The sequence below is a fragment of the Mustela putorius genome, unplaced genomic scaffold (genome assembly GCF_011764305.1).
Source record: "Mustela putorius furo isolate JIRA1106 unplaced genomic scaffold, ASM1176430v1.1 tig00000127_pilon_pilon_pilon, whole genome shotgun sequence".
Classification (NCBI taxonomy): Eukaryota; Metazoa; Chordata; class Mammalia; order Carnivora; family Mustelidae; genus Mustela; species Mustela putorius.
Genome location: NW_025421288.1, coordinates 16,973,837 through 17,085,320, shown reverse-complemented (window position 1 = coordinate 17,085,320; position 111,484 = coordinate 16,973,837). Strand labels below are relative to the sequence as shown.

General features: G+C 56.0%; 6 protein-coding genes and 1 long non-coding RNA gene across 11 annotated transcripts; 4 read left to right on the top strand and 3 right to left on the bottom strand.

Moving 5' to 3' along the window:
• The first annotated feature begins 31,761 nt into the window (after positions 1 to 31,761).
• On the top strand, positions 31,762 to 33,305 carry SCGB1C1 (secretoglobin family 1C member 1). The gene is made up of 3 exons (XM_004781036.3): positions 31,762 to 31,865; positions 32,396 to 32,595; positions 33,059 to 33,305. The coding sequence occupies exons 1-3, from the start codon at positions 31,811 to 31,813 to the stop codon at positions 33,089 to 33,091; spliced, it is 288 nt and encodes a 95-aa protein (XP_004781093.1). The 5' UTR covers positions 31,762 to 31,810; the 3' UTR covers positions 33,092 to 33,305.
• An 851-nt stretch (positions 33,306 to 34,156) lies between these two features.
• On the top strand, positions 34,157 to 38,009 carry ODF3 (outer dense fiber of sperm tails 3). The gene is made up of 7 exons (XM_004781037.3): positions 34,157 to 34,332; positions 34,723 to 34,839; positions 35,083 to 35,283; positions 35,717 to 35,818; positions 36,016 to 36,137; positions 36,898 to 37,038; positions 37,671 to 38,009. The coding sequence occupies exons 2-7, from the start codon at positions 34,731 to 34,733 to the stop codon at positions 37,758 to 37,760; spliced, it is 765 nt and encodes a 254-aa protein (XP_004781094.1). The 5' UTR covers positions 34,157 to 34,332; positions 34,723 to 34,730; the 3' UTR covers positions 37,761 to 38,009.
• Positions 38,010 to 39,210: 1,201 nt separating this feature from the next.
• BET1L (Bet1 golgi vesicular membrane trafficking protein like) lies at positions 39,211 to 43,226 on the bottom strand. The gene is made up of 4 exons (XM_004781038.3): positions 43,073 to 43,226; positions 42,061 to 42,152; positions 41,720 to 41,776; positions 39,211 to 41,574 (listed from the first exon to the last, which is right to left on the bottom strand). Exons 1-4 carry the CDS (start codon positions 43,089 to 43,091, stop codon positions 41,407 to 41,409), a joined length of 336 nt encoding a protein of 111 aa, XP_004781095.1. The 5' UTR covers positions 43,092 to 43,226; the 3' UTR covers positions 39,211 to 41,406.
• Positions 43,227 to 44,472: 1,246 nt separating this feature from the next.
• RIC8A (RIC8 guanine nucleotide exchange factor A) lies at positions 44,473 to 50,076 on the top strand. The gene is made up of 10 exons (XM_045067283.1): positions 44,473 to 44,673; positions 44,904 to 44,951; positions 45,034 to 45,621; positions 46,061 to 46,152; positions 46,613 to 46,763; positions 47,881 to 47,976; positions 48,059 to 48,203; positions 48,278 to 48,422; positions 48,795 to 48,914; positions 49,285 to 50,076. The coding sequence occupies exons 1-10, from the start codon at positions 44,590 to 44,592 to the stop codon at positions 49,403 to 49,405; spliced, it is 1,590 nt and encodes a 529-aa protein (XP_044923218.1). The 5' UTR covers positions 44,473 to 44,589; the 3' UTR covers positions 49,406 to 50,076.
• A 577-nt stretch (positions 50,077 to 50,653) lies between these two features.
• Positions 50,654 to 72,455, bottom strand: SIRT3 (sirtuin 3). Of its 4 annotated transcripts, none has more exons than XM_013050289.2 (8): positions 71,911 to 72,452; positions 68,073 to 68,220; positions 66,676 to 66,867; positions 66,348 to 66,580; positions 63,661 to 63,761; positions 56,338 to 56,499; positions 52,637 to 52,846; positions 50,654 to 51,212 (listed from the first exon to the last, which is right to left on the bottom strand). In XM_013050289.2, exons 1-8 carry the CDS (start codon positions 71,963 to 71,965, stop codon positions 51,192 to 51,194), a joined length of 1,122 nt encoding a protein of 373 aa, XP_012905743.1. In that variant the 5' UTR covers positions 71,966 to 72,452; the 3' UTR covers positions 50,654 to 51,191. The 4 variants fall into 4 exon arrangements, with proteins under 4 accessions (XP_012905743.1, XP_012905744.1, XP_044923256.1 ...); XM_013050290.2 differs by lacking the exon at positions 71,911 to 72,452 and adding an exon at positions 70,467 to 71,882; XM_045067321.1 differs by lacking the exon at positions 52,637 to 52,846 and having other exon boundaries at positions 71,911 to 72,455.
• Positions 72,456 to 72,478: 23 nt separating this feature from the next.
• Positions 72,479 to 84,391, top strand: PSMD13 (proteasome 26S subunit, non-ATPase 13). Of its 2 annotated transcripts, none has more exons than XM_004781048.3 (13): positions 72,479 to 72,666; positions 73,793 to 73,871; positions 77,138 to 77,172; positions 77,257 to 77,312; positions 77,553 to 77,596; positions 77,780 to 77,866; positions 79,515 to 79,686; positions 80,785 to 80,864; positions 80,945 to 81,070; positions 82,535 to 82,597; positions 83,159 to 83,239; positions 83,321 to 83,437; positions 83,965 to 84,391. In XM_004781048.3, exons 1-13 carry the CDS (start codon positions 72,572 to 72,574, stop codon positions 84,058 to 84,060), a joined length of 1,131 nt encoding a protein of 376 aa, XP_004781105.1. In that variant the 5' UTR covers positions 72,479 to 72,571; the 3' UTR covers positions 84,061 to 84,391. The 2 variants fall into 2 exon arrangements, with proteins under 2 accessions (XP_004781105.1, XP_012905747.1); XM_013050293.2 differs by having other exon boundaries at positions 77,093 to 77,172.
• Positions 84,392 to 84,739: 348 nt separating this feature from the next.
• Positions 84,740 to 87,778, bottom strand: LOC101674825. Its single transcript, XR_001177550.2, has 2 exons — positions 86,158 to 87,778; positions 84,740 to 84,904 (listed from the first exon to the last, which is right to left on the bottom strand). It is a non-coding gene; the product is annotated as an uncharacterized LOC101674825 (long non-coding RNA).
• Between the last annotated feature and the right edge of the window lie 23,706 nt (positions 87,779 to 111,484).

Here is a 111,484-nt window from a genome sequence, read left to right as displayed (position 1 = left end):
CAACTGCCGCCATCCCTTCCCCTGGCCCTGAAAGGACCTACTGCCCTTCCCATCGCCCTGACTAGGCCCTGTTCCCGCCCCAGAACCCAGCGCTCCTGCCCTGACCTGGCCCCAGGCCATCACCCCTGCCCTTGCCCCAGCTCCTGCCCTGCCATTCCCCTGCTCCTATCCCGTCTCCTTTCCCTGACACCGTCCACCTCTGCCCATGCACCTGCCCTGCCGGCACGTGCCCCAGACACCCGGTACTGCCCCTGTACCTGCCCCTACACCTGCCGCAGACCCCCAATCCTAACCCTGTTTCTTGCCCCCCTGCCCCTGCCCCTGCCCCTGCCCCTGCCCCTGACCCTTGACCCTGCCCCTGCCCCTGCCCCTGCCAGCAAAGGCCTCCTCTTTCCCTGCCGGTGCCCCTGTTCCTGCCCCCAGACCCAGCTCCTGTACTTGACCCTGCAACCAGTCATCACCAAGGCACTTGCCTCCGTTCCTGCTCCTGCCTCCTGCTCCTGCTCCTGCCCCTTCCCCTGCCCCTGCCCCTGCCCCTGCGGTCTGCCCCTGCCCCTGTCCTTTCTCTTTTCCCTGCCAGGCCCACTGCCCCTGCACCTGACCCAGACCAAGGTCCTACCCCTGGTCTTGCCCCTGGCCCCCTGCCCCTACCCCTTGCATCTGGCCCCTGCACCTGCCCCTGCCAGGAAGGCCTCCACTTTCCCTGTTCCTGCCCCAGACCCAGGCCCTGTCCCGGTGTCTTCCCCTTCAACTGCCGCCATCCCGTTCCCCTGGCCACTGCCAAGGACCACTGCCCCTTCCCCTGGCCCTGCCTAGGCCCCTGTTTCCCGCCCCAGACCCAGTCCCTCTCATTTGCTCCTGCTCCTTTCCTGCCCTTGCCTGGCCTCCTGTTCCTGCCTCTGACCCAGCTCCTGCTCTGGATCCTGCACCGGCCACTATGCTGACCCCTGTCCCCCGCCCATAGCCCCCAACCCCCTGCCCCAAACACCTTCTCCTGCGGGCCTCCCAGACCCGCATCCAGAGGCCCACAGCTCTGCGGGGAGATCTTCCCAGAAAAATGCCATCAGTTCCATCCCCTGACCCCGACATCCCCCCCCCCCAGAATGTTTCATGCCCCCCTCCTTGTGGTTCTTCCTCTCCTGTATGGAGTCACCGGTCTCGTCCTGAGCCGTCCATCTCCTCTATGCCGTTGTATGATTTCTATTTAAATAAAAGTTCTTGTTTTCCCATTGAACACGTCTTCATGAGCATGAAGTGCATTCCCAACGCTGTGCCACCACGCCCCAGAAAATCGTTTGCAGGCTCTCTCCTTCCCAAAGGAGGAGACCCTGAGCCCAAGCCCCCCTCCTGCCCATTGTTCCTCCAGACCTGGCCCCTCGCAAGCCATAAAGCTGCTTCCCTCTTTCTGTTCCTGCAAGGGGTTCTGGAGGTTTTTTCTGGAAGTGGAAATCCCTCCAATAGGTGCTCTTTGTGTCTGCACCTATTTTCAAAGGGCCCTTGTTTGGGTTTGGGTTAGGTTTGGTTTTGGTTTCTTTCTCTCTGTTTGACATAGAATTTCCTTCTTGGAGGTGTGTTGAGACGGCCCAATGGATTACAGAGGAGATGTCATCCTAGGGACCCCCTTTAGGAATTCTGGGCACAATCTCGGGGCCAAGGCCCCTGTTCCTGCTGGGGACACCACAGTCGGTCCCCAGACAGGACACGGCTGGTCCTCCTGTTGGCCCACACAGCAACCAGGGAAATGCAGAAAGAAAAGGCTGGAAAGACACACCGCGGAGGGGCAAAAGCATCGCTCACCCAACCCTAGACCAGAGAAAGGTCTCCCCATGGGTCCGCCTACCACTCCATGCTCCAAGTCTCTGGGTCCCACAGGGACAAACATCGGGACAGAGACTAGACACGTGCAAGTTCAAGGGGGAGGAGAGGCACACAGGGAGTGTGTGTCAGGAGATGCAGGAGCTCCCGGGGAAGGAACTCAGGCAAAGGAAACCCTGGGGAGGGCAGTGCTGGTCACCATCAGACTGGCAGGTGTCTGTTGTCTGGGGACCAGCAGCCCTGGGGGAAAACGTGAGGAAGCAGAAAGTCCGATTTGCAGGGCCCCTGGAGAGAAGGCAGACAGGCACCCCTTATGTCTGAGACAACAGTGAGCGGCACCCATCCCAGGCCACAGGCCCACCTATCACCTAGGAGGGCTCAGCCTGGGACTCACCCCCAGAAACTCTGGCTCGAATTGGCCACGGATGGGTTTTTCAGTAGTATTGGGCACAGCAGTGGTGAGACAGCAGGGAATGGAACAGTGTTCATGCCCCAAGGAGATGGAGAGGGATCCTCATCCCCCGTCTCTCCTGACACAGACCCTAACCAAGAAACAAACCCTGACCCTAACACGGACCCTGACCCTGACGGTGGGCCTGACCCAAACCCCTGAGCAAAACACCGATGAAGATGACCCTAAACCTCACCCTGAACCAGACCCTAACACGGATCCTGACCCTAACCCTGATTCTAAACCTAACCCTAACCCCTACATTAGCCCTAACCCTGACCCTAACACTGTCTAACCCTACCCTAACCCCAACCCTAAGACTAAACCTAACCCTAACCCCAAACCCTAACCCTGACCCTACCCGGACCCTGAACCTAACCCTAACCCTAACCCTGACCTGACCCTATACTGGAACCTAACTAAACCCTGACTCTGACCCTAAGCCTGACCCTGACCGTGACCTGACCCTGACCCTAACACTAACCCTAACCCTAACCCTAACCCTAACCCTAACCCTAACCCTAACCCTAACCCTAACCCTAGCCCTAACCCTAACCCTAACCCTAACCCTAACCCTAACCCTAACCCTAACCCTAACCCTAACCCTAAACCTAACCCTGACCCTAACACTAACCCTAACCCTAACCCTAACCCTAACCCTAACCCTAACCCTAACCCTAACCCTAACCCTAACCCCTAACCCTAACCCTAACCCTAACCCTAACCCTGATCCTAAACCTGTCACACCCTATCCTAACCACAACCCTAACCCTAACCTTAACCCTAACCCAAAACCCTAACCCTGGCCCTACCCAGACCCTGAACCTAACCCTAACCCAGACCCTACACTAAACTGTCACCTAAACTAACCCTGACTTTGACCCTAAACCTAACCCTGGACCTGACCTGAACCCTGACCCTGACCCTGACCTTGACCCAGTCCCTAAACCTAACCCTGACCCTAACCCTGGCCCTGACCCTGACCCTAACCCTAACCCTAACCCTAACCCCTAACTCAAACCCTAACCTTCTCTGTCCTCCTGCCCACCCACCGACTCAAGCCAGGGCTCTATCCAAGGACATGCTGGACCTCTGTCCCAGGGAACACCCAGGAAGACCCAGCAGAGGGAGAGAGAAGTGGAAGGGGCCCACTGAGCTCCCTGTCCTGATTTGGCCTCCACTGACGTCTCCAAGTCCTCTGGCTCAAGACCGCATTGAGCAGGACCCTGGGAGGGATCCTGAATTCCAGGCCAGCTGGGTGGGGGTTACTCGATGACCTTTGCATGCCCAGATGTCCAACCTGCCTGGCCTTGCACCCTGAGCCTTGCTTCCCAGGATAGGCACGGTTCCGGGGCTCAGCAGACTTTGGGGCCACAGAGGACTTGGCAGTGGTGAGGGAACATGGGGGACAAGTCGGGGACAGCGCCATGGTGGGTCCGCATCCACCACAAGGCTGGGTCAGGGGACAGGTGCTGTGTGCAGGTCTCCTGGGCACACCTGGCCCTCTCGGAATGGAGGTCTGTGTGCCTGGTGCACCTTTCCTCCACCTCCACCTACCCCTGGAGGAACAGCCAGGTTCAAGCATTTCCATGTCCAACCCTCAGGGTCAGTTGGGAACCTGGGCTCAAGAGACGCAGCGACTGGCCCAGGACAAAACTCGGGTACAGAGTCCAAGGAGCAGAGCTTCCCTCCAGTCCGAGGCAATTCCTGACCCTCCCAGGAGGTTTGCTTTGAGGGTGAGAGCTCCTCAGATGCTTGGGGAGAGCTACCACCCCATCCCATGACGGGACATGAACTCGGGCATCCACAGACAGCTAGAGGCATATGTGTTTGAGCGTGCATGTGTGTGTGTGCACACACACACCAATCGTAAACCTGAATCCACACCCTAACCCTAACCATAAACCTAACCCTAAAGTAACTCATAACCCTGCCTCGGACCCTGACAGTGAGTCTGACCCAACCCTAACCATACCCTGAAGCTGACCCTGACCCTAACCAAGAAACAAACCCTGACCCTAACACGGACCCTGACCCTGACGGTGGGCCTGACCCAAACCCTGACCGTAACATCGATGACGCTGACCCTAAACCTCACCCTGAACCAGACCCAAACACGGATCCTGACCCTAAACCTAACCCTGATTCTAAACCTAACCCTAACCCCTACACTAGCCCTAACCCTGACCCTAACACTGTCTAACCCTACCCTAACCCCAACCCTAAGACTAAACCTAACCCTAACCCCAAATCCTAAACCGGACCCTAAACCTGACCCTGAACCTAACCCTAACCCTAACCCCGACCTGACCCTATACTGGAACCTAACTAAACCCTGACTCTGACCCTAAGCCTGACCCTGACCGTGAACCTGACCCTGACCCTAACACTAACCCTAACCCTAAACCCTAACCCTAACCCTAACCCTAACGCTAACCCTAACCCTCAGGGAGCTCTGGTGGGAGCAGGAAGTCCGGTAAGGAGCCCCCAGGCAGTGGTGACCTCACTTCCCTGACGACACAGCCCAACGGAATTGGAACCCACATATCCAGGCACCCACATTCCAGAGAAAACCCCCCGGCCCAGCTCATTTCTGGGCAGATCCTGAAGGAAGCGACATGTTCTGCTGCTGCCTACCGAAGCCCAGGGGATGCAGGCAGAGGAGAGCTCGCCCGCCAGACACGTCCCCCCACTGGGCAGGTCGTGTCAGGCTTCCCCGACGACTCTGGCCCTTTGGCAAAAAGAATCAAAAGGTGATACCGGGAGGCTCAAGTCAGACAGCCCCACACCTTCTGACCGACCCGTGTAGGTCTACGTCTCCTCCCCGTGTGTGGATGTGTGTGTGTGTGTGTGTGTGTGTGTGTGTGTTTAAGAGAGCTCATGGGGGGTGGAGACGCCCCAAGCAGGAGCAGGCTGATGAGGGGTCAGATGCCTGGTGGGCAGGTCATGTTCACACCCCAGGTTAAGGCTGGCTAGGTGGGACGGAGTGTGGGGGCTGCACCCTTCTGCCCAGGGTTGATCCTGAGACCCTGCAGGGACGGGTCACTGACCCAGGTGCGGGGCTGTGCACACACAGGTCTGTGTGGGATCTGGGAGAAGCAGGGGCACTGGGCAGGAGCACGGTGGGTATGGCTGGGCAGGGCTCTGACGCCTCTTGCACACTCCCCGTCTCTGCCTTGGCAGGCCACGGATGAACTAGGAAGGAGGCGGGAAGACACGCACCCCTCCCCGACCCCGGAGTCCCCGGTCCTGGGAAGGCCCTCGCTACCTCCCAGACCACTGCCCGCGGTACTCCACTGCACTGCGGTCCTGGACACGGAGCCCACGGAGGCCAAGTCCGAGGGTGAGAAGGCTGGGGTGGGGTGCCTGTGGCTGTGTGGGGAGGGGTCGGTGCTGGGCCCCACAGGGAGAAGCCCCCACAGGCCGGTGTGGGGCCAGGAGCCTCGACTTGGCTCGGAGCACCCAGGGGGTGGACTGCAGTCAGGGAGACGTCCCGGGGAGGGTTCCTTCGTGGCTGCGGCTTCTCCGGGAGGCCCTGGGCTGGGCTCTGTCTCTGCAAAGCCACAGGGAGAGGCAGGCCCGCGGGTGACCTTCTCTCCTCTCCCAGCTTCTCCAGCGGAGGAGCTAGACCCACTCCCAACTTCAGCAACTCCGGAGGGGCACATGATGTCTGGAGTCACTTCGGCGGGAGACCGGGAGCCCACAGGTGCCCGGGCGCCTGCCCACGGAGATGCTGATGCTGTCCGGGGAGAGCTGGCTCCTGCTCCTGCCCCCACCCCTGCTCCTGCCTCTCCCCCTGCCCCTGCCCCTGCCAGAGTGACTCCCACTTCCCCTGCCCCTGCCTGTGCTCCTGTTCTGGCCCTTGACCCAGATCCTCCCTTGGTCCCACCCCTTCCCCGACCCCTCCCTGGGCCCCTGTTCCCTCCACAGACCCAGCTCCTGCCCTTGACCTCACCCAGGCCATCACCCCTGCCCTTGCCCCAGCTCCTGCCCCTGCCCCTGCCCCCGCCCCTATCCCTTCGCCTTTCCCTGCCAGGGCCACTGCCCAGACACCTGCCCCTGCACCGGCCCCAGACCCAGGTCCTAACCCTGTTCCTGCCCTTTCCCCTGCCCCTTCCCGTGCCTCTCCCTGGAAGACCTCCACTTTCCCTGCCGGTGCCCCTGTTCCTGCCCCAGACCCAGCTCCTGCCCTTGACCCTGCACCAGTCATCACCAAGGCACTTGCCTCCGTTCCTGCTCCTGCTCCTGCTCCTGCTCTTGCCCCTTCCCCTGCCCCTGCCCCTGCGTCTGCCCCTGCCCCTGTCCGTTCTCTTTTCCCTGCCAGGGCCACTGCCCCTGCACCTGACCCAGACCCAGGTCCTACCCCTGGTCTTGCCCCTGGCCCTGCCCCTACCCCTGCATCTGCCCCTGCTCCTGCCCCTGCCAGGAAGGCCTCCACTTTCCCTGTTCCTGCCCCAGACCCAGGCCCTGTCCCTGTGTCTTCCCCTTCAACTGCCGCCATCCCTTCCCCTGGCCCTGCCAGGACCACTGCCCCTTCCCCTGGCCCTGCCAAGACCCATGCTCCCACCCCAGACCCAGCTCCTGCCCTTGACCCTGCACCAGTCATCACCAATGCACTTGCCCCAGTTCCTGCTCCTGCCCCTTCCCCTGCCCCTGCGTCTGCCCCTGCCCCTGCCCCTGTCCTTTCTCCTTTCCCTGCCAGGGCCACTGCCCCTGCACCTGCCCCAGACCCAGGTCCTACCCCTGGTCTTGCCCCTGCCCCTGCCCCTGCCCCTGCCAGGAAGGCCTCCACTTTCCCCGCCTGGACCCCTGTTCCGGCCCCAGACCCAGCCCCTGCCCCTGCGTCTTCCCCTTCAACTGCCGCCATCCCTTCCCCTGGCCCTGCCAGGACCACTGCCCCTTCCCCTGGCCCTGCCTAGGCCCCTGTTCCCGCCCCAGACCCAGTCCCTCTCATTTGCTCCTGCTCCTTTCCCTGCCCTTGCCTGGCCTCCTGTTCCTGCCTCTGACCCAGCTCCTGCTCTGGATCCTGCACCGGCCACTACTGCTGACCCTGTCCCCGCCCCTAGCCCAACCCCTGCCCCAACACCTTCTCCTGCGGGCCTCCCAGACCCGCATCCAGAGCCCACAGCTCTGCGGGGAGATCTTCCCAGAAAAATGCCATCAGTTCCATCCCCTGACCCCGACATCCCCCCCAGAATGTTTCATCATCCCCCCTCCTTGTGTTCTTCCTCTCCTGTATGGAGTCACCGTTCTCGCCGCCGTCCATCTCCTCTATGCCGTGTATTATTTATTTTAAATAAAAGTTCTTGTTTTCCCTTGAACACGTCATGAGCATGAAGTGCATTCCCAACGCTGTGCCACCACGCCCCAGAACATCGTTGCAGGCTCTCTCCTTCCCCAAAGGAGGAGACCCTGAGCCCAAGCCCTCCTGCCCATTGTTCCTCCAGCCTGGCCCCTCGCAAGCCCTAAGCTGCTTTCTCTTTCTGTTCCTGCACGTGTTCTGGAGGTTTCTGGAAGTGGAATCCCTCAATAGGTGCCTTTGTGTCTGCACCTATTTTCAAAGGGCCCTTGTTTGGGGTTTGGTTAGGTTTGGTTTTTGTTTCTTCTCTCTGTTTGACATAGAATTTCCCTTCTTGGATGTTGAGACGCCCAATGGATTACAGAGGAGATGTCATCCTAGGGACCCCTTTAGGAATTCTGGGCACAATCTCGGGGCCAAGGCCCCTGTTCCTGCTGGGACACCACAGTCGGTCCCCAGACAGGACACGGCTGTTTCCTCCTGTGGCCCACACAGCAACCAGGGAAATGCAGAAAGCTGGAAGACACACCGCGGAGGGCAAAAGCATCGCTCACCACCCTAGACCAGAGAAAGGTCTCCCATGGGTCTGCTCCACTCCATGCTCCAAGTCTCTGGGTCCCACAGGGACAAACATCGGGACAGAGACTAGACACGTGCAAGTTCAAGGGGGAGGAGAGGCACACAGGGAGTGTGTGTCAGGAGATGCAGGAGCTCCCGGGGAAGGACTCAGGCAAAGGAAACCCTGGGGAGGCAGTGCTGGTCACCATCAGACTGGCAGGTGTCTGGTCTGGGGACCAGCAGCCCTGGGGAAAACGTGAGGAAGCAGAAGTCCGATGCAGGGCCCCTGGAGAGAAGGCGGACAGGCACCCCTGTCTGAGACAACAGTGAGCGGCACCCATCCCAGGCCACAGGCCCACCTATCACCTAGGAGGGCTCAGCCTGGGACTCACCCCCAGAAACTCTGGCTCGATTGGCCACGGATGTGTTTTCAGTAGTATTGGGCACAGCAGTGGTGAGACAGCAGGGAATGGAACAGTGTTCATGCCCAAGGAGATGGAGGGGATCCTCATCCCCGTCCTCCTGACACAATGTCCTGGGGCTCCTTTCTCAGTGTTGTCTGGGGCACAGGATCGAGGCAGCCCCTCTGAGACCCCACTCCTGCCACCCTGCTCCTGGGGACATTCATAATAGTTTAAGGAGGACGTAGAGAGGATCCAGGATGACAGAGGGCCAAGGAGAAGGAAGGTCAGCACTGGGAGGACAGATGGACCAGCCCCGAGCCACCATGCAGGGCCTAATCCTAACCCGAACCAGAACACTAATACTAAGCCGAATCTGAACCGGAACCCGAACCCTAAATCTTAACCCTAACACCGAACCTCAACGCAAACCCAAACCCTAACCTCAAATCGTAAACCGGAACCCAAACCCGAACCCTAACCCTAACACTAACACCTAACCCTGACCAGGACCCTGACTGTGAGCCTGACCCTAAACCTAACCATACCCTGAAGCTGACCCTGACCCTAACCAAGAAACAAACCCTGACCCTAACACGGACCCTGACCCTGACGGTGGGCCTGACCCAAACCCTGACCGTAACACCGATGACGCTGACCCTAAACCTCACCCTGAACCGGACCCTAACACGGATCCTGACCCTAAACCTAACCCTGATTCTAAACCTAACCCTAACCCCTACACTAGCCCTAACACTGAACCTAACCCTGTCTCACCCTACCCTAACCCCAACCCTAACTCTAACCCCAATCCTAACCACAAACCCTAACCCGGACCCTAACCCTGACCCTGAACCTAACCCTAACCCTGACCCTGACCCTAAACTGGAACCAAACTGAACCCTGACTCTGACCCAAAGCCTAAACATGACCCTGACCCTGACCTGACCCTGATCCTGACCTTGACCCTAACCCGGACCCTAACCCTAAACCTAACCCTAACACTAACAGTAACTCCTAACCCTGACCCGGACCCTGACTGTGAGCCTGACCCAACCCTAACCATACCCTGAAGCTGACCCTGACCCTAACCAAGAAACAAACCCTGACCCTAACAATGACCCTGACCCTGACGGTGGGCCTGACCCAAACCCTGACCGTAACACCAATGGCGCTGACCCTAAACCTCACCCTGAACCGGACCCTAACACGGATCCTGACCCTAAACCTAACCCTGATTCTAAACCTAACCCTAACCCCTACACTAGCCCTAACCCTGACCCTAACACTGTCTAACCCTACCCTGACCGCAACCCTAAGACTAAACCTAACCCTAACCCCAAACCAAAACCCTGACCATAACCCTGACCCTGAACCTAACCCTAACCCTAACCCTGACCTGACCCTATACTGAAACCTAACTAAACCCTGACTCTGACCCTAAGCCTGACCCTGACCGTGAAGCTGATACTGACCCTAACACTAACCCTAACCCTAAACCCTATCCCTAACCATAACCCTAACCATAACCCTAACCCGGACCCTGACTGTGAGCCTGACCCAACCCTAACCATACCCTGAAGCTGACCCTGACCCTAACCAAGAAACAAACCCTGACCCTAACACTGACCCTGACCCTGACGGTGGGCCTGACCCAAACCCTGAGCATAACACCGATGAAGATGACCCTAAACCTCACCCTGAACCGGACCCTAACACGGATCCTGACCCTAACCCTGATTCTAAACCTAACCCTAACCCCTACACTAGCCCTAACCCTGACCCTAACACTGTCTAACCCTACCCTAACCCCAACCCTAAGACTAAACCTAACCCTAACCCCAAACCCTAACCCTGACCCTACCCGGACCCTGAACCTAACCCTAACCCTAACCCTGACCTGACCCTATACTGGAACCTAACTAAACCCTGACTCTGACCCTAAGCCTGACCCTGACCGTGAACCTGACCCTGACCCTAACACTAACCCTAACCCTAAACCCTAACCCTAACCCTAACCCTAACCCTAACGATAACCCTAACCCTCAGGGAGCTCTGGTGGGAGCAGGAAGTCCGGTAAGGAGCCCCCAGGCAGTGGTGACCTCACTTCCCTGACGACACAGCCCAACGGACTTGGAACCCATGTATCCAGGCACCCACATTCCAAAGAAAACCCCCCTGCCCAGCTCATTTCTGGGCAGATCCTGAAGGAAGCGACATGTTCTGCTGCTGCCTACCGAAGCCCAGGGGATGCAGGCAGAGGAGAGCTCGCCCCCCAAACACGTCCCCCCACTGGGCAGGTCGTGTCAGGCTTCCCCGACGACTCTGGCCCTTTGGCAAAAAGAATCAAAAGGTGATACCGGGAGGCTCAAGTCAGACAGCCCCACACCTTCTGACCGACCCGTGTAGGCCTATGTCTCCTCCCCGTGTGTGTGTGTGTGTGTGTGTGTGTGTGTGTGTGTAAAGAGAGCTCATGGGGGGTGGAGACGCCCCAAGCAGGAGCAGGCTGATGAGGGGTCAGATGCCTGGTGGGCAGGTCATGTTCACACCCCAGGTTAAGGCTGGCTAGGTGGGACGGAGTGTGGGGGCTGCACCCTTCTGCCCAGGGTTGATCCTGAGACCCTGCAGGGACGGGTCACTGACCCAGGTGCGGGGCTGTGCACACACAGGTCTGCGTGGGATCTGGGAGAAGCAGGGGCACTGGGCAGGAGCACGGTGGGTATGGCTGGGCAGGGCTCTGACGCCTCTTGCACACTCCCCGTCTCTGCCTTGGCAGGCCACGGATGAACTAGGAAGGAGGCGGGAAGACACGCACCCCTCCCCGACCCCGGAGTCCCCGGTCCTGGGAAGGCCCTCGCTACCTCCCAGACCACTGCCCGCGGTACTCCACTGCACTGCGGTCCTGGACACGGAGCCCACGGAGGCCAAGTCCGAGGGTGAGAAGGCTGGGGTGGGGTGCCTGTGGCTGTGTGGGGAGGGGTCGGTGCTGGGCCCCACAGGGAGAAGCCCCCACAGGCCGGTGTGGGGCCAGGAGCCTCGACTTGGCTCGGAGCACCCAGGGGGTGGACTGCAGTCGGGGAGACGTCCCGGGGAGGGTTCCTTCGTGGCTGCGGCTTCTCTGGGAGGCCCTGGGCTGTGCTCTGTCTCTGCAAAGCCACAGGGAGAGGCAGGCCTGCAGGTGACCTCTCTCCTCTCCCAGCTTCCCCAGCCAAGGAGCTAGACCCACTCCCAACTTCAGCAACTCCGGAGGGGCACATGATGTCTGGAGTCACTTCGGCGGGAGACCGGGAGCCCACAGGTGCCCAGGCGCCTGCCCACGGAAATGCTGATGCTGTCCAGGGAGAGCTGGCTCCTGCTCCTGCCCCCACCCCTGCTCCTGCCACTCCCCCTGCCCCTGCCCCTGCCAGAGTTACCCTCACTTCCCCAGCCCCTGTCTGTGCCCCTGTTCCTGCCCCAGACCCAGCTCCTGCCCTTGACCCTGCACCGGCCATCACCCCTGCACTTGCCCCAACTCCTGCTCCTGCCCCTATCCCTTCTCCTTTCCCTGCCAGGGCCACTGCCCCTGCCCCAGACCCAGACCCTGCCCCTCGTCTTCCCCTTCAACTGCCGCCATCCCTTCTCCTGGCCCTGCCAGGACCACTGCCCCTTCCCCTGGCCCTGCCTAGGCCCCTGTTCCCACCCCAGACCCAGTCCCTCTCATTTGCTCCTGCTCCTTTCCCTGCCCTTGCCTGGGCTCCTGTTCCTGCCTCTGACCCAGCTCCTGCTCTGGATCCTGCACCGGCCACTACTGCTGACCCTGTCCCCGCCCCTAGCCCAACCCCTGCCCCAACACCTTCTCCTGCGGGCCTCCCAGACCCGCATCCAGAGCCCACAACTCTGCGGGGAGATCTCCCCAGAAAAATGCCGTCAGTTCCATCCCCTGACCCCGACATCCCCCCAGAATGTTTCATCCCCCCTCCTTGTGTTCTTCCTCTCCTGTATGAAGTCACCGTTCTCATCGCCGTCCATCTCCTCTGCCGTGTATTATTTATTTTAAATAAAAGTTCTTATTTTCCCTTGAACACGTCATGAGCATGAAGTGCATTCCCAACGCTGTGCCACCACGCCCCAGAGCATCGTTGCAGGCTATCTCCTTCCCCAAAGGAGGAGACCCTGAGCCCAAGCCCTCCTGCCCATTGTTCCCCCAGCCTGGCCCCTCGCTACCCCTAAGCTGCTTTCTCTTTCTGGTCCTGCACGTGTTCTGGAGGTTTCTGGAAGTGGAATCCCTCAATAGGTGACTTTGTGTCTGCACCTATTTTCAAAGGGCACTTGTTTGGGGTTGGGTTGGGTTGGGTTTTTGTTTCTTCTGTCTGTTTGACATAGAATTTCCCTTATTGGATGTTGAGACGCCCAATGGATTACAGAGGAGATGTCATCCTAGGGACCCCTTTAGGAATTCTGGGCACAATCTCGGGGCCAAGGCCCCTGTTCCTGCTGGGACACCACAGTCGGCCCCAGACAGGACACGGCTGTTTCCTCCTGTGGCCCACACAGAATCCAGGGAAATGCAGAAAGCTGGAAGATGCTCCGCAGAGGGCAAAAGCATCGCTCACAACCCTAGGCCAGGGAAAGGTCTCCCATGGGTCTGCTCCAATCCATGCTCCAAGTCACTGGGTCCCACAGGGACAGAGACTAGACACGTGCAAGTTCAAGGGGGAGGAGAGGCACACAGGGAGTATGTGTCAGGAGATGCAGGAGCTCCCGGGGAAGGACTCAGGCAAAGGAAACCCTGGGGAGGCAGTGCTGGTCACCCTCAGACTGGCAGGTGTCTGATCTGGGGACCAGCAGCCCTGGGGAGAACGTGAGGAAGCAAAGGTCCAATGCAGGGCCCCCGGAGAGAAGGGGGACAGGCACCCCTGTCTGAGACAACCGTGAGCGGCACCCATCCCAGGCCACAGGTGCACCTGTCACCTAGCAGGGCTCAGCCTGGGACTCACCCCCAGAAACTCTGGCTCGGTGGGTCACAGATGTGTTTTCAGTAGGATTGGGCACAGCAGTGGTGAGACAGCAGGGAATGGAACAGTGTTCATGCCCAAGGAGATGGAGGGGATCCTCATCCCAGTCCTCATGACACAATGTCCTGGGGCTCCTTTCTCAGTGTTGTCTGGGGCACAGGATCGAGGCAGCCCCTCTGAGACACCACTCCTGCCCCCCTGCTCCTGGGGACATTTGTAACAGTTTAAGGAGGAAGTGGAGAGGATCCAGGGCCAAGGAGAAGGAAGGTCAGCACTGGGAGGACAGATGGACCAGCCCCGAGCTACCATCCAGGGCCTGGGCTGTGATTCCTTCCGATCTCACCCAAAATAACGGCTCCTGATGTGTGGACTGGCTTCTGGGGTTTCCCTCCCTCCCTCCCTGCCTCATTTCCTCACTCCATCACTCATTCCCCTTCCTTCCCCTCCACCCCTCCCTGCCCTCCCTGACTGCATGCTCCCCCCCCGCCTCCCTCCCTCTCTGCCCTCCGTCACCCCCAGCCTCTCTCATGCCCCCCCTCATTCAGCAGAGGACCTGGGGTCCCTGCTCTGTACTGAGCACTGGGGCTTCATCAGTGAGGTCCCCTCACCCATGGGGTCACCTCCACTGTGGAAGGTGACAGGGCGCAGTCCTCAGGGCTCGCAGCGGTGATGAGCACCAAGAATCTGCTCCTGAAAACAGAGGCCCATTTCACCAAAAAATGTTGGAAATACACATGCTTAGCATTTCCTCAAGAAAAATCTAGTCCTGAGAAATGATGAAAAGTAAATATATCCTAGACTTCATGCACTGTGAGTTCTACTGGCCCATACACACTGATTCCTAGAAGCAACAAAGAGTAAACCATTCAATGTTGACTGGGGTTTGTAACACAACTTTTCTGACCAAATGACAGCATTTCAGCCAACATCTCCAGGGCCTCTGAGTTTACCCAAAGGTCTGTGTGAGCCTCTGACTCTTCCATCGACCTCCGGGGAAGCCCGGTTCTGTTGCCTTCCTTGTCTCCTGCCTCTTCTGGGACACTTCCATGGACTCCTACCCCTCGCCAGGGCCTCCCCCACCAGGACTCCCCATGCCCTGTGGCCTGGTGCCCAGATCCTGCGCTGGGTCCCTTGAGCCTGGTGCTTTGTTCAAGACCTGTGTGATCCCTCTGGGGTCACTTAGCACCTCCAGGTAGTGGCCTGCATCTGGGTCTCCTCTGACGAGTCTGTGAGGCCAGCCTATGCCCATGTCATGGGCATGGAAGCACGAGTCCAGAAGGTCCAGATGACCTGCTCCCAATCCCAGCGTGTGGAGCCTGGGCCGAGAATGGTCCCTGAGCAGGGGACGGCTTGGGCCTAAGAAGCCTAAGGGAGAACGTAGTACACTGAGCCCCCAGGAGAGTGAGCACCTTGGGGGCCTGGCGCTCAAGCCAGCTGGAAGACCACACCCCACCCGCACTGGCTCTGTCCCCAGGGCTGGAGGTCATCGGGGTATCTACCCTCCCATGCAGCAGGCTGGCAGTGACTGGCAGGGGAGGAGGCACTACTGGAGCAGGAGAGAGCCCTCCACAGAGAGGAGGGGGCAGGGGCTCTCCCAGCAGCAGGTGCACTGAGGGGGCATCAGGAGACAGCAGTGTCTGCAGCTGGGGTCTCCACACAGACCCCCTCCTCAGGCTCGGCACAAGCTTGTCTGGATGGCCTTTGTGCCCCAAACACAAAGTCTGACTCAGGACCTGCCCTCAAGCTCCTACTCCCAATCTTTTGTATTCAGCTCAAGTGACAAGAAAGGGCCAATAATTTAGGTGGTGTTGGGTGCAGAGACATGTGATTTTCTGGCCCACACTGTAACACTGCTGGCATTTTAAAAATCTCAGGGCTTGAAGTCAAAAACAGTAGGATGCCTGGGACCATGGAAAGCTTTCTGAAACATGCCTCTGTGCCCTGCAGCCCTCCCAGCCCACCAGCTCTGCTTAAATCCCTCCAGGCCACAGACCCACAGTCTTGGGTCCTCAGACAGCCCCAACAATGTGCCTTCAAAAAGGTGGGGCACGAGGACACACTGCAGATTCCAGCAAATCCCCCGCCCGGAAAGTGCAGGTACCGCTGGATGAACTGTCTGAAAACAGTCAGGTCAGGGTTCTGGGAAGACACCAGAGGCACAGGAGTAACTGAGGAGCATCTGAAGGCAGCCACCTCACTACTGGGAGAGTTGGTGGCCATCAAGAAGTCACAGAGGACTCCAAAGGTCTGGACTTGGTGTTTCCCTCTCCTGAGATGGGGACACCTGTGAGAAGAGCAGGTGGCCAGTTGGTGGGGAGTGCAGGTGCCTGACATGGGCAGATGGGGTAAGTGAGGCCCCGGGGGATGTTCCTGGCATCTGGACTGAACAGGTCTTCAAAGCTGCAGATCAGTTGGGATCATTTTCAGGCTGAGAAGGAAGATGAGGGGGACAGAGGGGACTGTAGACAGGAAAGGGCTGAGCCACGCCTTTGGGGGAAAAGTGGATCAGCTCCAGGCTCATGGGGACAGGCCTTGAGGCCATTATGCTACATGAAATAAGCCAGTCCCCAAAGGACTGATACTGAAGGACCCCACTTGTGAGGGACGGAGAGCACCAATTCATAGAGATGGAAGGAGCTAGTGGGTGCCAAGGCGGGGGAGGGGAGATGGAGGGTTAGGGTTAGGGTGAGTAGAGTTCGGTTTGGGGTGAGGACAAAGTTATGGCAGTGGATGGCGGTGGCAGGTCCAGAAGAGCAAATGTACTTATTGCCACTGAACTGATCCTGAAATGTGCTTAACAGAGTCGGTTATATGTCTGGTACGCCACAGTAGGAAAGAAGTGAGTCAGGAGGTCTGGGTCATCATGAGTCCCAGGAGGGCCCTGGAGCAGGGATCCTGTATCTTAGTTCTCACTCTCACGCTCTGCCCCTTGTTGGTGACCGAGCTCACAGTAGGCACTCAGTGAATGCTTGCTAAGACACAGCACAGGCAGATGGGGGCACAAGTGCAAACCCACCAGTGGGCACTGAGGAGTCCCAACAAGATGCACATCCCGGCGGAGCCATTACAAATACCAGCACAGAAATAGCCACTTAAAACCAAGGCAGGAACCACATATAACCATATAACCCAGAGGGTTCCATTCTCTTAGAGGCTGAGCTAGCAGCCACAGCCAAGGTCTCTGGCAGTCAGGGGACTGGGGGTCTGGCAGGTGGCTTGGCACACCCTCGACCCTGAAGCCCCATGGGACTGTGAGGGAAGACCCAGCCAGGGCCCCTTCTGACTCCACGGCCGCTGCGGGGCCACTCCCAGCCCCACCAAGATGTGTCTGTTTAGAACCAGGGAGGAAATCTTTTCTCTCCACTGTTCTTCTTAAAGATGATTGCTCAGCATTGACACAGAAAAACATCTGACATAAAACTGGAGCCGTTCACAGCTGCCAGGGACCCAGAAGTTATCAAAATGCAGTGACCACAAAGAGAGAAACTTGTGTCTCCAAGCTGACATTGATAAGGGAGCAAGAGGCTGACTGAAGACAAAGCAAAAGCAAAAACCACCATTTTGCACCAAAGATGTCTCAAGAGTTCTTTCTTGGTCATCAGCTCCGGACCTCAGCCCACCAAACCTCACATAGGTTCTAGAACTTCATCAACATCTCATATGCAGGTGCAGCCCCAGATGTTCAGAGGTCCTGGACATCTGGGCCTCACAGTCTCCCTCAAGGGGACAGAAAAAGGAACCTGCTCTGATGGCTCCACTGGCAGCATCTCCTGATGGAAAGGGGGGCAGCCCCTCATGTGTTCCTGGTGTCCAGGTGATTCTTGGGCACAGCCATGTATCTCAGCTTCTCCATGATTAGGGGTGGGGGGTAGCCCAGCAGCTTCGGATCCCACAGATCCTCCAGGAACAGCCCAGCATCTGAAGGTCCCACAGGTCCTCCAGGGGACAGCGTGGCAGCCACAGGTCCCACAGGTCCTCCAGGGCACAACGCAGCCACTGGAGGTCCCACAGGTCTTCTGGGGATAGCGTCTTGGTGGTTGAGCAGGTACCTGCTCAGGTGGCTCTTGTCATGCTACATGGCCTCCATCCCATTGGGCAGGTCGACCCCCATTGCGTGGTGACAGGCCAAGGTCAGTCAGTGAACCTCCACCACCAATACCCTAAAAAAGGCCCCCAGGTAGTAAATGTTGCCCTGATCCCTGGGGATATGGGCCTGGGACTCTAGCTGGCATCCATAGCTGAAGTCCTTGCAGGCTCCCAGTAGGAACTGGGGTACAGGGTGCCAAAGAGGGGGGACAGGAGCTCCATACCCATGTGGTCACAGAACTTCACGTCTACACCTGCACACCAAGTCGTCCACCTCGCAGAGGAAGTGCTGCTCACAGAAGCAGCTGACCATCACCATGTGCTCCATGGACACATCCTGCCAGTGTGGAGCACCACAGACCTGGAGGACCACCACCCTCTAGCCCTCCTGGTGGGGACACAAGGACCCGGCAGCGAGCCGGTCAGTGAAGATGTAGCAGGTGACCCTGTGTCTCACCACGAAGACCACTATCTTTCAGCCCTCCCGGACAGGCACACAGGCCTGGCAGCCGGCTGGTCAATGAAGACATAGTAGGTAACCCCGTGCCACCATGAGGACCACCAACATCTGGCTCTCCCAGAGGGGCACATGGACCCAGCAGCCAGTTGGTCAGTGAAGATGTAGCAGGTGACCCTGTGTCTCACCATGAAGACCACTATCTTTCAGCCCTCCTGGAGGGGCATATGGACCTGGCAGCCAGCTGGTCAGTGAAGATGTAGTAGGTGACCCTGTGTCCCACCATGGAGGGCTTCTCCACTGTCTGCAAGAACAGGTCCAGGAAGCTGTAGGGACAGGGGACAGGGCATGAGAAGTTTTACTGCCAGAGGCTGGCAGCAGGACCCCAGAGCTGGGGGCCGTGAACATGTACACCTTCTTCAAGGGGGCAGGCTCTGGGCTGTTTTAAGCGACAGTCACTCTCCCAGCCTGTCCTGAGTGAGTCTGCCCCTGGGGTCTCCCTGCCTCCTGCTCCCAGAGATGGGGGCCATTAGCACCCCATCTTACAAAGGGGACCCTAAGGCTTAGAAGGTTGGAAACCCATGCAGCCCAACATTTAAGTGGGGGGAAAGCTCACACACACACAGCAGGCATGAGGCAGGTCATCAGGGGGCAAATCGCGGCTCAGCCAATGGGGAAACAAGCCGGACGGGAAGCAGGAGGAGGGAACGGTGCTCCTGGCAGAGGCACAGCATAGGCAAAGGCTTGGGTTCCAGCCTGAGGCACCTGTGGGAATCCACACTCCGGGGTGCCCACCGAGGGGGGGGTCCCCGTGGGAGAGGTGAGACTGGGAGGGGAGCAGGAGGGGAGCAAACCACAGAGAGGCCCGAAGATTATGTCCCAGAAAGATCACTGTGGTTACTGGAGGAGGACGGGCTCTGTGCCGGCGAGGACAGGGAGACCCTAACCCTAAGGCCACCCTAACCCTAACCCCTAACCCTAACCCCCATCCTAACCACGAATACCAACCCCAATGAAATCATCACAAAATCAGCGAAATGCAGTCCTATACGTTTCTTTAAGCAAATGTGAGGATCCTGGTCAGGAACATTGCGAAACCGAGAGCTCGCGGACACGCCGGGCGCCGTAAGCCAGTGTCTGTTCCCAGGCGTCTCCCGCTGTGCAACAGAGTGAAACAATGTTGCGCGGCGCAATGAGTGCGGGAGTAAAACCACGCGGTCGTCTCAGTGGCGCGGAAAAGGTTCTGACCCAAATCCACGTCTGCTGCCGAGACAACCTCTCACGAACGCAGGAAGAAGGGGTCATTTTCCCGTAAATCTCCGGCGAACACGGCGCGCACGTCTGAAGGCCGCCGGCTCCCCTCGGAGTCCGGAACGAGGGCGGACGCTGGTGCCCACCGAGGGACAGACCCCAGGACCGCACTCGGGGGCGGCGTCCGGGACTCACGGTCGGACGCGGCTGCGGGACCGAGGGAGGGGACCGGGGAGCTGGTGGGTCGCGCGCACAGTCCCCTCGGGGACAGCGAGAACGTTCCGGAGAACGACGTGCGGCACGTGGCCTCGGCCGGGGCGGCGAACTGCCACCCGCCGTGTCTGAAGCGGGCCGTGTCGTCGTGTTTAGTCGCCGTGAGGACGCGAAGGATGACGCCTGTCACCACGCGCGTGGACCCCGGGAACGGCCCCAGGGACACAGCCCTGTGGAAATGCCCCTCAGACGGGACCCTCCGCGCTCCGTAAGCCCGTCCGGGTCGTGCACACGGGGGACTCTCGGGAGCGGCTCCGGAGGGAGAAAACCGGTCGGGACCGGAGAAGGCGCCGCGGACGGGGCGGCGGGCGGTGACCGGCGACGTGGGCCTGCGGTCCGGGGGCCACTGCGGGCGCCGTCAGGGTTTCCTCACCTGGGGTTCCGTGGGGGTTCCGCGGGACGGTGTCGCTGTTTGGGGTCAAACGCCCGACGCAGCCCGTGTCACACTACGGACGGTTCGGAAGCGACGGCGGGGGGTCTGCGTGCGGGGACGAGCGTCTCTGTGAGACCCGCAGATCCGAGGTCACCGCAGAGGACGCGGCGCTTCCCGACCCCCGCGGCACCAGGTCGCAGGAGCAGAGCCGACGTCGGGCTCCGGGAGGGAGGCCGAGCCCGCCGGGTCCAGGTCCCCCGCGCGGACAGGCCACTCGCCCTCGCAGGAGGCCGCGGCCGGCCCGAGACTCGCGGGAGTCGGGGCGAGTCAGACGCGGCGGGACTCGGGGTCCCAGGTCCCCGCGGCGCCCCACAGCCCGGTCGGAGCCGTGAGGAAGCGGGTCGGGCCTCGGGCCGGCGGCCGGGCAGCGGGAGCCGCGGAGGGAAGGGGGCGGCTCGGCGCGCCGCAGACCCCGCGGTGGAGACGCGCCCGCTCCCGGCCCGGAGCCGCGGTTCATCCCCCGCAGGAAGTCGCCGCCCCCGCAGCTCCGCGGCGGGAACCTCGGTCCCCCCGGCCCCCGCCTCTCTCCACGGACGCGCCCTCCCGGCAGCCCTCCCGGCTTCCCGCGCCTTGTCCGGGACCCGCCGAGCCGGGGACAGGCCGGTGCTCCGACGCCGCGCGCCGCCGCCGACGGACACGGAGCGGGACGCGCGGGGACGGGAGACGCTCGGGCTCGGGGACGAACCGCGCCGGGAAACACCCGCCGTCCCCGCCGCCGCCCGCAGAGCCCGCGCTGTCGCTCCCGGACGCCCGGACTCGGCCCCGCGGCGGGTGTGGACGCGGGAAGGACGCGCGGGGCCGAGGCGGGCGGGGCGGGCGGAGCGGGAGCCCCGAGGGGCGGCCGCGCCCGGACCGTCTGAGGAGCCGCAGGAGCCGCGACCGCCGCGCACCGACACAGCCGCGACCCGGGGCGCATCCGAGCCCGGACCGGGGGACCCCACAGCCCCGCGCTCAGCCCCGCGGGACCCCCGCGCCGCCCACAAACCCGCGGAAGCCGCACGGTCTACACAGCGCGCCCTTCCTCCGCGGGGCCCTGCGAGCCCCGCAACCCTCGGCAGTGCCCGCCCCGGCGGCTTCTGCTCACCTTCTCCCACGACGGGGCCTGAGGGGGCCGGACTCGTGTCGGCGTGGACGCGGCCTCACACCCTCCACAGCGGGTCCTGTCAGCGTGGACGCGGCCCCGCGTCCTCCACAGCAGGTCCTGTCACCGTGGACGTGGCCTCGCGTCCTCCACAGCGGGTCCTGTCAGCGTGGACGCGGCCCCACACCCTCCACAGCAGGTCCTGTCAGCGTGGACGTGGCCGCACACCCTCCACAGCGGGTCCTGTCAGCGGGTCCTGTCACCGTGGACGTGGCCTCGCGTCCTCCACACCGGTCCTGTCGGCATGTATGCAGACCCACATCCCCCACAACGGGTCCTGAGGAGCCCGGGCTCCTGACCGTGGAGGAGGCCCCGCTTCCTCCTGAAGCCCGGGCGTCCGCACAGACGGTCCCGAGGCCTTGGAACGCCTGTCAGCGCGGAGAAGGCGGCCCCAACGCGCATGCCCAGCAAGGGTCCTGGAGTGGGGCTGGGGCGCCCCCTGCGGGCCGTGCAGGACGAGGCGCGGTGAGTCGGGCGCCCCCTGCCGGCGGTGGGGGCAGAGCCGGATGCGGTGCACTCAGTTCAGGGGAGGCACCTGCCCCTCCTGGGGTCCAGCTGGATCCTGTACATTTTGGAAATTCGAACTGCAATGGACCCCAGTTATCCCCTGACTTCTCCAGAAATAGAAACAATGAATCAGAAACCATACAGAATTAAGGGAAATGCAGACACAGGAATGCTCCAGGAGGACTGGGGGTGTGCAGTGTTGGCCAGACTGGGAGGTGGGGGACCGAGAGTGCTCCAGGAGGATGTCACAATTGTGTGACTATATGTGTCAGTGTGACCGGCATTGGCCAGAAAGGAAATGACAGGGCGGGCGAGGGACAGTGTCCCTAAACTGTCTTCTGCGAGGCGAAAGTTCAGTACATTTCTTTCAGTACAATTTCATTTCAGATGCATCTGTGAGTCCCTAAAGCTGATTATGTAGAACATGAAGTACATAGTTTGCCATTTCTTTTTTTTATTTTTGAAAAGATTTTATTTATTTATTTATTTGTCAGTGAGAGAGAGAGCGCCCAAGCAGGCATGGAGGCAGGCAGAGGCAGAGAGAGAAGCAGGCTCCCTGCTGAGCGAGGAGCCCAGTGGTCCCAGCGCCCTGGGATCACGACCTGAGCCGAAGGCAATGGTTTACCTGACTCAGCCATGCAGGCGTCCCTGTAGTTTGACATTTCTTTCAAGTCTGAGGTGCCAGGGACAGAGCATACTTGACATTTCTTTTTGTTGCTTTCAGAGTCTGATGACTTTTCCTGCCTTCATCTCCGACCCAAGGACAGGGAACAAAGGCAGCACAGACCTACACTTCTAAATGTCAACAGAAATCTGCAAACCCAAGTTCTCACAGGAGCTAAATGTTCAGGACCATGGTGATAGAAACAGGAGGCAGGGAGCAAGGAACCAAAAGAACATGTTGTGTCTGTGAGGGGGCCCACGTCTCTACCTGTCGGAAGCAAGCCATGCCTGACAGGAGGGAGTCACACCGGCCCCTGGTCCGTCTGTTTGCTGCCCTTGAGCAGAGCAGGGGATGTGCTGAGCTGGGTGTGGGGGTCAGGGGGAGGTGGCCTGCTGGCCACCGATGCTACCTGCCTAGTAACTGTAGGAGCAGCTCCTGATCCTCGGCTAAGATGAAACAGTATTTATGTTTAGTGACCTATTTCCTGGGATAGGTAATGTGCTCAGTGCTTTGGTGACTGTAGCCTCTTCCATTTTATGTTTTAAAAACACTTTAGGCAGATAAGATGGACATACAAAAAGCTGTCCATAATTAATGTATGCGACTTGACCCTGAACCTAACCCTAATATCTAGTTAAGATATACTCGATTTAGAATATCGCTCATGAATTATAGGATAGTTTTTAGGAGCTAGGAGATCCAGGTGATGAAATTCTAGAACCTAGGTGAGGTTTGGTGGGCTGAGGTCCGGAGCCGATGACCAAGAAAGAATTCTTGAGACATCTTTGGTGCAAAATGGTGGTTTATTAAAACACGGGGACAGGACCCATAGGCAGGAAGAGCTGCTGCCCCGGGTTGTGAGGGATGGCAGGTTATGTACCCTGCGGTTGGGGGAAGGTGAGGGGAAGGGAGGTTTCAATGGAGTTTTCATATGCTAAAGAGGTCCTACGAGGTGCCAGGATGTCCCAGGCCTACCTACCGGAGGCCTTGCCCTTGTGTCTGGATCAATGTTGTCTTTAGACCAGCCATTAACATTAAGATAGTTGGGAGACTTTTTGGTGGGATGTCACAATCCTGTTATCAATCGTCTTTTTTTTTTTTAAGATTTTATTTATTTATTTGACAGACAGAGATCACAAGTAGGCAGAGAGGCAGGCAGAGAGAGAGAGGAGGAAGCAGGCTCCCCGCTGAGCAGAGAGCCCGATGTGGGGCTCGATCCCAGGACTCTGGGATCATGACCCGAGCCGAAGGCAGAGGCTTTAACCTACTGAGCTACCCAGGTGCCCCTCAATCGTCTTTGTTAGTGAGATTTAGGACATTTGTAAGCCAAGGGAGACTCCTGTCTAGCAGGATTGTGAGCTCTGCAAGTTAACTATTTGCTTATTGTTCGTGGCAGTCAGGGCTGCCTGAGGGATGCTACACAAATGACTGAGGGGGAGCGGATGGAGAGGGGGGTGCAAGGCGCCAGCTTTTGCTTTGTCTTCAGCCAGCCTCGTGCTCCCTCATCACAGGGACCAACCTTATTCTATTTTATTCTCCCTTGAATTTGACAGGTTGAAACATTCTGCCACATGCTGTCTGGACAGTGGCCACAAGGGGGAAACAGTGAGTAAACACTGGCGCCAACAATGCTCAAAAAGAGGGGTTCCGAGAGGCAGGCTGGAGTAGTCAGGGGGTGGGGGGGTGTCTCCTGGACGAAGGGACCAGGAGACTTGTCACGGATTCCAACAGTGCAGCATCAGGGTGTACGTTCTGCCTGACCCACGACCCCCAGGGGCACTGGGGCATTCTAGTTCCAGAGGATCTGCAGACTGCAAATTGGCCTGAGCACAGCTCCCACGGTCTGTCCTCTTGGTTCCTAGGTGTGGCTCTTTCTCTGCTTCTGGAGGCTGTTGATTGTCCTTTTGTTTTCCTCTGAGCTGCGCTATTTTGTGTGGATTCAGTGCTGTTAGTTGACCCATATTCTTCCTGAAAAGAGGTGGAATAGAAGTCATCCTTCTTTCCTGGGTAGACCTGAAGAGATTCCCTAACAATAGCCTTTTTCCAGCCCCCTGGGCCTTCATCTGCTTGCCAGCTCTGAGAATTAAAAACATACTATTCCTTTAACAGTTTAAAATAATTGATTTGGTTTTTTAAAAAATTCAACAAAGTCACACTTTTAATAATCTATAAAATGATCTGCAAACATTGAGCAAGTCTTTACAGGATGAAAGACTGAGTCAGGGTCAGGGTTGGGATTAGGGTGTGTGAGGTTGAGGTTAAGTGTAACAGGGTCGTGGTCAGGGTGAGGGCCAAGGTCAGTGTCACAGCGAAGTTGATCAGCAGCCCCTGCCCCACCATCAGCACCATGTGAAGCTTTTGCTGCACCTCCTGAAGCGCTCTCCCACCCAGAGCTGTGGGTCTACCTCCCTCACCTGCCTGGAGTCCTCAGTGCTGCCTGACCCTCCCTGCCCACCTCCACAAGGACACAAGTGCCATGAAGGCAGGGATCTCGGAACGGGATGTTTTGTACGTGGACGGATTCCAAGCCCTCGGAAGAACGTGTGGCACATAGCAGGTGCTCCACTGAAGCTTGTTTAATAAGTGATGAGTGTCCATAAAGATATTTCTGGAGGGAAAAGTGCAACTGGAAATGAACCGTTCACAGTTCTCTCTGTGCAAGAATGACAAGAAAGTTTCATGGCTGACTGGACACATGTCCATACTGTTTAAATTATTTTCAAGGTTGTTGGGTCCCCCAATAATGGGTCCATGATTAAAGGAGTGAGACTGATACAAAGCAAAAGTCAAGCAAAGCTTTATTTCGTGCCAAGCATCAAGAATCAGACCAACCGTCAAACAGACCAGTCGGGGCCCCCCCTTAGAGAGAGGGCGACCCCTCCCTGCTTTTCAGACCAACTTTAATAGAGCAAAGGCCATATGGTTGGGCCTGGCCACACACAGGTGGCCAATGAAATTGTAACACACAGAGAAGGCTACACAGTCATGCTAGGTGACCAACTGAATTACAATTTACCCTAGCAGACATTTGAACCTGCCTATCACCTAGTTCAAAATTGGCGCCCAAAAGGTGCCCAAAGGGCAGGGCCCATACTCCTTGGTAGCTGGGAGACAGTATGCGCCCCCACTGATTGAATACCTCCACCTGGCCTGACCCACCCTTGTATTTGGACTTTGTTACCTGGGACTGGTTTCTGGGACTTGTTTTTAAGTAAGTTCTCCTGGGGGGGGGGGGTGCAGAGTCAATTTAAGTTTTACAACAAAATGGCAGTTCAACCGGGGTGGGGCCGCTCTGGCGGAATAGGCCCTTACAAGGTAAGGAAGAATTGGTTTATTGATAGTTGGTTAAGAATTTTATAGCATGAATGGAGGCTACAATTTTTCAAATTTTAAAAAATTGACGTTGGTTATTTTATAATTACCAAAAATGGATTTTTCCACTTTGAGAGAAAACAAAGTGCTCCAGGTAAAGTTCCTGGTAAAGTAACAAGAGACTCCACACTGTAGCTATTACCCAAGCCTCAAACAACCGGCAGCCTTTTGTGGAGCCCTGGAGACCCTTGAAGGAGCCCAGCTCTAGCGCTCTTCTCTGAGGAGGAAAGACGAGCCAACGGGAAAGACAACACGGAAGGTCTGTTTATTCGATAGCAGCTTTGGAAAGGAATCCTCGAGACAGTGAGGAGATGCATTTCCCCGTCTCTGCTTCACTCCTCTCCCACACGCCTCTGTCCTTCGCAGCCTAGAGCCTGATGCAGACAAGGTGACTGTCTTAGATGTACTTACACACGGCCTTGGAAGGCACAGTCTGGAGGTGCAGACAGACGGGGCATTTGTAAAAGTGGGACAGCAGAGTCTCACTGCAGCCCACCAGGAAGTAGAACTTGTGTGCAGGCAGCTGCCCAGGACCAGGGCACAGATCTCCAGCTGGTTAGCCCGGCGCTTTAGGACCAGCTGGTTGGCCAGGCACCCTGAGAAGGTGCCCAGCATGAACTTCTGGAGGAAAACGTCCTCCACTCTTTGCTCTGAAGCATGGTCCTCCCCACCCAGGCGACCTGAAAGGGGAAGGGCACCTTGAAGACCCAGCACAAACTCCAGCGGGAACATCCGAGGCCTGTCACCCCCAGCCTGGCTTCTTCTCTCTTGTTCTACAAGTGGAATGAAAAGAAGAGCACTTGCGAATTCAAAGAACATGATTTCATTACATTCACAAACAAAGCCTGTGAAGTAGGTATTATTGGTTATCCTGGTTTTACCAAACGAAAGACGAAAGACGGAGGCCTTAGCAATGCAAGAAACTCAGATGATCCTTTCCTGTCTAGACCTTTGCCACTCTTTCTGGACCATTTATAGAAGCACTGGCCATCCCTTGGCCCAGAGAGACGAGGCCACCAGCTACTTCTGAGACTGAGGACAGGAGCTCTCTCACCAGCCAGGGCCATGACCTCAACCAGTGGATTCTCAAAGTAGATCCTGAAATTCCTACACCTCAAAAGTTCAGTACGTGTGAAGAGTCTCCACACCCATCCCCAGATCCCCAGATCCTGAAACCCCGACACCCCATAGCATATGCATGAAGAGTCCCCACACCCAGCCCCACATCTTAGAGGCAGAACCTGGAAAGGGTGGGGGACAGGAATCTGTACTTTAAGTTTTCTACACAGATGGATCTCAAAACACCCAAGCTGAGAAGCCTCATACTGAACAAAACACAGCTGATCCTCATTAGTCCCAGTAGTTGTGTTCTACGGAGTCAGCATGAGCAATGAGCAACGAACCCTCACTCCTAGAGGATCTATGGGGTGAGGTTTCTGCATGCCCTGGTTGGAGTCCCATCAATACGTAACCTTGTTTCCTGCATGTTTTTGCTTTCAGACCCCTTGTTTAATACATACGACGCTTAGCCCTCAAATCTCTGCCCACACAGCATTAGAACCCATGCCTGAAGGAAGCTTATTAACACCCATATTTTCTCCCCAGTGTAGGTCACACCTTTCTTGTGCCTCACACATCAGCATTAGGGCTATTTTAAAGCAGTGAAGCCGACAGAAAGCCTGAAACTGCAAACATGGGCACTAATGAACCTCGAAAAGGTGTTCAAAAAGAACACCTGCTTACAGCAGGAGTGGAAACAAGAAGGCAGCGCCCTCGGCGGGGAAGGCGTGTGCAGGGTAACTGCTCGGCCCCGGCCCCACGGTGATGTGGGACTGTGAAATCTGAGCATGAAGCCCTCTGAACAAGCTGGAGTTGGATCAGGCCTTGTGCACATGTTTACCTGGTGTCCGTGTGACAGCCACGACCAAGAATTCCATCCGTAGGCCCCCAGCACCATGACCCCACACCTGTGTAAAGCGAGAGCCAGCCCTTGTGGTAGGCGATGTGGTGCCATGTGTGGGCCTCCTTGTAGGTCACCAGCTTGTCCCCCTGGCCCACTCTGACTCAGGCTGCCTGGTTCTAGAAGCACAGAGGGGCCCTGACTCTGCATGTCCACTGACCCAGGCGACCATCCCCACACCCCGCCCCTGGCCCCTAAGGTCCCCAACTACACTGCCCCCGGCTTCACACACAGGTCCCCAACCCCTCCGCACCCCCACACCGCCGCCCCAGGCCCTCAGGTCCCTACACTCCCAGCTCTCAGCACCCAGACCCTAACCCTTCCACACAAATTCAGCGCCCCCCAAACACAAACCCTAACCCTCACCCTCACCATAAACCTTCCCCCAAATCAGCCCTCTGGGAAGGTCTCCACACTGCCAGCAGATAAGTCCCACAAAGCTCCTGGGCCCCAACCCTAACCCTAGTCATGGCTCTGGTACTACCCACCCCCAAAGCCTAGGTCTGAAAAACAGGAGCTTCGGGAATGCTGACCAACACCGGAAGACTCAGTCAGCAACGCAGAAGGAAACCCTGCCATTTGGAAGACGGAGATGGGGCTGGAGCAGGAGGATTTGGAAGGAAAACCTTAACCAAGGCACATTCACCACCCCCATGAACACAAACCCAAACCCTAATTCCTAACCCTAACCCTGACCTAATCAGTTTTGTTTTTTTTAAGGTTGTACTTATTTGAGAGAAACAGTGAAAGAGCACTGAGGCGGAGGGAGGAGCCCACCCCTCGCAGAGCAGGGCCCACCACGGGGCGAACTGCCAGGCCTCCGGGATCATGACCCAAGCGGAGCCAGGCAGACACTGAAGAGCCATCCAGGCGCCCTCCGTTTCTTAATTCATAGCCTAACGCTGACTCAGGAAAGCACCCTTGCCTGACATTTCCACTGTTAAGAGTCGCCGCTACTCTCACGGATGGGGCAGGATTATCAGTAAACACTGTTACGACAAGGAAATGAAGACAGAGTTCATGTTCTTTGAACTTGGAAGAACACTGTTTCCTTGGCTCCGTTTTAGTTAACGGCACAAGGCTCCAACTCCTGTGTGCCGTTTGCAGTTGTAGCCTGGCAGCTGAGGCGTTGAAACTACCAGAACTCCGGCGGCATTTACATATGAAACAATTGCAAAACCAAATAAATTGCTTGAAAATACTGGGTGTGTCTGCCACAGAGAAACGGCCTAGCTAGGCACAGCTTTCCAGACACCACTGCCTGCACCGAAACGCAAGTCTGACTCAGAACTAGTGCAACTGCTAGAATATTCAGTTGTAGGTGACGTGCGTATGTGTGATTCGAATATAGTGATGATGCAAAATAAGAAATTTCTTTTCAGCCTCATTGCCCACAAAACTGTAAGCTCTGAATCCTATGAAACCATGCACAGCTATACTGCCAACCGGCAGAGTCCAGAGACCAAGTTTGGGGTTGTGTGTCCTGAGGGCACAGCCACAACGAGAACAGGGCTCCGAGCATCCCAGAGTGTCGAGCAGGCACCAGGACCTCAGCCAACACCCTACTTTCCTCAGTGGTCCTGCCTTTCCTGAGGAACGTCAGCTGACCAAGCGGTGTGCTTAGAGAGGCAGTGAGCCTGTGGCTTGCACACCAGTGCATGTGTTGGACCCCTCTCTCGTGCTTCATACGGGGCTCATGATGAGCAGATGCCGACGGAATCTCGGATACGGTGGCTGTGAGGGGAGGGGTCCAGCCAAGAACATCTGGCCACAGAGAAGCTCCTCTTGTCTCCCCCAGCTCATTGACTCCATGAATCAGTCCGACAAATTGCCTGACACCTTCAATATGTAATGGGCTTAACGTTTCTGTGCAGGAACAGGCGGCCCCTTAGGATACAGAAGATCATGAGGCACAAGTAATCATTCAAACACTGGAAGAACAGGGGCTGTGCGGATCGTGAAGACGAATACCATAATTAACAAGTACTGTCTTGGTATTTGCACATCTGTGAAAATTGTACCAAACACTTTATGAACCCACCGAATGTGGGCTTTGGGGGTAGAATGTTTTGAGTATGATTTTTGATCAAATAAAGATCCAACCCTGTAAAGTTAATGGATGCTGAACATGTTGGTCCCCCATTGTTAGCCAGACCGAACCAGAAAACAGCAGGCCGGGAGCCTCCCATCCCAGGGCACTGAGGAAGATAGAGGGGCCTGGTGAGAGTCTGCGGAGCCAAAGGGAGGCCTCTGTCACCAGTGTCAAGGGGATGCTTGTGTTCTGCTGTGTTTGGTTGAAGTGGGGTTGTGTTACAGCATGAATAAATGCTGAGGGGTGATGGACTGGAGATGTGCAAGCAAAGTCCCCACTGCTGGTAATCGGAGTCATCAGCGGAGGAGGCCTGCTCTCCATCCTCCTGGGCTGGGAGGTGGCTGGACGGTGTGTCTCGGGCAGCCCACGAAGGGCAGCAGGGCAACCGCCAGCAGCTTCTGCTTTCAGGGGCTGTGGTGTGGAGAAGAACAACAGCCACAACCCAAACACAGCCAAGGGGGCACCCAGTCCACCTCCGGGAGGGACGAAGCTCTGGAGACTTGGTAGGAAAACAGAGAAGGAGAAGAGAGGGGCAGGCTGGTCTCCATTGGAGCCGGCCCTGACTGTCGGAATCACCTGCAGGGATTCAGACCAGCTGAGGTCCAGGAACACTGCTTCTGGGCGACGCTGAAGCCCGGGGCTGGCATGGCTAGACATCTGCCCAGTGAGACAACAGGCGGCCAGAGACCAATACGGGGTGGGGGTGGGGGGTGGAGACGGGCCCAGCAGAGGGACTAGTCAGTGGCATGGTAGGAACTTTGTTCGGGACAGACAGGGGCTACGCTTCTTGTGGGGAGGGCTGAGTAATGCCCAGAGCTGTGGAGTCACTAAGCTGTAACCCTAACCCTAATGTAACATCTTGGGTCTGTTGTACTTCAATAATCTAATGAAATTAAATGAAGAAGGTGATGGGTCCATCAGAGCAAAGGTGGGGGCCATGGCCAGGCCAGAATCCGTGATCCCTGGGGCCCCTGGGAACGGGGGCTCCACGTGGCCTCGAGCACAGTCTCACTGATACGGCCACATGGCTGTTACAGGTGACCTCAGTACATGTGCTCTGCTCCATACTCCTGGAATCTGTGTGTAAGTAGATTACCATCGCTGGGTCTTACTCCACAGCAGCCAAGAGGATTCAGAATACACCTTGTCAACAGGACAAGGGCTGTGGTCTGTGACAGATTTAGGCCCAGCTAGAGACGAGTGAGGGACAGGGTGACCAAGGGTGACACACATACCAGAGCAATCAAACCAGAGCACTTTGGGGAAGGTGGAAACCGTCCCCAGATGCTGAATGAGTAGCGGCTCCAGGGCTAAACCCCTGAGTCCTCTCGGGCACCCGAAGACACCATCAGCCACCAGGTGGCAGCAGGGGACAGGAGAGGGCCAGAGTCCCAGATGGGAATGGTGGCTCCTGGGCAGGTCTGGCTGGGGACATAGACATCGCAGCTCCATTCTAACATCTAAGCACCATCCCCGCCCCCCGCCCCGATCCTAGGCTCCCAGGGCTGGCCTTGCTGCAGAAGGAGGCTATGTCTCAGTATGAGGCCCCCTCCCAACCCCCCACAGTGGTGGGATACTCCCACCAGGCCCCAGGCTAGTCTGGCTCTTGGCCCCTCAGTCTCTCCGAGGCCCACCTCCTCCTGCTGGACCCTACTGTCCACTTGAGCTTCCTGCGGCCCTGACCCATCTCCCACCACCCAGATCCACAGGCCCAGGAAGCCCCCACCCCTGGCCCAGGGAGACCCTCAGGCATGTTAAGCAGAGGGGGACCCACAAAAGAAAGACCTGAGCCCAACCCCAGACCCCACCACTCTCAGCCACAAAGCAGGCCTGGCCAGAGGCCTGCGGCGTCCTGGTCCCTCCTGTCCTTCCCCCACTGACTTGACATCCCCCTCCACGGTGCCCCCAGCCTTCCACTGCTGACACCCGGGGAGCGGGGAGCGGGTGAGGACACGCCCCGCTGGCTGCCCAGGTATTGACGGGCAGCTTGTCCCGCCTCCAGCCCAGGTGCAGCATAAAGCCAGCCGAGGCAGCTGCCAAGGGACCGCCGTCTGCCATGAAGGGGAGCAGCACCCTCCTGCTGGTGGCCCTCGTCCTGCTCTGCTCCTGGGGTGAGTCTGTGCTTCTGTCAGCAGAGCCCCTGTTTGGGGGGTGGAGGGGGGCCTAGGCAGCTGAAAACCCAGGCACCAGGTCCCTCGCAGGGAGGGCAACAGCCTTGACAGGGGCCCTATCGGCTTCCATCACAGAACATGGATGTGGGCAACGACCCTGATGCCCCTGCCGAGCTCAGCCCCGCGCACCCCAGCTCCATCCTCTCCCCTAGCCCTAGCGTCACCAACCCAGCCCAGCCTGACCCCCACACTCCAAGCCCCAGGTCAGCCAACCCCACATGGTGGGGAAGTCCCGGCTGCATGAGGGGCTGGAGTCCTTCCCCAGAGACGCCGGGGAACCCAGAGTGGAGGGAGGAAGCAGAGGAGGGGTCCACGGGCAGGTAGGGGTGGGGGCTGGCATAGAGGACGATCTGGGGGAGGTGAGGAGGATGCGGAAGGTCTAGAGGCCGAGGCTGGAGTTCTGGGAAGTCTGGGGTCATGGGCAGGAAGGCCACCTCCTGTCCTGGTGCCATCCCTCCCTCACCACACAGGGCTGGCCACCGGGGAGGACAGCAGTGAGTTTTTCATGGACTTCCTGCAAACGCTGCTGGTGGGGTCCCCCGAGGAGCTCTACGAGGGGCCCCTGAGCAAGTACAACGTCAATGCGGATGCCAAGGCCGCCCTGACTGAGCTCAAGTCCTGCATAGACAACCTCCAGCCCATGCACAAAGCGGAGCTGGTCAAGCTGCTGGTACTGGGGCTGGGGGGCGGGGGCACCCAGGTCCCTAAATGCCCACAAACCCCAGCAGGACCCACGGCCCCACCCTACTGGCCCTCCGCCAAATGCCACGGCTCCTGATTATCCCCCAATGCAGCCGAACGCGTCTACAGACACCCCGACCGGCCGCAGTAGGTGGGAGTGGACCTCCCAGACCTCACTCCCCATGGAGCCCCTCAGCCTCCCCTACACATACACGCATGCACGGGCACACCTGCACACAAGTGCACACACACACACACACACACGCAGGTGCATGCACCACTTCCCCAGCTGCTAGGAGAGGTAGGAGAGGACTGGCTGAAATGGGCCAGAGGCTACTGTCCCCCAGGGGCTGACCTGGGCCTGCCTGCCCAGTAGAGATGGCACTTTCTGGTTACTGCTCACCGAGGACGGGACCCCCAGCCCTGTCCGCCCACACCTGTCTGTCTTCCAGGTGCAAGTGCTGGGCAGCGAAGATGAGGCCTAGCAGAGCCCCGTCACAGCCCCAAGCAGCCACAGAACCAGCTACACAAGCAGCCAAGGCCGTGTCATCCCACTACCCCATGTGTGAATTTACCCTAATACTGTTCAATCAATAAAGCGTCCTGCAGCTCCGCTCCGGGCTCCTGTGTCTCCCCACACTCAGAGACACAACTACATGCACACGGGAATTCACATTCACAGGGTTGCACCCACAGAGCATGCACGTACAAGTAGCCCCACGCAGAGGACAGACCCACCAGACACCCGTGCGGACAAAGCAGACAGACAGACAGGCAGGTGGGTGGACACAGAAAGGCCTGCAGAGGCAGCGGTGGGATGCAGGCGCAGGGCCCCAGAGCAGGGACGGGCAAAGGGCCCCAGGCAGAGGTCACCGGCCAGGACTGGGAGGCCCTGCTGGAACTGCTCTGCATCTGAAGGCTGTCATTCCAAGACCATGAATACGCACAAACACACCAAGGCACAGGTCAGGGGTTGAAAGTGTCTCCCTCAAGTCACCCAAGAAAAGAGTCTACCTGGAAGAAGCGCAGACCTGGGCCACAGCCCCAAGAGGAACTTGGACAAAGCCAAGAAGAAAGCACGTCTGCTCTTGAGGGCAGCCGTGCTCCCAGGGGTGGGCACAGCCAGCAGGGGCATGGGAGGGAGAGCAGCAGCTCCCCACCCCAACGCCCTAGCCTGCGCCAACCCTACACTCACCTTGGATCCCAGGATCCCGACTGCTGGAGGCTTCCTGTGCTCAGTCCCCCCTCCCCATCAGTGGTCCTCACTGGGGGCCTGGCTGACTAGGCTCTTCTCTGACCCTCACAACTTTCACTCCCCCACCACTCCAGTTCTGGGCCCCATGACCTTCATGTCCAGTACAGAACCTTGCTGTCCCTTTTCCTGTCCTCCAAACCTCTGCCCCTCCCGTCACAAAGGAAGAGTGGAGCAAAGTCCCAACCTGAACCACGCCTGGTGAGGGTGGGGGTTCTCTGGGCAGAGGCCATTGTCTCCATCACACAGATGGTGATCTAGAACCCACCGTCCCACAGAGCCACATTCTAGAGCTTAGGGCTAGGACCCCTCCCCAATTCTCCAAGCCCCCCAGGGAGAGGAGAAAGAGGAAGAGGCCTTCCTCTCCATGCCCCTTTCTCGGGAACTCCCTGGCACTGAGGCCAGAGTGACAGGACCGCCTCTGAGGAGGCCTGGTCCATAGGTTGCTCTGAGAGCAGCTCCTGGACCAAAGAGGTGAGGACCCTTCTGGAGCTGCCTGCCACCCATGGCACAGCCTCACCCAGGAACTTCCCACCTTTGCTTACCGCTCCTTGCCCAGCAGTGCCCAGAGTCCTCTGAGTAGAAGGAACCTGCCCAGAGCCCCTTAGAACCAGGGGGGGGTGGTCTGCGAGAGACAGTCCTTCTGGGCATGTACACGAGGGCCTGGCGCGCCTCCTCTCGGGGATTGGTGGGGGCACAGAAGGCCCCCCACCTCGAAACAGAAGTTCTGTAAGTCTGGGCCCAGCTCAAGACCTCACTGAGGAGACTGTGGCGTGAAATTCTGCCCATCAGTGGGGACAAAGCAGGGATGGGGTTAGGAGTCGGGTCTTCCCAGCACCTGGTCACCCTCCCCTCCATGGACAGAGCCAGCCATGGCAGAGGAAGTATGGGTGGGCACCTGGAGGCCCCATCGCCCCCGGGGGCCCATCATGGCCCTCTACAGCAGCCCAGGGCCCAAGTACCTGATTCCACCCACCACGGGTAAGTGCCTGGGAGCCTGGAATGGGTCTGGGGAGGATTTGGGGTGATCTGGGAAGCGCCTGGGATGAGGCTGGTGCAGGTCCGGGGAGAGCGTAGGGCCGGTCTGGGGGTCTGAGGGGTGGGTGTGTGGGGTGGGGCAGAGGGCTCATCCCTGGCTCTCAGCCCATGAACCCCTCTGGGGCCAATAGGGTGGGGACAAGGATGGTGTCTGGTTCCAGGCTGCTCAGAGCCCCTGTCCCACAGGATTTGTGAGGCACACACCCACCAAGCTGCGTGCACCAGCCTACAGTTTCCGAGGGGCCCCCATGCTCCTGGCAGAGAACTGCTCCCCAGGGCCCCGCTACAGTGTGAACCCCAAGATACTGAGGACAGGCAAGGACCTCGGCCCCGCCTACTCCATCCTGGGGCGCTATCGCACCAAGACCATCACGACCCCTGGCCCTGGTAAGGGACTCTGGGGCCCCCGCAGGCCTGCCCAACTCTGCCGACGGCCACGTGTGCCCTGTTACGGCAGGGCAGTAAGGGAACACAGGCATCCTGGGTCTCCTATCCCCTCATCTGCCTCACAAGGGACACCAGCAGGCCCGAGGCAGCGTAGGGGACCCTCTAGCCCAATTCTGACCTGAGCTTTTCTTGGCCTGAATCCTAGCACCAGGCCCACAACAGAGCCTGCCCTTTTCCCTCCAAATCCGCAGCTGTCCCCCGATTCCTGCAGCCCCGGACATCCCTGACCAACCTCGGGCACCATCTGTACGGGGGCCGGGAAGCCCTGCACCTGCAGTGTTGGGGGATTTCCTTGACCCCCTGGGCCAGATCCGCAGCCCGTCTGCACGGTCCTTTCCCTCCCAGCACACCCTCCACTCCTTTCCCGAGCCAGGTGACTACTTTCCAGAGAAATCTAGCAAGCACGTGTTTGACTCAGCGCCTAGCCACTCCATTTCCGCCCGGACCAAGACCTTTCGAGTGGACAGCACCCCAGGTGTGCAGCAGCCCTGGCAGCCAACATCTAGCTGGGCTGGGGACGCTGGCAGGGGCGCCGGGAGATGGGGGGGAGGGGGGGACAGGGCAGCCTGATGGCCGCTCTCCTGGAGGCGAATGGCCCCAAGAAGGAGCTGGTGGAGAGTCTGGATGCTGGCTTCTGTCCAGCCTGAGACTCAATGCCCGTGCGCCCTGCAGGGCCGGCCGCCTACATGCTGCCTGTGGTGATGGGGCCCCACACTGTCGGCAAGGCCTCCCAGCCCTCCTTCTCCATCAAGGGTCGCAGCAAGCTGGGCAGCTTCAGTGACGACCTGCACAAGGCAAGAGTCCCCCTGCCAGGGTGCAGCACAGTTCATCCCCCAGGGGTGGCCCCTCTGGCCCCATCCCCCAGATCCCACCAGACTGAAGCTGGTCAGCTCTTCATCCTCTGGGCCCTGCCACATGCCTGGCCACACCCTGTCGCACCCCCACCCACACACACCCCAGATTCCAGTCTAGGGGTGAGGAGAAGCAGACAGTGGACAGGGGTACAGATGCTGATCGCGCTGAGGAGGGCTGAGCAGGGGAGTGGCCTTTGATAAAGCAGCGTGCAGGAAGATGGGAAGAAGAGAAGCTGTCGATATTTGGGGGAGGAGGTTCCAGCTGCAGAAATAGCCAGTGCAAAGGCCCTGGGGTGGGCATGTGCCCGGGAGCTTGAGGAGCCTGGAGAGAAGGCCAAGGTGGCATCCCAGCACTGCTGACCTTGCCCAGCCATCGCATGGCCATCAAGTACCACAGGACAGAGTCCCAGCCGGAAAGGGGCCTCTCTGGCACACACCAAAGCAACCAACCTGGAACTGGCACACACAGGGTATCTTTTCCAGAGCGAGGCTGCCGTGGAAGGGCCACGTCCCACACAGAAGAGGTCATCCCCACAGGATGACTATTCTGTGGAGACAACAGGGACCCCTGACACACAGACATACAGTGGCTCAAGCGTGAAGCCCATGGCCCGATGCTGGCACCGACCCCCCCCCCACCCCCGTCAGGAGTAGCATGCCCGGGCAGGCTGAGGCTCTCTGAGCCTCTTTCACCTCCTAGACCCCAGGTCCTGCAGCCTACCGCCAGACAGACGTGCAGGTGACGAAGCCCAAGGCTCCACAGTACACCATGGCAGCCCGAGCGGAGCCCCCGGGGGACAAGACCCTCAAGCCGGGACCGGGAGCTCACAGCCCTGAGAAGGTCCAGGAAGAACAGGGCCCGGAGGGGTGGGGTGAGGGGTGGGGGGGCGGTCACAGTGAGCAGGGAGTGGGGACGATAGTGGTCACAACCCGGTGCGGAGGGGTCATAGGGGCACCACCCAGAGTGGTGGGGGGGCACAGCCTGGGGACCAGGAGCCCACAGTCCTGAGAAGGTGCAGGAAGAACACGGCCCAGAGGGGTAGGGGCACAGCCTGGGGAGCAGGGACCACAGGCCAGAATGGTTGGGTTACTGGGGGCACAATCCCGGGGGGGGGGGTTGCAGGGGTACGGTCTGGTGGGGCACAGGCAAGAGGAGCATGCCCAGAGTGGGTGTGGCGGGGAAGGGCCAGTGGGGGTCCCAGTGGCCATCCTGGCACATGCTAGCCTGGCACACTAGGCATCCAGGGCACACCACTGCCCCAGGGGCAGGTCCTGCCTCCCCAGAAAGCAGGGGCACTCACCATGCACCAGCCTCCGTGTTTAAACCCGGTGGCGTGGACTTGCTGCCGGTCACCTTGGCCCAGGCTCAGGAGGGACAGTGAAGCTACTGCCAGCAGCTCAAGCCCCAGGGACAGCGGAGTCTGTCAGGCGGGGCGGGAATGCCAACTCTTCTCAAAGCCTCTCCTCTCCCAGGTGACAGTGACCAAGCCCTGCGCCCCTGTTGTCACCTTCGGCATTAAACATTCCGACTACATGACACCCCTGGTGGTGGATGTGGAATAGCCCCGGGCCCACAGGAGCCGGCTGCCCAGAGCCTCTGCACAGCACAGCCACCGCCGGAGACGCCCTGGGTGTGGGCCCGGGACGCGGCCTCCACCAGGTGGGCTGCGGCCTGCAGGGCAGATGGGCTGCGGCCCGCAGGGCAGAGCTCGTTTAGACAGTCGTGACCAGTTACTTTTTCTATGCTTTCCCATTTGCTTATCTTGTTTCCTGCTGTGCCCAGATATTTAATAAATCCCAGATTGCATTACTGACGAACTGGTCTTGGCTGTAGAATCAAGCTTTCCCAGAAAAGGGGCTCCTGCCTCAGTGGCTGGGTCCTCTCCTGGCTTCCAGGGACTGGGGTCTGAGCAGAGAGGGGGGCTTGGGACCTTGGACCCCGCGCCACGCCTGCCCTCCTAGTTCTGCCACCGGCCCTGCACGTCACATCTCATCCCACACTCCGAGGACGGTCACACCGGCACCTGTCTCCTTCCATGGGGCCTTCTCCCTGCGTGACAGACCCCTCCCGGTGAGCTCTGTGCCCCACCCCTTGAATCCGGACTAGAATCTGTGCCCACCCTCAAGGAAGCAGCACTGCATGACCCGAGGCTAGGCTGTGGGACCTACAAAGGAGAAGCCCTTCTGTGGAGCAGAGGCAGCCCCTTCCTTTGCAACCTCCAGCACCAGCCACCGTGGTGGGGGTGCGTGCTCAGCACTCGGTGAGGCCACAGCGGCCCCCAGGCAGCCAGCACGCCGCCCTCAGCCTGCAGGCACCTGAGCAAGCCTTCAGAGGACAAGAGCCCCAGGCTCCGTCTGCCAGGCGAGGCCTTAATGTTCTAGGCGGAGGGCCATCCCCACCACGCCCGTCTCGAATGCCAACCACACTAACCGTAAGACACCAATTACCGCACTTGCAACTAAGGTTTCAGGTGGTGTTAAGAGCAAAGGCAACACAGGAAGCACCAGGATGTGGGCCAGGAAGGGGGTATCTGAGTGAGGCCAAAACCAGGCATCTCCAGAGGCTACCCGGAGTACAAGGCCAGGCATTGAGCACTGGAGTGTGGACTTCACCGCAGCCCTGCGGAAAGGTCACTGTGAAGACCGCAGGGCGACCGCCCCCACCTGTGGTCCCTGTGAGCCCACCAGCAGCAGCACAACAAAGCACAGTATGGCTGCCGCCCCTCCCCCCTCACTCTGCTGCCCCTCCCCACATGAGGCTGCTCTGAGCTCCTCACATTTATACATTTAACCCTTGGGGGTGAGTTACACAAACTCGGCAGAGGAAGTGACAAGCCTGTGACCAACTGCCTTAGGTGGGGGTGGGAGGAACATGAGGACCAGAGCAGGGACATGGTAGAACCAGAGACGGCAGGATGTGGGGTCCAGACCACCAGCGTCCCCGGCCAGTCTGTGGACCAGGGTCAGGTCCAGATGAAACTCCCAAGCACCCATGAAAATGAGGACACAAAAAAACTGTTTGCTTCATCATGAAGCTGTTTATTCCAAGTTTCTATGGTTAAAAGTCTTGTCCTTGAATTGTGGGATAGAGCCTGGCAGTGTGTCCTCACTTGGCAAAGGCTGGGCCCCGAGGTCCTCTTTCTGTCAATGGCTTCAGGGACCCATGTCAGCAGACGGCACAGCAGTAGCGCGAGAGCTGCAGACAGGGCAGGAGGGTGGAAGGCCACACAGGCCATGGCAGAGCTGCCACACCCCCAACGTGGAATCCATCCCGATACAATCAGAATGAGAGACGAAAAGGTAAACCAGAAAGGAACTAAAAGCCAGACCCCCAAATAGCTGGAAGGGCCACAAAGAGCCGTGGAAGTGGGGGTGAGGAGGCAGATGGGGCTTTAGGAGAGAACACAGCAGCCTGAGCTATCAAGAGGACAGCAGGAAGCACCCGTCAAGACTACCTAAAACAGAATCTCATCTAGCCTGCATCGAACCCATAGCGTGGTGCGGCTCCCACAGCTGAGCCACGTCATCAGGAAGAGGTCAGCAGCACAGGCCTGGGCGGGGACGCAAGAGTGTGGGTGCAAAATGGAGACACTACAAAGGCCTAGTACGCTTGGTGGCCACCAGAGGACATGCCCCTGTGGCAAGCCTTAACATGAGATCGGTAACTCAGAGATACAGTGCGTGGGGACTGGGGAGGGAGACAGGGGGCCTGAGAAGGAATGTCAAGGTGTCAAGGGAAACAGCATAGCCCCCCAGACAAGGAGGCAGGTACGCTGACCTCCCCGCATGAGAACTAGCACCCGGAGGGGCCAGGGCAAGTCAGAACAGGGCACTCAGGCGGAGGAAAGTAGGCTCCCCTCCAACGGGAGGCTGAGTGGCCCAGCAGGTACAATGGAGCAGCAGCTACGGTGACCATGTGAGGAGAGGCCAGGCTTGCGGAACGGACAAGGGACAGGAAGAGCAGAAGGGAAAGCAGGCAGCGGCGGCAGGAAAGTGAGGTGCCCGGAGCCGAGGTGCGGTCACTGTGTGGGAGCCATACAGGGGACTACACAGCGGGCAGTGCGGGGCAGCGCCCACAGTCCTCTGGGAGTCAGGGGAGTGACCGGGCAGGCAGATGGCAGCAAGGACAGAGAAGAACGCACAGCTGACCGACCGCTTCTCACGTGTGCTGACGCACAATGACGGTGCTGACACCCCACCACAGGGTAGGAAGCCGCTGGCCCAGCTGGGCCTGTGCTGCTGTGTGTGTGAATGGGGCTGGCGAAGCGGGCAGGGAGGGCCCGGGGGAGGCACGCCTGGAGAGCAGTCTGCAGAGGCTGGGTGGAGGGACTAAGAGTTGCCTCAGTAAGGGATGCTCACTGTCGAAGGGCCTCACGTGGTGGAGGGGAAGCTGCCCGCTGACCCTCAAAGGGACCCGCAGATCCTACGGAGAGAGCCCTTGTAGGGAAGCCTCCAGTCAGAGAACGCCTGCCCCCAACACACACCCTGCCTGACTCCAAGATGCCAGAGGGAACTGCTTCTAGATGTCTGGTCTCCCGGAAATCCATCTTTGGTGTCGGCCAGACAGTGGATGCTGAGAAAACGGAACTTTGTGCCCACGGATACAAGACTGTGAGATCCAGAAGAGTCAGAGCCCAGTGCCTCCAGTCCAGGCTGCAGTCCACTTCTACATCCACAACACCCTGTCCTCCCCCGAGGCTGACCTGCCCTGGCCCAGCAGCCCAGCTGAGCTGCCACGCCCAGCCCCCAACAGTAGTTGCCATCTCTGAGCTGAGGCAATGGTGCTCCAACTTCACCGCCAAACCCCCCTCCCTGTGTTGGCACCTCAGGCATCAGACGTGGCCTTACCCAGAGATGCGGATGGGGCAGGGCCCCAAGAAGTCAAAGCCCCAAGGGATAAGGGAAGGGCTGCTGGCCACAGGTAGCCGTGTCCTCGATTCCCACAGGCTCTGCCCTCTCACACCCACAGCAGCACAGGTGGGTGGGCGTTGGTTTCCGCAAGAGAGAGACTTACGGCCACGGGGCCAGCCAGGATGAGCTCGCTCGGTCAGAGGCAGCCAGGAAGTCCGGCCACACAGGAAGAAAATTCCCAAGTCCCGATCATCATTTCAAAGGAGTATTTTGTAGGTGGGTCCTCTGGAGCCTAGGACACCAGGCAGGGGAAGGCCCTGGTTGCCCCAGGCACCCACAGAAGTCAGCTCCTCGTGGCTCAAGTCCTTGCCCTTGACAGGAGATAGGAGAGGATGAAGAAGGCCACGATGAGGCCCGCGGCCACACCACACAGAAGCTTCCGGTTGTCTCGCCCAGACCTCGCCATTGTGGAAAAGCGCTTCACGCTCCCCGTGAGCAGCCCTGTCATGCTTGAGAAATCCGAGTCCTGAGGGAGGAATCCCAGCAAGGTCACACAGGGACAGCACCTCCACGACGGCCACGCAGGTGCCACAAGCAACATCAGGGGCCGGCACAGCAGGCAGCATGGGGCAGAGCTGGCCGCGATGCCCGCGCACGCTGCAGACCCTTACCATGCTGTCCAGGTACCGGTTCTGGTCTTCCGCATCCCTATCGATGTCCAGGGCCAGCTGGTCAGGACACAGAGGGGGCAAAGTCAGGTCAGAGAAGGCACACCGGATGGCACCTGACCCCCCCCCGGAGACCAGCAGACCCTGCCAACAACTCTGCCAGGCACAGTGCCCCCAGCAGAGCTCAGGAGATCCAGCTGTCCCCTGGACCTCACTGATGAGAGCTGCCGCGGAGCAGACAAGGAAGATGGGAGCTACCTGAAACCCTTCCCAGCCTCGACCCTCCCTCTGGTCCCCACTCCAGAGTGCCTGCCAGGTGGAGATGAGGCAGCACCACCACTGACCGATTTGAGCCTGGTGACCTTGGACGCCAAGCTGTCGGCCATCCGCTTATTCTCCCGGTCTAGAATCTCCTCCACAGCGGCGGGACTCTGAGCTGTGGGAAGGGACAGTCTGAGTGGGGGGGACGTCTACCTGTGAGCCGCGCCCTGGACCCCTGCCCATCAGCCCTTCCTGGCCCCAGGGCGCTCACTCCAGCTCGATCCGACAAGCTAGAAGTCTCAGGGGACTGCCCCCCCCCCCCGCTGTCACGCAGCTCCAACCCTCAGCCAGGGTCGGGCGCAGGGACCTGAGCGGACAGGCTCGTGTGAGCAGCGGGCACCTGCCGTGTGAGCAGACCGCCTGTGAACACGGCCAAGCCGCGACGGGCAGGTGCCCCAAAGGCTTCAGGCCCACCAGCACTTTCGGAGACTGAGACAGAACCTGTCCGCTCCGTCCACAGACGGCCCCAGGATACAGGGGACCCGCCCTCCGAAAAACGACGAACTCTGGCCCCGGGGACGCCGCAGAAGGGGCCCTGCAGGGACGACCTGAGCGCCGGGTCCGGAGCAGCCGACGAGCGACCGAGGGGGAACAACCGGAAGGAGAGCTCCGCGACACCCAAGAACCGGCTGAGGTCCGCTGAGGTCGGCGCGCCTCTGCACCCCACATCCTACGTGGCACCCGGAGCACGGCGCGTGCGGAGACCCGACACGGGACTCGTGCGAGGCCCGGGGAGTCCCAATTCCTGACCCTCAGGGGGTCAGAACCACCTCCCCGGCGGCCCGGACCCCACCGCGGCCCAGCCCCACGAGTCGCCGCGGGCGCGCCGCACAGAAAGGGACGCTGACGCCCTACGAACCGCTCCGCGCTCGCCCAGCCGCGCAGTCCCCCCGGCCCGGCGACACGGGCATCGGCGGCCCGCTCCCCGGGTGAGAACAGGGGCTCTCGGGACGCCAAGGCCCCTCTCCCAGCGCCAGCTGCCGGCGCCCGTGGACGGGCGGCCGCGCCGCCATACGGCTGGCTCCCCGCGCTCACCACGAGCCCAGTCCGCCATCGCGCCCGGCCCCGGCCCGCGTCAGCCGTGCCGCCACGGCCCCCGCGGACGTGGCTCAGTCCCCGGCAGGACCCTGCGACCCCGCCGCTTCCTGCCGGCGTCCGGCCCACGTCCGGTCTGGGGAGGGGGCGGGCCGCGGGGGCCTTCCCTGCCAATGACCGCGTGGAGGCGTGGACAGGCACCTCCACCGGCCAATCGCGCGGAAGACGGAGCCCCGTCCTACCCGCGGGCGCTCCCGGGCCCCTCCGCCGCGAGGGAGGCTGGAACGGGTCGCCGCGGGCGCTCGCCCCCGCCCAGGCTGCGGTGCGCTTCGAGGCCGCGGCCGCCGCTTGTGGGACTCGGTGGAGACCAGTGCCGGCCCCGGCGAGCGCTGCCGAAGATGCAGGGGTGACGCGTTCCGCAGGAAAACGAAGCCAGACGGGGGTGCGCGTGCGGGGACGGGAGGACCAGGGCTTCCCGCCGCCGCACTCGGCACCGGGAGTGGGCGCACCGGGAGTGGGCCTGGCGCGGGGCCGACGGCCCACAGGGGCTTGTCGCACGGTGCATGCCGACGCGCCGTGCCGTGGAGCGCTCCCGACAGCGCGCGGACCCCGGGACGTCCATCGCTGCCTTTCGGAAGAGGACGCAGGCCAGGCCGCCCTGCCTCTGAGCGGCACACCCGGGACGCTGCGGCGCACGGTCAGGCTTTGCCTTCACCCCGACCCTCCGCACTCTCCGCCTTCGTGGAGCGGCAGGGACGTGTTTCTCTCGCCCACCGCGGCCATCCCCGTCTTGGAACCGGCCGCTCCTTTTGCTTTGAGTGACCTTCCCCCAGATCACTTCTTTTCGCCCGGTCTCCGCAGAGACGGCGCGGACTCGACCCGGACCCCTGTGCGGCCCACCGCGAGTCCCGGATGTCCGTGTTCCCTCGTCTGTCCCTTCGGGACACGAGCCCGGCGAAAGCAGCGAGCTGGCCCTCGGCAGGCCTTCCAGCCCCCGCTGAACACGCCGAGGGGTCCTTCCCGCCTCGGCTCTGCGCATCAAAGGGGCCGCGGGAGGGCGGCGCGGCGCCTGCGGGCAGCTCCGGCCCAAGAAGCAGGGGTCCCTAGGAGGGTCAGGGACGACTGGGCCCCGGGTCGAACAATCCCCCAGTAAGAGCTTTGAAAACCCCGCCGACCCGCCGGCTAGACCAAGCTCCAGTCAGCGGACCCAGCTCGCCACCTTAAGGAGCCTGCGGCCCTCGCCCCGCCCCGCGGCGCCGCACGGCGCGCACAGTCCCCGCCCCGCAGCGTGGCGCACCCGGTCCCGGCGTCCTCCGCGCGCAGCCCTGGCCCCGCCCCGCGGCGCGCACGGTCCCGGCGTCCTCCGCGCGCGGCCCTGGCCCCGCCCCGCGGCGCGGCGCGGCGCGCACGGTCCCGGCTTCCCCCGCGCGCCGGGGCAGGGCGGGGCGGCTGGACACCGCCGGGAGCGGGTGCGCGAAGCCTCTCCCGCCTGCCCGGCGCGGGAGTCCGCGGGCGCCATGGAGCCCCGGGTGGTGGCGGATGCCGTGGAGGCGGGGGAGGAGGACGTGGTTATGGAGGCTCTGCGCACGTACAACCGGGAGGTGAGCGAGGCCCGCGAACGGGGTCCTCGCCAGGGAGCGGCGGGGCGGGGCCCGCGTCGTGGCCGGCCCGGGGCGTGTGTGCGCGGCCAGGGGCGGGCGGCGGGGCGCGCGCCGCGCCGTGAGGAGTTGCGGGGAGAGGCTGGGCGCCGTCCCGAGGCCGCTGCGCGCAGTCGGCCCGGGGGCCTGAGCCCTCGCGCCCCCAGCCGCTGAGCGCCCGCGTCTCCCCGCAGAACTCCCAGAGCTTCACGTTTGAGGACGCCCAGCAGCAGGACCGGAAGGTGGGCGCGGACCGGGGTGAGGGGCAGGCGTGGGTGGCCCGGGGAAGGGGCCTGCTGGAGCCGCTCCTCTCCCTGCCCGCAGAGGCTGGCGGAGCTGCTGGGCTCGGTCCTGGAGCGGGGCCTGCCGCCCTCCCGCCGCGTCCCCTGGCTGCAGAGCATCCGCATCCTGTCCCGGGACCGCAGCTGCCTGGGCCCCTTCACCAGCCGCCAGAGCCTGCAGGCCCTTGCCCGCTATGCCGGCGTCGCCTTGGAGGAGCCGGTCCCCGAGCCTTTGGATGTGGACGTTGTCCTCGAGTCCCTCAAGTGCCTGTGCAACCTCGTGCTCAGCAGCCCGGTGGCGCAGGTGCTGGCGGCAGAGGCCCGCCTGGTGGTGAGGCTGGCAGAGCGCGTGGGGCTGGGCCCGCAGACCAGCTTCCCGCACGACGTCCAGTTCTTTGACTTGCGTCTCCTGTTCTTGCTCACGGCACTGCGCACGGACGTGCGGCAGCAGCTGTTTCAGGACCTGCAGGGGGTGCGCCTGCTGACCGACGCGCTGCAGCTGACCCTGGGACTGATCCCGGGGGAGAGCCCGCCCGAGCTCCTTCCTCCCCAGGAGACCGAGCGGGCCATGGAGATCCTCAAAGTGCTGTTCAACATCACCTTTGACTCCATCAAGAGAGAGGTGGACGAGGTGAGGACGGACCTGCACCCACAGGGCTTCACCGTGTGGGCGCTCCCTGGCTCTGTCTGCCTGGAGGGCCCCTGCTGGTGTCCGGAGATCTGATGGGGAGAGGACCGTGGAGTTCTCAGCCCGTCTGGAGGAGGCGAGGAGATGCACATTTTGGGCAGAGGGCCTGAACGAAGAACGTTTCTAAGAGAGATGGAGTGTGTGTGGCTGTGTGGCTCCTGCAGCCTGGCAGGAGGGCGTTTGGGGCACGGGGAGGCCATGAGCGTGGGGCTGGAGTGCACCGTGACTTTGTCCTGAGAGGACCTACGCTGGACTGAGGAAATGTCGTCAGGGTGTGTGGAAGAGGACGGGGGTGAGGTGTGCGGGAGAGGAGAGTCGCGGTCCGTGTATAGGACCCAGGAGTGGGGCTTCCCCTCACGGGAACCCCTTTCTCTTCGGTCAGGAAGATGCTGCCCGTTACCGGCACTTGGGGACCATCCTGCGGCACTGTGTGATGGTCGCTGCTGCTGGAGACCGCACGGAGGAGTTCCACGGGTGAGGGACGCCTGCTAGGTGGAAGGGAGGTGTGCTGGTGTGTCTGCCGAGCGGTTCCCAGCCCTGGCTGGGACCGACGTCCGCGTGTGGCCAGGACGAGGGGTACGGATCTGAGGATGGGAACCTCGTTCTGGAAGCAGAGGAGTAGTGACAAGTGGTGCTGTGCTCACAGGACCTGTGCCTAGGCAGGTTCTAGTTTTCCAGAGATGTCTTCGGTGCTTCAGCCCAGACAGGGCATGGCAGGGAGGGCATCTGCAGGCAGTGCCCCCTTCCTTAGGAGCTCACCCCACCGAGTGGAAACACTGCCTTGGTCAGTCCTGCCCTCAGCTCTGGCCTCTGGTTCCTGTCGCCAAGCCCCCAGTCACTAGTTCCTGTCATATGTGGCCTCTGCGGGGGCATCAAGGGTTGAACCTACGCTGGGGATCGGACTCAGCAAGCCCTCCTCCCCGTCTGTCTTCAGGCACACGGTGAACCTCCTGGGGAACTTGCCCCTTAAGTGTCTGGATGTCCTCCTTACCCTGGAGCCGCGCGAAGGCTCCCTGGAGTTCCTGGGAGCCAACATGGACGTGATTCGTGTTCTCCTCAGCTTCCTGGAGAAGCGCCTGCACCAGGTGGGGAGAGGGACCTGATGTGGGGGCTCCCCGGTGGCTCTGACCTTCCCAGGCAGCCACGGTCGCTGCTTTAACAGTCCACATTGCAGAGTGGAGATCAGCCTGGCGGGGTGATTCGGGTGATTTCTGCGGCTGCTCTGTGGTCCAGCTTGGCAGACCATGAGAAACGGGGGCGCGCGTGCGTGTGCACACTCGGTCTGTCTCTCAGGCACGCAGACTCAGACACGTTCTTGCGGGTTTTGTTTTTTCTGGTTATCGTGATGAGTTTTCTGAGTCAAACAAAGAACTTTTTACAGCTCTTTGTGCATGTTTTTTGAGTCCTTGCTGGTGGCCTAAGAGTCTCGGTGTTGCAACATTCAGCAGCTCTTGGCAACGAGCGTCAGTTGTGTCTTGGCATCCCTGAGGGGACCCAGAGGCATCTTGAGCCAGAGGCTCCTGCACCCAGGACATTGGGGACCAGACCTCTGACCAGCTCCTCTGGGAGCTCGCAGACATCACGCAGGCTGCAGCCCGCACTGCAGTGAGACTGGGTGGACCTCTTGGGGATCCATGTTGCTCACGCGTGCTGGGAGCTGAGTCACGTGCATCGAATGGGATGTCTGTGACGGTCCCTACCGAGACTGCTGCTAGGCTCGTGATCCAGGGAGGTAAGTTGGGGGAGGCCGGCAGCTCTTCACTGTCTGAGTCTGTGAAGCCCACCGAGGAGGGATTTTTGTTGTGTTTTGGACGCTGGTTTTTGAGGACAGGTCGTGTGTCCTTGGGGTGCTAATGGCCATGAACAACTTCGGTGTACAGGTAGGGAGGGTAGCATAGCTGAGTGATTTGCCCAGGTCACAGAGCACACACGAGCACTCCTCAGTTAAGTTCCCACCGAAGTCCTCTTGAAGCTCACACGGATCCCCACTGCCCATTCCTGGCTCCTCAGCTGGCTGACTGTGGCAAGGCCTCTTCCTGAATGCCTCCTGCCAGGACCAGGCCTTGGGGGCGGTGGGGGGGGAGTGGTGCGTGTGTGCGTGCGTGCGTGTGTGTGTGTGTGTGTGTGTGTATCAGTTACTACCCCAACCCTGACCTCAAGTCCGGTGGGGGCACAGCCCCAGTGACAGAGGCTCCTTTGCAGACACATAGGCTGAAGGAGAGCGTGGCCCCCGTGCTGAGCGTGCTGACGGAGTGTGCGCGCATTCACCGGCCCGCCAGGAAGTTCCTGAAGGCACAGGTATGGGTGGGGGGCTGGGGGGTGGAGCTGGGCCCCCCAGATCACAGACCCGAGCCTCTGCAGGCCCAGGCTGCCTCCCCAGGTGCTGCCCCCACTGCGGGACGTGAGGACCCGGCCCGAGGTTGGTGAGTTGTTGCGGAACAAGCTTGTTCGTCTCATGACACACCTGGACACCGATGTGAAGAGAGTGGCCGCCGAGTTCCTGTTTGTCCTGTGCTCTGAGAGTGGTGAGTGCTGGGATCCAGCCCCCCGCCTGTCCCTCCAGACACCTTCGCACACTGACCTCTGCCCTGCCCCTCAGTGCCCCGGTTCATCAAGTACACGGGCTACGGGAATGCCGCCGGCCTCCTGGCTGCCAGGGGCCTCATGGCGGGGGGCCAGCCTGAGGGCCAGTACTCGGAGGACGAGGACACGGATACGGATGAGTACAAGGAAGCCAAGGCCAGGTGTGTGCCCCTACACCCTTGGCTCCCTCGCTCAGCCTGGTCCCTGTTCCCACAGCCAGATGGAGCCACGGGCGGGTGGGCAGGACGTTGCGAGTTAGGCACTGACTCCATAAGTGATATGCCCTAATGTCAGGACGTTTTGTTGAGAACATGGACTGAAGGCAGCTGGGCCGTTGGGGGACCAGGAGATCCAGCTGGCAGGAGCTGGTCCACTGCTGCTCCTGGAGGGAGGCTTCCTGCCACCCCCAGGAGCATGGGTTCCTTGCCAGTCCGGGCCCAAGCAGAACGTGTGGGACTCCACCCACTGTGCAGCGGCCTCCTGTCCTAGAGAGTCACTAATGCATTCCCTGCACCCCCTCCCCTGGGAAGCAGCATAAACCCAGTGACCGGGAGGGTGGAGGAAAAGCCGCCCAACCCCATGGAGGGCATGACGGAGGAGCAGAAGGAGCATGAGGCCATGAAGCTGGTGAACATGTTTGACAAGCTCTCCAGGTACGTGGTGAGGCAAGAGGGGCCCACAGCTGGGAGAAGGGAGAACAGAACCCCAGGCCTGTGTCCAGTCTTGTGAGCTCCAAGAGGTGGGGTCAGAGGTGGGCTTCGGCAAGGCTGCATTCCTGAGGTTTCAAACAAAGGAAATGCCCCAGGAAAGGCTTAGACTTGAGACGGGTGGTGGTTGTTCGTAGGTGATGAAGATTGAGATCTCGAGAAATTAAGACTAAGGTTCCAAAGCCACTGGGTACTAGTTGGGATTCCCCAGTAAATGGGAACAGCCCGGTGGAGCACTAGGAAGTAGTCGGGGTGAGCACGACTTCCACTGCCCTCTGCCAGGCCCCTTCCCCACCTCACCGTGCTTTTCTCACAGGCACAGAGTCATCCAGCCCATGGGGATGAGTCCCCGGGGTCAGCTGACATCCCTGCAGGATGCCATCTGTGAGACCATGGAGGGGCAGCTCTCCTCGGAACCTGACTCTGACCCCGACTGAGGACAGCAGTCGTCTGTTCTCCCTTCAGAACTGGTGCTGCTTCCAGAGATGTCTTGGGACTGTGACCCGGGGAAGCCACGTCCCTGTCTAGCTTGGAGATCCCTTGCTCTTTACTTCCAAAGTTCTGTTAATGATTTGTTTCTGGTCCAATTTCTTATCTGTAGGACTGTGAGGGCCTTGTCCCGCTGCAACTCTGGGAACTCAGCCTTGATTTCTGCAGCTGAAGTAGTCTTGTGTGCGCAGGGGCTGCTGCCTGGGGCCAGAGCTGGGCGTGAGCACACGCAAGCATGTCCACGTCTGGCAGGCTTTCCCAGAGCTTCTAAGCCAAGCCAGTGCTGCGGTTCACAGGAAAAGAACTGGCTAGAGCTATGTGTACTAATGTCAGAAACAAATTTCCAAGGTACGCTCTGCTCTTCCTGTCCCCACTGAGCTCAGGACTGGTAGCCTCTTACGCATCCGTGGTCCTTGCTCAGCTGTCTACTGTAGTGTCCACGGCGCCCAAGCTCTCACTGGTTGTGACAGTGGACTCCTGACCTTCCCACTGGTGTAGACCATAAATAGATGAAGGGAAGTGTACCTCGTAAAGCCCTAAGTCTGGATTTCTGTCACCTGCCACAAAATGTCACAGATGTCACAGAAAATATCATCTTGGAATAAAGAGTTTCAAGCAAGAGCGTGTGTACTGGATTCATTTCATTCTTTTCAGAATTTGGCCCTTTTCCTAGATCATTAGTCCTGTTCTCTGTTCTTGAGGAGCCCCCAGATCCCCTCTGCATCTGTTACATGTGCCATGGGTAGGGAAACCATCCCTAGGAGGGACCACACTCCTAGGTAGGAGCCGGGGATCAGCAAGCTGGGTCTGGGGGCAACCCCCGCAGAAGGAGCCTGTGCAGGAAGTATGAGCAGGCCAGAGGCAAGCCGAGGTTTCTGAGTGAGTAACGCCTTCCCGCAGCACAGAGGTTAATTAGGGGGCATTACTGGGAAGGTCTGGCGGGGCAGAGTGGGGACTGGGGTGCTGGTTAGCTGCCAGAGCAGAAGAGTTTCTTGGGGGGGAGGCTGAGGCGAATGGCATCAGGGTGGAGTGGAGGGGGTGTGGTGGTGAGGGGTGCTGGGGCTCCATGGGAAACAGCACTAGGCCCCTCTCCAGGGTGGAGCCAGGGGCGTGTTCTCCATCCTTGGGTTATTCCATTGTGGGGAATGTCCATGCTTGCCCAAGGTCCCCTTTCACATCATTAACACCTGCATTCCTTTGAGGAGACCAAAGAGTTTATTTCATGCCAGAAATGCACAAAGTTTCTCCAGCTAACAATAACTCTACTAAGGAGGCCAGCGTGCTACAGGACTCGATTCTATTACGTGGGACCCAGGACCACACCTTAGGAATGGCTGTGGCCCCTCTGCCCCAGACAGTCTAAGGGGAGAGATACTGAGCCTGCCCTTCAGACGGAGACCCAGACACAGAGCAGGTCCGGTCTGGGCGTCCTGTTGGTCCGCTGGGGTTCCAGAGGGTCAGTGTCAGGAGAAAGCTTTTTTTCAGCATCAAGAGCTTCAGCAGACTGAAGAGTCAAACCACAGAAAAGCGCTGGACAGCTTGGCGCCCGCAACTGGGGTGTCCCACAGCCGGAGCACGACATGACCCACTGGCACAGAGCTCAGGACCCAGTCAGCCTCACCCTCTTCCTTAGGCAGCAGGTTCTGGTTCAGCCAAGACTCTTTGCTCAGAGGTGGGCAGGGACTCCTTGGAACCATTTCCGGTCCCAGAAGGGGAGGGGGACCCGCCATCACTCTATCTGTCCTGTCCATGAAGCTGGAACAGAGGAGGAAGGAAATCAGACCCACAGACCTCAGGACCTGGGTTCAAACCATCTCATAAAACAAAATATTTCTGCCTCTGCCGATGGTGCTGTTGAGCTCAAGTAACACGAAGCCAGCAGGGTGAATCCAGGTGGCCAGCCAGGTGAGATGTGCTGAAGCTCAATGCTCAGAAACGGGCACTATTGGGGAAGGTGACCCCAGGACAAACTGCAGCTCCTCCCTCAACATTTACTTCTGGGTAGCAGCTCTTTCATTATATACGTAAACCCCTAACACCAGAACCCACCTTACATAAATTTCCTTAAGACTGTAAAATCACACAGGTCAAATCCTGTAGGACTGCTTCCAAAAATCCCCGGGGGGGGGGGGTGTCACATGACTCAGTCTTGTATGGAAAAAGGATGTCAGATCCAAGAAGCTGCCAGGTGATCTGACCAAGCCACTTACCGCCTCTTCTTTTGATGTGCCAAGTACAGGCTTCTGTGCTACCTGCCTTGTCTACTTCCACAATTACCCAGCCCTGGAACTTTGACATTTACAATGAGATAAGGAGTGATATCAGCCTACATCTTAGCCATTAGAGCCAAATTCTGGAAGGGAGGGCCAGAAAAACCAGTGGTCACAATGTCTAAGATGTGTGGAAATAGCACAAAGCCTCCTGGCCTCAGTAAGCCTCAAATTCTTCTTTCTTTGGTTCAACATGGTAAGAAACCAGGCTGCAGCCAGAGGCTGGGGGCTTTGGTCAGTCCCCACCCAACAGCCCTGAGTCCTGAGGCACTCGCAGCTGAAGGGCAAGGCTTTGCCAAGACCTCAGCCCCAGGGCCGCGTCACATGATCCTTCTGGAGACAACTGGACTTGAGGTACTCGATGCTGCCTCCTTTAGACAACAGGCACTCACGCTAGGGCCACACATGCTTAACTGATTCTCAAAGGAAACTTCACTTTGAACAGGTTTGACACCTCGAGAGCATCAGGGGTCTTTGGCTTTTTACCCTCAGGAGGTCGTCCCAGGCCAGCAGACCTCGGGCTGACCACCTCCTGAAAGCATCCCGAGGTGGGGCTTTGTCCCATACCAGCACACAAGTTCTGCTCCTCAAAGCTCATCTCAGAACCGCACCTGAGCCTGGTGCTGCTTTATTCAGGGGACAAAAGGCTGCAGTGAGAGCCGCCTAGGCTGCCTGGACCAAGTCGCAGCTCCGCGACTATCTTCATCTCCACCGGGTGATGCTGAGTCACAACACCCAATCCATAAGCACACAGAAGGCCCCAGACAGTGGCCGGGACAGGAGTAATAGCCAATATCCGCTCTTTCTGTCCCTTTTCAGCCAGCCAGATCTCCAAATCAGGTGGACCCAGACCCCTGGGCAGTGAGGAAGACAGCCCTTCTTCAGAGGACCCTGCTTGACAGTCTGTACCTTGTCCGTCTCCTGCTGGACAAGCTCCTGCAACTCTTCCGTCCAGCCCAGAAGCTCCACCAGCCTTTCCACGCCTTGAACCACATCCCCCAGCTGGACCACATCCGTGCCACGAGGACGCCAGGCGAAGGGCCCCACCAAGTCCCGGTTGATGAGCAGCCGGGGCACCGAGCTCCGCACGGCCTCAGACAAGCTGGCAAAAGGTTCTACCTGAAAAATTGCCCAAATGTGAGGAGCACAGCGCCCACCCTCCAAGCCCCCCAGGATACCGCATGCCACAGCCTGAGCCTTTGAAAGGGCAGCTCAGACTGACGTGAGGCCTTGGACACAGTGAACACACACCACTGTTCCACTTCTTCCAGTCATGCGGTCTGCTCGGTCTCAGTGCCTGGGTTCCTCCCTTCTTGTGCCTCCCTGGTCCATGTCTTTCTGCTTCCCGCACGTTCTGGCCTCCACAGGTCCCCCTGCCCAGGTGCATCTGGGCTCCAGGACCTGTACCCACTCTTACCTGTCCTGCCCCATCACACACCGTCTCCTCCCAGCAGCATCTCGCCCGTCCGCTCCCGCTCCCTGGGAGCAAAGGCCTGGGCCCTCAGGGGGCTCCACCTCTCCACAGTCTCCACCATCCAGACCTCCAGGGACTCCTAACTTAGTACCTCTGGGCTTCTTCATCCAGCTCCCAATGAAGTTTCCACTCACGAGTGATAACACAAGAAACATGAGATAGACGGCGTGGACACTAGCCCATTACCTGGTGGGGACATACTCAACTCCTGCTTTCGCGGAAAACATTTCAAATGAGTGATTTAAATGTACACAGAACAGTTCTTCACGGGAATTTAGGTTTCATAAGTAAAGGGAGAGAACTTTTTAGGCCTGATAAGTCAGATAATGCCAAGTACCACATTATTATCTACATAAAAATATGATGTAGAGGGGCGCCTGGTTGGCTCAATGGGTTAAAGCCTCTTCCTTCGGCTCAGGTCATGATCTCAGGGTCCTGGGATCGAGCCCCACATCGGGCTCTCTGCTCAGCAGGGAGCCTGCTTCCTCCTCTCTCTCTGCCTGCCTCTCTGTCTGCTTGTGATTTCTGTCTGTCAAACAAATAAATAAAATCTTTAAAAAAAAATATGATGTAGAAAAATAATTTTTAAACCTCATTACCATAAACTGCAAACATACTAACAACATGTGACAGTTTATATTTCTAATTGCTAAACTAATTTATAAACACTTTATATAATTTATGGCTTTAAATGCTAATTTATAAACAGACTAAGAAAACAGCCCAATGAAAAATGAGCAAGAGGCATAAATATGTAACCCAAAGAAAACACAGTGGTTGGCACGAAAAGACCAACGTCACTCTTGACGACAGAAAGGTTAGCCCGCCCGCCCTCCCTTCTCTGTTTCCTCCTCTCTCACACACACATTTATTTCTAACCAATCCGATGGAGAAAACCTTAAAGATAGATTTAAAAAAAAACAATTCAAGACAGCTAATGTTTGGTGTTGCTGAGGATGTGGGAAATGGCCACTCCTACACGGCTGGTCTCAGTGTATCTTTTTGGAAAGTAACTTCTCAATATTAACAGAGGAGGCGCTCACATGCATGTGCAAACACGTGTCCACACAACCACTCACTACACTCTTATTCTGAATATAAAATCCTTACGCTATTCGTTCCTGCTGTCCATCGATAGAACGTTCCTTAAATAAATTATACAGCCATCATCCCTCATCTTAAAACTCTCGGGGCCAGATGTGTTCCAGAGTTCAGACTATTTCAGATTTCAGAAATCACCTTATGGTTGACGCGCGTCCCCCTCAGTGGGACCCAGAGGGCTGGTCTGTAATCAAGTGTGTTACTGTTTCTTTCACACGGCACAGGAGATAAAGTCTGAGCAACACCGCAGACTCCCTGGTGCCCACAGACAAGAACTCTGCTCGGGGGGTCCCAGCGGGGACGGCATACCCGCACCTGACCAAGGAGGTCTCTGCGCACAGTGTCCCTGCCTCTGCTGAGAGCCCACATCTGGGCAGCAGAGAAGCCTGTGAGGACAAGCAAACCGCCTGGAGGGACCCTCTACTTCACCCCCTATGTCTGTATAATGTGGGAGCATACGGTACTTTTATAACCAGAGAAAAAGGCTATTTTCATTTCACTTAAAAAACAGAGGACTGGCGGTCCCAGTGTCTGCTGCTGGTGGCCAGCACAGGGCGGCGGCCAGACTCCGCACCACCCACCACTAACTACTACTGCCCCCGGCCCCTCTGCCCCCACAAAGCTCCCCCTTCCATCCAGGCCCAGTATGGGCATCGCAGGTCTGACACAGCACTCGAGTCAGTGTGTCTGGGGCCAAGTTCCCCCAACCTGCCCATGTGGCTTCTCACTCTCAGGAAAGCAGCTCTGTTCTTGCGGTCTCATTCAGGTCACAACCCTGGAGCCCTGCGGGTGTCCACGCTCCCCCACTCACCACTCCTTCACACACCTGGGCTCTGACACCTTCCGCAGTGTCCCTGGCCAGCCGCCATCACCGCCCGGACTGCCACCTGTGGGGTCTCTGCCAACTCTGCCCACCACAGCACCCGCGGGGTCAGGAGGTCAGACCTTGTCCCTACTGCCTTCCGATCACTCACTCCATGTGGCCACGTCTCCTTCTGGCCTCAGCTCCAGGCTCACCTTCCCGACACGGCCACATGAACCAACCACACTGGTATTACACGCAGTTCACAACCCTCCCCAGCCTTCTGTCCCACTTGTCATTTCTCCTGTCACACTGCCACCTAACACCGTCCCTTGCTTGCGACGTCCTACTGTGTCCGTCCAAAGCCCTAGCACGGGGCTGGCCCACAGCAGGCACATCTGCTGAAGAAATGCACTGGGCTCGAGGCCTCTGGGCTGGCGGGAGCTCTGAGCACAGGCCTTCCTGGCCCTGGTGCCCTGTGGTGCCAACATCCAGTCAGGCAGAGCTCGGTGAAGAGGCTCATTTATTGCTCTTGTAACGTCCTTCACAAAGTCCTGAGCTTCAGGTCCAGATGGAGAGCAGCTTCTGGAATGTGTCCACGGTGTGTCCCAGGCACCTCACACACACGTGCAGAACTGAGTTCGGCACCCCACTCACATACCTCCTTACCAACCAATGGCCTGAGCACCCACAGACAGAGCCAAACCACTCCCTCTCCTGTCCCCAAGACCTTCTGCTTGCCCTCTCTCATAGTCACGTGGTCTGAATGTGCCCATAGCTCTGACTTCGTGAGCACCAGCCTCCTGGACATCTTGCTTCAAGCCCCACCCCCAACAGTCTCTGGGACACTGCAGGGCACCAGCCATGTCCCCAGTTCAACCCGTTCAAGCCCATCAATGCTTCTAGCACAAAATCGGCCTCTGCGATATGGCCTGGAATGTCTGTCCTGCCCCATCCCTCCCTTCTGCTCACACACGGTGCCCCACCCACACGGACAGCAACCCCAAAGCTGAGTGTCCTCCCTCGTCCCCATTCCGCCCAGACTGCCGCTCCCTAGGCCAGGAACACCTCTGCTTCCTCACCTTCCCAAGTCAGGGTGCCAGAAGGCTCCGAGAGCACCTGGGGCCACCCCCAGCTGCCCCCCCCGGGCCCTATCCTTCCAGCCTCCCCCCACCTCGCGCACACACACACACACACACACACTTCAGTCCACCTCTGGACCTGCTGACAAACCTCCAAGGAGGTCCCAAGGATGAGCAGCAGATCCGCCATAGGGAAATCAACCACATGCAGCAGGAACCTCTGGGGAAGTGCCTCCCCAAAGAACACGATGTCGGGTTTCACGACGCCAGTGCAGACCGGGCAGCGGGGAATCCTGTCCACGGACACGTCAGCCTGTGTGACAGACACAGAAAATGGGCCGAAGACGATGTCACAACACACTTTAAAAGCTGGCTCTCTCGGGTTGCCTGGGTGGCTCAGTGGGTTAAGTGTCTGCCTTTGGCTCAGGTCATGATCCCAGGGTCCTGGGATCGAGTCCTGCACTGGGCTCTCTGCTCAGCGGGGAGCCTCCTTCCCCCCCCACCGCCCCTTTACCTCTCTGCCTACCTGTGATCTCTGTCTGTCAAATAAATAAATAAAATCTTTTTTAAAAGATTTTATTTATTTGACAGACAGAGATCACAGGTAGGCAGAGAGAGAGGAGGAAGCAGGCTCCCCGCTGAGCAGAGAGCCCAATGTGGGGCTTCATCCCAGAACCCTGGGATCATGACCCGAGCTGAAGGCAGAGGCTTAACCCACTGAGCCACCCAGGCCCCCTAAATAAAATCTTAAAAAAAAAAAAAAAGAGTTGGTTCTTAATATTGAGGGAAACAGAATGAGAGAGAGAGAGGCAAACCAAGAAACACTCTTTTTTTTTTTAAATTTTATTTATTTATTTGGCAGACAGAGATCACAAGCAGGCAGAGAGGCAGGCAGAGAGAGAGAAGGAAGCAGGCTCCCTGCTGAGCAGAGAGCCCGATGCGGGGCTCGATCCCAGGACCCTGAGACCATGACCTGAGCCGAAGGCAGAGGCCTTAACCCACTGAGCCACCCAGGCGCCCCTCAAGAAACACTCTTAACTAACAATATGAGAACAAACTCTTGGCGACTGGAGGGGAGGGGGCACAGGACGGGCTGATTGGGGGATGGGGACAGAGGAGGGCACTGTGGTGACGAGCACCGGGGGACATATGGATGTGTGAGTCACTCAACTGTACACCTGAAACGAACACAACAGTGTATGTAACATAACTAGGACTTAAGTAAAGACTGAAAAAAAAAAGATTGCCTTTACTAAGAAATTTTCAAACATTCACAACAACTGAATAATGAGCCCAGCTTTGGCATTTACTGACATTTTGCCCATTTTGATTCACAGAGCACCCTAAAACTGGGGGCCGGGTGGAGTACTTGAGAGCAGGTCCTGAAGGCACAGGACATGCCGCAAGTGTCACACGAAGCTGTGCACCTGGGGCAGTTAGAGCCGTTCAGATGCCAATGAAATACTGAGTAGATGACACAGCCCTCAGGAGGTACTCTACAGGCATGTAACCACCACTAGGCATAATTCAATGTGAAAGGTGATATAAAATTTGTCCCCAGCTTTAGCTAAAGCAATCATGACATCGTTCTAGGCCTGGCAGACATTCAGGCTGAAGCTCTAAGGACCATTACGACAGACCACTTCCCTGCAGGCCATGGGAAGGTGGACACAAACCATCACTACACCCTAAGATGACTGCGTTGATGTGCTGGGCTGGGTTTCAGAGGAGAGAGCCCAAGAAAGAGGACTCCAGTTTCCTAAGACAAAACTTCCTGGCCTCAGCTTAGCAAGCTGAGCCCAGCCAGAACCAGCAGAGACAGCCAACCAAAGAGAGTCTACTCAAAGACTTCAGATACAGATTAAGGAGAAATTGTGTTCAGTGCTTTAAAACAAAATAAGACAGCTTTGAAGCATCTGATGGGGATAGAAAACTATAAAAAATAATGTAGTGGATTTGAAAAAGAACCAAAGAGAACTTCCAGTAATAAAAAGTACCAAAAATTAGGAAGGCACTTGTGATCAGCACTGGGTACTGTAGGTAGATGATGAATCACTATATTGTACCCCTAAAACCACTACTACACTACATTAACTAACTAGTTTTTAAATAAAAATTTAGAAGAAAAAAATGGGGCCAGTAATTCAGACCTGGAAATGAGATTACTGCTGATTGAGGTTTTGCATCTCATTAAATCTATTCCAAACAAACAAACAAAAAGAAAGAAGAATTAGCACTCAATGGAAGAGCTTTACTCTGAACAACAGAATAGAAGGTTGATAAACTGGAAAACAGATCAAAAGACATTATTCACAATGCAGCATAGAGAAGAAAGCCAGAACACACATAAAAGTCACGGGTGGGAGCCTGAGAAGGTCTCGTGGGAGTTTAAGTTCCACAAGGAAGGAGAGGGAGTGGGAGAGGCAATGGCCAATGGGTCTTTCCAGCAATGATGCAAGGTCTCAAGCCACAGATTCAGAAAGCCCTACAAATTTACAGCAGAATAAGTATACAAAAGGAAATCCACAAGGAGATAGACCACAGTAAAAGTGCAAAACTCCAAAGACAGAGAGGAGAGGTTACAAAGGTGCAAAGAACAGACAGTGACAGACTGATCCTAAGTTTATAAGGAAAGACCAGAATACCCAACACACAGAATGACGGAGAAGACGTCAAGACTTAGTATAAAGGGGCACCTGGGTGACTCAGTGAGTTAAAGCCTCTGCGAAGAGCTCAGGCCATGATCCCAGGGTCCTGGGATCAAGCCCCGCATCAGGCTATCTGCTCAGCAGGGAGCCTGTTTCCTTTCCTCTCTCTCTCTCTGCCTGCCTCTCTGTCTACTTGTGATCTCTGTCTGACAATCTTTGGAAAAAAAAAAAAAAAAAGACTTAGTATAAAAAGCTACAGGACTCAGGACTGTGGCATGACTCTAAGAACAGGTAAAAATACCAGTGGGACACAACAGCCTAAAAGTAGACCTGCACAGTCAACTGATCTTTGACAAAGGAACAAATCTCATCTCTTCAACAAATGGTGCTAGACGTTATGAAACTTAATAAAAGGAGACCTTGCTAATCTGGATTCAGGAGGCTGGAAGGAACCCTACTACTCACCACCAATCACATGAAGAATTGTGAATTACAGACCCAATAGAAGAACCCTCAACAGCAAAGAACCATCAAGGCAGGTCCCAACAGGGGAAGATGTGTACCACCGTCTACAACAAATCAACCATTCCAGTGACAGCTAGCAAGACACCATCTTTCCCCTGAACTGCTTCTCCAGCCCCTCCCAACTCCCTCCCTCCTTTCCATCAAATGTTCCTCTCCTTTGTTTTCTTGGACTTGCCTAGTTTTGCTGTAGCTTGCTTGTCCCAAACTGCATTTTTCTACTGTTCCCGAACAGTCCATTTTGCTGAAGGCAGTTTTGCTTTTAAGGAAAACATGACTTGGTGTCAGAAGTGGGATGCAGGTGCTGCCCCGGCAGTTCCGAGGCCACGAGCGAACAGGTGCCAGGCCCCACAGACCCAGTCAGGCTCGCAGCTCTCCCACCGAGCCTGGGGTCGAGGGTGAGCTCTCTCCTGGGCTGTGTTTTGAGCTCTCCAGGCGTTATCCGAGACCTTAGGACGGCCTTGTCCTTTCTCGGAGTCCTTGCTTGATCTTGGGTCTGACGCCTTCCTAGAGCCAGGCTGCTCCTACCCAAACGGTACTGTTTGGAAAGTTTTCTCTTCCCTCTAGGGAAAAGCCTCTCGGAGAGGGGGTCCCGGGGATCAAACGCTTCGAGAGCACCACCGCCCCCACACTCCCACACTTCTGGGGCCCCAGCTTGCTCTAGGTTTCAAAACTGTGGTCCCTCCTCACGTGCATTCTTAACTCAATGGACGGACTCCACCAAAAGTAATTTACAACTTCGATGGCCGTGATGGGGAACGCGCCATCTCCCCAAATTCACTCTTCTCACAGCTGAGTCGGACAGCCATGTTATTTTAGTTGGTACCTTGAGGCTTCCAAACACTTCAGGGTTCAAAGTTTGCTCCCCACTTTGGTTCGTTAACTTAGAAACAGCATTTTCCAAAGAGGCAAACAACTGAAAGAAGTCAGCGTCGCCTCTGAGCCCGGCCTCCCCGTCTCCTTTGTCTCCGGCAGGTCGTGCGCTCAGGTCCCGCCTCTGGAGCCGTTTTCCTCTTCCCTCGGCACAGTCCCCACCTCCCTGCTACCCACCGCTCATTCTAACCCTCTGCTGAGCCTCCCTTTACCTCCAGACCTCTCCCCACCTGCCTCCTCCGTCTCCTGAACCTGTCCACACCTGCCGCTTCTGAAGTTCACTCTGCTGGGGCCCAGGTGAACACCAAGTTGCTCGTGTTGCCTGGACCAAGGCTGAATTCCGAGCCATATTACAAGAGTGTCCTAAAGTGACTGAGGACCCCCAGAATTTGCTGAAGAACGTAACACGGTCGCTCAAACTTACTGATCTGATTTCTCAGATTTATGTCGATGGGTCCATATGCTTGCCGGAGAGGGTCAGGCCAAACGCTGGATAAAACCAGCCCAATGGGAGCACCCTGAAAGGGATTTAGAGAAACAGATGCCTGAGTTTGGGCAAAGTACCAGAACACTCGCTGGAAATCTCCAGATGTTGGGGAAGGTCATCAAAGAGGTGTGACCCCCCAGTTGACCTGTGACCTGGACCCCAGCACTTGGAAGCTCCTCACTCCGTTCCCGCATCCTCGGACCCTGGGTTCCCTTTGTGTGTCCCCGCCCCACCCCCCGCAGAGGCTGCTCCAAGGACACAGCCTTGAGAAGGGGATGTGGTGTGGTGTTGAGAACACGTGCAGAGTAGACAGGGCTGAGCCCACTTACGGCCTCTTCATGAACTTTTCAAGATTTGGAGTTAGATGTGGGGATCCGTCCCGCTGCTGCCTGGGACAAGCCCTGTATGTCAGTTCCCTTGATGACTAGAATGGACACCTACGAACCTGGAGTGGTCGCCTCCTCAGTCTGTCCCTGCCCTCCACCAATGGGGGGCAGATTTGGGATCGTACCCGGGAGCTCCCGAGAGGGCTGCAAGCAACATCGAGCAATTACAGGACCCTTTTCTGAGCCTGCTGACTGGAACAGACTCAGGCTTGCTCAGAGAAGCCCAATGAACCTGTTCATGACCATCACGAGCGACTCCACGTTGTCCTCAAAGAAAATTCTTCCTCTCGATGCTAAATCCACCCAGGTAGCCTTTAACTCAATTACTAATGAGCCGAACCATCATCTCATGGGAACCCTTGTCCACTCCGGACTTAGTTAACTTGGAAAACCAGCTCGTGGGCATCCTAGATGACTCACCTAAAAGAAAGACCACGACCACTCTCAATTTTCACCTCCAGCAAATTCGGTCCCTAAACAACCAGCCCCCGACCCCCAGCCCTTGATGCTATTACAAAGGGCCAGGGCAGGAGGTGGCAATGACTCTTCAGAGGTAAAAACAAAGGCACAATTCATGGAAGAACAGTATGTTAGACCTCATTAAAATTAAAAACCCTGCTTTGTGAAAGACAGTGCAAGAAAGTGGGAAGACAATATTTACAAAAGACATCTGATAAAGGACAATTATCCATAATACAAAAAAAGTTCTTAAAACTCCACAATAAGAAAATGAACAACTGAATTAAAAAATCAGCCAAAGACCCAAATAGACAGCTCACCAGTGAAGATGTACAGACAGCAAACAAGCATCTAAAAAGCTTCTCCACATAGCATGTCCTCATGGAACTGTACACGAGAGCAAACAGGACCCCCATCCACCTACCACCACGGCCAAAGTCTAAAACACGGACAACACCAAACGCAGCTCCCACTCGCTGCCGGCAGAAATGCAAAGTGGGGGAGCCACGTCAGAAGGCACTAAACACGCTCTCACTTGGTATTTCCCAAAAGAGCCGAAAACTCACATCCACACAAAAGCCTGCGTGGGGAGGTTTACAGCACCTTTGTTCATAACTGCCAAAACACAGAAGCAGCCAAGATGCCCTCCGGTAGATGAACAGATAACTGTCGTCCATCCAGACAAGGGAATATTATTCAGCACTCAGAAGAAGTGGTCTGCGAAGCCACCAAAAGACATGGAGGCATCTTAAAGGCATCTGACCCAGCGAAGAAAATGGGACTGAAAAGGCTGCACGCATATGACTCCAGGTCGGAACTTCTGGAGAAGGGCCAGTGTTCACCAGGGCTTATTGGGAGGGTTGACTGGTTGGGAGTACAGAGCTTTCCTCTGCGGTGATGAAAATGTTCTGGAATCAGAGAGAGGCAGTGGTGGCCCAACGCTGGGAACGTATCAAGTGCCAACAAACGCTGCACTGTCAGATGCTAATCTGACAGTTCTGTGAATCTGACCTCATTAAAAAATAAGAGACAGGGTCCTATACCTCAGCAATATTTCAGAGTTTCATCTTTATTTAAGATTTTCCAGTCTATCCTGTTCTGCCTGAAGAAACCCATCCTACAGAACTACCCCCAGACAGACACAGGATCCAAGCACAAGTGTCATGGATGCATTGTTCCTAATAGCAAAAATCACAAACATCAAAAAATACCCCACAGAAGGTAAAGGGCTAAATTTAATATAAGTCACTAAAAACAGCAAGCAGACCTGTACTTACTGACACAAGACATCCATACAATTTTGTTCTGTAACAAAGCAGTTTGTAGAATATTAAACTTAACAATCCTATTACTGGGGGACCTGCATGCCTCAGTCAGTTAAGTCTCTGACTCTAGGTTTCAGCTCGGGTCATCATCTCAGGGTTATGGGATCCAGCCCCACACTGGGCTCTGCCCTCAGGGCGGGTCTGCTTAGGGTTCTCTCTCCCTCTGCCCGACCCACTCGTGCTCTCTCCTTCTCTCTCTCAAATAAATAAATTTTTAAAATTCTTAGTAATCCTATTACTAAAAACAGTATAGTCACTCTATGGTGTAGGTACACTGATACGGCCAAGTATGTTTGGCATTTTTTTTTTTAAGGCTTGGAGCCTTATACATCAAACCGTTACAAGTGGGCTATAGGAAGAGGTTGAAGAGAGATACGTTTTCCCCTCCACGTTCCTTTTTTTTTTTTTTTTTAAGATTTATTTATTTATTTGACAGACAGAGATCACAAGTAGGCAGAGAGGCAGGCAGAGAGAGAGGAGGAAGCAGGCTCACTGCCAAGCAGAGAGCCCGATGCGGGGCTCGATCCCAGGACCCTGGGATCATGACCTGAGCCGAAAACAGAGGCTTTAACCGACTGAGCCACCCAGGCGCCCCTCCCCTCCACGTTTCTTAATGTTTTACAAGTGTGTATTACTTTTCCAATTTAAAAATAAAGAAAAACGTTTCACACCATTACTGTTGTTCTTCCAAGATGATGCTTATAAAATGCCACTTTTCCCGTCACTCCCACCACGAAGTGCAGGAGAGAGAGAAGGGGCTGCAGGATAACTCACCCAAATGTCCTTCCCCGGAGAGGGCCTTCGGCAGACAGTGCACGTGGCAGAGGCAAAGGATCCATGAGCTTCAACCAGCTTCGAGGCAGGGATGCCAGACACTGAAATTCAAACCACAGCTAAGAGCCGCCAGCTCCAGGGGTGAGCTCTCAGCCAGGAGGCCCTTGCCGGAGTCCCAGCTCTCAGTGCAAGCCTGGGATCGCCGCCTCCACCCCCTGAAGATAATGTCCCCCTGAGCGGAGTAAGCGCACCGATGAGGGCTCCCAGGTGGAGCCAAACCATGGTTAAACAAAGCCTGTCGACAGGTTTGATCTAAGTGCAGATAAGATTGCATCTGATACCTAGGAAAACACTTTCTACTCTCCAGACACTAAGGAAAAGTGAAAAAGCTATATAGGGGTGTCTGGATGGCTCAGTCACTGAGCATCTGACTCTTGATTTCGGCTCAGGTCTTGGTCTCAGGGTCCTAGGATCGAGCCCCGAGGCAGGCAGGCCCCACTCTCAGAGGAGGGTCTGCTGGAGATGCTCTCTCTCCCTCTCCCTCTGCTCCTCCCCCCACGGGCACAGGTGCGCAGGCTCTCACTCTCTCTCCAATAACTAAATCTTAAAATTAAAAACAAAACAAAACAGGGGCGCCTGGGTGGCTCAGTGGGTTAAGCCGCTGCCTTCGGCTCAGGTCATGATCTCAGGGTCCTGGGATCGAGTCCCACATCGGGCTCTCTGCTCAGCAGGGAGCCTGCTTCCTTCTCTCTCTCTCTCTCTGCCTGCCTCTCAGCGTACTTGTAATTTCTCTCTGTCAAATAAATAAATAAAATCTTTAAAAAAACAAAACAAAATAAAACAAAACAAAAAAACGAAATGAAGACCGTATGTTTCAAAAAAATATAAAACCTGTAGAGCACCACCCACCCCACCCCACCCGGCCCGTCTGTCTTCTCTGCACCGGGAGCAGCTCTCCTGCCGCAGCCACTCATCCTATGCCGAGGTCGTCCCCAGCCTCTTCCTGGCCAGGAGCGCCTGCCAGCTGTGGAGCCCACTGCTGACTGCGTCGGCACTAACCCCCCCCAGGGACGCTGACAGAGAAGAGCCTCAGACGCAGCGCCACAACCCTGACCTCCCTCCGTCCCCCCGCAGCTTCTGAACCACACGGTCTCACGGGACCTCCGCACACTGGCTGAGGCTCCCGCGGTAGGCGCCTCCGGCTCTCAGAAGCCTCATCCCTGGCTGGGCTAGGAAGCCTCCTCTGAAGCAAGAGCTCTTCTCCCGCATCGTTCTGGGCTTTGCCCTCTCAGAGGGACAGCGGCCTTTCTCATCCTCTTCGCCATGTGAAGGAGCCGCCTCCACCTCCCATAGGTTTTTGTCCCGCGTCCTGTCTGCCCTGTATGTTCCTTTTCCTAACCCTCCCCAGGCAGCCTGGGGAAAGTGGTTGGCTCAGGGTTTGACAGAGGGAAGACAAATAAATACTGTACTAACAAGGGGGAAAAGCTGTAGAAAAACAGAGGTACCTTATTATGACAGTTACCTGTTCCCACGGTCAGCTTTGGAGCTGTGACGGGCAGACAGTCCCAGCTGCGGTGGCTTCCTACTGTCCCCATTACTGTCCTAAATCTCCACATGCGAAAGCCCACGGCCACACGCTCCCACCTTCCCACAAGGCCTGTCCTGCCGCAGCTCCAGAAGGAGAGGTCATCCCCATGGGTGTTCGTGGCTGCTAAGTGCAGTCCAGGCCACTCCGGTTTTCAAACCACCGGGTGTCTGCGGCCCAGCCGAGCCGCTGCTGGCTCGCAGCACCCGTCAGCGCCACTGCCATGAGAGAAAGGCTCAGCCAGTGCCTCTCGCGACGCACAGTCAGCGTCAGGACCATCCGTGAGTCACTGGTCAGGGCTGCTACCGGGGCAGGCAGGACATCACTATACAAACAGTCTGATAACACTAAGGGAGTAGTGGTCATCTCTTTGTGACCGTGACATCAGAGTTATGTTTTAAAGGTCTTTACCTTCTCCGGATACCCAGTGAAGTACTTACAGGTTGTTTACAGGTTAAGTTCATGACATCACGGACAGACGCACTTCAACATAACTGGGGCTGAGAGGTGGCGGGGCGGCAAGACACAGACAAAGGAAGGACCGGCTGTGTCGAGGGCTTGAGGGCTCACCACAGTCCTCCACTTGTATGTGCTCGAAAAAGTTCATAATTAATTTCTTGAAAAAGAAATCATTATATCAGATTAGCTGAACTAGAAGCTCCCAATATCAACTTTAACTCTTTCCAAAACTCACAGCCTAGCCAGTAGGCCAGGACATCGGGTCCACTAGTGAGATCTCCACAGTGACTTTTTTTTTAATTAATTAATTTATTTATTTTTAAAAGATTTTATTTTTTTGTCAGAGAGAGAGAGAGAGCGCGCGCGAGCGCACAGGCAGACAGAGTGGCAGGGGGAGAAGCAGGCTCCCTACAGAACAAGGAGACCGATGTGGGACTCGATCCCAGGACGCTAGGATCATGACCTGAGCCGAAGGCAGCCGCCTAACGAACTGAGCCACCCAGGCGTCCCTCCACAGTGACTCTTAAACACACGGGGGACTTTTTGTCAGGGACAAAGGCGTAACTAGTGGGCTTGAAATCAGAGGACAGGGTAAGCACTGCCTGGAAGCATGTGACCAGGTGGAGACAGGCAGAGGGCTCACCTCTCTCCAGCCCATCGATGTTCTGTGTGTAGAGCCGCAGAAGGAGGCCCTTGTCGTGCAGCAGTCGGAGGAAGTAGTGTATGATGTTGGGCCTGTAGTTCCTGAGGTACAGCTCCTTGGCCAAAGTGAAAAAGGGCTTGGGGTTGTGAGAGAAGAAAGCGAGCTCGAAAATGGCCTCGGGGTATGGGAGGTCGTACTGCTGCAGGTTACTGTAGAGGCCGCTCCTGGGAGACCTGCAAAAAGGAGCAAGACGCTCTGAGCCCAGAGCAGGAGGGTGGGGCCAGGAGGCAGCCCAGGTGCCCAGGGAAGAGCCGGCGCGGCAGGGCACCTGAAGTCCGGAATGCCGCTGGGCGTACTGATGCCGGCACCCACCATGACCACCACCCTCTGGCAGGCTCTGGCTTGGATCAGCTCTGCTATGTCCTGCAGAGATAGCTTCTCCTTCCTACTGCTGCCTCCTCTTCCAAAGACGCTCGAGGCACCAGCGGAAAAAGATATGGGTCTTCTTCCACCTGCAATGCTAACAGAAGAGAGTGGCCGGGTGACTAGGGACAGGTAAGCTCGTGCCAGCCCTCCCGCCACCCCCACCACTGAGACCGATGATACACTTCCCTCTCCTCCCCCCAGATGGCCACGCTTCTCATCACGGAGGACTACTGGACTACAAGAGAAAGGACTCGCAACTCAGAAATCACAACTTATTTGGGAGCAAAAAATTGAAGTCAGTTGGAATTGGGCAAACAAGGAATGTATGGTCTCTTAATTCTGTTGTCCAGGGCGAGTGTGAAGAGAACAGGGTCCGCACCAGAGGTGTGGGAGCTGTGTGGGGTTCTGGGTGTGCTCTCTGCAGAGGCATACACTTCGCACACCTGGGTGTGACAGACGGGCAGTGACACTTAAAGAAAGCCAAATGTCTCAGACTTTACACCAAAAACAATCAGGAGAAAAAGCGGGTTCTGGAGACCATTCCAGAAACACTCGCGCCCTGACCGCTAAGGCTCCACACTGCTGTAGAAACTTGGTCTTCAATGTTCACCACCGCTGGTACTATGAAGCAGCCGAAGGAATCCCACAACCGAGACAAGGTAGTGGGTTGGGGACTGGGGCCCTCGGCGGCGCTCAGTCAGTGGGTGTCTGCCTGAGGTTCATGCCACTATCTCTGGGTCCTGGGATTGGGCGCCACATGGGACTCCCTGCTCAGCCGGGAGTCTGCTTCTCTCTCTCTGCCCTTCTTCCTGCTTGTGCTCTTTTTCTCACTCTCTCTCAAATAAATAGATAATTTAAAAAAAAAAAAAAAAGACAAGGCAGTGGGTAGACTCAGCTCGGGCTCTCTGAGAAACACTGGAAGGCTTCTCGAGTCACCCCCAGAAGCCAGGAGCCGAGACACTCCCACGGCTGAGTGCTAGGGTTGCAGGATGATCTTCCATCGGGAAAAAAGTGAGACACAACGTACAAGTCACGAGCTTCAGCAGAGCCTCAGGACTTAGAAAAGGACCCAACACCCAGGAAAGCAACAGGAAGAAACAAAAGCAGCGCGAGTAACACGAAGCCCACAGCATCCCCTGCAAGTGAGTCCGCAGCCGTGGGAGGCAGGGCAACAGAGCCTCACCTCCTGTGGGCCTGGGAATGCTACCTAGGTTCACTGATCTGCTGCTGGGGCCCCTGTGCAACATCTAACCAGGCTGCACAACTGCCTCATCTCCTGGCATCATGCTGGCAACTCACCCAGGGTTCAGGACCACCAGCCCCACTGCGCCGGGCACCATTCTCACACCCCAGAGACTGGTGGCCACCATGTCCGTTCTTCCAGGAGAAGGCCCTTGATGACCCTCCCCCAGGACGTCTTTGACTTCAGTATAGAAACTCCTCCACCCTGACGGGAAAAGAGATTCAACAAAAGAAGTCAGAACCTTCCTCACATGAGTGATGGATCTAAATGAATACAGACGTAAAAACAGGAGACGGGGAGCACTTCCTCTACTCATTTGTGGTTTAGGCAAGAAATGAGCATCATCCTAAAAGCACGTCGTCATACATATTCGAACAACTCGGGAGCACGAATCTTCTAGAGGGATGACTCTGTCTTCTGCTTTCTTTCGCTCCTTCCAAACCAACACTGCCCACTCTCTGCACCGACACCCCCACGGGACACACGGGCAGTGAGGGTCCCCAGAAGCTCTCTGCTCCCCATCCCAGCACAGCGTGTCCCACCCCAGTGACAATTTCAAGCCCCACCCTGCCCTCTTATATAACCCTGCTTTCAGCCAAGCAAAAGGACTGCCTGGCTCTTGTGTATGTCCGACCCCAGCTTCCTCTGCCTTAAAGACCTTGCTCCACCTCGGCATGTCCAGCTCTCCCACAGTCAAGGCCAGGACTTCGTGATGCCACCTCCTTCGTGAAGCCACCGGCGAACCCCAGTGAACAATCACTTTGCGCTCGTTTGATTCCCTGCTCCTTTTAGGCAGGCTGACGGCCCCTCCCTCCCCGCGGCGACCCTGCACGCCACCTCGCACACCGCACCCAGGGGTCAGGCCCTTGCCTGCTGCTCCCGGCCTACTTGCTTGTGTTGTTGCCTCTCCCACCACATGGGCATCGCCTTGGCTTTTCAAAAGAAGAGATTTCTGAAAGGTATGTACAAAAGAAAGAGGAACAAGACAAAGGAAGGTGTATGTGCAGGGCCGACGGCCCCAAAGGAGACTCAGAGCCCTAGGTCACTGTTGGTCTCATCAAGTCACTCTGCCATCCTGAGCCGCAGCAGCTAACGCCAGACCAAGAAGTGATTCTTACAGCCTTGCTCAAGACGACCCTTCCCAGCAGAAAGCACAGGAAATCCACACAGCAGGGAGCACAGTGCTTCCCCCTCATGCCCACACTCCTGCGGAGATGCCCACAACCCTGAAGGGGTTCTGCTGCATCAGACACTTGTGTAAAAGCACCCGTCAAGCAGTTCTTCTGAGTGTGATGTGGTAAGTCTCCAAAGGAAGTTTTCCAGTGAAAACTGGCCAGACGGTCAGGAAGAGAAGAGATGCTCGGGCTGTCCCCACAGCGGGGAACGGCGCCGTGTCCCTCAGCACCTAGAGCGACTCTTCCCCTGCGATCTCTGCCCAACGTTTACTGAGCTCCTCCTACATGCAAGTCATTATGAGAAACACAAAAGGAATTAAAGGGAAGTTGTGATATTGTGATTTATAATGTTTTTGCTCTTCATCCTCAAACCCTCGGAATTCCTAAGAGCAAAGGGCACGTCTTTTGTTACCATGGTCGGTCGGTCTCAGTCCTCAGTTCCCGAACTCCCCTCACAGCCACGAAGGTGAAGTGGGTGTCCTGTTCCGCGTAACCAGCCCCTCCCCACCACATCTGGGTCATGTCCAGGAGGGGACCTCGGGAAGGCCCTAAGGGTGGGGGCTGGCTGCCGGGCAGACCGACTGTGATTAGAGGGTCGGAGTCTCCGGAGAACTCAAGAGGAGGGGGGCTCAGAGGGCCCCCCGGTCGGTGAACCACATGCCGGGCCCCTGCGCCCCAAGCTCCGTGAGGCACAAGGGACCAGGGACCCTTGCCGACCTCCCCCTGCATCTCTGGGTCTGGCGGTTCACTCCGTTCCTCGAGCATCCTGCGGACGAAGCCCGTCATCGACTCGGTCAGCGGGTCTCCCCCGTGCTGTGAGCCGCTCGCGCAAATGAATGGACCCGGAGGAGGGGGGTTGTGGGGCCCCCGATTGTCAGCGGGTCGGCAGCAGCACGGGGCACAGCCGGACTGCGGTCTCAGCGGGGCCGTGTCAGGGGCCGGGGCCGTCCCCACCGGGGCGTGTCAGGGGCCGGGGTCCGTCCCCACCGGGGCCGTGTCAGGGGCCGGGGCCGTCCCCACCGGGGCCGTGTCAGGGGCCGGGTCCGTCCCCACCGGGCCGTGTCAGGGGCCGGGTCCGTCCCCACCGGGGCCGGGTCAGGGGCCGGGGTCCGTCCCCACCGGGCCGTGTCAGGGGCCGGGGTCTTTCGGGCGCTGTCCTCAGGCGGCCGGAGTCCGCATGCGCCGGGACCCGGGTCAGCGCAGTCAAGAAGGAATTTTCGGGAATGAAGGAACAGCCCTCGGATCTATTAAGCTCCTCAACAACACTCTCCGTACCTGTGCGAGGCGGCATCAAGTCGGTTATTATAATCCCTCAGGGACACTTCGTTTCTTAACAACGGCGGGCCCTGAGACAGTCCCGTGTCCAACGCCTGGGCCGGGAGACCGAGTGGGGGCGACCTCGCCGACGCGCAGCGGAGGCCGGCAGGGGGCGCTCTCCCGCCCGCCACGTCCTCCTCGCAGCCCTCCGCCTTCCCCGCGGGAAGAAGCCGCAGCGTCCCTCCGGACCGCCCAGCCAATGAGGGCAAAGCCCAGCCAGTGACAGCACACCTCAGCCAATGAGAGCCGAGCCTAGGCAAGGAGTCAGCCATAGCCCAGCCAATGAGAGCCAGTCACAGCTCTGCCAATGAGAGCAGAGCCCGGCCGAGGGGGGCGCGGCACAGCCAACGAGAAGCCAGCATACTTCCAGGTCCCGGTTCGTCCCGAAGGACGTAGCGCTTCCCACGGCCCTCCAAGCCCCCCTCCCCTTCCTCCTAAGGGCACTTCTGTTTACCGAACCGGTCTGTGGTTTTGCCAGAGCTTTCTTGTCTTGGGTTGCATTTTCTGCTACTCCTGAACACACCCATTTTCTTGGCAAATTAATTTTATTTTTAAAGTTAACAGCAAAGATCCCCAAATGTGCAATTACTGCCGAGAAGGGTAGGAACACACGCTAGCGAAGTGCGAACGGCACCGTCTTTGTCGAGGCCGATGGAAACCCACACACCTTTCGACCCAGGCGTTGGCCCCAAGGGAGTCCGGACAGCGTCCCTCAGCGTGACCGGCCATGACCGGATCACAAAGGGTCTCCAGGACAGAGCGAGTACGCACCTTAGGAAGCGTCGGTAGAACGGAATCCTGGAGCTCGCGCCCAACCCGGAAGTCGGCGCGGGGACCCGCAGTGCCCCGCGGAAACCGGCGGCGGCAGGGGTCCGAACGGCCAACCACCGCGAAGCCCCGGGGGCATCTAGACCTGCTCCTCCGGGACCGGGGCGACAGGTCCCTCCCCCCGACTCGAGCCGTTTCCGGGACGGCGAGGCAGGGTCGGGGGGGCGCTTGCTGGGGTGATGGGGGGGCTCGCATGAAAACGGGAATGCTGCAGGTCCGCATGGACGACCGCGGAGGCACGTACGTTCTGACACTTGCGTGGCAGCAGCGACTGTCCACAGGACCCACGAGTGCCGCCCGCACCCGCCCGAAACGTGCAGAGGAGAGCCGAGAACCCGCGGCGCCGCTGACCTCTGGACTGTCCTCTGAGCTGCGTGAACCGGGGCCCGCGTTTCCCGGTTCTGCAGAGTCCCGCGACCACGCACGGAGAACACCGGACCCCGGCGCCCGCCTCGACCGAACCCCGCTCGCTGCTCAGCCCCAGCAGCGCGGGCGCCTGAGCGCTCGCCTCCCCCGGCCCCGCCCGCGCCGACGCACCCCTGCGGCCGCCCTGCCGCGCCGAGAGGCCCCTCACCTGCCGGGCCCCAGGCTCTGGAGGCGGAAAGCGCAGGCCGAGCCCACCAGGCCATGTCCACGCTCCGCCGCCGCGCGTTCGCGACCTTGTCCCCAAGGGCCGCGAGTCCAGCCCAGGTGGAGGGACGCCAGGCGGGGGCGGCGTCCCAGCCCCTTGGGGTCCCGCCTCTCGCCCCGGAGACGGGCCCAGGCGCCAGCCCTCGCCTCTCCCACTTCCCCACCCGGTTCAGCCGGGACGGGGAGGCGAACTCTGCGAGCACTTGCTCCGGTCGCTCACGGCATTCTCAGTCCGTCCTCGCGAGCCACGGTTCAGACGCTGCTGTCACCGCGGTCCCCATCGAGATGAGAGCCTGCGCGTCACCAGGGCCGAGGCCGCAAAGCCGGTCGGAGGCCGGGCCGGCCCCAGGCCCTCGTACCGCGGAACGGCTCGGCGGTCTGCGCGGGAAGCCGGGCACAAACCCCGGAGCGATCTTCTCTCGCGGCGCAGGCGCCGTTACCCTGACGACCGGCGTGCGCCGCGGCCGCCCGGGCGCTCCCGGCCTGCCTCGCGCGCTCCCGGCCTGCCTCGCGCGCCGCGGCGCCGGAAGTGAGTGAGCGTTTCCGGCGGCCGTCCCCGCGGGTACCGTCTCCGTCGTGCGAGCGGCCCCGGCCTTCCTGCCGTCATGAAGGACGTTCCTGGTTTCTTGCAGCAGAGCCAGAGCTCCGGCCCCGGCCAGGCTGCCGTGTGGCACCGTCTGGAGGAGCTCTACACGAAGAAGTGAGCGCGCCGCCGAGGGCCCGGGGCCCAGTGCCGGGAGAGCGGGGCAGAGAGGGCGCCGGGCCCGGGGGCGGGGGGGGCTTGAGGGGCCGAGGGTGCTCGGCCCTGAGGGCGGAGAGGGGACGCGGGCCCGGCCGGAGGTGGGGCGCGGGTCCGGCCGGAGGTGCCTGAGGGCGGAGAGGGGGCGCGGGCCCGGCCGGAGGTGCCCGAGGGCGGAGAGGGGGCGCGGGCCCGGCCCGAGGTGCCTGAGGGCGGAGAGGGCCGACGGCCCGCGGGGACTGCGGAGCAGAGCCGTAGGCGGAGCGCGGGGCGCCCAGGCCTCCCTGGCTTCCTGGCCGAGGGGCTGCGGCGGGCTCCCGACCGCGGTCGGACGAGCAGAGGCGCTTTCCGAGGTCGCGCCGCCGCGCGTCGTGAGCAGCCGGTTCCGGTCTCGGCCTCGCCGCCGCGCGGCTGGGTCTGCGCCGTCTGGGTCAGCGGAGAGGCCGGAGCCCCGAGCCGCTGTGTTTCCCTGTTGCTTCTGCGGCTGGTCGCGCCCTGGGTTTCAGCGGCGCCGGCCCTCGCGTGGTCCCTGCTTCCACTGCGCCCCATGCTGGGCTTTGTGCGCCCGAGGCCGCCGAGGCCGGGCCTCGGTAGACGCAGGGTGGGTTCGGCAGCGGGTCGTTGCGGGCGTTGCCGGCGGCCTGGCGCCCGGCAAGATGGACGCGTGTCGGGGGCCGCTCCGCAGCCTCCTGCTGTCGGCGCTTCATTCCGTGCTTGGAAGGCGGACTCGGGCTTCCAGACGGCCGCTTCCCGAGAGGGTGCGAGCGTCTGCCCGGTTCGTGCTTCCTGCACCCCGTGTAGTGGAGGCAACAAGCTCACTTGAAGCTGCTTCCCGAGATAGAGTAGAGGGGCCAGATTTCTGCGTACACGTGTGTGACCCCAAATCCGTGTTTTCAGGCCCACCTCGCAGGAGCTCTTGAGGTCGTCTGGAAAGGGTTCTCCGGGAGAAGAGCTAGGCCCGTTAGCACCCGCTCCGGCTGGCTTCCTGTTCCCCAGGCCGCACCGCTGGGTGCTCGTGGGACTGTCAGGGCCCGGGCGTCTGCCCCCAGATACCAGCTGACCCGTCTGAGGGCCTTATCTTTTTCAGGTTGTGGCATCAGCTGACGCTCCAGGTGCTTGACTTTGTGCAGGACCCATGCTTTGCCCAAGGAGATGGCCTCATTAAGGTAAATGATGTGCCGCACCAGGTCCGATGGTACCAGTGTAAAGGAGTTTTAAAAATAGTAGGTGAGCATTCCATTAATACACTGCAGCTCCTCACAGTCAGTGTCCCTGCTGCGCCCTTACGACAGCATGGGCAGGTGGCCCTGCTGTTTCCCTGTTCCTGTGATGTGGAGGCCCACACCGGAGAGGGAGTGACTTGCCGCAGGTCACAGCTAGTCGGTGGCACAAGTAGCTTCAAATACAGTGTGGTTTCCTCTGAAGTCGCTGCCTGAGACGCGGTCTTCTAGCCCAGGATGCCCCGGATCTTACTGCTCGTGGACCCTCTTTTTCAGTACTGCACTTTTGGAAACTGCTCTTCAGGTCGGTGGGGGGGGGTGTGGGAAATAGTGGAGGAGTCTTACAGGTGACCGTCATCACCCTCCTCCGCTCAGATTTCTGCTGCTTTGTCTTGGGGGGTGTGGAAGGTAGATCCTCTGTTGTGCTTCCCTCGGCGGTGGGGAGGCCTGGAGGGGGGAGTCCTCTGTAGTGAGCACTTTTAGCATTTTGTCAACAGGGGAGAAAAACAAAATTCTCTGCCCAAGCCTTCCCCGTAGTCCCTGACAGACACCCGCCCCCAGGTCTTTCTTAACATCTTACTCTTTGATGCCTTTCTCTCAGATTCTGAGTGAATCAGATTTACACCTGCATTGGAGCCCAGCACTAGTTCTTGTTGGCTTGAGGTACTCGCCCTGGATGCACCACTTTATACGTGCCCGCAGCGAAGCTTACACCTGGGGTCCTAAGAGTTTCTTGTGTTTTATACCCGCCAGTTTGACATTTTACTACTTCAAAGGAACTTGTATTCATCGGTAAACCTAAAGATTTTGCCGGGCATTCTGTCTTCTGGATTACGTAGGAAAATGACGAATTAGAGCTTTCTTAATATTTGTTCCCTAAGGTTCTATGTCATAACAATGAATAATTCGTGATTCTTCATCTCTATCCTTTGTTTTTTTGTCTTTAAATCACTTTCTACCCAGAAAATATTCCCTCAACCCCATGTAACATAAAATTTACACAGGTCAGCAGACTGGTGTTTACTGTTTCAGTGGGCAAGCAAACCTTGAAAAATTGGTGAGACTCGGCCCACAGAACTTCCAGTACATAGTGTTCATGAATCTGGAGTGACCAGTAGTAATTTTGAGTTTCTTTTACTTTTGGAGGGGTTTTTGCATAAATTATAACGGGTATCAGAAAAGTTGAGAGGGGTGCCTGGGTGGCTCAGTGGATTAAGCCTCTTGCCTTCAGCTCAGGTCATGATCTCAGGGTCCTGGGATCGAGCCCCACATTAGGCTGTCTGCTCAGCGGGGAGCCTGCTTCCTCCTCTCTTTGCCTGCTTGTGATCTCTATCAAATAAATAAATAAAATCTTTAAAAATAATAAGAAAAGTTGAGAATGCTTTCTTACTGAAAAAGATATATTTGAAATAGTCCTTTGTAATGAAAAAGCCATTTGATTTAGATGGCTCTCTGCTGGGTACCAGATTATGTATTTGACAGAGAGAGCACAAGCAGGGGGAGTGGCAGGCAGAGGTTGAGGGAGAAACAGGCTCTGCATTCTGCAGGGAGCCTGATGCAGGGTTCAGTCCGGGACCTTGGGATCGTGACCTGAGTCAAAGACAAACGCTTAACCGACTGAGCCACCCCGGTGTCCCTTGCTGGTTGCCAGATTTAAATAACTAACTGATGCTTTAGGGGCATTTCTAACCGCCCCCCAAGTTTTTTTGAGAAGTAATTGACGTGTCATGCTGTATTAGTTTAACATGTACAGTGTGATGATTTGGGGGGGTGCAAAATGGTCACAGTAAGTCTAGCTAACATCCGTCTCCCAGTTAGACTTTCTTCCTTCCTGTGATGACAGCTTTTATGATCTGCTCTCTTGGTAACTTCCAAATGCACAGCACAGTGTGGTTCACTAGAGTCACTGCTGTAGCGTGTCTTTAGGACTTAATTATCTCATGACAGGACATCTGTGTCTTTTCACCACCTGCGGCCATTTCTTGCACCCCCCCATCCCCTGCCTCTGGCAACCACCAGTCTGTTCTCTGTATCTGAGTTCAGTTTTTTTAGATTTCGCGTGGAAGTAAGTCACACAGTGTTTGTCCTTCTTTGTCTGACTGACTTCACTAGGCAGAACGCCTTTCGATGTCATCCGTGTTGTCTTTTTATGGCTGAATAACATCCCACGCTCCGTGTGCACAGACCCCACATTTTCCTCGTCACCCATGGCTGAGGAACCGCAGACTCTCTGCGTCCCAGCTGACCCTGTCTGGGTGCTCCTCTTCCCATTTTGCCCAGTTGCCCAGCAGTCCCCTCCGAGGTCGCTGTCCGTTCCCCTCCCTGTGACCAGCCAACCTCTCGGACCCTTCCTCTGCCCTCACTGCTCTTACTCACTCACTCCTGTCTTGACGAGTAGCCTCGGCTGGTCTCTGTCCCTCCGTCTGTTCCCCCCTTACCCTACCCGCCCTGCCTGCAGTCATGCTTGTAAAGTGGACGTGTGGTCATGTGTTTCCACGGACTCGGGCTTACCTTCAGGACAAGGAAAAGCCCCAGTACCTCCCACTGTTTGTGCCCTTGAGAAGTGCTCCTGAAACACAGCACAGGGTTTCTTCAGTGCTTTGCGCGTGTTTGTTCCTGTCCGGAATGTTCTCCCAACTCCATGCCTCCTCTCCAGATTTGTCCAGCTCTCCAATGTTCTTCCTTCTTAAAACTCAGTTATCACCATTTCTGGAATAATCTTTGGAAACTCTCCTTTTGGTAGATCCACCCACGAGGGGTTTTTTCCTTCGATTGTAAACTCATGGTCCTGTCATTTATTTGTTTATAAGTCTGCTCTGTTAGGTCAGGAATCCTTGGATGCCAGACTTTCATCTTCCGTATCCTGTGTCTGTAGTATCTAGCAAAGAGTCTGAGTAAGTACTCGAGTATTTGCTGAATGGCTAATAAATTTGGTCATATCGGCTGCAGCCCTCTAAAATCGGAAGGTTACTGAGTCTTTCAAACTGATAATCTGTTTTAGGAGATTCTTAAAGGTCAGGGGTCTAATTACCAGGGAAAAGAGTCATAGCTTTCTTCAGTAATGCGTTGGTGGTTAATAAACCCATGTGTGGGTCTCCAGTCATTCCACCACCGTTTCTGCAGCACCTGCCATGTGGCGGGCCTGCTGGTCATGTTTGATTTTGCAGAATGAAAGACATCCTGTACTTACGCTACATGTTCTGGTTCCGCAGCTCTATGAAAACTTCATCAGTGAGTTTGAACACAGGTAAAACACCTTTGTCAGTTTTTGACTTTAAACATGAAACACTGAAGCTTAACAACAATCATAGACTGGTGTTTTTTATTTCAGGGTGAATCCTTTGTCCCTGGTAGAAATCATTCTTCACGTAGTCAGACAGATGACTGGTGAGTCTCACTTTGTGTCATAAAGGAGCAGATCCAAATGGCAATCAAAATGATTTTGAAATACAAGATAATTGAACTTTTACATTTTGATAGAAAATACCGGGTTCTAAAATACGTTTTATGTTCTATTGTATGATGTAAGCCTCAAGATTATCCCGCCTGTGTTGTGGTTGGTAGGAACTAATCTCTAAGAATACTCTATTGGTGGTTCTTCTGACATTGTTCTTCTGCCTTTTCTAGATCCCAATGTGGCTCTTACTTTTCTGGAAAAGACTCGAGAAAAGGTAAATAGGAAGTCTGAGTCAAATCTTGAGAACATGTGTGACTTACAGTTTTGTGTCCACACTTGCCACACGTACCTTACAGAGACCAGCGTGTCTCTGGTCACACAAGTGGAGCCAGTGTGCAGATGTTCTGTTCGCCTCCTGCCCACACTTCTCAGGTCCTCTTGTGTCTGACGTCTGTAGGTGAAGAGCAGCGATGAGGCAGTGATCCTGTGTAAAACTGCGATTGGGGCTCTAAAATTAAACATCGGGGACCTACAGGTCACGAAGGTAAGGTTGCCATAATAGAGGTTTGTCTTTGGTTTACAAAGTGGTTTAGAGTTTTAGGGGGAAAATCCTATTTGTCCATTCTACCTTTTCAAGTGGTTTTAAAGCATAGAAAAGTTGCAAACACAGCACCAAGAGCTCTCACACACATCCTCTCTCTGAGACTCCCAGTGCTGACAGTTCTTTGCCCCGTCATTCTGTGCGTGCAGGCGTGCATGCTGGTTTTGGTTTTGTTTCCCCAAACCACTGAGAATCAGTTGCTGCTATGAGACTTGTTCCCCTTTAACATAAGAGGACTGCCCTGGGCACGTCTGTCAGCAGGAGGGTCCAGGCAGCCTCAGACTGTCCGTGTGGGCCCTCGTGGACCAGGGTCAGCCCACTCACCACGACAGGTCACAGGCTGCTCCCCACCCTGTCTGCCTCCTAATCCCTGTCTGTTTCTTATTTCCATTTTAGTGTAATTTGGGGGACCAAATGGGTGGCTGTAAGGCCAACTTATATGTGGTCAGTCCATCTTGTTGAACCAGACTACCTGCATTTGTTTGGAGTTTGAGTTTGGGTTTGGGTTTATGGTATCCACAGTATTTGAGAAAATACTGGGTAGGTGTTGGTATTCTCATTGTCCTAAAAGAACACTTCGTATTTCTTAACTGCTTCCCAGTCCTGTCCTGCGTGCATACTTACTACGTTTTGTTCTGAAATATTTAAGACCTATTAAAAGCCATAAAATATTACGGAAAGAATTTTGTCGAGGCAGCACTGCCCGGTTGGAGCCGTGGGGCCCTCTGAGCACGTTCCTGTCCCAGCAGCGCTCTGGTGCGCAGGTCTGGTGGTCCTCATGCTTGTGGGGCTCCTGACACTCTGTGGATCGGGTGTGAGTCAGGTGACATGTGGCATTGTCTTAAGTTACTGGCTCGGTGTGAGGTTGGAGAGTCTGTGTGTTGGTGCGGGGCCGTTCACTCTTGCCGCTGTTGGGTGTTTTACTGTGGTGACTGTTTCGCAGCCTGGGCATCTGTCTCCTGTGGAAGGGATTCAGGGTTTCCTCCTGTCACGAACAGCACTGTTAGTTACCAGCATTTCGGTGCCCGGTGCCTTGTGTATACACGGGCAGAATCACACCAACACATGTGCCTACAGGTGAGGGCACAGGTGTAATGAAGTGTGTGCCGTGCGCCTTTACCAAGTGTGGTCAAGCCTTTCCGCAAGATGGCGCACACTCCCTGGCATCGCACTGCCCGGCGGCACCGCACTGGCACTTCCAAAGGGCCACACGTGGTGTTTTCAGACTGTTAAATTCCTGCCAGTCTGGTGGAGGTGAAGGGCCGTCTCACTGGGGCTCTCGTGACCACTCCATTCAGGTCTCCACTTCTGTTAATTGCCTGTTAATGTCTTGTCTTTGGCCCGTTTTTCCTTGTGTCGCTTTCCTCCTGTTGGTTTGTTAAGATTTCTCCTAGAGTGTGGGCCGTACCCCTGCTGTGTCACGTGTGCCGTAGGTGCCTTTGCCCAGCCTGTCGCTCGTTTTCGTTCTTTCGTGTGTGTCTTGGATGAACTGAATTTTCCATTTTAACATAGTCCCATCAGTCTTTGTGTCATATGTTGCCTTAAAAGTGCTTTCGGTTAAAAAGGAGGGCGATCTTGCTTCTGCGCATAGGAAACAATTGAGGATGTGGAAGAGATGCTCAACAGCCTCCCTGGTGTGACGTCCGTTCACAGCCGTTTCTACGACCTCTCCAGTAAATACTACCAAACAGTCGGAAACCACGCCGCCTACTACAAAGATGCCCTGCGGTTTCTGGGCTGTGTCGACATCAAGGATCTGCCAGGTAACGTGGAGCCGTGGACGTCGCTGTCGAAGGAGCATGCTCTGGAGGCGTGCCAGCAGCTGTCAGAAGTTGCTCTGGCGTGTGCGTCCCTCGCTGAGGAAGGCCCAGGTGGGAGAGGGTGGAGAGAGCCGCACCAGTGTCGGTTCCTCCCCGGGTCTGCCGTGGGCGTTTAGCGCAGGTGAAAACAAGGCTGTGCCCTGTCGCCCTTCACTGGTCCTTCTCGAGTCTCCCTTGGCCTCTGTAGCCTGAAGGGCGCGGTGAGACCCTGCACCTGAGGCTCTGGTAGCGAAAACTGAACCAGACCCAGGCACATACCTTAGAAAAGTCCTTCAAGGGTCTGAGAAATGGAAAGAAAGTGAATGATAAGTCTTGGGGAAAATACAAGGACTGTGGGAGCCCATTTGAGATGTTTCTCACGGTTCACTGTGGAAGCTGCTGTGGACACCAGCAGCTCCTTAAACACAGAACTGCAGTGTTAGTTCCTGCATCTCAAGAAAAGCATCCTGGAAAAAGCAAGGAGTGCAGTCAGGAGAGTGGGGAATTGTATGGGAACAGGAAGTACGTTCACGCTGTTCCGAAGAGGCTAATGAGGTGACGGGACGAGACATGTGAGGTGATGCTTCCAGGAAGTAGGTTAGTTGCAAATACACGTAGAGTCACATACTTAGGTAGAAATAAGAGAACGAATGAATGTCTTCCCCACAAAACCTGTATACGTGGTCCTAGGTATAACTTGAGTTAGGCGAGTGCTATAAAAGAGATGACTAACGGGGCACCTGGGTGGCTCAGAACTTTGAAAACGTCCGACTCTTGGTTTGGGCTCAGGTCATGATCTCGGGGCCCTGGGATGAGCCCCGTTTCAGGCTCCGTGCTGGGCATGGAGCCTGCTTGAGATTGGCTTTCCCTCTGCCCCTCCCCACTTTCCCTCTCTAAAAAATAAAATCAATAAAAGAGATAAAAGTTTTTACAAAAACACGTTAAGGCTTTGTGATAGAACCATTACAGGGAATGGTTTCTTTACTTTTTTATGAGATTTTTAAAGCCAAACAGGACTGATCTCCTAACGGGGGTGTCACTGGAGGTGTGCTGTTGCCGTAGTGTCTGAGCAGCAGGAGAGAGCTTTCACGCTGGGACTAGCAGGACTTCTTGGCGAGGGAGTTTTTAACTTTGGAGAACTTGTAAGTGGACCCTGGGCACAGATTTCCTAGCGAGGGGGCGACTGGCGGTTCTCGGCCGGCTAACCCTGTCCTTCTCACAGCTCATGCACCCCGTGCTGGAGTCCCTGAGGACCACCGACCGGCAGTGGCTGATCGACACCCTTTATGCCTTTAACAGCGGCAATGTAGAGAGGTTCCAGACGCTGAAGACCGCCTGGGGCCAGCAGGTCAGTCGTGGGAAGGACAGCTGAGCACTCCTGCAGCGTCGCTGGCTGTCCTTCAGCCCGCACCTGCCCGGGGATTCGCCCTCCCTCTACAGCCGAGGCACTGGGGAGACAGGAGACGAAGACAGGCCAGTCTTGCTATCGAGCGTGGGGTTAAGTGGCCAGTCGCGGTAGTCACTCGTTGCTGTGGTGGTGCGCGGCCCTGCCAACAGAATGTGATAGGGGAGTGCCATCTGGCGGACAGGTGTCACAGAGGGCCCAGAAGAAGTAATGCTCTGTGTCTGGTCTTCGGGGCAAGCCGAATGTAGCCAAGTGAAGAGGATGTGGCAGCTTTTAGCATTTGTTGAACAGACAAGGGTCTGTGAGTGAGTGAGGAGAGCCGGGGAGAGCCCAGGGTTTGGGAAGGCGAGGCCATTGTGCGGAACGGGAGTGGGCCATGCAGGGGGTGGTGGGGTCGGGCCGTGTAGAGGGAAAGGGGTCAGCAGGGGCGAGGGCACCGGGCGAGGAGAGGAGCCGCTGGGAGGTGCGGACTAGGGAGAAGAGGTGTTAACGAGGACCTGAGCTTTTGTACTGAGTTTATTTTTTAAATTCTTAGAAGGAAATATTACGAAGCTGTTCGTAGTGATGGGGATTATTGTTTTTGTACTTTTCTGAAACTTCGGTTTTCTCAAAGTTGAAAATAAACTTGTAGAATTCACACATAGTGGAGCTGAGTAGATGTGAGTGGGCTGTGAAGAGGCAGGAAGCAAGCTCCGCTCTCTGCGGTCTTCTAGTCTGCGTTGGTCCCTGGGAGAACGTGTGCCCCTTGGGAAGAAGGGCGGCCGGCCGGAGCTTCAGAGGTGCACTGCCAGCAGCCTCTGAGTGGCAGGAGCCGTGTCCGGGGGCAGTGGGCCCTCGGAAGAGTGACCCGGCTGTCCCTGTGGCAGAAGCGTCGGCGTAGGGGTTCCTCCGTGCTTGAGGCAGGGAACCCGTTGTCTCTGGTCTCTGCTCGGCAGTAACCCGTGAGCTACCTGGGGCAGCGGTGCGGGTCGTGTGGACGGGCCTGTGCCGGACCTCGCGGCATTGCCTTTTTCCGAAGTTCTGCCGTCTTTGTGCTCGGAGCGCCTCCCTGCAGCTTAGGGGCTGTGTTCCTGGGAGGCCCCATTTCCACGGAGCGGACCGCACAGGCGGTGCCCTGGGACCTGCTCAGGGCGGGTCCGTCCTTGCCTTGTTGTGCCAAAAGTCTCCTTGTGGCGCCTGTGCCTGGGTCCTGCCCCCGGCGTCTGAGGCATTAGTACCCACCGCCTCGCGCGTGCCTTAGGCGGGAGCACGGGCTTTCGGGGATGCAGCCGTTGGCGGCGCCCTGAGAAAAGTGAGCCTCCGCGACCCCGCGGTATACCGTGTTTGGACGTGCGGGGTTTCTCTTCCTTCCGTCTGTAGGAAGAATCGAGGTGCAGGTTATGTAACTGGTGTCTTTCTCCTTCTCAGCCTGATTTAGCAGCCAACGAGGCTCAGCTTCTGAGGAAGATCCAGTTGCTGTGCCTCATGGAGGTGAGCGTGCGGGAACCACCGAGATTCCAGACCCTGCAGCCGAGCCCACCGGGCCCCGCAGGCTCCAGGCCTCTCGCAGCGGCACTCCGGCTGCACCCCCCTCCACCACCTTCCTTTTGTCTTCTGCGACCATTTGCGTCTCCTCTCAGATGACCCTCCTCAGAGAGGTGTTCCCTGACCGTCTGGGCTGAAGTAGCCTCCCCCCCCCCCGTTGTACGTCACAGCGCACGCACCTCTCCGCACGCTCCTCTGCTTTCCTGTCAGAATCTGAGCTCCTTGAGGGAACGGCCTGTACATTTCTGGGCCACCACACGGTCTCCAGCTCACGTACAGCCCTGACTCGCGGCCCCAAGCGCTTGCTCTGCGCGCGAATACCAACCATTGCGGACAGCTGCGTGAAGCCGGTTCCCAATAAACGTACAGGGCTGGTGTTAAGGAAGAGTTCAGTTTGTGGGATAGGAATAGGCATACTTTCGGAGCAAGTATTGACAAAAACATCCTTATCGGTCAGTTCTCGGACAGTTTTCATTTGGAAACATAGTTAACAAATTTTTTTTTCAGATGACTTTCACACGACCTGCCAATCACAGACAACTCACTTTTGAAGAAATTGCCAAAAGTGCTAAAATCACTGTGAACGAGGTACAGTTGTTGGACCCAGGGGGGGTCGGAGCTCCGACGAGCACTGCTTGGGGTGACTCACGTCGGCCGCTCTCTGCACAGGTGGAGTTGCTGGTGATGAAGGCGCTCTCGGTGGGCCTGGTGAAAGGCAGCATTGACGAGGTGGATAAGCGGGTTCACATGACCTGGGTGCAGCCCCGCGTGTTGGATCTGCAGCAGGTAACACATCGTTCACCCCCAGGGCGGGGGGTTGGGACGGTATCTGCTGTCTTAGTTTCGCTTGGATGGAAGCCCGGTAGGAAGAAGGCAGTACCGACGGGGTTTCGGGAGTGTATTACTGCTGTGGGGAGGGAGGGTTTTTCAGGGAGCCTAATTTAATACAAGTCTTGGGGTTGAACCCTGCATTTAAAAGCTTATCGTAATTACAGTGCTGTTGTGCTGACGATGCCTTTTAATCTTAAAATTGGTACTCTGGTCAGATACGTTCCTAGTTCTGTGGTCTGAGCTCAGATCCGTCTTGTCCGTGTTGGCCGGAAATTTAACCCTGTGGATCTCCTCTATTCTTGCCTGTTTTCTTTCATGCAAGTTTTTTTAAATGTCCTTGTGGTAAGAATTGACGGGGGTCACCCCCTCTCACACAGCCCACTCCCCCAGCTCTGATTAGTCCTGCCCTAAAGACTTAGCTGGAGATGGATGCCTGGGGTTGCTACATATCCTAACACCCGTGTGGTCCTGGTCTGCCTCAGATCAAGGGGATGAAGGACCGCCTGGAGTTCTGGTGCACGGACGTGAGGAGCATGGAGATGCTGGTGGAGCACCAGGCCCACGACATCCTCACTTAGTCCCCCGCCTCCCCGTCTGTGGCCACCAGGAACATCTGCACTCGGTGGGGGTGGGGACTGTTCTCCCTGCTGTGAATGCAGGACTGTCGCTGACAGGGTGCCTGGCCACAGAGAGAAGCCTCCTTTGTGGGTGTCTCCCGTAGCCCACGGTGGGGAGGGGTCACGGGTCTCCGGTGACAAGGCAGACAAGAGTGTACATGTTCCCCGAGGAATGAGAAGGAGTAGCCCGAAAGCACGTGGGGACACCACTTGGAGGCTCATCTCCATTACCTCCGTCAGTGGGAACACCTCTTGTGTCATGTGAGAATGTAATAAACGCCTTTGTTTTGTCCTCTTCGTGGTTCTGTTTCCTCAGCCTTAGCTCCCAGGTCAAGCCTGGGCCTGGGAGATCAGAGAGCAGGAGACGGGAGATAGGACTCCGTGGGGGTTTGGCCTCCGTCCTCTCCTGCCCTGGGAAAAGGGCGGCTCAACACATACAGGGCACTGGGGCCAAGGAAGCAAGTCCTGTCTCACGGGGCTCAGACGAGGGGACCCCTGTCCTCTGACAGAGGTGTCTGACCCACTCCCTCCCAGCCCGGGGCTTCTGGGGCCCAGGTGTCCCAAGCAGCCCTCCACCCAGTGCTGAGTGTCCAGAGACGGGGACGCTCGTACACAAATCACACGATCACCAAGGGAGCACTAGGTGGGGGAGGGGTTTAATGCAATTCTCCGTCGTGCGCCTGGAGCCCGAGCTGCAGAGCCGTCACGCCGCGGAGCCTTTCTTGTAGCTGTCCAGGTGGGATAAGACCCAGCCTGCAGGAATCAGGAAGCTGAGGAACATCACAGAGAGTCCAATGGCTTGCTCCTGGGTCAAGGAAAGCACGTGTGAGTCCGTGACACATGAGGTCATTCCTGGGTCACTGAGGAAGGCTGTCCACCTGCCCCTGGGTCCCCTGGCCCTGCAGGGTGGGATTTTTCCCACCAGAGCAGTGGTCCAGAGAGACCTGCCCCACCCCCTCTGCTCCTGGGGGACCCCTCAGCTCAGCCCAGAGCCCACACCAGCAGGGACTACTGCAGTCGTCCATGCGCACGGCCTCTGCAAAGACCTAGACTGACCGCCCTGGGCTCCAGTCTCTCCGCGGGACCTCTTCCCATCACCCCTGCCCCCGAGAGCCTGCCTGGCCAGGCCACTTGTGCCTCGACCTTGAACTCCTGCCTGGGCACAGCGTGTGCATGTCAGGCGCAGCGCGGGGCGAAGGGACGGTGGAGGTGCCGCTCATACAGGGAGAGGGCAGGGCCTGTTCCCTGGCTGGTGGTCCCGCTCAGAAGCTGGAGGAGGAGATGGACTCCCCGTACCGCGTGTGCACATGCACACACACACGCAAGCACACCAGCCTTCCCACCTGGCTACCTCCCCTCCCCTCGGATTCCTCCTGAAACGGAGCCTGGGCCCTGTCGTCCCTCCCTGGTCCCTCAAACAGAGTCAGATGCAGTTCTTCCTCTTGACTTCACCTTCCAGCAGATTCAGAACAACGTTGGCCCAGAACTGGGCCCTTCAGCTGGGTTCAGATCTTTGCTTCACCAGTGATATGACCTTGAACAGTTGACCTTCCAGACCTTGTTTTATTGAGGCTTAACCCAGAGGTAGTTATCTGCTGTCCCGGAGCCCAAGGATGACCGAGCTCTGTGTTCTCGCCTGTGTTCTCACAGACCCTCAGAGCAGCCCACCGTCCCCTTGAATGGACAGTGAAGCTGGCGTCCGCACCAGTGCCCTTTCAGCTTAGCTCTTAGCACCCTCGTCGGCCAGAAGGCAAGTGAGGGCCTGCAAACAGAGACCACCGTCCCCTCACTGACTCTGCCAGCTGCTTTGGGAGCCTAACCTCCAGGTGAGGGATGTAAGCACCTCTTTCCTGGAGTCGGAACGGTGTCCCAGCCTCAGGACTGTGTTCTAGCTCGAGGATCACCTCTAGAAGCCACAGGCTTGAGAACACATCCCTCCTCCCCTTTACCAGCCTGGCCTTCTGTGTCCTGCCCCCAAACCCACCTCGTCTCCCAAGACAGTGCAGGACGTCCCACTCCACCGCTCAGGTCAGCACCCCTCCGCAGCGGAAGACTTACCGTGGGAGATGTGGGTGTTCGGGCCGGCTTGGTGGAGACATGTGCCTTGGGAACCACCCAGGCCCTCAGAGAGGCCTGCAGGAGCCTGGGGGCACAGGGTAACCTCAGCATCATAGTGGAGCCGAGCTCCCCCGGAGTCCAGCTAAGTTCCGTGTATCTGCTTGGCGTGCCCTCTGCTCACTCGGCTGTTGGGGCTTTTTATAGCTCAAGGGGGGAGCTGCAGCTGTCCCCTCCTGTCACGCTGCCTGGCTGAGAGGACTCCTGCTTGGAAGTGGTGAGAGCCAGCCTCAGTCCAGCAGCCTCCAGGCCCCACCCCTGCTGGGGCACCCGAGGGGCTTCGAGCTCTTCTCAGCACAGGCAGGCTTGGCCCACTCGGCAAAGGGCCTTCATTTCTCGGTGACCACGACCCTCAACATAGAAGCAGGAGTAGGGAAGTCAAAGAGCTTGAGAATGCAAGAGGGGGAAAGTGACATAAGTCAAGAGGGCACCTTAAGTATCTGGAGGGTCAGATGACCTCCCCATGCAGAGCTATTTTAAAATTCTCTAGCTCAGGGATTCCTGGCTGGGCTACCCAGCCTTCTGACTCTTAACTGATGGACGCTGGCTGTTCCCAGCGCCCTGCTCCTCCCAGGCCCAGCACGTGGTAGGTCTGAGCGGCCTCTATGCTGTGTTCACTGACATGACAGCCTTTGGTCCTGGAGGAGACCCTCACAGTTGCCCCGTGGACAAACAGAGGTGGGAAGGTCAGCAGACATTTGGCGAGTGCGAGTTCAGGGGTCACTTAGGACCCTGCCTCTGGGCCCACCTGTGGGGACAGGCTCCCAGGGCCGAATTACTGGGTCCCGATGCCCACGGGCCCCGGGGGGAAGTGGTCTGTGAGCTGCCCGCCTGCCCTGCGTGAGCTCGGAGCCTCCCCGCCTCTCCTCCCTGATTTATGCGGAAAATGACTTACTCGCTTCTTCCCACAGCAAACACCCACAGTGTGTTTTCCTGCTCTGCGAGACGATTTCACACCTTCTCTCTGAAGCAACACCCCCCACACACAGACGCACACACACACACACATACACCCTTTATCAGAGACCCTGCTGCTGATTTCCCTGAGATAATGGAAGGACCAGATGTGGCTCACTATGAACCCCAGTTACTGTCCTCCAGAAGAACAGGGGCCCTGAGCCCCTGGGGTGAGTCTGATGCTCAAGTCCCCAGCAGCTTCTCCAGCCCTTCTGCCCTTGGCTGCCGGATGCCGAGCCCCTGGCCTTCCTCCCGACTCATGCAGAGCCGGCCTGATCGCTGACAGCCCCAGGATTTGTGCAATCTCTCCATCCACCTTCTCCAGACCCAACTTCGGCCGTGACACCCCCGCTGCTCATCAGTCATGATACTTAGGGTGTACTGAGGCTGACTCTTGTCCCCAGCTTTGGTGGAGTTCCCGAGGCCCTGCGGTTCGTCCCCGGCACTTTCCCTTCCCGGGTGCTCAGGTCGAATGTCCGAGCTTCACCCTCGTTTTCCTCCGGTGCTCACACTGCACACCGGGTCACCCACAACGCCATACCCCACCAAGCCGACCCTCCACCCTCACCAGTCCAGCCCCGAAAATGTCCTCTGACACTGCCCCACCCAGTAGCCCGGACGGCCCCTGGGGAGCAACCAGCTCCTACCACTGCCATGTTCAGCCTCCCCCCGACCCCGGCGCCCCGTGCCTCCCTTCCATGGCCTTCAAGGCCGGAGTGGTCTGACCCTGCCTCGCCTGCTCCCTATACCCTAATGCCCGCCTCCTGCCTTCTTCCAGACACACCTCACTCCCACCCCACACTGGAGCGTTCGCCACGTGTTTTTAAACCCTTCAGGTCCTGTTCCGTTGACCTCTCCTCAAACGTGCCTTCTTGATGGTCTGCTTTCAGAGCAGGGATACAAGCCCCAGGAGGGCAAGGACTTTGTTGGGGTCATCACAGAACCGTGGGCGTCTGGCAGGTTTTCACTGTTGGAAGGCTGGTTAAGGTAGGGAAACATGGAGAGTTGGGTCGGGGCGGTGGACAGGCTGGAGTCGGAGAGACACATGTGGTTTCCATTCCACGGCCAGCACTGGCCTGTCTTGAGGGGCACACAGCTGAGTCAGACGAGAAGGAATAGGGCAGGGTTTCATTCTGCTGTCAGAACGACCTAGATTACTATGCACGGGGATAAAGTCCACAGCCCAGAGCGAACTCCTCAGCTGTCTCCAGACCTGATCAGCGTGGGCACAGGCCAGTAGCTGGGGGGCAGAGGCCGCCTGAGCCCAGACTCAGCCGTGGTCACCCCCAACACGGATATGATCCTTAGAAACGGCGAGCTGCTGCTCTGAGCACGCAGCATGGGAAACGTGATTTAGCATGTGTTCTTCCCTGGAAACCACACTCGGTCTAAATGTGGGGCTCATTTCTGGGCTTTCCACCGGTCTTCCTTTATCTCAGTTTTCCAGAGAGGAGGGAGCCCTGGGAAGCTGGAGGAGGGAGTGTGTCCTGAATGTTATCTCCGGCAACGCTGAGTCCCACACGCGGATGCCAGCCTCAGGCTGCGGGGGGCTCGGCCCCTCCTCTGGAATAATCCCTTCCGCCTAAACCTTTAATTACACCTTCGGGGTCCTGTCAAGAATAAGACCGTGGGCCAGACCATCAATCAGGCAGCCTACAGCGTTTCTTTTTTCACAGAGAAATCCTGCTGTCCCCAACCACCCAGGACTGGCTCTAAGGAAGGCCTTCTCCGCCCCAAGCTCTCCCAGCCTTGGGGGTGGGGGGGGCGGGAGTGGAAGGAGATGGGGGCCTCCTACATGGAGAAGCCCTGGCGAAGGCCAGGACTGGAGGGCGGGGGACTGTGACCCAAAGGAGAGGAAAGTCCCAGGCCTCCCCCTCAAGCTCCATCCACCCCCTGCGTCACCTTCAGGCCTTCGCATCCACTCCCACCAGCCTCAGCTGTCCAGCCTCTCCGAGTACAGACCTGTTTCCGTGCTCACATAGCTCCTGGGGCTCCCTTACCCGCAGATGCAGACCTCAACCTGGCTGGGTTTTCGGTCCCCGGAACCAGTTGTGCAAACCAAACCCTACACAGACCCTGCTGCCTCGAGCACACAGACGCTGCTGAGGTGGGGACCCTGGTCTGGCCTCTTCCTTCGTGGCTCTGAGGCCACACTGAGCCTCCGCAGAGCACTGCTCTGCGCCCTGAATGACTCTCCTCCTCCAGCTGTAAGGAAAATGAGATGGCCCACGGAGAAGAGTGTTGACCAAGTGGCGGGGCGGTCCACAATGAACAAGAAAGTGACAGGCTCTGAGGGTGCAGGGTCAGATGAGTGCCCTGTAACAGCAGGAGAAACCAGGAGAGGGAGCAGGGCCCAGGGATCAAGGCAAGCCAGGCCTGTTCCAGCCTGTCCTGGTCAGGAGTGGCTCCAGGAAGAGCTCCCAAGGGCTCGGGAAGACCCAGTAGCCCTGTCACCTGAATCTCCACCATCACCTCCTTCCTTCACTCACACCCAGCACATTCTTACCTCTGCCCTGGACCTGACCCTACTGCTCCAGGGGGGTGGGGGTAGGAGAGACCAGCCACCTGCACACAACCTCCCACTCAAAGCTGCCAGGGCACCCGGAAGGTCCAGGGTGACTCCGTGGGCGCATGGCACCACCCTGTGTCCATACTTGGAATCACAGAAGCTGCTGGATAAAGCAGGCTCTGACGCAAGGCACAGGGACCCTGAAAAACTGCACAGTCATGCAAACACTTGGATATCACTTATTTTAGATTGTGTTTATTTGTGTATTTATTTTAGAGACAAAGGCAGAGGGAGAGGGACAAGCAGACTCCCTGCCGAGCGCAGAGCCCGACGGGGGCCGGATCCCACCTCCCAGAGATCAGGAACTTAGCTGAAATCCAGAGTCAGTGCTCCACTGACTGAGCCCCCCAGGCGCCCCAAACATTCCCATTTTATAGCAGATCTATTTCATCACATGAAACATTGGACCAGCAGCAGCAGCATCACCTGGAAATTCGTTAGAAATCAGGTAGAAACGCTGCGGCGGTCCCTGTCGACTGTCCCAATAGCCATCCAAAGGAACCATGATACACGGACAAGTTTAAGAACCATTTCAAGTGATATAAAAATGGGTGCGTCCTCCAATATCATTCAAAACTAAATGCCCACTTCCAGAAAGATCCAACTCTCACCCAGACTGCAAAACTCAGCCTCTTCCTTTTATCCACAAAGACAGACTTTCACTAAGTGTTTCTTATGTGGCAGCATTTACTGGAAACTCCGAGCTCATGGGTAAAGACCACGTGGAGAGGCCAGCTGCCCCTTCCTCAGCCCACCTCTGTACTCCACTGCGCTGAAGCCCCGCTCCCAGACAGGCCCTCCCCGTGGGCGACATGCCCAAGACACGCTGGTTCCACTGGACTGTCGGTGATTCACAAGCCCGCCCATTCTCTGGTGTGGCGGCTAATTCTGTGTGTCCGCTCAGCTGGGCCATGATGTCCAGATACTGGGTCAAACATTCTGGACGTTCCTGTGAAGGTGATTTTTGGACAAGATTAATATTTAAATGGGTGGACTTGGAGTAAAGCAGATTACCCTCCACTGTACGGGTGGGCCTCATTCAATCAGTTCACGGCCTTAACAGAACAAACACGGACTTCCCCAAGCAAGAAGGAATTCTGCCAGCAGATGGCCCTTGGACTCAAGCCCCACAGGCTCCTGTCTGGGCCCGCAGCCTGCCGGCCCACCCTGCATATTTCGGACCAACCAGGTCTCCACAACCACATGAGCCAATTCCTTAGAGGAACCCCCAACCCCCTCCCCATCTCTAGCCCCACACACACATCCTGCTGGTCCTGATTCTCTGGTAGAACCCTGACAAATACAGTCACCAAAGTCCAGAAGAGAAGCCCTTTGTCTGCTTTGACCTTTCGCCTTCGGCAATGAAAACAAAACTTTATTACACTTTCTTTTCTTAAATATATACCATATTAAATGATGCCTAATGTGACCCAGACCTGTCATTGCTCCTAACAGCAGAAACACATCACACCGTTGTCACCTGATACATCCGTTCCTCTCACTGTGTAACCAGCTGTCACAGACCCAGCAGCTCAGAACAGTGTGCTCATAATGTCAGTGTTTCCAGGGTCAGCAGTCCCGGTGTGCGTTGCTGGTCCTTTGCCCAGGTCTCACTCGCCGACATCGGGGGTCACCAGGCTACAGGGCCCATCTGAGGCTCAGGTTCCTCCTCCAAGGGCACTGCTTGTTAGCAGAATTCAGAGCCTTGAGGGGGTAGGGCTGAAGTCGTGACCTCTGGCTGGCTGTCGGCGGGGGACTGTCCTCTGCTCCTGGAGGCCACCCTCAGACCCTTACCATAGGGCTCCCTCAGGAAGTTCACAACATGCTGTTTGTTACTTCAAGGCCAGCAAGAGAATCTTTCTTGTTTCAAATCTTTCTGGCATTTTAAAAAATGTTTTTTATAACAGTTTTAGATTTACAGAAAAATTCTGAAGATAGCACAGAGTTCCCCTACAACCCACATCAAAGTCCCCTATTATTAACATCTTACATGATGGTTAATCTGTATGTCAGCTTGAATGGGCAATACATTGCCCAGACTTTAACTCAAACAGTTTTCCCGGGGTGTATGTGAGGGTATTTCTGGATGAGACTGACATGTGTATCAGCCGACTGAATGAAAGAGATGACCCTCTTCAGGGTGGGTGGGCCTCGTCCAATCAGTTGAAGGGATGGTTTTGTTGGGGGTTTTTTTTGTTTTGTTTTTAAAGTTGTCCCTTCCCTAAGCAAGAGGGAACTCCTCCTGCTTGTTTCATGTGGGACATGGGTCTTTTCCTGCCTTCAGACACATACTGACACTTCAGCTCTTTTAGGGTTTGAAGCCTACCACTCTCAAACTGGAACTTCACATCAGGTCTCCCTGGGCTCCAGCTGCCAACTGCAGATGTTAGGACTTCTCAGTCTCCACAGTCATGTGAGCCCATTTCTTTCTTTCTTTCTTTTTTTTTTTTTTTTTCATTCCATTTATTTATTTGAGAGGGAGACAGTGAGAGAGAGCATGAGAGGGGAGAGAGTCAGATGGAGAAGCAGACTCCCTGTGGAGCTGGGAGCCCAATGTGGGACTCGATCCCGGGACTCTGGGATCATGACCTGAGCCAAAGGCAGTTGCCTAACCAACTGAGCCACTCAGGCACCCGTGAGCCAATTTCTTATAATAAATCTATATCTACATCGATAACCACCTATAACCTGTTAATTCTGTTTTCCTGGAGAACCCTGACTAATATGATTAGTACGGTACATTTGCCACAACTAATCAGCCAATACTGATGCATCATTATTGATTGCGCCCACACTTTGCTCAGATTTCCTCCGTTTCCTCTAATGTCCTTCTGCTCCAGGACCTCACCCAGGACCCCACATGACATTCGGTCCTCATGTGTCCCGGGGCCCCTCTGGGCTGTGACAGCTTCTCAGACTTCCTGTTTGTGATGATCCTCACAGTTTGAAGGAGGACCAGTCGGGTATATTGTAGGGTGTCACCGTCTGGGAATCTGCTGTTTTTCTCACCACTGCGCTGGGGTCGTGGCTTTGAGGGGATGGGCGCAGAGGCCAAGAGCCATTGTCATCACGTCATGTCAGGTACATGAGACCGACAGGACTTGCCACCGTGATGCTGCCTGGCCTGCCGGCTGCAGTGGGCTTGTCCAGGGTCTCTGCTGTGCCATTGCTCACGGTCCCCCGTCCTGAGCTCTTTGGAAGGATGTGCCCCCATTCCGTCCTGCGCTCTCTGGACGGAGCTCACCCCTTCCGCCCCGCGCTCTCCGGGTGGAGGTCCCCTGCACAGCCCACACTTAGAGTGTGTGGTTGTGCACCACCTCCTCGAGGGCAGCTTCTCTGCACCAATTACTAGGGATTCTTTTGTGTAGGGTATGTGTCTCCCAGTTATCATTAATTACTATTTTTATCCACTTGTTACTTATTCAATTACTTATATCAGCATGAGCTTGTGGAATTGCTTTATATGTTGGGTTATATTCAACACTACTTTACTTTGTTGCTCAAGTTTTCCCTGGTTTGGCCTCGAGAGCTCTTTCTTTTGGCTCCTGTGTCCCATCGGCATACATAGCTTCATGATCGTGGGCTTTGTTTGTTTCTTTAATTTGTTTGTTTTGAACACTGTCTTACTTGCTGGCAAGATAAAATGCCCCAGGCTCACCTAGCATATCTTCTGCCCCAATCCGAAAATCAGCGAAGGATGCTGGTCCCTTTTATTGACGAAAGCACTAGAAACCGAGATCTGGGGAGTAGGAGGAGGCATGACTTCATACTCTTGTCACGGAGAACCTCACTGCACGGAGTGAACATTAATGTGTGCAACCTTCAGCACATCGCGAGGGCCAGGACTCCCAGGGTGGGAATCCTCCACTTGTACACACAGGGAGCAGTCTCGCCGGAGGGAGTGGGGAAGTTGCTGACCCGGTCAGTGGGGACATGAGTGGAGTCTGTACAGACAAAGGCCAAGAAACTGAACAGTGCGGCACTCCAGCTCCTAAGGCGGAGAACATGAGGGGTTAATGCAGCCGGATGCCTTCCCAGACGCACGGCTGGACCGCATTTCCCACCCTTTCCGGCTACGAGGCTGGACCGCACAATTCTGAGTGGCAGTGACACGAGCGATCCCTGCTGTGACCATAAACGTTCTCACGCATCAGGTTGTTTCCTAGAGCAATCTTTATAGGAGCAGGAAAACGGGAATGATCCAATTTGCCTTGGTAGGGCACCGGTTAAATGACTGTTGGTTCATCTCTGCAATGATAAGAATGAGACACATTTGTATACAGCAACATGGACAGATGTCCAAAACATACTGTCTTTAAGTGAACAAAGCAGCATATAATGCCCCCACAAGGGGATGCTACTCAGCAAGGGAAAGGCACAAACCACCGAGACACGTTGCCACACGGATGAATGTCACATGCCGTATCTGAGTAAGAGAGCAGCCTCAGTAAATCGCATGCTGTCTCAAGAGTTGGCAAGGCATTCCCTAAGAGAAAATTCAGCTCACATCTTGTTTTGGTATCTCTTATGAGTAAAGAATGGGTTTGTTTTGTTTTGTTTTTTCTTTCTTTTTTTTTTTTAAAGATTTTTTATTTATTTATTTGACAGAGAGAGATCACAAGCAGGCAGAGAGGAAGGCAGAGAGAGAGGAGGAAGCAGGCTCCCTGCCGAGCAGAGAGCCCAATGCGGGACTCGATCCCAGGACCCTGAGATCATGACCCGAGCCGAAGGCAGCAGCTTAACCCACTGAGCCACCCAGACACCCTGTTTTGTTTTTTCTTTTTCTTTTTCTTTTTTTTTTTTTTACATTTTTTAAATGGTTGTGTGAAAAAAGACACTTAAAAATGAAGAATAATGAAAATACAGCATATGAGAACTTATGAGATGCAGCTAAATTCATGCCTTAAGTGAAACCTATGGATTTATTTATTTATTTTTAATTTATTTTTATTTATTTGTCAGAGAGAGAGAGAGAGAGAGCACAGACAGACAGAGTGGCAGGCAGAGGCAGAGGCAGAGGGAGAAGCAGGCTCCCCGCTGAGCATGGAGCCTGATGTGGGACTCGATCCCGGAAGACCGGGATCATACCTGAGCTGAAGGCAGCCACTTAACCAACTGAGCCACCCAGGCATCCCAGACCTATGGATTTAAATGTATACATGCAAAAGAAGAAAAACTGAAAACCAACGATCTCAAAATTCCTCTCGAGAATTTAGGTAGAAAAACAATAAACTAAACTCCAAGAAAGTAAAAAGGATAAGGAAATAAATAAAAGTAGAAAATAAATGCATAAGAGAGGATTAACAAAGCCAAAAAGTGAAAAATCAATTAATTGAGATACTCTTGGTACAACTATCCAAGAAAACAGAGATAAGATACAAATAGCCAATTTCAACAATGAGAACGGACGAACATAGACGCAAACATCCTCAACAAAATATCACCAACCAAATTCAACAACAGTACATTAACAGAGTCGTACACCACAATCAAACGAGAGTTAGGTGAGGGATGCCATGGTGGTTCAACAACCACAAGTCCATCAGTGGGATGCAGCACACTAACAAAATGAAGGGTAAAAAGTATAGGACCCTCTCGACAGATGCAGAAAAAGCGCTCAACAAAAGTTAACGCCCATTTGTGATAAAAATGCTCCACACAGTGAGTAGGAAACACACCCTTACATAAGAAAAGCCATATATGACAAGCCCCCAGCTAACATCACACTCGACAGTGAGGGCTTTTCCTCAAAGATCAGGAACAAGACAAGGATGCCCGCTCTAGTTACTTTTATCCAACGCAGTATTGGAAGTCCTAGCCACTGCAATCAGGCAAGAAAAAGAGATAAAAAGCATCCAAATCAAAAGGAAGAAGCAAAACTGTCACGATTTGCAAATGACATGATATTATAATAGAAAACCCCCAAGACTCCACCACACCGCTGTTAGAACTGATGAGTGAATTCAGTGAAGATGCAAGATACAATATCAACGTACAAAAAAATCTGTTGTGCTTATACACACCAATAACAAACTATCAGACAGACAAAGTAAAGAAACAATTCCATTTGCAATCGCACAAAAAGAAAATACTAGGAATAAAATCAAGCAAGGAAGAGACAGACTTGTGCCCTGATAACGCTAAGACATGGATGAAAAAAAGTGAAGATGACACAAATAAACGGAAAGGCATCTGTGTTCATGCCCCGGCTTCTTAAATCGTCCACACTACCCAAAGCGGTCTACAGGTTCAGTGCAATCTCTTTTAAAATTCCGACGGCACTTTTCACACAAATAGAACAAAGAATCCTAAAATTTGTACGGATCCACAAAAGACCTTGAATAGTCAAAGCAATCTTGACAAAGGAAAACAAAGCTGGAGGCACCATGCTCCCTAATTCCAAACCATATCACAAAGCTGTAATAATCCAAACAGGATGGTGTTTGGCATAAAACAGAGCTCAATGGAACGGAACAGATAATAAACCCACACACATGTGGCCAATTACTTAACGACAGAAGAGCCAGCAGCACAGAAGGGGACAGGACAGTCTCTCCGACAGATGATGCTGGGAACAAGGCGCAGCTGACACAGAGGGTGGCGCTGGGCCACTTTCTTCCACCACACACGAAAACCAACTTAAAACGGACTACAGTCATGAATGCGGGACCCAAAACCATAGAAGTCCTGGGAGAAAACAGGTGGTAAGCTCTTGGCCCGGGCTGTGGCAGTCAGTGCTGGATTTGGTACCAAAAGCCAAGACGACAGAAGCTGAACATGTAGGACCGCACGGACCAAGGGCACTCCTGCACAGCCAAGGACGCCACCAAGACAATGAAAAGGAAACCTACTGAACGGGAGCAAATATTTGCACATCATACACGTAATAAGGAGTTAATATTTAAAATCTATAAATAACCAGGGTTACCTGGGTGACTCAGTCAGCAGAGCTCTTGGTTTCAGCTCAGCGGATGATCTCCAGCCTCGGACTCGGAGCCCCACGTTGGGCTCCCCGCAGTGCGTGGAGTCGGCTTCCTCTCTCCCTCTCCCTCTGCCCCTCCCCACCCACCTTGTGTGCTCCCTCTCTCTCTATTTTTTTTTAAGATTTTTAACTTATTCACTGTCCGACAGAGATCACAAGCAGGCAGAGAGGCAGGCAGAGAGAGAGGGGGACGCAGGCTCCCTGTTGAGCAGAGAGCCTGAAGCGGGGCTCGATCCCAGGACCCCAAGATCATGACCTGAGTCGAAGGCAGAGGCTTTAACTCACTGAGCCCCCCAGGCGCCCCTCCCTCTCTCTCTCTAAAATAAATAAATAACTCACACAACTCAAAAGCAAAAAACCGAACAGTCTGGTCAAAAGAAGTCCAGAGGATCTGAACAGACATTATTCCTAAAAGACATCCAGACGGCCATCGGTACACGAAAAGATGCTCAATGTGACTCCTCGTCAGGGAAATCCCGATCCAAACCGCAACGAGACATGACCCTCACCTGCCAGAACGGCTGCTGCCGGAAAGACAAGACATAACCGCTGGGGAGACGTAGAGAAAAGAAAACCTTGTGCACCGTTGGTGGGAGTGTAAACTGACGCAGCCACTGTGAAAATGGTACAAAGCTTCCTCGAAAACTTAAAGACAGAACTACCTGCTGATCCAGTAATTCTGCTGCTGGGTACTGACCCAGAGGAAAGGAAAACACTAACTTGGAAAGATCCCTGCAACCCCCCAGCCCCCCAGCCCGCTCCTCGCAGCTGCTGCTCACAAGGCTAAGACCTGGAAACAAGGCAAGTGTTCCTTGACCCGTGAGGACGACCGGATACAGAGGAAGAGGCAAGTACACACAAGGGACAAAAAAGAAGAAAATCTTACCATTTGCAACAACACCGACGGACCTTGAGAGCACTATGCTGAGTATAATAAATCAGATGGAGGAAGAAAAATGCCACAGTCTCACTCCTACGTGGGATCTAAACGGGCAGACCAAACCAGAGAACAGGTGGCGGTGGCCACCGATGGGGTGCAGGTGGTCAAATGGGTGAAGGAGGTCGAAGGGCACAAACCCCCAGTGATAAAAGAAGGAAGTCATGAGGACTTAATGCGCAGCATTATAGTGACAGTTATTTTGGGGACTATAGTTAAGTGCTGTTTATTTGGAAGTTTCTAAGAGAGTAGATCCTGAAATTCTTCACACAAGAAAAAACTGTAAGTATGTGTGCTGATGGACATTAGGTAGATTTATGGAGATGATCATTCTGCAATATTTACAAATAACAAATCATCATGTTGTACACTGGAAACTACTGTGGTGTTTTAAGTCAATTATGACTTTCAAAAAATGACTCAGTGTCTCTCTAGCCCCAACCATCCCTACAATCCATGTAACTGTATCATTCTTTCTTTTTAAAGATTTTTTTTAATTTGACAGAGATCTTAAGTAGGCAGAGAGGCAGGCGGAGAGAGAGGAAACAGGCTCCCGCTGAGCAGAGAGCCCGACGTGGGGCTCGATCCCAGGACCCTGAGACCATGACCCGAGATGAAAGCAGAGGCTTTAACCCACTGAGCCCCCCAGGCGCCCCTATCGCCTGGATTTGGGCATTAAAAACCAATCAAACAAACAAGCCACAACAATTACAACAGATCACTAACAGACATATCCACTACTGAAATCCTGCCCCATCCACAGGATAAGGGGGAGGAACGGCGTCTCCCACATCTGTGGCTCTTTCTCCTCTACTTCCGGTCCTCTTGCTTGGTTTTATGAAAAAGTGGGACCCAGGAGGAAAAGGACCCTTGCTCTTGGGACCTCAGTCCCCACCTGCAAGGGAAGAGGTGGGGACAAGAGGGTCAGCCTGGTCCCCACCTGGAGGGGGAGGGGTGAGGGGAGAAGAGGGTTATTCCGGAGACGTTGAGCTTCTCCCTTGCATCTCCTGTAACCCTTCATTCCCCATGACAGTCCCTAGGTTTTTTTAAGATTTTATTTGTATGGGGGGGGAGGGGCAGATGGAGAGACTCTCCAAGCGGACTCCCCACTGAGCACAGAGTCCATACAGAGCCTGATCTAAGGGCCCTGAGACCAGGACCTCAGCTGAAACCAAGAGCTGGACACTTGACTGACATGCAGGTGCCCCAGTCCCCAATTTTAATAAAAAGAATGAAAAGGAGGTATTACTACAGATCTTATAGATAATAAGAAATTAATAAGAGAATATGATGGACTTTATGGTAATAAAATGAAAATATAGATGAAATTCAACAAATTCCCAGAAATAAATACAAGTTTAAAAAATTATTTTGTTGTGGGGTGCCTGGGCGGCTCAGTGGGTTAAAGCCTCTGCCTTTGACTCAGGTCATGGTCTCAGGGTCCTGGGATCGAGCCCCACATCAGGCTCTGCTCAGCAGGGAGCCTGTTTCCCCCGCCCTCCGCCTGCCTCTCTGCCTACTTGTGATCTCTCTCTGTCAAAGAAATAAATAAAATCTTTAAAAAATTATTTTGTTGTGAGAAATAATAGAAAATCTAGATAGTTTTCTATCTGGACATCTACTAAAAGAATTGAACCTATAATTTAAAGCCTCCCCACCACGAAAAATTCGAAGTTCAGATGATTTCACCAGTGAATTCTACCTAATCCTCCACGCAAAGAGAACTCAAGCCCCAGATAGATCCACTGGTGAATTTCACCAAAATTCAGGGAACAAAATAATAGTAATCTTGCACAGTTTCTTCCAGAGAATAGAAAAGCAAAGGAGGAAATTATCTCATCTGTGGTTTTTTTTTTTAATGAAGCAATCAGGGGCGCCTGGGGGCTCAGTGGGTTCAAACCTCTGCCTTCAGCTCAGGTCATGATCCCGGGGTCCTGGGAAACAGATCCTAGTTAATAAAACCTGATAAGGGCATTGATTTAAAAGAAAAAGTACAGGCAAATCTCTCTTATGAACATAGGAAAATTCTCAAGAAAATCTGCTCAAATCCATCAATATATAAAAAGAATATGACCTTATGACTAAATTGGGTTTAGAGGTTTGTTTACTTTTTTTAAAATTAAGCAACACAATTCTTTACATTAACAGAAAAAGGAACAAACATAGTTACCTAAACTGATAAAGCATGTGGTAAAAATCAATATCCATTCACCATTTTGTTAAGTAGCAACCTAGACATAGAAAGAATTTCCTTACTGTTATCTGTCTTTCTTTTTTTTTCTTTTTTAAGATTTTATTTATTTATTTGACAAAGACAGAGATCACAAGTAGGCAGAGAGAGGGGGAAGCAGATTCCCTGCCAAGCAGAGAGCTCAATGCAGGGCTCGATCCCAGGACCCTGAGATCATGACCTGAGCTGAAGGCAAATGCTTTACCCACTGAGCCACCCAGGCGCCCTAGTGTTCTCTGTCTTTTGAAAAGAGAGTATGTTAAAAAAAGAGAGAGAGAGTGTGTGTTAACTAAATAAATTTTAAATTAAAAAAAAAAGGAAAAGAAAAAGACTGGCTCCAATGTGGGGTGTTCAGTTGGGCTGGGGCCTGGCAGCATGGCTGTGAGAGGGCTCACCCAGGACAGAACACAGCAGGTGGAAGTTTCCAGAATGGACTGCAGGGGGCACAGGCAGGACAGCAGAGGGGAGACTCTGCCAGGAGGCAGCAGTGAGAGGCAGTAGTGTTCCTTTCTGGTCATCTCAGGGACCGGTCCTGGTTGTAAGCAGCCACGGGTCAGTGAGGGACCGATGGCCTGTGAGCCTGTTTGCTTCCACAGGGCGCCCTTACCTCCCTGCTCAAGCCTGCTGTCTGAAGGAGGCCTCTACAACTTAACATCATTGGTGAAGGGTGAGGTGTTGAATGATTCAAGAAGGTCTGAATCTCTGGGGGGAGGGGGAGGGAGAGGGTGGTTGGGTTATGGACCTTGGGGAAGGTGTATGCTGTGAGTGCTGTGTAGTGTGTAAACCTGGTGATTCACAGACCTGTATGCCTGGGGCTAAGAATATATTATATGTTAATTTAAAAAATGAAAAAAATTTTTAAAAAAGAATGTCCACATCACCATTTAAGCCAACGTTACACTGTGGGCCCTACACAAGTCACGAGACAAGAAAACGAAGTAAAAGTTATAAAGATAGGGAAGAAGAAAAATGAAACTATAATTATTTAAGACAATATGGTTGTGGATGTCAAAAACCCGAAAGAATCTGGAAAAAAGCTATTCTAATTAGTAGATGCATTTGCCAAGGCCCCTGGATGCGAGGTCAAAAGTCTATTGCACTTTCATACTATCATTAAACAATTGGAAAGCGAAACAAAGATATTTCACATAGCATAAAAAAATTGTAAAAATAACAAATGGACTTTGGTTCTTAGCCCGGCATAAGAAACTTGAACATCACCACTGCACCCCCACAAGGAAAAACCTAAAAAAACAACAATTCTTCTTAGAGCCATAAAGCAAGTGGGATGACGGGACAAATTATGACCCCAAAGTCCCGGCCTGGAAAGACAGGGAGGCACAGGCAGAGAACCATAAGCAGAAACCCAGGGGCGGGGGCAGTGCCAGGGTACGAGGTCCTGAACCCGAGTCGGTGAGACCCCGGAGGCTCCGTGGGGACAAGGGCCGGGTCAGGAACTCCAGCAGACCCAGGGACCGTCCTCACAGTGACTCTCGAGAACACGTCCTTCCTGTCCCAGGCAGCGGGAGGGAGAAGGAGCAGCTCTGGGTAGTTGGGAGCCAGGCTGGTTAGGGAGAGCCTCGGCCGCGGGGGTTTCCTCGGAGCCTCACTGGCCGAGGGAAGGGGAATGAGCAGCCCCTCAGCCTTCCGGCCCCAGCTCAATCAGTGCAGCTCCCGCCCCCCGCCACACAGCCCCCCGCCAGGTCACCCACAGCCCAGTTCCCAGTCCTCACGCCCAGCTATCAAGAGACCATGACAAGGCAGGAAAACACTGGGTCCAAGATGCGACCGGCATCTCACTGGAGAGGTACAGGAGGCAAACGAGCGAATGAGATGTTCTTCTGTCATTACAGAGTCACAGCTCCGAAGCAGCGCGGAGAGCGCGCCTCCTGGGCCAGCCAGAATGCGGAGCGCTGGACACAGCAGAGCTGTCGTTCCCTGCCGGTGGGAAGGCAGACCCTCGAGAGCGCAAACGTCCCCACACACGGGACCCAGCAGCCCCGCGGCTCCCGGGGACCCAAATGACATGGCAGCTGGCGCCCGCGCAAGAACCTGCACGTGGATGTTTCCAGCCGCCCGTGAGTCATCACCATGGCTTGGAAGCGGCCGAGACGCCTTCAGCGGGTGACTGGACGGCTGTGGGTTAAGGTGGCGTTAACGCGAACCCACGCAAGGGGACACGGCTCAGTGCTACAAAGAAATGGGCTGTTGGTTATGAAAGGGCCTGGAGGAACCTGAAATGGGTAAGGGAGAGAAGCCGACCCGAAAAGGCTGCGTCTCCTCAGTCCCCGTCCTTGGCCGAAAGTCACTGCCGTGCTCACTCAGCCGATGGGCACCGACTGTGTCCCTGTGCGCTCCAGCTGCCCAGGACTCACGGGGAGGAGACAGTCCCCATGCTTGCGAAGTTTGCGCATCTGGCCAGGCAGATCAATGGCCAAACCCAGGAGCACAGAGGTGCTGAGTACATCAGGGGGTGGCCAGCGACCTGGTCAGGACAGCAGGCAGGGTTTGGTCACCAAGAAGGTGGCGTCTGAGCAGACAGGAAGGGAGCAGGGCAAGGTGGGGGCTGGGGGGGGTGCGGCCGGGGGAGAGGGGAGAGCGGGGCAGAGGGACCTGTGGGCTCCTGGGTTCCATTCTGCGCAAAGCATGGGACCACAAAGAAGGGGTGTGACCTCACCTGGGCTTTCACAAGACCACTGAAGACCACTGTGGCTGGAGCACAGGGAGCACAGGCCATGGTGAGGCCATGGGGACCGGTGGGGGGGCCACTGTGGGGCCGTGGGGTTGGGGGGGCCACTGTGAGGCCGTGGGAGCTAGGGGGGACGCTGAGGGCTGTGGGGACTTGGGGGAGCACTGTGAGGGACTGAGGGGCCATGGGAGCGGCTGTGGGTTTGGTCTGAGGGTTACCAGGGACCTGAAGGCTGAGGACCAAAGATGGGGCTGTTGAAAGAGGTGTAATTGCTGGAGGAAAAGTTGTTGGAAAGATGGTCTGCGGGGACTTGGAAATCACAAAGTTACACAGAAGTGCATTTGCAAAGACAGGGACCAGGAGCCAAAAGGTCCAAGAAACGAAGGGGAGGGGCTAGGGTTGGTGGGCCCTGGAATCGGGCGGCCGGAGCCACACTCTGAGGCCCCGTGCAGCGCTGGGCCGTGTGGGAGATGCTCGAGATGCAGGGAGATCCCCGGGCGTGGAGCAGCGGACCGGCCCGGCTTTGCTCGAGGTGGGTGCTGAGGGTGTTGGGGAGACCTGTCCGGGGAGAAGAACCCCCCCACTGTCATGGCAGGGGTCACCTGGGGAGCCTGACGACTCCCAGGAGAGCACTTATCCTTTCGCTGCCACAAGCACAAGCGTGAGGCTGAGCCACACCCTATTACGCAGAGCGGAGTAACATGTTAAATTCGTTTCTTCAAACTACTCGTGTCCTCTCTCCCCAGCGTTCTGACCACGACATTAGAGGGCCAGACGGTCCTGGCCAGGGGTGGCTGCTGGGGGAGAGAACTGTTCCGCCTCAACAGGTCATCAGAACCCTCTGGGGACTGAGCAGGGGAGGTAGGAAGTGTTGTCGCTGCTTTGGCTCTCTGTGCACCTGTGGTGGGTCCTGTCCTGGGAGAGGAGGGCTAAGCCAGCCCCCACCCCGCCCTGGCAGGCAGGAGGCCAGCGGACCTGGCCCTTGGTGGGAGCAGGGCTGCTGGGCACAGGTAGACAGGCAAGAGCCCTTCACAGACCTGAGATAGGAGAGGGCCGTGGGAGGGGCTCCCCGTGCGCAGCAGCCAGGGCCCAGGTACTTCCTGCGTCTGGTCCCCTTCATGGCCTCGACAGGCAGGAAAGCCCCCAACCTGCAGGACAAGAGGGACCCTCGGCGCACCCACCCGCCGAGGAAGGGCTTCACGCAGCTGTGTTTCAGGGGCTCTTTGCTCCTGCCAGGCCTTCCGTCCTCTTGGTCCTGGGCCTCCCGCAAAGGCGGACACCCCCCTCATCCATCTGACGGGGCAGTAAGGCAGGCTCTGTCCCCTGAAGCTGAGGGGCCAGGCCACCTTTCGTAAGAGAACTTCAGCCGTCACACTCCATCCTCCACCAAACTCTGCCCACGACGTCCCCAGGGCAAGGATGGGAACTGTGGAGCCAGGCAGAGGGGGAAGCTGCCCTGCCTTCCCTTCGGATGGTGCTGGGACATGGGTCTGGAGCCCCACCAGCTGCCAGCAAGGCGATGATTAATTCAGCCTGACAGGACTTCAGGGTTCTGGCCAGCCCAGGCTCTGAGAGGAAGGCAGGCCCAGGGCAGGCGCCCCGTGGACTCCCACCCTTGGGAGGTAGTAAGGGTCGGAGCATGAAAAACCTGATAAAATTTTATGGGCCCTGTTCTCCCAAGGAGGGAGATAGCATTGCTGTTCTCAAGGCCTTGCCAACAGCCCTTCGCTAAGCAAACAGAGGCCATGGTTCCTGGCCTATCCGGGAGAACACTGGAGCTAATAATTAATCAGATTATAGTAACATTGACTTGCATTGTTTTACGAGAATTGTGGTAAAATACACAGGACATAAAACGTGCCGTCTTCCCTGTCTCTAAGCCCACGGCTCAGGGCACGAAGCACATTCACACTGTTGAGCGGCCGTCCCCACCACCCGTCTCCAGAACTCTCCATCTTCCCAAACGGAGACTCTGTCCCCGTGAGACACCGACCCCCTCCCTCCCCTGACACCCACCGTCCACTCTCCATCCCCCTGAGACACTGACCCCATCCCTCCCCTGGCCCCGGGGCTCACCACCCACTCTCTGTCCCTGCGAATCTGGAGACTCCAGGGACCCCATCTGGGTGGGATCCCGCAGTGTTTGTCCCTGTGTCCGGCCTGTTCCACTCCGCGTCACGGCCCCCAGCTCCATCCATGTTGTACCAAGAATCTCCGGCTTTGCTAAGGCTGAGTAATATTTCTGTGTCTTATTTTAAAGACAGTGCAACCCTTTCTGTCTCTGGCTATGTTGCCAGACCTCTTGATAGGCCAGATGCCCACCAGGAAGGTCTGAGTCACAGGCTTCCTGGGGAAGGAGCCTCCTCTCGGGATCCCCGAGGGCAAGGGGAAGGCTTTCCCCAGGAACCCCAAAGGTGAAGGCACGGAGGGCTTGGTCTAGTTTCTATGGGAGACGGAGCCGTGGAAGGGCCGTGCTGGGCAAGGAGGCATCGGAAATGGGACTGAGAGATGGGGCAGAAGTCGCCTCTGTCCCCAGCCCACCAGCCTCAGTTAGGACTATCTTGGGCACATGGAACAGGGCAGGAGTCTTCACCACCCAGCGAAGCAGCGGAGCGGGGCTCGGAGCTGGCCTGGGGTCGTGGTGCCACCCTGGGGGCCAGCTCCTTCTCCCCCTTGGTGAGTAGTCTCCGTCCACACGTGCTCACTGTTGCTGGACCCGCAGGCCTTGTGGCCACATCTGTGCAGGACAGAGAGGCCAAGAGCAGAAGGCTGTGCTCACCCCGTCCGTCCTCTTCAGCAGGAGCACGGTGGGCTCTCCTGAGCTCAGCCGGCAGGGTTCCTCTTCTCTGTCATTGACCAAGACCGTGCCCCATGGTCACCTTCTGGGAAATCAAGCCTTATAGGAAGGCACTTAGCGACCCCGCAGCAAGTGGGGCTCCGTCAGGAAGAAGGAAGGGCAGAATGGGTCTTGAGTCAGCAGCTGGCAGGGCCCCCACATCCTGCTCCATTCGGGACCCCTGCAGGCCCCGGGGGCGGGGGGTTGTGTTGGAAGGAGAGCTGAGAGCCGTGGTTGAAGGTGTGGTGATGTGGGGGTTCGCCTCTGGAGAGGAGAGAGCGGCCGGCCCTCAGGGAAGCGTGCGGATGTCGGATGTCGGTGTGCTGGGCGCTGGAGGGAGGGGAGGGTGAGGAAGTAGGCCGGCAAGGGAGCTGTCCAGGGCTGCGACCAGGAGAGCAGGGGAGGCAAGGGAAGAGGGCAAGAGGGCATTTTTAGCCCCTGCCCTGAGCATGGAACTTTGGGCACAGGGAGGGCTCCCCAAGGAGCTTCTTCTAGGGAGACGCTCTGTGAGGGGATGACTCCTGTGCTGCCCCTCTGGGAAGCTGAAGCACAGAACAGTGTTTTCCGAGGCCTCCAGGGCTGAAGGGGGGGCTTGTTTCTGGAGTGTGTGTGAGCCCTGAGTCATGAGGCTGCTGAGATTAACGTCACGGCTCTTAGGCGGTTCTCGGAAAAGTAGCCCTAACCAGCTGCTGGATCCAGATGCGCGTCACCATCCCCGGAGGCCCCGGAGCGCACTCCAGGTCGAGGGGACTAGCGGGTTGGAATCATAATTTTTTGGGAGAACGGACTTAGGACAGAGTGTCTTTTGATGTGGGATTTATGCCTGGCGCACTGCCCAAACTCCCCAGTGCTCAGTGTGGCCAAGGGAGTGAGCGGAAGCGACATGCGCACGTCCTGGTCTTGCCCTTGGTAGGAGGGAACGTGCCCGCTGCCTCACTTTTCCCACAGGCGAGTGGTGACATGGTCACTCTGGGCCACTGTGGAGGGGGCAGCCCCAGAAACCCTGCATTGCCACCCGCTGCTCAGGCCCCATTCTTCCTGTCTTGTTTAGGGCACTGACGGGGTCCAGCCCCCGGAGCCCAGACAGAGCCAAGCCCACCCGCACTGGGTATGCTTCCCAAACCAAGGCTGCTTAGAAGATCCGTCAGGAGGTCAAAAACTGAAATTAATATTTCCGAAATATCTTTATGAGGCGCTTCTGGGCGGCTCAGTCATTTTAAGCATCTGCTTTCGGCTCGGGTCATGATCTCAGGGTCCTGGGATCGAGTCCCCCATGGGGCTCTCTGCTCAATAGGGAGCCTCTTCTCCCTCTGCCCCTCCCCCTACTCACAGTCTCTCTCTCTCTCTCTCACCCACTCTCTCTCAAATAAAAAAATTAAAAAATAAACAAAATATTTTTTAAAAACCATCTTTAGTGAGATGTAATTTATATACCATAAAATTCACCCACTTAAAGGGCGTGATCCACGGGCCCCAAGAACTCTCATTCATAGACATGTACAACTGTCACCACAATCAGTTCCAGAATGTTCCATCACTCCAAAAAGAGCCCCTTGCCCATCAGCAGTCGCGCCCATTCTCCCCCAGCCCCTGGCCACCTCTCATCTCCCTTTTTCTCTGTGGCTTTGCCCGTTCTGGACGTTTCATATGAGTAGATTCAGACAGTACTTGTCATTCTGGGTCTGACTTCCTTCACTGAGCACAGCGTGCTCCAGGCTCCTCCACGGTGTACCCTGTGTCGGGACTCCACCCCTGTTCGGGGCCGGGCCGTCCATGCCGTGATGGGCCGCACTTGGTGCATCCACTCTCCAGCCGACGTTGTGTCGCTCGCATCTCTTGGCTACCGTAAAGCTTATGCACGTTCGTGTGGAAGTTTTGTGTGGATGTTGTTTGCAATTCCCTTGGGAAGATACCTCGGAGGTATTTGGCCAGGTTCTGTGGTAACACCATGTTTAACATTTTGCGGAGCTGACGAGATTTTTCCAAAATGGCTGCACCAATTTCCAACCCCGCCAGCAACGTTCTCCCAAAGCTTGTTACCGTCCACGCTTCTGCTTATAACCCCCATCACATGCGAAGTGGTATCACATTATGGTTTTTCTAAACAGACTTTATTTGTTAGAGTACTTTTAGGGTTATAGAAAAATTTGGCAGAAAGTATAGATAATTTTTATACACATATATATTCATATATATATCTACAATATACACGTAATAAGTGTCCCCTTATCAGTAACACTACGTGACGGTGTGGCACATTTGTTACAACTGATGACTGATACATTATTATTAACTAAAGCCCACGGTTTACATCAGGGCTCTTTCTTGGCTGTACGTTCTCGGGGTTTGGACAAATGCATGACATCCTGGGTCTACCACAGTAGTGTCACATAGAGTAGTGTCATTGCCGTAAACATTCCCTGAGCTCCACCATCCACCCGCCCTTCCCCCAGCCCGGCAACCACTGATAATCTTACTGTCTCCAGAGTTTTGCCTTTTCCAGAATGTAACAGAGTTGGAGTCACATAATGCAGAGCATTTTCAGACTGACTTCTTCCCTAACAATATGCACTGAGGGTTCCTCCACGTCTTTTCATGGCTTCCTAGCTCGTTTCTTTTTATCACTGATTAATGCTCCATTGTGTGGAGTCTCAAGGTTTGCGCACCCATTAACACATGGAAGAACATCTACTTCCAAGTATGGCGATCGTGAGTAAAGCTGTCGTAAACATCTGTGTGTAGGTGTTGTGCGTACATAAGCTTTCATCTCATTTAGGGGCGCCTGGGTGGCTCAGTGGGTTAAGCCTCTGCCTTCGGCTCAGGTCATGATCTCAGGGATCGAGCCCTGCATTGGGCTCTCTGCTCCTCGGGGAGCCTGCTTCCTCCTCTCTCTCTGCCTGCCTCCCTGCCTACTTGTGATCTCTGTCAAGTGAATAAATTAAAAAATCTTTAAAAAAAAAAAGCTTTCAACTCGTTTAAAATCCTTTAAATTAAAATTTAAATATCGAGAAGCATGATTGCTGGTTGTACAGTAGGAGTTTGTAAGAAACCACTCAGCTGTCTCCCCAAGAGGCTGCGTGGCTTTGCGGCGGGTGAGAGCTCCTGTTGCTGGCATTTGCTGGGCTCTGGGTCGTAGTCACTGCATTGGGCGGGCGGTGCTGCACCGTTGCTAAAAGCTGCGTCTTCCTGAAGACGTGGGATGCCCAGCATCTTTGCTTCCGCTCAGCAGCCATCTGAATACTGTCTCTGGTGAAGCATCCAATTCTTTTGACCACTTTTTAAGCAGGTGGTCGTCTTACTTGGGAGTCTTGACAGTTCTTTGTATGGTCTGGATAACATTCCTTTATCAGATAAGACTTTTGCAAATATTTTCTCCCAGCCTGCGGCTTGTCTTTTCATTCCCTTTACAATGTCTTTTGCAGAACAGAAATTTTTAACCTTAATGAGGTCAAATGTGTCCATTTTCTCTTTCATGGACCATGCCTGTGGAGATGTATCTAAAACGCCATTGCCAAACCCAAGATCACCTAGATTTCTTCCTATGTTCTCTTCTTAAAACATTACTGTTTTCCATTTAATATTTGCATCTATGTTCCATTTTTAGTTAGTTTCTGTGAAAGGTAAAAGTCTGTGCTGAGATTTTTTTCTTTCTCGTAGACACCCAGTTGTTCCTGTACCATTTGTTGAACAAAACAACCCTTTCTAGGCAAAATACATGAAGGAGATTAAGAGGTAATTAGAAAATAAACTGCACCCAAGGATGTAAAGTGCAGCACAATAGTGCCGCGTAGCTTTGCGTGGTGACAGATGGTAACCGGACTTACTGGAGTGAGCGTTTGTGTGTAAATGCTGAGTCACTGTTGTAGATCTGAAACTAACATAATATTGCATGTCAATTATACACCAATAAAATTAAGTAAATATAAACTTTTTAACCAGAAAAAAAAAAAGACTACCCTTTCTCCATTGAGTTGTTTGTCCTTCTTTGTCAGTGATAAATTGACTATTTTGTGGGTCTATATACGGGCTCTCTATTCTACTCACTGATCTGTTTCTCTAGCCTGTGGCCAACAGCACAGGGCCCTGACCAGTGCAGCTTTATGGTGCGTCTTGAAGCACTTGCTCTAATGCCCTGTTGTGTGAGCTTTTCAGGGTCTTTGCGTTCTCTATATAAACTTCACAGTAAATTTGCCAATGTCACAAAATAACTCGCTGGGATTTTAATTAGGATTATACTGAATCTATAGATCAATCTGGAGAACATTGACAGCTTAATAATATTGACTCTTCCCATCCATAAACATGGAATGTTTTTCCATTGATTCATATTTTTTAAATCTTTCACCAGAGCTTTGTAGTTTCCTTCGTACAGGTCTTGTACATATTTTGTTAAACTTATACCCGAGTATTTTACCAGTTTTGGTGCTAATGTAAATGAAGCTCTGTTTGATTTGAGATTCCAGCTGTTCCTTGCTCGTACACAGGAAAGCCGGCAATCTTGTACACGGACCTTGCATCCTGCAACCTCACAATAACTGCTTACTAGTTCCAGGAGTTTTTTTATTCTTTGGGATTTTCTACACAGACAATCATGTCATGTATGGGGGGGGGAGTAAATTTCTTCCTTCCCAATCTGTAGACCCTTACTGCGTTTTCTGGTCTTGTTGCATAGGCTAAGACTCCCATTGTTGATTAGAAGTGGTGAGAGGGAGTTTCCTTGTCTCGTTTCCGTCCTAGAAGGAAAGCTTCAAGTTTCTCACCATTAAGTATGATGTTATTAAGTATGATGTTACTGGAGGGTTTCTAGCCAATCTCTTTTATTAACTGAGGAAGCTCCCCTCTATTCCTAGTTGGCAGAGAGTTTTTCTCACAAATGGGTGTTGGGTGTTGTCAGATCTCTTCTGCGTCTATGGATGCAATGATTGATTTTTCTTCCTTAGCCTCTTGATGTGATAGATTACATTAATTGGATTTTGAAAATTAGACCAGCCTTGCATACCTGAGATAAATCTCACCTTGTTGCAGTATATAATTAATTTTATGCACGTTGGGTTCAATTTGCTAATGTTCAGTTGAATATTTCTGCATCTATGTCCATGAGAGATATTGTCCAATTTATTTTTGGTAAAGTCTTGGTGTTAAGATAATGCTGGCTTCATAATATGAGTTAGGACGTGTTTCCTCTGCTTCTCTCTTCTGGAAGAGAGAGTAGAGCTGTTATTTCTTTTTTAGAATTCACCAGTGAATACATCTGTGCCTAGTACTTTCTATTCTGGAATATTATTAATTTGCGATTTGATTTTTTTTTAAGATTTTTATTTATTTATTTGGCAGACAGAGATCACAAGTAGGCAGAGAGGCAGGCAGAGAGAGAAGAAGGGAAGCAGGCTTCTCGCCAAGCAGAGAGCCTGATGCCAGGCTCGATCCTAGGATCCTGAGATCATGACCTGAGCCGAAGGCAGAGGCTTTAACTCACTGAGCCACCCAGGCGCCCCTGATTTTTTTAGTAAATACAGACATACTCATAATATCTACTTCTCCTTATGCAAGTTTTGATATAGTGTGTCTTTCAAGGAATTGATCTACTTTATCTAAAATGTCAGATTTGTGAGCATAAAGTTCTTCCTTTATTATCCTTTTACACATGGGATCTATGGTGATGGCCCCTTTTTCATTCTGATATTAATAATTTGTAAATTTGTAACTTGTCTGGTTTTTTTTTTAAGGGTTATTTATTCATTTGAGAGAGAGAGGGAGAAAGAGCACCGGCAGGAGGTAGAGAGAGAGAGGGAGAGAGAATCTTAAGCAGAATCCCCACTAAGGGCAAAGCCCAATGTGGGGCTCGATCCCATGACCCTGAGATCATGACCAGAGGTGAAACCAAGAGTTGCACATTTAACCAACTGTGCCACCCAGGTGCCCCTTATCTCTTTATTTCCTGGCGAGTCTTGCTAGAAGCTTATGAATTTTATTGATCTTTTCAAAGAATTAGCTTTTCATTCTTTGATTTTTTTTCTATTAACTTCCTGCTTTCAGTTTCATTGATTTCTGACATAATTTTTATTATTCC

Bases quoted from the DNA above. Each gene is read 5' to 3' on its own strand.
- ODF3 (XM_004781037.3), top strand. From the start codon at position 34,731: ATGGCAGAGGAAGTATGGGTGGGCACCTGGAGGCCCCATCGCCCCCGG. The intron at 35,284-35,716 runs GTAAGGGACTCT...TTCCCGAGCCAG, and splicing joins CATCACGACCCCTGGCCCTG to GTGACTACTTTCCAGAGAAA. The intron at 36,138-36,897 runs GCAAGAGTCCCC...TTCACCTCCTAG, and splicing joins TCAGTGACGACCTGCACAAG to ACCCCAGGTCCTGCAGCCTA.
- PSMD13 (XM_013050293.2), top strand. From the start codon at position 72,572: ATGAAGGACGTTCCTGGTTTCTTGCAGCAGAGCCAGAGCTCCGGCCCC. The intron at 72,667-73,792 runs GTGAGCGCGCCG...TATCTTTTTCAG, and splicing joins GAGGAGCTCTACACGAAGAA to GTTGTGGCATCAGCTGACGC. The intron at 83,240-83,320 runs GTACAGTTGTTG...CTCTCTGCACAG, and splicing joins CTAAAATCACTGTGAACGAG to GTGGAGTTGCTGGTGATGAA.
- BET1L (XM_004781038.3), bottom strand. The intron at 41,777-42,060 runs GTCAGTGGTGGT...TGTCCTGACCAG, and splicing joins AGGTCACCAGGCTCAAATCG to CTGGCCCTGGACATCGATAG. The intron at 41,575-41,719 runs GTAAGGGTCTGC...TTCCTCCCTCAG, and splicing joins ACCGGTACCTGGACAGCATG to GACTCGGATTTCTCAAGCAT.
- SIRT3 (XM_013050289.2), bottom strand. From the start codon at position 71,965: ATGGCCTGGTGGGCTCGGCCTGCGCTTTCCGCCTCCAGAGCCTGGGGC. The intron at 56,500-63,660 runs GTGAGTTATCCT...TCTGTCACACAG, and splicing joins CTCCGGGGAAGGACATTTGG to GCTGACGTGTCCGTGGACAG. The intron at 52,847-56,337 runs GTTTGTCAGCAG...GCAATTTTTCAG, and splicing joins TCCTTGGGACCTCCTTGGAG to GTAGAACCTTTTGCCAGCTT.
- SCGB1C1 (XM_004781036.3), top strand. From the start codon at position 31,811: ATGAAGGGGAGCAGCACCCTCCTGCTGGTGGCCCTCGTCCTGCTCTGC. The intron at 31,866-32,395 runs GTGAGTCTGTGC...CTCACCACACAG, and splicing joins CGTCCTGCTCTGCTCCTGGG to GGCTGGCCACCGGGGAGGAC. The intron at 32,596-33,058 runs GTACTGGGGCTG...TCTGTCTTCCAG, and splicing joins CGGAGCTGGTCAAGCTGCTG to GTGCAAGTGCTGGGCAGCGA.
- RIC8A (XM_045067283.1), top strand. From the start codon at position 44,590: ATGGAGCCCCGGGTGGTGGCGGATGCCGTGGAGGCGGGGGAGGAGGAC. The intron at 46,153-46,612 runs GTGAGGGACGCC...GTCTGTCTTCAG, and splicing joins CGCACGGAGGAGTTCCACGG to GCACACGGTGAACCTCCTGG. The intron at 48,204-48,277 runs GTGAGTGCTGGG...CCTGCCCCTCAG, and splicing joins TGTCCTGTGCTCTGAGAGTG to TGCCCCGGTTCATCAAGTAC.